Source organism: Hemicordylus capensis, chromosome 6, assembly GCF_027244095.1.
Source record: "Hemicordylus capensis ecotype Gifberg chromosome 6, rHemCap1.1.pri, whole genome shotgun sequence".
NCBI lineage: Eukaryota > Metazoa > Chordata > Lepidosauria > Squamata > Cordylidae > Hemicordylus > Hemicordylus capensis.
This window is the reverse complement of record NC_069662.1, coordinates 35,069,963-35,171,589: the sequence shown is the minus strand read 5'-3', so window position 1 is coordinate 35,171,589 and position 101,627 is coordinate 35,069,963. Positions and strand designations below refer to the sequence as shown.

At 47.6% G+C, this 101,627-nt stretch overlaps 2 protein-coding genes and 1 long non-coding RNA gene across 10 annotated transcripts; 2 read left to right on the top strand and 1 right to left on the bottom strand.

Moving 5' to 3' along the window:
• The first annotated feature begins 8,291 nt into the window (after positions 1–8,291).
• Positions 8,292–36,754, top strand: CLEC11A (C-type lectin domain containing 11A). The gene is made up of 4 exons (XM_053262973.1): positions 8,292–8,585; positions 13,770–13,977; positions 28,207–28,398; positions 35,098–36,754. Exons 1-4 carry the CDS (start codon positions 8,472–8,474, stop codon positions 35,496–35,498), a joined length of 915 nt encoding a protein of 304 aa, XP_053118948.1. The 5' UTR covers positions 8,292–8,471; the 3' UTR covers positions 35,499–36,754.
• A 278-nt stretch (positions 36,755–37,032) lies between these two features.
• On the bottom strand, positions 37,033–60,396 carry LOC128330310 (E3 SUMO-protein ligase ZBED1-like). 7 transcript variants are annotated; one of them, XM_053262966.1, is made up of 6 exons: positions 60,289–60,382; positions 58,968–59,037; positions 53,669–53,931; positions 44,601–44,665; positions 43,442–43,599; positions 37,033–41,020 (listed from the first exon to the last, which is right to left on the bottom strand). In XM_053262966.1, the coding sequence occupies exons 2-6, from the start codon at positions 59,014–59,016 to the stop codon at positions 39,000–39,002; spliced, it is 2,556 nt and encodes an 851-aa protein (XP_053118941.1). In that variant the 5' UTR covers positions 59,017–59,037; positions 60,289–60,382; the 3' UTR covers positions 37,033–38,999. The 7 variants fall into 7 exon arrangements, with proteins under 7 accessions (XP_053118941.1, XP_053118943.1, XP_053118942.1 ...); XM_053262968.1 differs by having other exon boundaries at positions 37,034–41,020; positions 60,297–60,396; XM_053262967.1 differs by lacking the exon at positions 60,289–60,382 and adding an exon at positions 59,900–60,260 and having other exon boundaries at positions 37,034–41,020.
• A 762-nt stretch (positions 60,397–61,158) lies between these two features.
• LOC128330312 (uncharacterized) lies at positions 61,159–93,365 on the top strand. Of its 2 annotated transcripts, none has more exons than XR_008310045.1 (2): positions 61,159–61,627; positions 90,934–93,365. It is a non-coding gene; the product is annotated as an uncharacterized LOC128330312 (long non-coding RNA). The 2 variants fall into 2 exon arrangements; XR_008310044.1 differs by lacking the exon at positions 61,159–61,627 and adding an exon at positions 72,908–73,042.
• Positions 93,366–101,627: the final 8,262 nt, after the last annotated feature.

Below are 101,627 nucleotides of genomic sequence, written 5' to 3'. Positions count from 1 at the left end.
AGTATGCATGTGGGATCCATGGGATAATATTTGGCTATGCTATTCAAAGGGAGACACTCATATATGGGAATGGGATCTATTTTAAACATGCATGAGACACAAGACCATGTAAGACTATAGCTAAATCCTGGCATATATGGGACACTGAAGTATAACTAGTGATGGACATGGGTCACACACCCTGGCATATTTGGACAAGTTGTTCTAGTAAGAACTAATCAGCCTACTTTCCTTTAACTGTCTCTACATCTGGACTAAATCTGGTGCAAATCACAGTCCACAAATTAGATCTCTTGAGCCTCAAAGGTTTATGCTTCCGCCATCTTGAATCAGAGTGGATAAAATCATCACAAACAACTTCACTGAGGTGTCCCTTGTGTCACTCACTACAACTATATGTAATTTGCTTCAAATCAGTTAGACAATCCACGTTAGCCCACTTGTGCCTCAAATGTTCACATTTCCATCATCTTGAATTGGAGTGAATGACATCATCACACACCACACCATTAGGGCACCCCTATGTGTCCCTACAGCTGTAGCAAATTTGGTTCAAATCGGTTAAGTGGTTCACAAGTTAGCCCACTTGCGCCTCAAAAATTTATGTCCACCATCTTGAATCAGTGTGGATGACATCATCACAAACTATGCGATTGAGGTGTCCCTGTGTGTCACTCACTGCAGCTGTGCCCAATTTGGTTCAAATAGGTTAGGCAGTCCACAAATTAGCCCTCTTGCACTTCAGAAGTTCACACAGCCACCATCTTGCACTGGAGTGGATGACATCAACACACACCATGCCATTGGGGTATCCCTATGTGTTCCTACAGCTGTAGCAAATTTGGTTCAAATCAGTTAAGTGGTTCACAAGTTAGCCCACTTGCACCTCAAAAGTTTATGCATCTGCCTCCTTGGATGGGGGTCAATGACATCATCACAAACTATGCCGTTGAGCTGTACCTAATTTGGTTTAAATTGGTTAGACAGTCTACAAATCAGCCTGCTTGCGCCTCATGTATTCACATGGTGGCTATCTTGCATTGGAGTGGATGACATCATTACACACCACGCCATTTGGGTATGCCTATGTGTCCCTACAGCTGTAGCAGATTTGGTTCAAATCGGCTAGGCGGTTCATAATTTAGCCCACTTGCATCTCAAATGTTTATGCGTCCACCATCTTGGATCGGGGTGGAAGACATAATCACAAACTACGCCACTGAGGTGTCTCTATGTGTCCCTGCAACTGTACCTGATTTGGTTCATATTGGTCCAGGCATTGTGAAATTGATAGGACGGGGGCACACAGATGGACACACGGACACACACAAAGCATGCTGGGCGATCTCATAAGCCTACTGGAAAGTAGGCTAAAAAAGTGCACGCTGACACAATATATGTTGGGAATGATCCAATAAACAGTGCCATGTTTATTATGGTGTTTTTTTTCCATGCATGGGACATTCAGGCACATGTTGAAGCTCTGTGTCTGAGGTGCCTGGGACAGGGAAACATATATATAGCACTAGGGCATATAATTTGGAACATGAGTGACATGCAGATACAGATATATCTGCTGGGACTGCAATTTGCTGCGAATGTAACATGTACACACACACCCTTGCTAGCTGGGCAGAGGCACTTTTGAAAGTGCCTATACTCTCCTATACTGTGTTTCGCCAGAGGATAGAAATTGTCCATTGTCATCTCAGCATAGTGTCTCTCTTGATGCTTGTTTGCTGGTGTCTCCCTTGAGTTTCTTTTTTGATTGTGTGAGCCCATTTGGGACAGAGAACCACATTATCTTCTCTTTTGCTATATAAACCATTTTTAAAATAGAAAAACTGTATGTGTATGTATATATGTGTGTGTATATATATATATACAAACACATATATAGCAACAACAATAGTGGTAATGGGACATACCTTTTGACATGAGAGGAGAGCTGGCCTTGTGGTAGCAAGCATGTCTTGTCCCCTTAGCTAAGCAGGGTCTGGTTGCATATGGATGGGAGACGAGAAGTGTGAGCACTGTAAGATATTCCCCTCAGGGGATGGAGCCGCTATGGGAAGAGCAGAAGGTTCCAATCCAAGTTCCCTCCCTGATGGCATCTCCAAGATAGAACAACTCTCTCTCTCTCTCTCTCTCTCTCTCTCTCTCTCTCTCTCTCTCTCTCTATATATATATATATATATATATTTAGGACAACAAACATTTTTATTGAACCAACAAACTACCAAAGCATATAGTATGTTACCAAAGCACAATTATATACAAAGTGGTTGTTTGTACATCATATATTCAAAGATTTACACACAAGGTTTTGGTAACCAACAGGGTTATAAAGTATATGCAGGCAGTATTGTAACTCAGGCGGTGGGGGGATTTCAAGGCACATCAGGTAATCAGGGGGTGGGGGGTTACGTCCAACGTCCATTTCCACAATTTGTCCCATTGCTGTTTAGAAGAGATACATTTGTCTTTCTGCTCATAACCATACAGACTTTTCCAGAAAAAATTTACTGTCTTATCCATGTGAACTTCTTGGTCACGTCTTCCTTCCCTGTTCCTATCCAGGAGCATTGCATAAATGACATACAGGTTTACTAACCTGATTACAAGAAGGGGAACGTTCCAATTCCCTAGTATGAGGGCACCCCTTTCATCTCATTTCCTTGAGGGTTTCTTTCTGGGACCCCGAAAAGAGGTTCTATTGCCCAAACCCGGTCAGTTCTTCCCAAGTCTGTTTTTCCAAATCAGGCCACTCTAACAGCTTGCTTAGTCCCTGCCACACTCTTTTAGCTACCACACACTCTTTTAAGAAATGTGGGTGGGTTTCCCTGAATGTCGTGCCTAGCTCACTAGCTTTCTGTTGGCAGGTGATTTTGGGACACTCTTGCTGGTCCTCTGGGAGCCATGGCTTAGCCCCGTTAAGCGGCATTACTTGGTGGTATAAATGCCACCTCGTTTCCCATAAATGAAAAAGGACCTTTTTCTCCTTAAAGAGAGCGATATGGTGATCAGGTTGCAACAAGTACTGTGAAGTGCGGTGTTTGTAGAGTTTATGTTCTAAATCGGGTCTAAAAAAGGCCACTTCTAGAATCTCTCCATAAATTGTTTTCCTTAGCTGCTTAACCAAGGAGGATCCTTTAAATAGATCTGGTTCAACCTTCCATTTTTTTTAGTGTGAATAACAATCTCTCAAGTAGTCCGGGTGGTCCTTTTTCAACACTTGTGTAATATTACCATTGAAAGAACCTTTCTCCCACCATGCTATGCTCCATGTTGACTTTTGCCAACATAGAGCGAAAAGCTAAATCCAGTTTTTTTGCACGAGGTTGGACATGTTATGGACATTCACAAAAATCCAGTTTCCAAAACTGTAGGACATGAATTCAGTCACAAAATAGGGTTGCAGGGCTGGTAGAGCTAGGCCTCCCCACTCAACCTCCTTAAATGCTACCGCACGGGCCAAAGGGAAGGACGCTGTGTGCCATACTAGACGGAAGACCTGGCTTTCAACTCTCTGAAGGAGATCGAGTGGAGGAGGGTAGACTACCGCCAGGTTATGCACTGGGGGTATCAGGTAAATCCGGATGTAAACCGCTTTCTGGTACATGGCAAGGCTCCATTTTTTCCACATGGAGATTTTAAGCATGACCTTTTCTTCCCAATCTGTCAAATTCTCCCCCCCCTCAGATTTTTTCTTTAATCCCATATTCGATCCTCAAAATCTTTACTGTATCTACCCACTTCAGTTTGGACTCTGGGGCCCCTTTGGTTTTACATTCAGAGATGGGTAGGCATGAGAGTTGCTGGCGTTGGGGGTCCATTTTAACAAATACACTTTTGTCAGCATTTAATTCTGAGGCCAAGATCTTGCCATATTCCCAGAAGAGGTCCAGTATAACAGAGATTTCATATTCATCTGATAACAGATAGGGCTAAGAGAGATTCCTGCCTGCAACCTTGGAGAAACCACTGTTAAGTCTGTCAAGACAATACTGAGCTAGATAGACCAATGGTTTGACTCAGTATATGGCAGTTTCCTATGTTCCTGTGTTCAGGACATTTGAACACTCAGATAAGCATGGGGCATATAACTAGATATGCATGAGACATGCAAACACAGATATACCCATAGGACTTGCAATTACCCCTGCTAACTTGGCAAAGAGGCACCTTTTAAGTTGGTGATTCTCTTTATTTAGCAGTGGGGGAGTAACTGGCCCTATCCACCCCCAGCACAGTACCTCCAGTGACTGTTGCTGGTGTCTATCTTGTGTTTCTTTTTAGATTGTGAGCCCTTTGGGGACAGGGATCCATCTTATTTATTTATTATTGCTCTGTGTAAACTGTCCTGAGCCATTTTTGGAAGGGCAGTATAGAAATAAAACAGATAGATAGATAGATAGATAGATAGATAGATAGATAGATAGATTTCATTTGTACTGAATTATGGAAGTGTGTGTAGGCATGCATGCTGAAATTTACATCAATGTATTTGATTTGACCATTTTAAGTATACTTTAATAGGTTAACTGATCAGAGTGCTTGAGATTAACAATGCAATCCTAATGTTTACCTGGAAACCCCACTGTGTTCAATGGGGCTTACTCCCAAGTAAGTGTGCATAGGATGGCAACCTTGAGGAGGTTAAAAAAAGCAAGCTCACCATATGTAACTTGATATGGATAGAATATGCAAATGTACATAATGATAGACAAGGGTGCTATTTCAGGTTTTAGTGAGGGGGGTAAATGAGACTCAGCATGGTCAAAAACGCCCATTATTGCAAATGATCAAGGTTAACGATCAAGTTTAAATGGCAAAGAAACTTCATACAAACACATAAAACACAAACAAAAATTCTAAGCACACATATACTAAAGAGTAAGTCCCATTGAACTCAATAGCATATATTTCTGAATAAGCATGCTTAGGATTGCAATGCCAATGCATTTTAATATTAACTGTGATTGTTATCTGCTGTAGTGTAGCTTAGCACCCCGGGTGCTTTCCAGACTACACACTGAGCAGCAGTAAAATGCTTCGGTTTGGCAAGATCATTTTGAAAATGTAAATAGCTTGCACAATGCTCCTACAATGGGAAAATACAGCGATTTTTCTGCTACACACATGCAACGTTGTAGGACTAAAATGTAAGGATAACATCTGAAAGAAGGCATCGGAAATGTAAATGACACCTTGTTGACAGTGCCGGGACTGTGATGGCAAAACACAGGCAGTATGGAAGCACACTTAATGGACAGCAGTGACACTGTTGTAGTGTGTGATCTAGAAAGCGCCCAGGAGAGTCTGAGGGGGTTAGCAAACCTACAGGGGAGGCCAGTGTTGGGGCAGGCGATCCATCAAGGTATCTGGGTCCTAAACCATTCAGAGCATTAAAAGTAAGTACCAATCCTTTGATTTGCACTTGGAAATGTACCAGCACACAGAGAAGCTGTTCTAACACTGCCAAGATGTGATCCCGATACCAGGCCCCAGTTAGTAGCCTAGTGGCTATATTCTGAACCAACTGCAGTTTCAGAATAGTCTTCAAAGGCAGCTCCACATACAATGCACCACACAGTAGTCAAGAGCTGGGTTTGTGCCTTTGGCATGTACACCGTACCTAAGTCCATTAAACTGTATATAATAATAGCCATTCGGGAGAGAGCCAGAGAGGTGTGCTGGTTAGAGTGTTGGACAAGGAGCAGGGAGACCCAAGTCCAAATCCTCATTCAGCCATGGAACTCTCACGGCATTTATTTGTTTGTTTGCTTGTTTGTTTTTATACTTACATCCTGCTCTTCCTCCGAGGAGGTAAGAGCGGTGCACCTAGTTATTTTTATCCTCACGACAAACCTGTGAGGTACGTTAGGCTGAGAGATACATGACTGGCCCAGAGTCACCTAGTGAATTTCGTGGTTGACTGGGGATTTGAACTCGGGTCTTCCCGGTCCTAGTCCAATACTCTAACCACTATGCTATGCTATGACTCTGGGCCAACCACTGAGCCCTTACGATTGGAGAACGGGCTCAGAAGGGGAGAAGGGAGGAAGCTGCGAAAAGCTTACCTCCCCCGCAGATGATCCCATTCATGTTGCTGGGCGACCAGATCAGCCGCCCAGACGATTGCCGGCTTCTGCACAAAGCCGCGTGGCACCAATACATGAGCATTTAGCCTAGCTTTTGGGTGCCCTCGCACCCCAAACCTGAGCTAAGCGGTGGGCTCCCTAAGCTGGCTTGCTGCCGCGCGGCCCCCAGCAGTACACACACACTCCAGAAACCATGCTGGGCTACCTTAGCCCGGTTTTCCGTGCACATGTGAATAGTTTCACTATCTCTCAGCCTAAACTACTTCACAAGGTTATTGTGAGGAGAAACATAACCATGTACAGCACTCTGGACTCCTTGAAGGAAGAGTGGGATATACATTTGAAAATAAATACGTAATGTCTAGAACCAGTGAGCTGGCCAGAGGTTTAGGTGCTCCTGGGAAATCATTATGTGTGTTAGGAACATAGGAAACTGCCATATACTGAGTCAGACCATTGGTCTATCTAGCTCAGTATTGTCTTCACAGACTGGCAGCGGCTTCTCCAAGGTTGCAGGCAGCAGGAATCTCTCTCAGCCCTATCTTGGAGAAGCCAGGGAGGGAACTTGGAACCTAGATGCTCTTCCCAGAGTGGCTCCATCCCCTGAAGGGAATATCTTACAGTGCTCACATGTGGTCTCCCATTCAAATGCAACCAGGGCAGACCCTGCTTAGCTATGGGGACAAGTCATGCTTGCTACCACAAGACCAGCTCTCCTCTCCTTGTTCTCAAACCTGGGCTGACTGCCTCCCCAGCTCACCTGAAACCGCATGCCCTAGCAATGGGAATATAATTTGACATGTAGGAGACACACAAAAGCCCTGTTCAGACCTGATGTTGTGGCTGCATTCAGACATTTGCACACACGTACATGTTTTTGTGTGAATGACTGTACCTGCATTCATTTTAAAAGCGGAGGTGCATGAGTACAGGCCCCCGAAATGCAGGATACAGGTAGGAAGTGCTGTATCATGTGTAATAACTGCCTGCATACAGATTTCTACCTATATACCGTGTGCTCTTCACTCTCAGGCCTGGGGGAAAGCACAGTGAGAAATGGCTTTCACATTGAGAGTTTTCGGCCAAAGTGTCCCCTGCCTGAAAAATAGTGACGATCACTGCTGTGCACAGATTTCAATGAGCGTTGGGCATAATGTGAATAGGGCTAAAGTCTCTCCAGTATAGAGCACACCCTGAAAATATGTGACTGCAGAGAATGGACTGGTTCCAGTAAGGGCTCACAAATTAACACACGGATGTGGCATGCGCACCTACTGTATTTTGGACAGCACATGCATTATGTGTGTATGTTGCTTTCCAGCCAAAAGGCTGTTGGGGGAGGGGTCCTCATCTGGGTCTGGGTCTGGATCCAGGCATGAGGAAGGGGTGTCTAGCTGCTTCTCCCTCTCCCTCTGATGGTCTCAGCAAGGGTTCTCAGCTGGAGCATAATCCAGGCATGATGGAGGTCAATTGTTAATTGCAGTTAACAATGGACGGCAGCAACGCCAAGGTGCAAACTCTATGTGATGTATCTATAACAAAAGGAACATGAGAAAAGCTTTACTGGATCAGACACAGGTCCAATTTCCTTTTCCAATGCCAGCCATGCAGATAAAGCTTATCATGCTCCGTGTGTGCAAAAAACATGCACAAAATCAATGTGTTCTGAGACAAACACACAGGCTAATCTGCTACAAGGCAGAGCAAGCGTGCACATTGTTTTACAAGAAAGGCGTGCACAATCTCAGCATTGTACTCTGTGGCTGGCAGGAAGGCACACCCCCACGCATTTTGGATTGATGGCAAGAATGGGTCTTCCTCCACCCCACCCCACCCCGCTGCACATACACAGAGTCAATTTACTATTTTTCTTGGGGGGTGTAGCCAGAGGGACAGACTGTAGCTTCTTCCTATTGACAGCCAGTAATCCACAGCAAGGTCAGCACACTTAAAAGCCTCAGTACTGTAGAGTCTAGATTTTAAAAAGCAAAATAAAAGTTAAATTTTAAAAGAAATCAAGGACTACCTCCCCCCCCCCCGCCCCAAGGAGTTAGTCTGGATGAAAACTGGCCAGGTGACAAGCCACACAGAGTTCTCCGTCACAATCCAGCCTGGGTGAGGCTTTGGCCTCTTCCACATCTGGATCCGATTAGACATTCCGGCTTCTGGCTGGCTAGAGCTCTGTTCCTCCCCCCACTTCTGCCCCAACATCGCCTGAGTGGGCAGACAGCAGTGAATTCCAAGAAAGAGAGGCAGGCAGTGTCATTCGTGAGTGGATTTGGGCAGATTGAGGGGAACGGATTCCCTCCCCTCCCTCCCCATTCCATTTGGACGCCATTGCCAAGGCCCAGAGGAAAGGGGAACGCCATGGAGTTTGGGGTCATGATGCAGCTGCTGCTCGTGGGGGCGCTACTGAGGACAACTCAGGGACAGAGAGAGGAGTTAACTTCCGAGGAGGAAAGAAAAGCTCTGATGCTCAAGGTGAGAATCTCCTTTTCCCTGGCACCCCCACCCCATCACTTAGAGGCAGGGGCAGCAGCTGAAATGCATAGGAGGTATAGGCAGCTGTTTGGGGGCACACAATTCAGAAGGTGCCTGGCACACTAGAAGCAGCGTGTGAGTCTAAGATTTTCTATTGCTTCCGGAATGGCCAGCCATCCTGTCCTCACATAATATGCAAGTGTGACCCAGAATCCCCTGGAATATCCCAGGGGGTGCCGGGCTGCCCATGCCCTATACCCACTGGGCCTTTACTGGTGGTAAAACCACCACCACCTTGGTTGGCTCCAGCTTACTGGAAACCCTTGTCCTTGCTTGGCAATGTCTGGGAACTGCATGTGGTCCCTTTATGTAACAAATCATCCCAAGTGACCGGTGGTTATTCACCACGAAGTCTGGCAAAAATCCCAGGAGTTCTGGCTCCCAGTCTCTCTGGCTAGAGCTACTTACATTCTCTGCCCTGCCAGGAGAACCTAGGAATTACTATTCCTTAGCTTCAGCTCCCTAGATTCTGCTCTGGTATTTTACCTGGAGAACCAGAGTTTTAGCTTTCAGATGTAACTCCTCAAGCCGCTCCGTTTCCCTAGAGAACTTGACTGATCACTCCCAGCTCTCCCTGTTCCGACCCATTAGACCTTCTATCTGCTCATTCACCATTTAAGAGAACCCAGGAGTTCCGGCTCTCACTTCTCCATGCTCTATCTTATTTATTATTAAACAGAATTCAGGCGTCCTAGCTTTTTGCCTGACTCCAGTCACTGGGCTTCACTTTCCACCCGCATAATGTGGCAGTCCCAGTTCACAACTTCCCCAAACTCCATTCTTCAGCAAGGAAAACTCAGTTGTCCTGTGGCTCCTAGCCCTATTCATGATCCACCAGATCTTAGAGCTAGAGAAGGGAGTGCTACAGAGACTGGGGAAGATGCATTTTTACGTGCATCCATGGAACCAGGAGTCTGATAAAGTAGAGTTTTCTCTCTACCTGCTCAGTTCCAAGGGTGAGTGGGTTAACCTACAAGGCAGACATTCTGTGAACGTGTGATGTGTATGAAAATCGTGCCTGTTCTCCTTGCTCCTGAGTTCCATGTGTTCGGCCAAAGGTCTGAACAGAGCTTACATGTGAACAAATTGTATGTGTAGTGCATTTTAAATAGATAGTGGGGCTCTGCTTGTGCAACTGAGGAGGTCCCAATCACATGGAAAGAGCCTACCCTCATATAATGTGTTCACATTTAGGCTCTACTGAGAGATGGAAGTTGGGAGCAGACAGTAGCAAGCACAATTGATTCTGACCCCTCCAGCATACACATTCGGAGAACATCTGGACAGAACTCGAGAATAAATCAATACTGCGTATTTGCTACCACCAATTCACTTCCTTTTAAATTTTAAAGCCACAACAAACAAAACTGAAAGAGTTACAGCGGGGTAATTATGCTGGTTACAAAAGTCTGTGTCTCCTTTGTTCCTGCTATCCAACCAGGAGTGGCCCAAGTCACTGGGGTGCCTGAAGTGAGGAGCAACATGCTGCCTGTCCCATGCCCCTGAGGAGCCAGCCCCCCCCGTTCAAATCCAACTCTTGCAACCTTTGAAAGTGCTTGAGGGACAGGGAGGAGGAAAGGTTGCCAGCAGCCCCCCTCTCCTCTCCTCGTGCCTCTTGCAAGCTTTGCAAGGAGTGTGAGGACAGGTGCTCCCTGCAAGTTTACAAAGGTCAGAGCAGGCCCAATGAGCCACTCTGGTGGGAGGAGGGCAATATTTTGCCGCAAGAAAATAGCTATAATTGAATGTGGGGGAACACAAATGTTCATGGGCGGAGGTGCACCTAGGTAATTTGGGAGCCTGGACCTAAAGGCCTTTGGAGCGCCCCCACCCCACCCCACCCCACTGCAAGTCAAGCATCATCCCCCTATGCACACACAAATCGTGACACACACAGTAAACACATGGCTTCTTCAGGGCAATTAAACTCCAAAGAACGTAAGAATACAAAACAGGTATATTTATGCAAATATACATTAGCAGAAACATTTCAACACACAACTTAACATATTCCCACCCCACATATTTCTTTCCCCACTCCCCCCTCTGTCTCTAAAGCACCCGGCGCAGGTCACAATCACACTTGGCTGCCCAGTGAAGCGTGGGCCAGTAGCACAGAAGGGCTACCACACCACCCAGGACAGACTAAAGAGGATTTGGGGGCCCCCGGGGGTATGGAGGACCTGGACTTGGCTCCCAAGTCCAGGGGTAGGAGCACCTCTGTTTGTGGGCCTCTGAAGGAGGCAGGTCCTCCACCTGGGTGACAGCTTGCTCTTTACTCTCCCACTCTCACTTCTCCAAAGAAGAAGTGGGGGCAGGGGATCCATCTTAACGTTTTGTCTCAGGGCCCTCTCCAAGCTTGCTACACTCCTCCTTGCCGCCCTGCTAGCACCCCAATAGTCTGCCACCTGAGGTGATTGCCTCACCTTGCTTCATGAAAGGGCCGCTCCTTTTCTCAGAGCACTCCTGCTATATGGCCACTGAGCAGTGCAGGCCTGCATAACTGGTGAGCTCCCAAACTGAATACAATCCATGGGCCACGTACTGTATTGTGTTCCATCAGGCACTTGATAATCCCCTGTTTTTGCAGCCCCAGGCATGCTGCAAAACAGAAGATTTATTGCGTTCCTGGCAGCCACTAGACATGTCTAGTGGGCTGCATTCAGCGTGGCACACGACACATTCTGCAAACATGTAGTAGTGCAAAAACTAGAGGCCTTCCAGGGCACAGAGGGGATATAGGGCAGAACCTCAGAAGCCACCCAGACAAAATGCCAGTACTTAAAGAAACATATTTATATTTGTCAAGAATAACAGGCTTAGAGGAAGGCTTAGGAAACCAAAGGCAGGCTTGATAAACACTAAGCACTGACTTGGCCATCAATAGAAAGTGCAAAGCCAAGTCACAAAACTTGGTTACTGTTCTAAAAGGTTTGCATGTTTTATAATCAAACAGGATTTAGAAATCCAAGCTGTGCTCCAGACCTCACTTGCAAGAACACAGCATCGATGGCATCTGGTCAGCTGGCAATCAAACAAAAGACAAAGATTTGTTCAAATCAAAACATCCTTAAAGAACGCAAACACCATGTGTTTTTGACATAATAGCCCAGACAGTTGTAGACAATCCTTCTCATTCTCCCCTGGATTTCCCAGGCATGTGAACGTCAGATGCATAAAACACGTCAAAATTCCTTTGCAAAAGCAGAGAGAATCCGCATGGTGGGAGTGGACAGAGTGCAATTGCTAGAGCAGGGGTTTTCAAACTTGGGTTCCCAGATGGTTGGGTTTTTCAGCCATTGTGGCTAGGGTTGATGGGAATTGTAGTCCAACAACATCTGGGAGCCCAAGCCTGAGACGCTCTGCACTATAGGATTGGGGACAACTGGGTCCAAGTCCCTGTACAGTTTATTTAACAGCTTTGTGTAAGTCATTAATTTTCTGCCTGAGTTACAGGGGTTTTGTAAAGATAAAATTAGGATAACCTCATGTATGCCCATAGACTCTTTAGAAGAAAGGTGTGATCTACGTGTGATAAATGAGTGGACTTCAGAGATTTGCAGATTGGCTGTTGGACAAAAAGCACATTGGCTGTAAATATCTGGGCAGGTTTCTGACTTCTATGGGTCTTTCATTAGGCAGGCAGGCAGGCAATTCATTTAGCTAGGAAAGAACCTTTTAGCTTTTGGCAAACGCAGGGATTAAAAGGGAGGGACTCTTTCAGAGGAGGAGATATCTTCAGAGACCTTACCAAAGAATGGCAATTGAATTTGAATTCACATACTTAGGCTGAAGCCAGCTTGCTTTTGGTTGTCCCCTTTTAAACTGAACATTGAAGGGATACAAGAAAGCAACACATAGACAGGCAATGGTTGCAGCTGTGCTCACGGACTACAGCACAAACGACATTTTTGTTCCCGATACAGGTGAATATAAAGGTTCACACTCCAGGAGTATGTGGTCAAGGAGAGAGGCCATAACTCAGGGGTAGAGCACAAGCTTTGTTTGCATGAGGTCTCAAGCAGGGGCGTAGCTATAACTGAGCAAAAGGATTCAAAGAACACGGGCCCCCAGCTCCTGAGGGCCCTCCAGCTCCCTCCCTCCCTATTTTCTTCATTGTTTCCCTCACTCTGGGGGGGCTGCCAGAGAGGCAGGCCCCCTCTCCCCTAGCTACGCCCCTGGTCTCAGGCTTAAGCCATTTCCTCGTATCGCCTGTAAAAAATATAACTTGGCCAAGGAAATCGCTATCACTCTGCTTGATCTCAGAGAGCAACTGCTAGACAGAGTGGATGATACTGGACAGGGGCATAGGTATTAGGGAGGAGAGCTGGTCTTGTGACTTAGTATATGGCAGCTTCCTATGTTCCTATGACTTGTCCCTTTTGCTAAGCTGGGTCCACCCTGGTTGCATATAAATGGGAAACTACATGCATGAGCATTGTTAGATATCCCCCTTAGCGGATGGAGCCGCTCTGGGAAGAGCATCTGAGGTTCCACAAATTCCCTCCCTGGCAGCATCTCCAAGATAGGTCTGAGAGAGATTCCTGCCTGCAACCTTGGAGAAGCCGCTGCCAATTTGTGTAGACAATACTGAAGGGTAGACCAATGGTCTAGATGGACCAACGGTCTGACTCGGTATATGGCAGCTTCCTATATTTCTAGGGAGGTTGGGACAGGCCGCCACCTGCCTTCATGGCAGATCCATCACTACACACTGGCCTTGCGCCATCATCAGAAGCCCACCAACGCAGGGAGTGTGGCCGACAGCAGGGCGTGGACAGGTGGCTCCTTGCCCGATCCCAGCTAGCCAGCACTTGCTTTGCCGGCTGGGTGCTTCTTTCTTCTCCCTCACTTGGAGCAAAGGGGAGAAAGGAAGCACCCAGCTGGCAACTAAGTCATGCAAGGGACTCACACCTATCTTTCCTAGCTGGCAAGTGCTTTGTTCGCTGGCTGGGTGCAGGGGTGGACGAGGGGACCCTGGGCACTATGTGGCTCAGAGGCATTTTCCCTGCCCTTGTTCAGTGGTGGTTATGCCACTGATACTGGGCTAGGTGGGCCAATGGTCTGATTTGCTATAAGGCTGGTACGAATGCTCCTGTGTCTAAACATTCTCTCTGAAAATCCCAGCATCTGCAGGAGGTCCTGGAGCTGTCAGAAGTGACTGAGGAGGAGGCTGCCCAGGAGGTCATCTTGACGGAGATAGGGGGCTCAGATGGCAAGGAGGTCCTGGCAGAAGAGGTGGAAGAAGAAGTCTCTCCCCATCCCACCCCGTTGACCCTGACGACAGCATCCCCAGCTCAAGGGGAAGAGGAGGAGGATGGCTTCACCTACGTGTGTGAGTAATGCAGAATTGATGGGTTGACCTTCTTTGGAAAAGCACCCTTTATTTCAAAAGGTCATCTTTTGCTTTGTTTTGAACAGACAGCTCTTTCCACTTAGATGGCTTTAAAAGGGGATTAAACAAATTCATGGAGGACCAGTTTATTAATGGCAACTAGCCATGATTGCTTCTCCATGTTCAGAAGCAGTATGTCACTGAATACCAAGGGCCACTGTGAAGGAGACCTATTGCCTTCATGTTCTGCTCATGGGAGGAGAGCTGGTCTTGTGGGAGCAAGCATGACTTGTCACCTTTGCTAAGCAGGGTCCACCCTGGTTTTCATTTGAATGGGAGACTACTTGTGTGAGCAATGTACGATATCCCCCTCAGGGGATGGGACCACACTGGGAAGAGCATCTGCAGTTCCAAGTTCCCTTCCTGGCATCTCTAGATAGGGCTGAGAGTGATTCCTGCCTGTAACCTTGGAGAAGCCGCTGCCAGTCTGTGTAGACACTAGACAGTACTGAGCTAGATGAACCAATGGTCTGAGTTGGTAGAAGGCAGCTTCCTATTTCTTCCTGGAGGCATCTGGTTGGCCACTGCAGAGAGAAGAATGCTGGACCGAATGGGCATCTGGTCGGATCCAGCTGGGCTCGTCAAGAGCAGGGGTTCTCAACCTTGGGTCCCCAGACGTTGTTGGACTGCCACTTCCATCGTCTCCAGCTACAACAGCTGAAGTTTGACATCTGGGGACCCAACTTCGAGAACCCCTGCTCTGCGATTGCGGCTGGGGATGATGGGCGTTGTAGTCCAACAGCATCTGGGGATACAACAATGAGAACCCCTGCCTTGGAGCTCGGCAACCTCACTGAAATTCAAAAACAAGATTCCCTGTTTTAAAAATTGTGTTTGTCTGGTAACTCTGCAGGCTCATGGGGTTTATTCCAGAGAGAACTGAGTCTGAATCCCAGCTCAGTTGTGAACTGATTTGAAAAGTGCTACTGTGTCCTCCCTTAGCCCTCATTCTGAGCAGCTGGACATATCCAGTTTCTTGAGGCTTCCTTTACATATTGTCCCATGCTCCCCAATGATAAATCTTTTGCTTTGCTCTGAATCCACCACTTTCTGCTTCCTCCCTTGTCCTCAGGCACAGAAGCCAAATTACATCTAACACAGATCAATTCCAGCATAAATCCTGATTTCTTTGGCCCTGGCTGGAAGTAGCAGTCACCCACCCATTGGTGATTTCAGCTTTATAAAAACCTCATCTTTTGGGCTGCAATCACATTTTATTGCAATGCCAAAAATGCCCCAACCTCGCTAGCATTCCCATTTCTACTGTGGTCATCAAAGGTTTGGGTACTACTTTGAGCAAGCTGTGGTTTCAAGCCTCATAGGGGAAGCAGAGTTTTAAAAGAACATACAAATTGTTTTACTGGATTAGGCCAAAGATTCATCTAGTCCGGCATTCTGTGTCCAACAGCAGCCAGCCAGAGGCCTCTGGAAGAGGACATGGCGGTGGGTGGGGAGGACATGAAAGAGTGAGGAGGATATGAAAGAGTTCATTTTCCCCTCTGTTTCATCCCCAGCACCTGACAATCAGATACACTGCCTTGGTACAGGGAGGTTCCATGTAGCTATCATAACTTAGGGGTGGCCCAGGGTATTGTGGCACCTGAGGCAAAGCACCAAATGCCACTTTGCCTTATGAACCTGACAGGGCCAACCCTCTTTCAAACCCAACCCTTGCAAGCTTTGAAAATGGCATGGGGAACGGGGAGGAGGGAAGGTTGCCAGCAACCCCCACTTATCACCTTGTGCTTCTTCCAAGCTCTGCAAGGACCGTGAGGAGAGGCACTCTTTGCAAAGCTTGCAAGGGCCAGATTGACCCTGAAGAGCTGCTCCACTGGCGGCACGGCGGGGGGGGGGGCACCTTGCCGTCCTGCCAGTGCCCAATAATCTACCGCCTGAGCCAACCGCCTCCCTTTGCCTCACGAATGGGCTTCCCCCTATCCTGACTAATTGCCGCCTGCAGATCTATCCATTGGCCTTTAACAGGGGTCGGCAACCTGGGCTCTCTAGCTGTTGGTGAACTGCAACTCCCATCACCCCCAGCCACAAGTTATAGTGGGTGGGGATGATGGAAGCTATAGTTCAACAACATCTGGAAAGCCACGGTTGCCTACCTCGGGTCTTTAAGGGCAGTGAGGCTGCAAGAAGTCCCCAAATAGGGGCATCCCATCTTACTGGATGTAAGCAGACCCATATTCCTTATTTGGGGGCGGGGGCAGAGCTAAACTGATACCATGCATGCCCAGGGGCTATAAGCTGTAAAATAGACTCCGGAGGAAGCCAGCTTCAAAATCACCAGGGAGATCCAATACATATGATGTCATGGACAAAAGGCAGTAGCACGACCAGAAGGGAGCGATGGCATTAGGCAGGATCGCTCTCTTTGTGAAGTATCAAAATAACCTCATGATGACCCCATGACATGGTGAGTAGAGGCTGCCCTCCAAGCCAGCCGATCCTCTGCCTTGTGGATTAATCTTTTGGAGAGATAAAGGCTAAGGGTGTTCACTCAAACAAAAAGCTAGAATACAGCCCCATCAGCTGGTAGGTGAACAGCCCCCACAGTGGCATAGCAACAATGAAGGCAGCCCTGGGATGAGATTTGGAGTGGCCCGCCACTGTCCTGCCACCAGTTGCCGCTCACCCACTGCTCACATGCTACCTGGCCAACCACCCTGCTTCCCTTTGGTGAGGGCTGGGGAGCCTCCAGCAGCTCCCAGAAGTCCCACGGGCATCAGCGGCCCCGGGACATGTGCTTCTCCCCACCCTGCCGTTCCATTATATCTGTGCACTTGCCCACACACCTCCCAGCAGCCCCCTAAACCAAGCGGAATCCAGAAGTATTGGCTGTTGCCCTATCTCTAAATCCAGCCTGTAAGGTTAAGAGGAGGATTCGGATGTGGAGCAAGTCTGAGTCTCCCTATCACTGCTCAGGCTTTTGTCTCAGAGCGCGGAGCAGACATTTCTTGTCTTTGCTTTCACCCAGTGGAACACTGCAAACCTGTTATCTCCGGAAGACAGACAGTCACCCGCAGAGCCCGACCATTTCCAAAGGACATAACGGATGCCACTTCTTTTAGACGCCATAGCTTGAGAGTGCCTACAACCTTGGCTCTGGACAGTTCCGAAGGCAGAGCTGTTCACACAAAGGCGTGTAAACAAAACACTGATAAGAACATAAGAACAGGCCTGCTGGATCAGGCCCAAGGCCCATCCAACCCGACATCCTATTTCACACAGTGGCCCACCAGATGCCTCTGAGAAGCCCACAGGCAAGAGGTGAGGGGAGGCATGCCCTCGCTGTTGCTTCCCTGCCACTAGGATTTGGAGGCATCTGGTCTCTGAGGCTGGAGGTGGCCTATAGCCACCAGCCTTTCTAGGGCAGAGCTGCTTCTAGGGCTGGAGTAGGGAAAGAGTGGGGAGAGGAAGGGCTTAACCCTTTCCCCATCCACTGCTTCCCCGCTGTAACTCCGCCCCAAACCACTTCCCCCGCACTTCCCAAATCCTCACACAAACACATACTGTATGTGGAACCTGGTGGGAGTGGGTGAAAGTAGCTGGGAAGAGTTTCAGTGGGGGAAGTAGTGGGTAGGGGAAAGGGTTAAGTGTCTCACCACTTCTCCACTCCCGGTTGGCTGCTGAGGTTTTGTTACACATGTTTACATGTAATATATTGCTCTGCTCTAAGATTCGGAGTGTCTTCTCTTCTAGTGAAATCGTTGGTTAGAGCAGTGTCCTATTAAAACAGAGAATCTTTCATACTCAAGTACCTATGATGCACAGTCAGCTATGTCTAACTTTGCCACAATATTTTCTGTTTTAAATGAAAAGCAACCATGAGAAGATGTGTCCTGAGCAGAATACTTGTGGGGCAGGGGTAGACAAGACTGCTTATCTCCCCTTTCCCTCCAGGCTATTTTTCTCCTCAAATTTGCCCCCATACCTAAGTTTCCCCCTATCAGGTAAACATACAGGTGGGGTGGGGGGAGGAGCTGCAGTGGTCATTTTGAAAGCAAAAAATGCTCAAGGGGAAAGGGTGAAGCATCACTTCCATATGGAAGAGCCAGCGTGATGTAGTGGTTAGAGTGCTGGACTAGGACCAGGGAGACTCAAGTTCAAATCCCCATTCAGCCATGAGACTTGCTGGGTGACTCTGGGCCAGTCACTTCTCTCTCAGCCTAACCTACTTCACAGGGTTGTTGTGAGGATAAACTTAAGTATGTAGTACACTGCTCTGGGCTCCTGGGGGGAAGAGTGCGATATAAATGTAAAAATAATAAAATAAATAATAAATAATATGCACTGCTGCTCTTTGGCTCAAGACTTCAGCTTTCCCCCCCATTTTAAAATGAAATGGGACAAAATTAAGTGAAACTGAATGTCATGTTTAGTTTGGTCTTCATTCGTGAAATGGATTATGGGACAACCCAGTGCTGGAAGAAATCCAGCTAGTTAGTCCTGAAGTACTTAGAAATTTGATGCAGGCTCCAAGGAATTTCCCATCCTGGGAATTGCTACATTTCCCCCCTCAGCATGAGGGGAGAAACCAGGAAAAAAGTTGCGTCCTTACACTGCTGGTGAATTTTGCCTGTGAGTGCTGCACAGATTTCATTGCGAAAGTTCTATCACGCAAGCAGAATGAGCATAAACAGAATATTGTGAAACGTCTTCTCCTCACACGTCAGGCTTGTTCTTAGTTGTTGCCTTTTTATGCGACTGAAAATTTGAAAAGTGTTTCTTAATTTTTGTTTGCACATGAAGTGTGATGAAGCAAAGTTAATGTGTATTAAGCAGTTTTGTGAAATTGTCAGTTCATGTAGGTTAAAAATGAAACAAAAGCAGAGGTAGTTAAACATGAATAAGGCATTTACAGAGCACTTGAACATTCAAAAGGTTTCACAGACATGATATCAGTAATCCTTCTAAGAATCCTGCAAAGTAAGCTAATGTTATTCTTTCTCATATTGCAGCTGGGAGACTGAGAGGTTGCTTAAGGCCTCCTAGTGGGTCTATTTATTACATGTTTACTCCATCCTTTCTCAAAAAGCTCAGTCACATACACCAGGAGTTGTCAAACTTGGGTCCCCAGATATTGGACCACAACTCCCAGAATCCCCAGGCACAGTGGCCAAAGGCTGAGGACAGTGTTCCCTCTGAGAGGTTGTTTCCCAGGTGTTGTTGACTACAACTCCCAGAATCCCCAGCTGCAATGGCTTTTGCTTGGGGATTCTGGGAGTTGTAGTCAACATCTGGGAATCCCTCTTAGAGGGGACACTGGCTGGGGATGATAGGAGTTGTAATCCAACATCTAGGGACCCAAGTTTGACAGCCCTTGGTGCACAGTTCTCCCTCCACAGATTTTATATTCACAGGTACGGTTGAAAGAAAGTTTGTGACCCATGGTCATTCAATGGCTTTGTGGGCAAGTGAGGATTTGAACTCACAGGACTCCCTGTTCCTAGTCTAATGCACTACCTATTATGTCACATTGGCTTTCAGTCCTAACAAGTATAGACCCACAACAAAATGTTGCAGTATATCCCTTGTGTGGGGGAAAAGGTTAATGTTGTGAGTTTATTGTGTGACTGTGTGCGCGCATGCCCACATATAATGATCAGTAGGGATGTGCACGGAACCGGTTCGAAGAACCAGCGGTTCTGCCGGTTCGAAGGAAGTGGGGGTCTCCCGTTAAGAGCAGGGGAAGGTGCCCTTAATTGCCCCCCCGCCCGCTGCTTTCCCCCTGCCGGCGTCCGTGTTTCTCAATGCCCATCAGGGCGGAAGCGTACCTCCCTGCCACCCCGTTTCCCTCATCTTCTGGATATGACCGGAAGTCGTCTGTGCACTTGTGTGTGCCGGCATGTCGGCAACTTCCGGTCATATCCAGAAGACGAGGGCAACAGGGTGGCAGGGAGGTATGCTGTTGCCCCGATGGGCACTGAGAAACACGGACACCGGCGGCGGGGGGGGGGGGAACAGCAGGAGGGGTAAGTGCACCCTCCCTCGCTCTTAAAGGGAGACCCTGCCGCGGTTCCGTGCACTTCCCTAATGATCAGCAGATGAACAGATCCATCCCCCTGTTCCTCAGGAGAGTTCACACACATGCAGTTATTTTTATGTTTTATGTGGGGGCTAATCCCCCAAGGCAAGAGCTTAAATGTGTCAAACCCCTCCCCGCCCCAGAAACGCAAAGCTGTGAAGTGACTGGTTTAAAAAAAAGGGGGGGGGTTCAGATGGGAACACTTTCCCCCACAGAAGCAGAAGGGGTTGTGACTGTCCTGAGCAGTGTCCCCTCTAATCTTTTTCATCTGTCTGCAGAATGAGTTTTGTTCTGGGCGGACGTATCAAGGCAGTGTGTGCCCAACGTTCATTCAGCCTTCTGGATTCAACTTGAGCGGGAACTAAAATGAACTGAGTGGACATCAAAAAACTTGTGTGTGCGCGTCTGTGCAAACACTTTAGAGGGAACACTGGTCTTGAGGTAGTATTGTTCAAGTTGAGAAATCTCCGCTCCTTACCGCTGAGTTCCATTAGCTCCGCCGACCTGGTTGTCTGTTAACTGTATGAACATTCCGTACCATCGACTTACATAGGGATTTACATGGGGAGAATTCTAGGGGCCCTTGGAGTCCATTAACATCCTCTCAGCTGAGTTACACTGGGGTGGTTTTGGGGTTGGGTTTTCTTTTTGCCCTGAGTCTGCTGGTACCTCCCTCTCTCCTGCAGGTGCTCTGGTTATGCATCCAGAAGGATAATAACAATTCCAGCTCTTTTGGAAATAGAAGATGCAACTTCTTACAGTTTTAACTAGCAGCTTTCAGGTTCACAGCTCAGTCTCTTAGCCATGATACTACACCAGCAGCTCTCAAGATCAAACAGCACTCGTGTGGAGGAGGAGTCTTGGGTATACATGTAGGTTCACTTGGGAGAGAGAGTTTCAGCTAGAGTGTCTCATCTGTCTAGCTAGCTCACTCCCTCAGTGGTATTATGCCTCTTGGCTTTTCAGGGTTAGAGGCGACAAGAGAGTGAATTGAGAGATATTAAGATGGATATTGATATGGGAGGAAAGGAAGTGCGGCTCTAAACAGGAGCAATAAAGCAAGAGGAACAATCTGTGGATGCTATTATTCTGCCTGAATTAATCTCAGTGCAGAAAGCGTGTAAGAACAAACCTTGTGTTACTCCTAACAAAAGTCTGGATCATCCACATAGCCCAGGTGCTTAGAGAGTAGTGATAGAAGGGATTTCTCTCTTATTTCTTACTGTGGCCCCCTTTTCAAGCACAGAAGCCACATTAACATATAAAGAGGCTTCATACTGAGTTAGACGATTGGTCCATTTAGCCCGGCATTGGATTCTTTGACTGGCAGCAGCATTCCAAGAGGTCCGTTCCAGCCCTAGGAGCTAGAGATGTTAGGGACTGAGCCTGAGACCTTTTGTATGGAAGCTTTATGACTGAGCCAAGATCCTTCCTTTCCCCAAGGTGTAATGTTTCACTGCTGGGAAACACAGCTTTACACCCTTCCTTCTGACAGTAGCCCTATTTAGACTATTGTGTTGTATGTGGGTACAGATATGTTTATACATGCGTTTGTTTTTATGGGAATGACTGTACATATTCACTTTAAAAGTGAACCTGGGTACAGGCCCTCTCAAATGCAGGATAGGAAGTATACTACTGTATATGCATTGAATAGAATATGTGAATAACTGTACGTGTGTACAGATCTGAATGTGTGGAGCATAATAGGGCTGGTGGTATGTCGGTCAGGTGGGAAAGACCTGTATGATTGGCCTGCCAAGCAGTTACTTATTTCACCATCCATAGTGGTATATGGGCCCACACAGCACTTTCATGAGCTGCTCTCACACTGTTGTGGGCACGTGTTAAGAGGGCCTGTACAAGAAACAAATCATGGTGTGGCATTTACTTCAGATTATAATTATAATCTGATAATTATAATATAATTATAATTATATTATATTATTCAACTTATATACTGCCTGATTCCAAAGGATCTAGGCAATTCACAATGAGGAATACAATAAAAACAAATTGTTTTAGTAAGAACTAATCAGCCTACTTTCCTTTCACTGTCTCTACAACTGGACTAAATTTGGCTCTACGAGGTCCACAAGTTAGACTTCTTGTACCTCAAATGTTCATGCATCCACCATCTTGGATTGGGGTGGATGACATCATTACAAATGGCATCACTGAGGTGTCCCTGTGTGTCACTCACTACAACAGTACCTAATTTGGTTCAAATCACTTAGACAATCCTCAAGTTAGTCCACTTGTGCCTCAAAAGTTCACACATCCACCATTTTGGATTGGGGTGGATGACATCATCACAAACTACGCCATTGAGGTGTCCCTATGTGTCCCTACAGCTGCAGCAAATTTGATTCAAATTGGTTAGACTGTCCACAAATTAGCCCGTTTGCACCTCAGATGTTCACACAGCTGCCATCTTGAATTGGAGTGGATGACATCATCACACACCACACCATTTGGGCATCCCTATGTGTCCATACAGCTGTAGCAAATTTGGTTCAAATTGGTAAGACTGCCCACAAGTTAGTGCACTTGCACCTCAAGGTTTATGTGTCTGCCATCTTGAATTGGGGTGGATGATATCATAATCTTCACCACTGAGGTGTCCCTATGTGTCCCTACAGCTGTAGCAAATTTGATTCAAATCAGTTAAGTGGTTCACAAGTTAGCTCACTTGCTCCTCAAAGGTTTATGGTTCCACCATCTTAAATCAGGGTGGATGACATCATCACAAACTACACAACTGAAGTGTTCCTGTGTGTCCTCACTAAAACTGTAACTAATTTGGTTTAAATCAGTTAGTCCACAAGTTAGCTTATTTGCACCTCAAACATTAATGCATCCATCATCTTGGATTGGGGTAGATGACATCATCACAAACAAGGCCACTGAGGTGTCCCTATGTGTCCCTACAGCTGCAGCAAATTTGGTTCAAATCGGTTAAGCACTTCACAAGTTAACTGACTTGCGCTTCACAGGTTTATGCATCCGTCATCTTCAATTGGTGTGGATGACATCATCACAAACGATGCCATTGAGGTGTCCCTGTGTGTCACTCACTGCAAGTGTACCCAATTTGTTCAAATGGACAGTCCACAAATTAGCTGGGTTGCACCTCAGACATTCATGCGGCCACCATCTTAGACTGGGGTGGATGACATCATTACAAACTCCGTTAATGTCTCCCTATGTGTCCCTACAGCTGTACCAAATTCGGTTCAAATTGGTTTAGCGGTTTTCAAATTAGGCCACTTGTGCCTCAAAAGGTTATGTGTCCGCCATCTTGAATTGGGGTGGATGACATCATCACAAACTACACCATTGAGGTGTTCCTATAGCTGCAGCAATTTTGGTTCAAATTGGTTAAGCGGTTCACAAGTTAGCTCACTTGCGTCTCAAAAGTTTATGAATCTGCCATCTTGAATTGGTGTGGACGACATCAACACAGACTATGCTGTTGAGTTGTCCCTATGTCACTCACTACAACTGTACCTAATTTGGTTTAAATTGGTTAGGCAGACCACATATTAGCCTGCCTATGCCTCAGATGTTCATGCAGCCACCATTTTCAATTGGAGTGGATGACATCATCATACACCACACCATTAGAGCATTTCTATGTGTCGCTACAGCTGCAGCAAATTTGGTTCAAATCGGTTAGGTGGTTCACAAGTTAGCCCACTTGCGCCTCAAATGTTTACGCGTCCACCATCTTGAATCGTTGTGGAATACATCATCACAGACTATGCCACTGAGGTGTCGTGTCCCTGTGTGTCACTCACCGCAACTGTACCTAATTTGGTTTAAATTGGTTAGGCAGTCCACAAATTAGCCCGCTTATGCCTCAGATGTTCACACGGCTGCCATCTTGAATTGAAGTGGATGACATCATCACACCCCATGCCATTTGGGCATCCCTATGTGTCTCTACAGCTGTAGCAAATTTGGTTCAAATTGTTAGGAGTTACACAAGTTAGCCCACCTGTGCTTCAAAAGATTACGTGTCTGCCATCTTGGATCGGGATGGATGACATCATCACAGACTACGCCATTGAGGTGTCCCTATGTGTTCTTACAACTGTTCCTGATTTGGTTCAAATTGGTCCAGGCGTTGTGAAGTTGACACACGGACACACACACAGATTGCCGAGTGATCTCATAAGCCTACTGGAAAGAAGGCTAACAAAATAAAACAAACGGTTAAAGCAACAATTTGAAACAATTTGAAACATTCAGTGATTACTAAAAGCCATGTTTAAAAAATGTGTCTTAAGGACTTTTAAAAAGCCATGAGTGTCTATAGGGAGCACATTCCACAGCCCAGGAGCAACTACAAAGAAGGCCCACCCCCGAATCTCTGCCAGACAAGCTGGCAGCATCCGGAGACGGACCTCTCTCTATGACCTTAATGTGTGGTGGGGATCATGCAGAAGAAGGCACTCTCCCAGGTAACCGGGTCCTAAGCCATTTAAGGGTTTAAAGGTCATAACCAGCAGCATTTTGTATTTTGCCTGGAAACCTATTGGCAAGCAATGCAGTTGTTTTAAAACAGGCATAATATGGTATCTCCAAGAAACCCCAGAAACCAATCCAGCTGCTGCATTTTGGACCAATTGAAGTTTCCAAACTACATACAAAGGCAGCCCCATGTAGAGTGGATTGCAGTAGTCAAGCCTAGAGGTTACCAGAGAGTGCACCACAGTTCTGAGAATATTATCTTCGAGGGACAGACACAGCTGTTATGAATACGTTATTAGCATGTATTTAAAAACGTATAGCCACAACATGGACTCTCAAGACAGCCGAACTTAAACTTAAATAACATTGTGTGAGCTTGTGAATGTGACTTGTTCCATTTTGGCTTTGCATGTGTGGTGAGGGAGGAACTGCTTGCTTTGGGCAAAGATCTGGAGCTCATGTTGAAGCTCTCCCCACTTTGAAGTCTCACACACAAACACCGCTTTCCTGCCAGTGTCCTGGCTGTTGATTGCCTCTTTCATTTGATAGGACACAGTGCCCATTCTAGGCCAGGCCCCTGTAGACAACCACAGCCACCTGGATCTCACCACCAGCCCTGGATTAAAGGATGCTGGTGTCTTATGCTGAACCATACCCCTCTATCACCCACAGCCCACCCTCTCATCCTACGCTTGCACAGAGAGGCCTGTATGGAAACACACACACTGAAAGAGGCAGGCCTGTTTCCGATGTCCTGACTAAGCCAGGCCTTGAAATATGTCATTCTCAGACGGCTCATTCTGTTCCTCACCCAAGCCAGGCTACTGGTATTTATAATTTGACCACAGCTAGAAAGATGGCCCTGTAATGTGAGAATTCCCTGTTTATATAAAGAACAGACACTGTGTTCTTAGCAGCAGATATTTCTCTTTTTCTTTTAAAGGAGCTCAACACCAGCAGTAAGAGGCTGAGTTTCACTAGGAAGGTGCTCTCAGATAATGTATATAACAGCAGACTCTGTTTAGGTTTGTTCCTCAATAGATGGCCTGCGGAGACTCTTCAGCCAGTTCTCCCCAGCTCCTCATCCTTTTCCTGTCATTTCCCCTCAGTTTACTTTGCTGCCCGTAGTGGCGCCTCCAAGTACCCTCCACCAAGTTTCCATGTTTCCGTATGAGGGGGTGTCTTTGCTTTGCTTTGAAAGTGGCCCTTGAGGCACCAGTATGGTTGGTCATTTCTAGGGGTCAGCAATGGACAATAACAGGCAATTTGGTGCCTTACCTGTGCAAGAATGGGAAAGTGACAGTTTTGGATTTTAGGAACATAGGAAGCTGCCATATACTGAGTCAGACCATTGGTCCATCTAGCTCAGTATTGTCTTCACAGACTGGCAGCGGCTTCTCCAAGGTTGCAGGCAGGAGTCTCTCTCAGCCCTATCTTGGAGAAGCCAGGAAGGGAACTTGGAACCTCGATGCTCTTCCCAGAGCGGCTCCATCCCCTGAGGGGAATATCTTACAGTGCTCACACATGTAGTCTCCCATTCAAATGCAACCAGGGCAGACCCTGCTTAGCTAAGGGGACAAGTCATGCTTGCTACCACAAGAGCAGCTCTCCTCCCTTCACTTCCTCCTCCCTTTCTTCACTTGGCTGAGTCCATTTCGATCTTAGGCAACTGGACCAGTGTTGCTGTGAAAGTGGTTTCTTTAGTACACTATGTGCACCCCCAAGTTTGCTATTCATTTCCCCCCTTGTTTGTGGGGAAAATTACCAAGCACCATTACAAATTTGTAACATGGGAGTCCTTCCCCTGAAAAAGCTTGAGGCTATTCTCACGATTGTCCTGGGTGGGCAGGGTGGGTGCGGGTGGGGGGCTGCTTCCCACTGACCTCCCCCCCGCCCAGATGACTAAGGAGGCCGGCTTTGGCACACCTCCCGCGCACCCACCTGGGACAGCCTTGCTCTGTGCAGCTCCATGAAACACAGAGCAGGGTGGAGGGATCTGGGGCTGGAACTTCTTGTTCTGACCTCCAGGCATCCCTCAATGCAATTCGCAGCACACACATTGGACTGGGGATTTCCCCCCTCCGACATGTGCTCCATGCGCCCATCTCTATGATATGAATCACACGATTCCCGGTAGCTGGGTTAAGGGTGGGCTAAAAGTTGGGTTTTTTAAAGGTGGTTAGGTGGGGGGAGCAGAGGGATCTGCGAGGATCCCGCCGCTTCTCATGAGCGGCCTAACGGCAGGGTTAGGCTGCTCGTGAGAAAAGCCTCCTTGTCTGTTCTTTTCCAGTTTAAGGATTGTTAGCTGTTCTTTAAATTCTGTAGGGTCTCATTATATTTTCAGTTGCCTGATTGGTATTTATAGCCAGATATGGTAGCACGCCATGCATAGGTTAATTATACACAAGTTAAAAATATTCAGATTCCACTTCCTGTTGTCCCTGGGATCAAGTGTGACTTGACTAAGCCTTCTGAAGGCCAGAGGCCTAATCCAGTCACTCGCCTAAATTCTGGGGCCTGAACATCCTCTCAGCAGCACTGCCTCTCATTGTTCCAGGAAGCATTCCAGTATCATGGTGCTTATCTCTCCTTCCTGCTGCCCGTGGGGTGCTGCTCCCTGTTCAGGCCTGCCTGTGCATAGAAAATACTAGTAGGAACTCAGGAACTCTGGGACTTGTAGTTCTTGAGAGACAGAACACCCCATACAGAGGCACATCTCTCTCTAGCTCTCAATGCAAGTTCTCTCTCTCTCTTTCTCTCTCTCTCTCAGCTCAGACCTGTCCTTCCCACGCCCAGACCTCTGGGCCCTGATCATGTGCCCCTGACCCTCCTTATGCCTGGGCCCTGTTTGTGACTCAGGGAGCCCCTTCTCGCGATTACAGAGAAAGGCTAGAGGGTGGCCTGCGGGAAGGTGGGTGAAACATACCTTCCCAGCAGCCAATCAAGCTGGCATTGCTGGGCATGCTCCCCGTGTGCCCAGACAATTCCCCATGTGCCGAGGCAGCGGAGAGGGTTGGAGGCTGGGATGTGTTGTCCCGGCCCCTGGAAATACAATAATGCACTCGGCAAGTGTGGGGCACATCATGGGGTTACGCCCTGCCCAGGCTCCCTGCAGTGTGGTAGCCGCGGCCAGCGTGGTGTAGTGGTTAGAGTGCTGGACTAGGACTGGGAAGACCCGAGTTCAAATCCTCATTCAGCCATGATACTTGCTGGGTGACTCTGGGCCAGTCATGTCTCTCTCAGCCTAACCTACTTCACAGGGTTATTATGAGGAGAAACTTATGTATGTAGTACATCGCTCTGGGCTCCTTGGAGGAAGAGCAGGATATAAAATGTAGATAACAACAACAACAACAAATGATCAAGAAAACAGGTTAAAGGGAGCGTTCACTCACTTTACCTCGTTTCCTAGAGTGACTACATAGGCGGGTGTGCTGCTGTGTTTGGGCCTGATCCTGGCGGTTCACACATGCGTGCAAACCTGGGCTGGGCTCCCTCAGCCCGGTTTTGCACATGTGTGTTAATAGCCTCAGTAAATACCTCTATTTGGGGCTTTTTGCTAACGGCGAAAGCAATAATCTCATCTCTTCCTCTGTCCCCAGAGCCCAGACGCTCAAGAACGTTTATTGTTTCTAATTTTCTTCCTGGCATACATGTAGTCTCACGGCTGAACAGCTTGGATGCGGCCGTGCACCGCCTCAACGTGCAGTTCTACCACATGGACGTGAGGGTGGCTCAGTTCTCCCAGGGCCTAGCTGAACTGAAAGGGGGCCTAAATGAAGTTCGTGAGACTCTTACCAGCCTGAACGAAGTTGCAACCCACAACCAGAAAGAACTTGGACGAATTGATGGTGAGAATGTGGAACGAGCATGGATTTGGCCTAGTTTTCCTGAGGCACAATGCATGTTTGCGACGACGACGACGATGATGATGATGATGGTCAGAGCATAAAAGTAATGCTGCTTTTCCCTCTCAGCTTCAGCAGTGCCTGAGGGGCTAGTATTCAAGAGGGAAGAATCCAATTCTCATTTATGCTTGCAAAAACAGATTTGCTTAGTCATCTGTGGCGAGTAGAAATAGCTTCCTGGAGACCACACAAGGAAACTTTATTAAACTGGAAGATAATTTAATCTTTTTCTTTCAGTTTTTCCACGACCTACAAGCCATTAAGTGCATGGGCTGGCAGGCTGCTAAAAAAAATCATATTGGCTCATAATTTTTGTGGATTTGCTAGGCTGATATATATGTATGGACTAGTTTTAAATTGCCCATTACCTAGTATTTAGTCTACATAAGAGGAAATGACCAAACATGCTTCTGAAAGTCTTATCTGAATTTATCTCCAGCTTTTGGAGACTTACTTGGTCTTGTTTCTGAAGTGGAACGACTGCTTTAGCATTTCTCCCTTCCCTCCCAGCCCTTAATTTCCTGATTTTGTCAAGAGTGCTGTGCATGTACAGTTTGCTATAGCTTTTGATTCCTTCTGTTCATTTGTGTCTTTTGCATTACTTGTACTCTGTTTCACTGACATGGATCTTTGCACATTGCAAAAAGCACTGCAAAAAAGGCAGCCTTAGTGCTTACATAAATTGTTACATGTTCCCCATTTCCTCAAGCAGTTAGGAATTCCAGAGTAGTGTTTAACCGTGTGTGTGTGTGTGTGTGTGTGTGAAGAGAGCATAGGAGACTTAAGGCATTTTTGTAATATTCACTTTATTTACAAATAAAGGGTGTAACATCAGTGGTGGCAAACAGCATGCATGCTCCTAGCAAGGAAGAGACCCACTACTCTACATCAGATTTCCAGAGAGATCCCCTTGCATCCAAAGAAGTCTTCAGCATTCAGCTCTCTGCTCTGTATCTGTACCAAATCTGTCCAAATGTCATGCATCTGCCCCTTCCTTTTTACTAAAGGAGGTTGGCTCCCCTGTACTTACCATTTCAGAGATCTCTGTATCAAGAAATCATCTTCTAATAATTTGCTCTCGGAAGAGACATTTAAGAGGAAAATTAACAATTAAGGAAAATCAAAATTATTTTGTCAAATCCACGGTTTCAATCAGGCCTTGCTTTCAAGCAAAATCTTAAGTGATAGGCCTATTCAAAATAATTAGATGGCATGCCTAAAACAGTGTTATTGCATCAAAATGCTTTTTGTGCAGTTTTACCAATATGCGTATGCACTTGTGTGCATTCACACCACCAAAAAAAAGTCTTTTTTAGATTATGAGCCCTTTGTGGTCAGGGAGCCATTTTATTTTTCTATTTATATCTATGTAAACCATTTTGGGGACTTTTGTTGAATAGCGGTATATAAATTTTTGCCGTATTTGTCGTATCAGTGGGGAAGAAAGATACAAATTATGAAGAAACTGGAAACTGCAAATGCGCCGAATCCAGAATTAATGTTAGAAATTAATTCTCTTTGTTTAATTAAATGTCAGGAAGGGATGACTGAACTAGAAGAATAAAATAAAGGATGGAACAATTATAATTCTTCAGCTCTAGGATGATCAGGTGCAGTGCAAGAGGCTGCAAATGGAAAGCTGATTTGAATGCTGCTTTCTCCCTTTTCCTTCTATGGGTGTAACCAGTGAGCCTGGAATTAAGGGATTTCAGCTCCAGCAATGGCTGTGAATGCAGAAGTGTTAAAGTGTGGCAGAAGTTGCTACAGCTGAAATTTGGTTGTTCATACATTACATTGCTCACATGAGAGAACCTAAGGTGAAGTGATCGCAGGAAGTGGAGATCCAAAGGTCAAAGGTTGATCGCTTCATTCTTCCAGGATTAGTAGTTGGAAACCGAAGTAGACTAGATGAGAGGTGAATTCTCTCTGCCTTGATAACCCAAGGCCTAAACAGGGAAGCCAAGAGAAGAAAGATGACTATGGAGAGCCATTTGGGTTCAGTTCAAGAGTTGGTGTTGCATAGCAGTTAAGAGATTGACTGTGCAAAGAACTGGATACTCCCTGGTTCAAATCTTCCCTCTGCCTTGAAATTACCTGTGGCCAGAGGTAAGCCAATTCCTTCTCACCCTCACTTGCAATATGGGGGTAATAATGCTTACCTTATAGGACCGTTGTAAAGATTATAACAAGATAATACATATGTAGTGCTTTGCACACTTTAAAGCACTCTACAGATGCTAAGTATTATTACTCAAAGATGATTTCAGATAGACTGGTTTACAGATGGCAATAAAGTGTGGGATCAGCAGAGCTTTTGCACAAGTTCAAAGCATGATCTTATTCATCATACGCCTTGCAGGCTTCCACGCTCCTTCCTAGTGCAATTTTACCCTCTGTACACATGCTGAGCAAGGACCTCGTGTAACTTTCATAGTGCCACCTGCTAACCAGCTTTTGCATTCTGAGAAGAACCTGTCCTTTTCCCCTGTTGCCACAAAAGTAGTGATGAAAGGGGTTGGGTTCTTCTTGGTGTTAGGGGTGTGCACAAAACCGGTTGGCCGGGTTTGAGTCCCAACCAGATTGGGCCAGTTTGGTTTAGCACCCACTCAAAAACTCCCCCACCCCGGTTTGGTTCAGTTCGGCAGTGGGGGGGGGGCGGATTCAACCCAAACAGGTTGGGGTTTTTTGACTCAATGCAGTGGGTGGGGGCGGTGGGTTGGCTTGACACTGAGCCGTCGAACTGAACTGGTTTGATGTTGAACCAGTCTGGTTCTGAACTGGTTTGCACATCCCTTTTTGGAGTGCAAGAGCTGGCCAGCAGATGGAACTGCAAAAATCAAGTGAGGTGCCTGCTTGGCTTGTGCACAGAGAGGAAGATTGTGCTAGGAAGGAGTGTAGAAGCCTGCTCTAGTGTCTGTGTGGTGTTTTAAATTGTGCTTGTAGTACATGAACCAACTGGGGTGGGCAGTACCATCTGGAGCAGGGGTGCACAACCCAAATGCCCCAGTGGGCCAGTACCAACCATGACTTGGTGTGCGGGGGGAGGGGGGAGATCAATTTTCAGCACATTCATCATTACATTAAAATCAATTATTAGGAATATTAATGAAAGCAGTTCTTAGTTACTTGTCGATCGTCCCCCCAGCCTGTGGGTCAAGAGACTCATCAGTGTACCAGTGTGGTGTAGTGGTTAGTGTGCTGGACTAGGACCGGGGAGACCCGAGTTCAAATCCCCATTCAGCCATGAAACTAGCTGGGTGACTCTGGGCCAGTCACTTCTCTCTCAGCCTAACCTACTTCACAGGGTTGTTGTGAAAGAGAAACTTAAGTATGTAGTACACCGCTCTGGGCTCCTTGGAGGAAGAGCAGGATATAAATGTAATAATAATAATAATAATAAAATAATAATACCTTTTACTTTCAGTGAGGTCATTCATTCACGGAATTAAAAAAACTGTGTTCTATTGGGTTTGGGAGCTGTGTGTGCTCCCAATTTTTGGTTGTGTGGAAGCAAGGTCTAGAGGAAAATCTGGGTAGAAGTGATTGTGTGGAAGTAAGATAGGAGGAAAACCTGGGTAGCTTTTCCTCCTCCCTTGCTTCCACAGAATCGCTTCTATCCAGGTTTTTCTTCTACTTTGCTTCCATACAACCGAAAATTGGGAGCACACACAGCTCCCGAACTCGGGTAGAACAAAGTTTTTGATTGTCTGAATGACCTCAGTATATTATCATACTTGTATTGTCCTGACCTTTGGGCCTGCAGCAGCCAAATTTGTAATGCTGTTTATATGCTTTTAAAAGTTTTTAAAACACAGGAACTACTATATCATATTATTGAGGTTGTCAGAGGAATAGAAATTAAAATGGGCAGGAATGTCCTCCAAAGATTACTCCATGGAGATAATACAATTTGTTCATTGTAACCCTGACCCTTTCCTTTGTGGAAAAATGACTGCAATATCACCTTGTTTGGGGGTAGGGATAAAGAAGGGGTTATAACACAAGAGAAAGCTGTAAGCACAACAGTGCTAATTTCCAATGTTCCATCTCTAGATGGGTAGACATTACCAAACCCACTATGAGCATTCATCCCCTGCGATGGTACTGATGATCAACATTTGTGGGCCTGGCTCATGGGCCAACTTAGGCAAGAGCGTTGCAAATCCCGTACTTTATTGCTATCTGAAAACCCTCAGAGAGGAGGCTGACTGGAATTGTTACAGGAGGTTGGGTTAAGTTAGCGAGGGAAGCTGTTTAACATGATCCTCAGAGTCCAAACTTTAAAATGAGGACCAGAAGACTGCAAAATGAAGGCACCGTCTATAAACATTTTGGAAGGAGGCATTGATCTCTGGTCAACACTAACCATTTTTTTTTAAAACCAGTGCCATGTTTTAAACTGAGCAAAGGTTGAAGGCTCAGCCAGATTGGCTCAGTTCATTGACTTGCTCCTGTACAGACAAAGGCGAAGGACTGTGTAGCCCTGCCCATCCTTGCAGAGGTTCTGGCAGAGTTTTTGCTGCGGTGTTCCTCTGCTTAATCTGACATGAGATTCCGTTGCTGGTCATGAGGGGCAAGAGTTTAAAGATCCTGGCTGTGTAGAGTGGCAGAGGTGCATCATGGGAGAGCTTGGCAAAAGCATCTGTTGCTGTGCATGCTGGGAAGGATAGGGGCAAAGAGACTTATTTGTCCCAGCTCAGGTCCAAAGCAGATGTCATGTGGGAGATTTTTTCAATGAGATTTTTTCAATTTTTTTGATCTCCGGGGGGGTGGGGGGAGTGTTTTTAATGTTAATGCAGCTGAAGTTGGTGGTGGTCCAGTTTGGACTGAGGCAGTACTGGTCGCTTTCCAGCTTAGCCGCTCAACAGAAGCAAAATGCTTCCGTTCAGGCAAATCGCATTCAAAATGTAAATAGCAAAGCACCCAGCAGGGGGAGCAGTCTCACGAAAGCTAACAACCCCCAAACCCAGCTTTTTTATGCCGTATATACGACATCACAGCACTATATCACAGCAATTAAATTCAAAACAAGGCATTTGAAATATGAACGGCACCCTGCTGTTAGCGTAGGGACTGCGGTGTCACAACACAGGAAGTGTGGAAGCACACTTCAGAGATTCGTCGTGACCCTATTGCAGGGTGTAATCTGTAAAGCACCCTGTTGGGGGCAGAGTTGCATAATCCAGGGGTTCTCAAACTTGGGTCCCCGGATTTTGATGGAATACAACTTTGGCCACTGTGGCTGGGAATGATGGGAGCCGCAGTCCAACATCTGAGTAAAAACCAAATTTGACAACTTCTGGCTTAACCATTTTCATCGACCTAAACTGCCCCCCTGTACCTGGAAGCTGCCGTTACACCAGGAGACTTTACAGACAGGGCTTCTACCCCGAATCTCCTTCAGAAGAGAGTGTGTGCGTTCACACACCAGCCAAACATACCCCGAAGTCCATTTGAGATCCTTAGAAGAACTCCACACACAAATCGTGCTTTGTCTTGCAAATTCTAGCTTATCTCAAGGTATTTCCGGGTTTTTAAAATGCTGGTTTTAAGCGACTTTTTCTGAAAAAGAGCAGGAGCAAATAGGGAGAGGCACTGACATAGAATCATTAGCATGATAAGAGGAATGCTCTCTTTAGAAATGCAGATGTAGCTCTTTAGTAATCTCTCTCCCCCCCCACACAACTGGCTAGAAGGAAAACACGGAACATGCCATGTGAACTTGTTTCAAAACAAAATCCGAGCAGAGGGGAGGGGCTGCTTCCCTCAATGCCACAAGTGTGATTCGACGTGGCTTCACTCAACATTTACCCCGCAGCATGAAGCCATGTGCGAATAACTCCCAGCAGAGGATGTGGGAAGACAGGCATGATACAGGCATCTGTCTTCTCCCCCCAGCCCCCCCGAAGGATAACTAGCGGCTTCAGGGAGAAGGACAGCTATTATAATAAGGATAACAGCAGATGGGGAGAAGGGTAAATACCCCCCCCCACCACCTCTGATCAAAATTGGAGCTCCCAGCAGCTGCACTATAGCACAATCCTATGTACATGTACTTGAGTCCAAAAGGGCTTACTCCCAAGTAAGTATGCATTGGAGGGCAGCCTGAAGGTAAAAAACGAACAAAAAGGAAGGAGAGCCTCAGCTTGCAAGGGAAGGAGTGGCCCAAGGACTTCATACAAAGGTGCCTTGGAAACGGGGGTGTGGGAGCTGTGCTGAGGGCTGGATCCAGCACTTCAGGTCTCTAGTTGCATTTCGTCCCCCCCGCCCCCCCGCCTTTAGGAACTTGCTGATTCTTTGTGCAAGGTAGGAATCATCATGAAAGAGTGAGGATTTCATATGCTGCTCAGGACTAAAGGAACAAAAAGATCAAAGGAGAGGCTATTCAGGATGAAGAAGGATTGATCGAAGGCAGCGCATGAGCTTGGGTTGGGATTAGAGAAGAATGAAAGATAAAGAGTCGAATTTAAAGGTCATTCTCCCTTTGTTGTGTCCCCTGCATCAAATGTTAGATTGTGAGCTCTTTGGGGCAGGGGTTGTTTTGGGGGCCGGGTTTGTTTTTGTTCGGGGCCTCTATAAATAAACTCCCTGCACCCTGGTGGCATAATTATAATAACCATAACTCTCTCTGTACCATCCCAGGTTGCTTGCGCGGCCGGCGCACCCAGACCAAATGTTTCCTGATCTTCAAGCACTTTGAAGTCTACGACGGTGCACAAAAGCTTTGTGCGGCCCGGGGAGGAAACCTGGCCATGCCAGCCGATGCCACGGAGCTGGCCGTTTTGCGCCGCTACCTCCACGATGCTTTCCAGCCCTACAACTGGCCAGCCTGGGTGGGCATCCATGACCGGCGTTCAGAAGGGCTGTGGCTCTTTGAGAGCGGGCAGCGCGTCTCCATCTTCGATTGGTACCGCGACCACTTAGTGACTCAACCGAACGGAAACACTCGTGAGAACTGCGTCTCCCTCAGTTCCGACGATGGGAAATGGTGGGACAATGACTGTGAGCGGCGCATGTACTACATCTGCGAGTATCGCCTCTAGGGGGCGCCCCTTCCCAAGCTCAGCCCCTTCCCTTATGTGCATGATTGTGTTGGCATCCTTCCACTTACAGTGCCACTATATATGCAGCTCGTATACAGTTTGCTGGAAGGGGCTACAGCCTCTGGGAGGCAATGCTCCTCCCCTTCCTTTGCGCACGTGCATTTCTACTCTCCCCCCAACACGACTGCTGGTGGCCCCTTGTAGTATTTTCTTAGCCAAAGCATTACACTTATTTAGAAGCCCCTCCCCACCCTTAAAGAACGAATTATATCTGGCTCTTCTCAAACAGGAGGCAATGTCTATGGCCTGGTAACAAATAGCAGGTCAGTTCTGCAAAAGGCCAATAGCAAGTCAGTTCTGTAAAAGACTTGCCTTTCCTATTCCATGGTGATCTTTGCAGCTGTTCAGCTGAATCTCTTTGGAGCTGCATTGTCCGAAGGGGTCCGGTGTGCAATAGACTCCAAAGCCTCAAAAGCTGTCCTTGCGTGGAAAGTGTAGTGATCGGATCCATCCCATACTGATCACCAGGTTCCATCTTCAGACCACCCGGTTCCACATAGAGAGGGGCTACTGTGTTAGGACAATACACACCAATTATCTGACTCCTCCCAGGGTATTGACAGAAACAGACATTATGAGGGAGATCCTTGATCAGACCTCCTACTGTTTCTTTTTTTAACTTCAAAGCAGCTGTAGGGGCCTCCGATTTGATCAGAAGAACAGTACTGGGGAGTCGTGCCTAACACCGCCCCCCCCCCGCCATTTTTTTCTGATTGAAATTTCATCTCCAGAGCTGAAGGAAAATGCAGGCACAAAGTGATTGCTTTGAAGAAAATCTAAATAAATAAAAAAGAACAGAGATCCAATAATGGATCTCCCATGTCACATGCTTCAGCCTTAAGATTATGGAAAGTCTGGAATTTAAATACAGCCCTTTTCAATTTAGAGTCCCCTTTCAAATTCTGCCCAGTTGGAAAAGAATGCTGGACATCTTTCTTCTAAAAATAAAATGGCTTTAAAAAAAATAGTTCTAAGGACAGCATGTTCAATGTCCCCTTTAGGGAAACAAACCATGTGCCTTCCACTATGCCCCCCCCCCACATGTGCTTTCTAATTCTCTTTCTCAGCTGACCATGCTTCCCCCCCGCCCCACACCCTTGAGACAAAGTTCATCCTATTATGCCTTGAGTTGCTGGCCAATATGGATCAGTTTGATTTATCTTCTCACACAGCTAAATAAAGTTTACTCCTACTTATTATTATCGACTAGATTTATCGTATTTATAGTTCCTTCACTTGGGTCTAAAATCACTGCAAGATGCCACTTGGAATCAAAGGAAAACCCATTAAAATATGCAGGCTATGAGATCATAAAAAGATATGAGCACATTAAAGGACATTCAGCAGCACCCCAGAATGCTTATCTTCTGGGCCCCACCCAGTTCTACTGCACTCTCCCCTTCCAAGGGCATTCACTTTCTATTACCTTGTAGTAAATCCCTCCAGCTCGACCCCCCCCTCATCATTCACCCCACTTAGTAAAATCAGAACTTGTTTCAAAATAAAGCACCTTTTATTTTTCTCATTGAAGCATTCATTTTGAATTTTTTTTAAAAACTTGTTCCCAGGTTGCAGGGGAGGGGGATATGGCTTCTAACTTGCCCCCACAGCCCCCTCCCCTCTGAAAGATGTGATGGAATGATCATCATAGAAACCTGTGTATTCACATTTTCATTTTTTTCATTACAAGTTTGGACATTTCAATGACATGCAAACGTGGGGGTGGAAGGAGAAGAGGTGTGTATATGAAGGAACAGGGGGCTCTGGGGAAAGAATAGTGAAGGGGCGGGGGAGAATGGATAATACGTTCTTTGGCTTTTTTTTCTTTTTGGTGTGTGCGCATGTGTGACAATTTACTGCCCCAGCAGAAAGACAGGCAGTGGATATCAGAGATTCCAAAGAGGACAGGTGTTTTGTTTTTTTTAAAACAATGTTTCCTAATATTTTCTTTTTGAGAACGAAGAGAGGTTTGTTTGGTTTTTTTTTTTGTTTAGGCAGGGGAGGGAAAGAAAAGAAGGCAGATACTGTCACAGAACTCATAGTACATGGGATTGATATCAGGGGAGTAGGTTTCTCAAGCAGTATGTTCTCTAATATGCCCTTCCCTGCAGGAAAAAGAAATGAAAGGTATGATCTGTGTGTCCATGGTCTTAGGGTTGCCAACTGTCCCTCATGACGCAGGATGTCCCTCATTTCAGGGATGAAGTGTTGGTCCCTATAGGGACAGCATTTCACCCTCATTTATTCAATAGCATATAACTCACTTACATATATGTCAGTGATACTCAGGCTCTTGATTACCACTGCATACACCTCCCATCCCACCCAGCCCCCACAAACTTGTGTCCTGGTAATGAAATGTTGGCAACCCTACATGGTCTGCATATCAACTGCTTAAACCTCTGCCTAAATGTTCCTTAAAATGCTAAACCACTAACACTCCCATCCACAGAAAACATTTGCCCCTGAAGTTTAATTTTCCAGGATGGTGGGAGACCAGAACACTTAACTTTGAAGAATATGCATCACCCTCCAAACCCTCCCAAGCCTCCACTTTCATACACCCCACCCAATATACTGGGTAATTGCAATCCAAATCATTTGGAATATTCTACGTCATGGTCTCCTTTTTCTCTTGTACACGAGCTACTCCTGTCTTGAAGTGGCTTCCCACCTTTTGATTCTAGTTGTCTCCATCCTACCACCCACAAGCCCTGGTTTTCCTCCCTGGATTCTTCTGTAGTTAGAGCTCCACATGTTCTCTGCACACATGGAATATTCCAGCTCCACCTCTGCTGTGTTCTTCCCTGCTTTACAATGGGCCATTCCTGTCCTCAAATGCTCCCTCCATCCCTCCTTCCCTGTAATGGGCCATTCCTATCCTGTGCCGTGTGTCTCTAATCTGAACCAAATAATAAGAAAAGGACTGCAATATACCTTGGGCACCAAAAAGTGACATACATCATTTTATATTAATACTTCCTCATATCTGCTCCCCCCCCCCAACTTGCACACTTGGAATATTCCTGTACTTTAGCCCTCCCTCCTCTTTCATGTGTTCCTCATGAGCTATTTCTGTCCTCAGAATTCCCCCCCTCCACAAAATGGACTATTCCTATTCTCCCAATATGACTACTATAGCGGTATCTTTTACTCCTGATTATTTTCCTCTCATGAACAGTTGCACACCCCCATACACACAGAATGGTTTGTCCTGCTTCTTTCTTCCCACTCCTCTCTCCTATACACACAGCACAGACCATGCCTCTCCCTCAGGGAGGGTCAGTGTGATTTGCGCCTCTGGCAAAAGGGAGGTCGGGAGAGGAGATTTGGAAGCACTTTCCCCACCTTTTTCAAACCCTTGTTTGGGAAGGGACCTCAGATTCTGCTGAAGGAAGGAAGCGAAGGCCTTGCTGACCTCCCCTCTCTCCCCTCTGGGTCCTAATAGAGCATGGCTCGGTTGCCATGGAGGAACACCAACATGTCGACATGCTCGGGGGTCAGGGCTTGGCGCTTAGTCTGGATGGCGTCGCCAGCACTGCTGAAGAGCCAGCCAGCAGGCACCGAGGTGGCGGGCACACCAAGCAGCTTGCGGGCAGCCCGAGCCAGCAGCGGGTACTGGGTGTGGTGGGTCTTCCACCACTGCAGAGGCTCCTGGCCAAGGGCAGACGCCTTGCTGGTCTGGAAGCTGGCGGTCTCCTGCTCGGCCTGCTGATGCGCGGAGCTGATGCCGGAGGCGCTGCGCATGCTGCACAGGTCTCCCAGCAGGAACTCAATGCCCGCGTCCTGCTTCGGCAGCTTGGCGGGCGGCGGCGGTGAGGCCACGTCAGGCAGGCTGGAGGTCAACACGGCGGGCATTTCGGCGAGGCGCGACGCTTCCGTCTTGAGCAAGTGGAGGGTCTCCACCCGGTCGGAGTGGCTCAGGAAGTCGAGGCCGCGGAAGCGGGGGTCCAGGGCGCAGGCCAGGTTGAGGGCCTGGTTGACGTCCGGGTTGGAAAAGTGCTGGCTCAGCTCCTTCTGGGCGGCTGCTTTGGCATCGAGGGCGAGGGCCGAGTCCCACTCGCTAGCCACCAAGTGCTTGTACAAGAGGCTGGTCAGCACAGGCTTGACGAGGGACAGGCTGGAAAAGGGATCTTTGGTAAACGTTGAGGTAGCAATCGCCATGGGCTTGAGGACTTTGACGGTATCCTGCAGGGCGGCCCAGTCCTGAGGGCGCAGGGTGACCTCCCCGTCTGGGCCGAGGCCTGCCAGAGGCTCACTGTGCTCCAGCAGGCCCTGCAGGACCACGTAGATGCTGTGCCACTTCCCCCCATCTCTCAGGAAGCGGCTGAGGTGTGCTTGCAGGAGGGGCTCCTGAGTCCATAGTTTCTCGTGGCGGCCGGCCCCAGCCAAGGCCCAGGAGGCCAAGCGCCGGAGCCGCTCCAATGCACTCTGGGCGGCCGACTGGCTCAGCACAGCCTCCATGGCTGCTCTCAAGGCCTGCCCTATGCAAGGCAGGGCCGTCCAGCCGAGCGCGGCAGCTGCCTGCTGGGTGGCAGGGTGGAGGCCTCCGACGGTGTACGAGGTGCTCTCGCGCACCCCCCACTCCTTGACCGCTTCAGCAAGAGCCTCCACCAGGCTCTCGGCACTCGGCTCCTCGGGGACCGGGCGGCTGGAGAGGACCCGGGCCCGGGCTTCGAAGCAGTCGTCTACATAATGCACGGTGAGCGTGAGGTAGGTGAGCGTGTTGCTGTGGCGCCACACGTCCAAGCTGAGGGAGCACTGGGCCAAGACCCGCACCAGCTCCCAGATTTTCCCCCTGACCTGGCCGTACATGTCCTTGAGCACGGTGTGCGCCAGGGAGGTGGCATCTGGGGGCTTGTAGTTGGGGTCCAGGACCCCCAGCATCTGCCCAAACCCTTCCCCTTCCACCACCTCCACGGGCATCAAGTCCAGCACAATGAAATCGGCCACTGCCCGCGTGGTTCTGCCAGGGGCAGGAGGCCGGGGGTTTCCAAACTCTCCTGCCCCTGCGACCCCTTTGTCGAGGGCGGTGGTCTGTGTCCCGACCAGCTGGTTGTACTCGCAACGGTGCTTGTAGATGAGGTGTTGCCGCAAGTTGGTGGTGTTGCCGCTGTAGCTCAGCCGGACCCCGCACAGCTTGCAGATGATCTTGCTCTTGTCCAGAATGCGGCCGTAGGCATCCCCCTGGAACCCAAAGAAAGTCCAGTAGCGGCTTTGAGCCCTTCCCAACCCGACCAGGTTCTGTGTCCCTTCCAGAAGAGGGAAGGCGTTTCCTCCCGGCGGGAGGCCTGGCTTGTGAAGAGGGAGCAGGGAAGAGGCAGTGGCATCTCCGCACAGATACTGGGTTCGCGAGGAAGGGGCGTGGGGAGCTGGAGGCGACGATGGGGTCTTGAGGTGCAGCTCTTGGAAGAGTTTCATCAGCAGCTCCTTCTCGCCAAATTCATACTTAAAGTGCTCACCTAGGGGAGAGGAGAAAGAGGGCAACAAGGAATGAATGCCCCTCCCCACGCCTTTCGGGGTGCAAGGGACCAGCCATGATGCCCAGGGCCTCCCTTTCTTCTCCCTCCATCCTTGAGGAGAAGAACCAGTTGTGGCAAGGGCGCCTTTCCTGCCCCACTCTCAGATGTAGTGGTCTTTCAGACTCAAAATAACTGTAAAAATAAATAAACTTTATTAGCTGCCCCATAACAAATTGTTCTCTGGGGGGCTTATAACACGAGATAAAAACATACAACACATTAAATCATAACAGAACCAAAAAGGGGGGGGGGAGGGGAGAAAATACAAAATAAAATACAAAACAATTTAAAAGACTTAAAAAAAAAAGCCAGTTAAAATCAGATCAAAATTTAAAAGTGAACAAAAAGGTCATTACACTGGCGTCTAAAAGAACAAAGTGATGAAGCCAGGTGAACCTCACTGGGGAGGCTATTCCATAAATGGGGGGCAACCACAAACGCTGGTTGCAGCCATCAGCCAGAACATATGGCTGCCATAACCGTCCCCTTCCTCAACTATGGAGGAAGGGTGGGGCCTTTCTTCTGCTTCCTTCAAAGCCCACCTGGCTTGCAGGGGTGGCCCAAGGCAGAGGTTTCTTAACCTTGGGCCCCCAGATGTTGTTGGACTACAACTCCCATCATCCTCAGCCACAAAGGCCATGTCTGGAGATGATGGGAGTTGTAGTCCAACAACATCTGGTGGGGGGCAAGGTTAAGAAACCCTGGCCCAAGGCATTGTGCTGCCTGAGGCTGACACATACACCCTGCCACCTGCGAGTGGGTGCTCAGCATTCTCAGGCCATGCTGCCGAGGCACTGGCAGCTTGCAAACGCTCTGACGATGCCACCAAGCGAGGCAGTGGGGGCAGAGGCCTTGCTGGTGTGCCCCAGCAGGATGGGGAGGGGGAAATGAACAGCATGCCCCACTGGGCTGAGGAAGGGTGGCAGCAAGGAGGCCAATGGGTGTGTGTGTGTGTGGTGGAGGAAGCCCAGCACTTGCTGCCCCCTCCTTGCGCCTGCACCTGAGGCGGCTGCCTCACCCTGCCTCATGGAAGGGCCAATCCTGCGTGCTCGTCCTCCTCCTAAGCCTGGGAGAAAGGGAGTCCTCAGTGAGGTCCTGTCTTACAGCTGCTGTCAGCTCTGAGGAGAGACAAAGGTGCTATGAAGGAAGTAGGGATGTGCACAAACTGGTTCAGAGGCCCTTTTCCGGACCTCCGGAACGGTTTGGCAGGGGGGAGTTTACCTTTAAACAGGAGGAAGAGCGCTCCCCCTCCCGCTGGTGCTGTGCCGAAAATTGCTGGCGTGGGGTGGCAGCATACCCTCTTGCCGCCCCAGTCAGCATCAGACCGGAAGTGGCCGGTGCACTGGCCACTTCTGGTCTGACATTGACTGGGGCGGCAAGAGAGTACGCTACCACCACGTGCCAGTGATTTTCAGCACAGTGCCAGTGGGGGAAACGTGGTGTGTGTGTGTGTGTGTGTGTGTGTGTGTGTAAGACCACCCTCCCTCCTGCTTAAAGGTAACCGTCCCCCTGCTGCCGAACCGCCCATCTGCCGATTCGCACACATCCCTAGAAGAAAGTTGGCAGAGGCACACCCTCACCCCCAACTGAAGGGTCAGGGGCAGTAGCGGCCGGTGCAGCTGCCACTGGGGTGTGTTTGAGGCACCTTCAATAAATGCTTACCTCTGCTACCACTGCACCTGAAAGCTGCTTGGAGCAGAGGTGTGGCGCCCAGTACCTCCTGCAGCAGGGGACTGGCTCTACCACTCAGCTGGAAGAGGCTATTTGCATAGCCAGAAAATGGCCACCACTTATGTGCGGAGGCTAGGTGAGTGTTGGAGCCGATCCCCCACTGCAGGAGGTGCTGGGCACCAAGCCACTGCTCCGAGCCACTTTCAGGTGCAGAGGTAGCGGAGGTAAGGTAAAGGGTAAAGCATGCCGTCATGTCGATTTCGACTCCTGGTGCCCACAGAGCCCTGTGGTTTTCTTGGTAGAATACAGGAGGGGTTGACCATTGTCTCCTCCCACGCAGTATGAGATGATGCCTTTCAGCAGCTTCCCATATTTCTGTTGCCCGATACAGTACCAGCCTGGGGATTTGAACCAGCAACCTTCTGCTTGTTAGTCAAGCATTTCCCTGCTGCGCCACTTAAGGTACCTCTTGCTGCCACACCAGTTGAGCCTGCACTGGCCGCTATTGGTCAGGGGGTATATTATCTAACAAGATAATTGCCTCAATCATGTAGCCACTGGACATCCCCTGTCCCTGGGCATGCTAGGAAAGAAGTCTGAAGGATTTCTGGGAGATGGAAAGATGACAAGAAGAAAAAGAGAGCTTGCTGGGATGTAGGAAAAATGCTCCCTTCCTGCTTGTTTGCCTACCCAAGCGCAACCCCAAGGTGCGGGCATATTCTTCTCCAATCCACACTAGCAGCTCAGTATCGGCAGGTATGTTTTGGCAGACCCGGTAATAGATGTACCCCCGGTATTGGAAAACCGTCAGGTTCTGCTCTTCTTCAGTGGAGGCGCATGCCACATATCTGCACGGAGAAAGGGGGATGAGTCACTCTCTGTGGCTTTGGGCATGCGTCATGTTTTACTCTTTGGTTGATGTACCGAGGAGTACCCACTACATATACCTCAAAGGGACTGCAAACAGGCCTGAAACACTCCCCTATGACAAAACAAGAATCTACCCAGGGGTTGCTCCAGCATACTGGGAGAACTTAAAAGTCTGACTCTCACTTATAGCTGGGAAATGATCTAAACGTAAAGTGCTAATACTATATTATAATACCTTATACAAATCTATGGTGCGGCCACATTTGCAGTACTTCGTACAGTTCTGGTCACCGTACCTTAAGAAAGACATTGTAGAACTGGAAAAGGTGCAGAAGAGGGCAACCAAGATGTTCAGGGGCCTGGAGCACCTTCCTTATGAGGCAAGGCTACAGCATCTGGGGCTTTTTAGTTTGGAAAAGAGGCAATCATGGGGAGACATGATAGAGGTATACAAAAATATGCATGGAGTAGAGAGAGCGGACAGAGAGAAATTTTTCTACCTCTCACAACACTAGAACCAGGGTCATCCCATTAAATTAAAGGCCAGGAAATTTAGGACCAACAAAATGAAGTACTTTTTCACACAGCATGTAATTAATCTATGGAGTTCTCTGCCACGGGATCTGGTGATGGCCACTAACTTGGATGGCTTTAAAAGCGGCTTAGACAAATTCACAGAGGACAGCTCTATCAATGGGTACTAGTCTGATAGATATAGGCCACCTCCAGCCTCGGAGGCAAGATGCCTCTAAATACCAGTTGCAGGGGAGCAACAGCAGGAGAGAGGGCATGCCCTCAACTCCTGCCTGTGGGTTTCTCAGAGGCATCTGGTGGGCCACTGTGTGAAACAGGACGCTGGACTAGATAGGCCTTGGGCCTGATCCAGCAGGTCCTTAAAGGCTGCAAGAGCATACTAAGCAGAGATTTGCATACATTCCCTTCCCTCCTTCTCTTGGCCCTCTCCCTAAAAGACGCTCACCTCATCCAGTTGGATTTGGAATCATCAGATGCATCGACAAAGAAATAGGAGCCATTGTCCCGCACCTGGGTTGGAGAAGGAAGAATTAGGGAGGGAATCTGAAGGCTGCATCCTCACATTACAGCATTCCTATTGGACGGGATCAGGCTGGTAGTGCTTTCACGTGTTCCTGAAATATGAACATTTATATAATAAAACTGCCTTCTGCTGGGTCAGACCATTGGCCAGCTAGCGCAGAACTGTCTATACCAACTATGAGGAGCTCTAAAGGGTTTCAGACCAGGGTATTTCCCAGCCCTACCTGGGGATGCGAAGGACTGAATCTGGGATGGTCTACATTTAAAGCAAGGATTCTACCACTGAGCTATGGCCCCTCCCCTTAGGCTATACCACAACCAGGGTCCAGGAAGAGGGTGCATCTCTATGGCATTCCCCTAGTCCAATAACTTCCTTTCTGTACCCTAAGGTGGAATTCAAGAGGGCAGAGGCTTGGCAGAGAACATGGCTCAACTGAGAAAGGAGCGCCACCTACAGTAGTTTGGAAAAACTTCAAATACCTGAAAGCAGAGGCCTGCTGTCTTCAGCCTTGGAGTGATTTGCTTATTTGTTTACTGGAAACCCTGTGGTCTATTGATATCTTTTAAATTTGCAAAGCAAGGGGGCAGACTCAGGATCTCTTCCCACTTACGGAATAACTAGTGTGTGCTAAGCAGTGTTCCCTCTAACAGGGATTCCCAGATGTTGATGACTAAAACTCCCAGAATCCCCAGCTGTAATGGTTTTTGCTTGAGGATTCTGGGAGTTGTAGTCAACATCTGGGAATTCCTGTTAGATGGAACTACTGGTGCTAAGTAGTCATGAGCAAGCACTTGCTTAAGATCAGAAATACCTCCCAGTTGTGTAGAAGGGCAGACCAAAGCCCACCCAGTACAGCATTCTGTGTAATTATTCCAGCAACCAGCAGGTGCTAGAAGACCTACCAGAAACTGACCCAAGTTGCACTGGTGGAACACACAGGACTCTTAGCCTATCCGACTTTAAAAGGTCTTGCATACAACCGAACAAGCAAAAAAGGCACCCTGGATTGCCACTGTTGCTCACCAAAAGCTGCCATTTTGTAAACCTTTTGCTCAGATGCATTTTCATGCCATCTGCTTTTCAAAGCATTCTTTGGAGCTGGTCTGCTCTATTTCTCCTCTTCAGGCTAATTTGCTACAGAGTCAGCATGGTGTAGTGGTTAGACTCTCAGGTAGGTTTGTGGTGGTGGTGGGACCCGAGGTTAAATCCCCATTCCGCCACAAAGCTTACTGAGGGAGTGAACTTGGACCAGTCACTATTTCTCAGCCTAATCTACCTACTAGGGGTGTTGTGTGGATAGAGGGACCACATACGCACTGTCCTGAGCTCCTTGGAAGAAGGGTGGGATAAAAATAAAATGCATTTATTTAAAACAGAAATAAAAAGTGCAGACAGCAGCATAGCTGTCCTTCCCATCCAGTCTGTTTGGATAGAATAGGCAGTGTTGTGAGTGAAGAGGAACTCAGGAAAATGCTGAAATTCACTTGAAACATGGTTTGGAGGACCAGCTAACTGGTGTGGAAAGATCTTCAGCTCACCACTGTGCATGGAAGAGTGGGGTGTATTATTTCTTGTCACCAAACCAGCTCCATGTTGGGTCACTTCTGTAGTAACATAATGAGGTCATTCACACAGTCATAGAGGCGAGTCTCGCGATCAGTGAGACTCGCTCGCCTGACTGGGGTTTGCGGGGAGAGCGGGCTTAGCCCACTCTCCCAGCAGACGACCATTCCCGCAGCCCTGGGTGGCTGGATCAGCCGCCCACACCACTGCCAGCTCTGTCACAGCACCAGCGGGGACTGTGGGAATCAGGGGCCGTGCGGCCCCTAGAAGTCCCAGGCCACCCCGCACAAGCACACAGGGCATCCTGGAGAGACCCCCAGGGCCAGGAGGCTTGTTTCAGCCTCCCGGCAGGGTGTGTGTGTCTCCTCGTGTGTTGCTGCACTCTGCTAACTTCGTCTAAGGGGAGGGGGAATTAGGAGGGTTTGCTGCTGGCAGCCACACGGGTCCTATTTATTTATTTTATTTTTTACATTTATATCCCACTCTTCCTCCAAGGAGCCCAGAGTGGTGTACTACATACTTGAGTTTCTCTTTCACAACAACCCTGTGAAGTAGGTTGGGCTGAGAGGGAAGTGACTGGCCCAGAGTCACCCAGCTAGCATTATGGCTGAATGGGGATTTGAACTCGGGTCCCCCCGGTCCTAGTCCGGCTCCTGTGGCAGCACACGATCTTCCAAAAGCAGGCTAGGCTCCCTTAGCCCGCTTTTGGTGGATCGTGAGAATCTCCTCAGAAACTGTGTCCTACCCAGGTATGGGAGCTGAGTGCGCTCCCAGTTTTCGGTGGTGTGGAAGCAAGGTAGGAAGAAAATCAGGGTAGAAATGACTGTGTGGAAGCAAGGCAGGAGGAAAACCTGGGTAGCTTTTCCTCCTCCCTTGCTTCCACAGAATCACTTCTATCCAGGTTTTCCTCTTAGCTCACTTCCACACATCCGAAAATTGGGAGCACACACAGTTCCCAAACCCAGGTAGAACACAGTTTTTGATTGTGTGAATGACCTCGATATGTGAATATATGAAGCTGCCATAGACGGAATCAGATCGTTGGTCTATCTAGCTCAGTACTGCCTGCTCTAACTGGCAGCAGCTTCTCCAAGGTTTCAGGCAGGTCCCCAGCCCTACCTGGAGATGCCAAGGATTGAACCCTGTGGCCTTCTGCATGGAAAGGAGATGCTCCAACCTGAGCAATAACCATTCTCCAAACCATCATGGCTAATGCTTCTCTATGAAGCTGCCTTACATCGAATCCGTTCATCCAGCTCAGTACTACCTAGCAAGAGTAGGCAACCTTTGGCACTCCAGCTGCTGTTGAACTACAACTCCCATCATCCTCAGTCACAATGGATTGTGGCTGGGGATGATGGGACCTGTAGTTCAAAAGCAGCTGGAGTGCCAAAGGTTGCCTTTCCAATACTATGACACATAAGAAGCTGCCCAATACGGAGTCAGACCATTGGTCCATCTAGCTCAGTATTGTCTACACTAGGCCTGCTCAACTTTGTCGCCACCCCCCTCCCAGCTATTTTTGGATTACAACACCCATAATTCCTAGCCACAGTGGCCCAGAGCCAGGGATTATGGGAGTTGTAGGCCAACATCTGCAGGAGGGCCAAAGTTGAGCAGGCCTGGTCTACACTGACCAGCAGCAGCTCTCCAGGGTTTCAAACTGGAGTCTTTCCCAGCCCCACCTGGAGATGCCAAGGACTGAACCTGGAACCTTCTTCACGCAAAGCAAGTGCTCTGCCACTGAGCACTGCCCTAACTAGGGTGACCAGAGGCAAAGGAGGGCAAGGGTTCAAATATATCTTTAATAATGATGTAATGATGTGAGAATTTCAGTATGTGCCGCTTTCATGGTCATCCCATGAAACTGAAGGTCAGGAAATTTAGGACCGACAAAAAGGAAGTACTTGTTCACACAGCGCAGAATTAACTTGTGGAATTCTCTGCCACAGGATGTGGTGATTGCCACTAGCCTGGATGGCTTTTATGTCATGGAGTCCAAAGCTTGAACGAAAGGCTAGAGAAGGTTGACATGTCACCCTCACCAGAGGCCAATGTCTCACTTGGGATGACAACTGGGACTGTGGGCCACTGGCCACAGTGCGTCACGTGAGGTCGAGAAAGGCAGCACCTTAAGAGAAGGCTGCTCTTTACATCTTATAGAACCATCCTGTGCAGAGTTAGGTGTGCCTAAGCCCATTGATTCTAAGGGGTTAAGCTATGCCAAACTCTGCAAAGGATCAGGCCATTAGTGTGGAAGAGAACTTTGTGAGAACAAGCTATTGGCCCAAAATGGCTAGTCAGTGCACTGATCAAATAATCACTTCTGCCTCTGCAGGACGATATGACGCTTAAAACAAACAAGTCTAATAAAACAAGGACCTTCTCCATTTCATAATATTTCAACAGGCCACAGTACATGACCACTGCTTGAAGTCAAGAAGAAACTTATTCGAGATTTGTAGTGGATAACGAACTGGAGCTTAATTAAAAAGTAGCCAGTAATATAGCCAAACGGAGGGTCATGTTACAGTGAATGCTTCTAAGAATCTTTACTTGTAAGCAAGATGCTCGTTGTCATGATTGTGAGAAATAGTTTAATAGTCTGGAAGGCATAACAAATGTGTGCTTAGGAAGAAGAGAGAGAGAGAGAGTGTGTGTTTTTAAGGGTCGAATTCCAGCTTCATAGTCTCTGCATGCCCTCCTGGTTCCCATTCCCTCCCTGACTTTCACAAAAAATTCCAGTATGGGCACAAACCCAAGCCTTGTGATTAGAACAAAGAGACGCGGAGTAAACAAACAGATGTGAGTGTCTTATCTGGCATCTTTTATTCTGCTCTTATGTAATGAATATTTTACACTCCATTTGCTCGGGGAGAGAAGCCAGTGAACACTTGCCATACAATGCTGAGGCTGGAATGGTTTAATTGTTCTTTCTCAGAGTTCCCGCCAAATTGTGACAAAGCAGGGTCCTCTTTGCACGTTACCTTTTTCAAGAGTACAAAATGGTGTACACACTAAAACGGCAACACGTATGGACATGTGCCGGGAGTCCGGCAATGCATGTTTTCATGTTCTAATGTGCACTTGATTCCGATAATGTGCAAACTGGGCCTTGGACCCAATGGGATTTTAATGACATAACCCCACTACAATTTACAGCTTTCTTTCTGGTTTCCAGGTCTCCTTCCAGGTACAACCTAGCACACACCGAGGTCATTCACACAATCATAGAAGCTGTTCGCACGCATGTGCCAAACCGGGCTAAGGAAGCACAGCCTGGTTTTTCAAGTGCATGTGTACTGCGAGATCGGGCCTGATCCCAGCGACAGCTTGGTGGCAAACCCACCTCCGCAGCCACCCTGTAAAACGAGGCTAGGAGAGTAAGTGCTCTCCTAACCCCGTTTCACTGTCTGCCAACCATGGCTGCTTTTCAGCCTCCTGGTCGGGGTGTGTATATCTCCTCGTGAGTTGCTGCAGCATGGAGCTGCACCGCAGCAACTCACGATCTATTAACTCCAGTTAGCGGAGCTCTCGCTTTGCTAACCTGGGCTAAGGGGCGGGCTACTCAAGAGGGCTAGCCGCTTGTAAGCCACTGGGCTCACCTGCGAGCCTGGTGGTTTACACGAGCAGCAAAAATCGGGCTAGGCTCTCCTAGCCCGATTTTTGCTGCTCATGGGAATAGCTTCATTGTATGCAAGCAAGGTAGGAGGATAAGCTACCCAAGTTTTCCTCCTACCTTCCACACAACCGAAAACTGGGAGCACACACAGCTCCCAAACCCGGGTAGAACACAATTTTTGATTGTGTGAATAACCTAAGTATTAACTCTTCGTGTGGTTATTATTAAACAGTAAAAAAAATAGCTAATCACATTGACCACTGGCCTGGTTCAGGTGTTAACAATGAAAGATGGTTCAGCACTGCAAGAACAGACTAGGCAAACTGGGAGACTTTGCGCGCACGTGCACATACTCCCTCCCTCCATCTCTCTCTCTCTCTCTCTCTCTCTCTCTCTCTCTCTCTCTCTCTCTCTCTCTCTCACACACACACACACACACACACACACACACACACAAACACAGTTTTTAAAATGTCTACTTTTTTTTTGAAAGAACAAACCAGTTCCCTAATATGTTCAAACTCAAGAAACCGAGGTTTATTCTGACTATGCTTGGTTAAAACAAGCCAGGATCAAACCAAGATCTGATACCCTAGTTTGTTCTAACTGAAGGCAGCCATCAAAAGTCCATTTCCTGGGGAGTGCACGCTCCTGGAAGGCATGTCATCTGAACTTGCCGCCCTCCAGTTCCTGAGCCTTCCACTTGACATTTGCCTGACATTCTCCACCCATTTGTAACCTACATTTGAAGTTGGGCAAAGAGTGGCCTGGTTCACATAACTCTTTGACCAACCTCAATTCAGACAAATGTTGGGCAGAAAGCTTGGGAACCAGAGGTTGGCGGGTTCAGACAACATGTCCATTGGGAGTGCGCACTCCCTGGGAACTTGACTTTTGGTGGGTTGTCTGAATCCAGTGAGTATAATTATAACAAACCAGAGTTTACCAAGTTTGTTTGTACCAGGAAACTGCAGTTTGGTCAAAAGTGAAAGCTTTAAATCACCTTCTCTTGTGCAAAAGAGAGAAATAGGTAGAGGGGGAGGGCACGAGCCCATAGTTCACTGAGTCTTGCTCTCATAGCACTAAACCATGGTTTAGTGGTGCAAATATCTGAACTGGCATTGTGCTTGCAAGTTGATTTGTGTTACCTCAAGGGATAGAAACTTGTTATTAAAAGTTAGAAAAGCTGGCAGTATTTGATGACCGCATGGACCACAGTACACCTTTTACTTAGCAGGTATTAGACATAAGGCTGGTTCACACAATCAAAAGTTGGGTAGGACAAACATCCAACCCAGTTTCGGGAGCTGTGCACACTCCCAGTTTTCAGTTGTGTTTACATAGGAGGAGGAAGAATTACATAGGAGGGAGAAGTGACTGTCTGCAAGGCTCTCGCTGGGAAAGAGGGCTCCATCCTACCCAGCAGCTATACCCAAACGTTTAATGAGGCAGGAAGAAAAGCCTTCCTACCCAGCACAAACCTTGCAGATAATCACCACCTTCATCTATTTTTTTTAAACTGACACACAATCACAAAACAGGAGTACACACAGCTTTGAACCTGTACATGTGTCTTTTCTGATTGTGTGAACTAGTCTATACTCTATTGGGGGGGGGGGGTACAATGTATATCATGTCTTGATCACCCAGTCTGCATTTCACCCTGTGGTCCATCTCCGTCAGTGCTCCACTTCCCTCTTTTCCAGAATAAACCTTGCACAAACATTCCAAGATTTGCAAGAAGCTCTAACATTGCCAACCAAGCTAACTGCGCAAGTGATGCCGGTTTGCATGACTGCACATGGCATTTGCTTAAAGCAAGCCAAGGATGCATTCATTTATTTGCTGTACAATTTGGAGAGAGTCTTGGGCATGGAGATTTCCCTGCTACTCAGAAGTAACAAGCAAACCTCTCCTGCTGCTCCTTATAGTTGACAAATAATATCCCTAGGGCATGATCTGAAAGCAAATGATGCAGTAAGCTTGCAGAAGGTAAGCAGGTCTGGATCATGTCAGGACCTAGATGAGAGGCCATTGGGGAACCATAGCTTTGCAGCATTATGCATCACAGGGGAAAAATTGCATCGCAGTCTTAATGTGCAAAAAGCTTTTCTATTTCCTTATGGTGTTTATCCTTGAAATCAACCTCTACAGCTAGATTATGACGATTCCTCTTGAGGAACTGACGACATGGCAACAAACTTCAGCCAAGACCCAAGCAGTGAATCCTGAGCCAAGGACATATTTGAAATATGGTCTATTCTTGGCCCAGTTCAAACCGGTTTGTAGGACTATAAATGCTAAATTGGCAAAGAGAAACCTTTTAATGTGGGGATTCTCTTTATTTAGCAGGGGGAGAGTAACTGGCCCTATCCACCCCCAGCACAGTACTTCCAGTGACTGTTGCTGGTGTCTACCTTATGTTTCTTTTTAAATTGTGAGCCCTTTGGGGACAGAGTTCCATCTTATTTATTTATTATTTCTCTGTGTAAACTGCCCTGAGCCATTTTTGGAAGGGCGGTATAGGAATCGAGCACATAATAAATAAATAATAAATGAACCATGTACATGTGGGCTCCCTGCTCCTCCGCCTCTCAAGCACTGGAATTAATCCAAAGCTTCCTGGTCTGTTAAAATGAGTTTCCGGCAACATCCAAACTGGAAACTGGTTCAAGAGATCCCCAAAAGTTACAAACCATGTTTTGATTGCAACTCTGATGTGTAGGGATCAGGATCCCCCAGTTTCTCAATTCAGATGTCACAGGAAACTGTGGTTTAATAAACAAGAAAGCTTTGAATTGAGCCAGGTGCACGAGGGAAGGAGGAAAGGGGAGAGAGCCACTGAGCAAACATACAGCTTACTTGTAGTTCATCCAACTATGGGCTGGATTCACACAACTGGCATGAAGTCTGGTTTCTAGAGAGTGCGCGCTCCTGATGGAAACCTGCCAGTTCCCGAGCTTTCTGCCTGACATTCACCTGACATCTGAAGCAGGGTGCCGAACGTTGGGTGAGAGGTTTGGGAACCAGAATTTGGCAGGTTCACACAAAATGCCCACCAGGAGCACAAACACTCCCTGGGAAGCAGACTTGGTGCCAATTGTGTGAACCCACTCCAGTAGCAGCCGGTGAGGGCGCTGGTGGGGCGAGAGCAGAGCAAAGCACTAATTCTTTTACTCTTAAAGTTGCCTCTCGCGACCCCTCCACCAGCCACTACTGACCCACCCTATGGTTTGTTGGATTGCCTAAACCAGGCCTTTGTGTCTGGAGAGCTTTGGGAGGAGAGCTGGTCTTGTGGTAGCAAGCATGACTTGTCCCCTTTGCTAAGTAGGATCACCCTGGTTCCATATGAATAGGAGAGTCCATGGGTGAACACTGTAAGATATTCTCCTTAGGGGATGGGGCCACTTTGGGAAGAGCACCTGCTTGCAGAAGGTTCCAAGTTCCCTCTCTGACATCTCCAAGATAGGGCTGAGAGAGACTCCTGCCTTCAACCTTGAAGAAGCTGCTGCCACTCTGGGTAGACCAGGCCTGCTCAACTTAGGCCCTCCCCAGCTGTTTTTGAACTACAACTCCCATAATCCCCAGCCACCGTGGCCAATAGCCAGGGATTATGGGAATTGTAGGCCAACATCTGCAGGAGGGCTGAAGTTGAGCAGCCCTGGCGTAGACAATACTGAGCTAGATGGACCCATGGTCTGACTTGGTATATGGCAGCTTCTTATGTCTCTATCTCCCCTGGATCATGCTGGAGTAATATGTGGAAAGTCTGGGGGTCTGACTGGCGGGGTTGAATGTGTCTTACCGCCCAGGAATAAAGGGTGCAGTTGCCATGCTCCCGGACCACTTCCCCCTCGAAGGGCCCAAAGATGCAGCCACGAGGCAGGGCTGGAAGGGCACTCCAGACCCCAAAGCCTCCTTGGGGGCGCTCCTTGACCACAAGTCCCTCAGGCAGGGATATCAGTGCCCGGGATGGAGCCCTTTCTGGAACTGGCGAGTCCGCCACGAAGGTGGGGGGTCCGTGCTGTGGGCAGGAATCCCGGAAATAAAGGCGGCAGTCTTCACAGACTGTGGAGAGAGAGAGAGAGAGAGAGAGAGAGAGAGAGAGAGAGAGAGAGAGAGAGAGAATTACAAAATGGCCCCTTGTGGGTGGACAATGAGACACCTCATGCACCCTTCCTTTCAACCCATCTTCCCAAGAAACAGTTTCAAGTTCCATGTAATGTTCAAAAGGGTAAGATAAAGGTGATGACGTTTTCTTTCCTTCTCCTTGCTGCCTCACGGTGATCTGTGTGTTCTGATTAGAGTGGGAGACAGAATGGAGTAACTGGCTTCCCCCCCCTGCAGTTCCAAAACACAGGGGACCAATCATTATTCTTTCTCCCAGAAGCCCCTGGTGCACCCTGCCTCGCACCTAGTGAGGCTAATTGAATTAAGTCTGCATAATTCCTCCTGAACTGCATCAGAAGACTGTTACAAACCGCAGGCTCTGAGGCGACGGCACCTTACCAGGCTTCGTCTCCCTCCTCCCTTTTGCTTTCCTTGGCTTAGCATTTAGCGTTCTGGGGAACTCATAAGCTTGCTCTCTATGTAATGATATTTTGATTTAGTCCTAAGACAAGCATGACCCTAAGGCTCTTGGATTCTCCCCACCTCCACCCCAAACCAAGGACTAACGTATTAACCTAGGATTTTTGTGTATTCAAGAAGCAGCAGCAGCTGCAACCAAACAAATAAAAAAGGCTGAGGAACGATAAATGTGGGGGTGATTTGGTGGGGGATAATGGTCACCTTAAGTGGCGCAGCGGGAAAATGCTAGACTAACAAGCAGAAGGTTGCTGGTTCGAATCCCCACTGGTATGTTTCCCAGATTATGGGAAACGCCTATATTGGGCAGCAGCAATATAGGAAGATGCTGAAAGGCATCGTCTCATACCGTGCGGGAGGAGGCAATGGTAAACCCCTCCTGTATTCTACCAAAAGAAAACCACAGGGCTCTGTGGGTGCCAGGAGTTGAAATTGACTTGACGGCACACTTTACCTTCTACCTTTACTGGAAAGACAACAAAGGACAGAGTGGCTGTGATAGCATATTTCACTAACGAAATGTTTTAACTTTTCTGTTTTTGTTGTAAACCGCCCAGAGATGTAAGTTTTGGGCGGTATAAAAATATGTTAAATAAAATAATAATATAAATATGTTAAATAAAATAATAACAAATCCAAGATGGAGACAGTGCCACAAAAATGCGCATTACCAGGCAACTACAAATTGATGGAACCACACAGATCTCTTCATCAGAGGTCTCATTTCCACTGCCATTTACGAGAAGGTAAGAATCAGCAGGAATCCTTTCTGAGCAGGAGAGGGCTCCCACTGTTTCTTACCACCTCCCTCTCCTAATACAAATGACCAAACACTTGCGTCTCTCTTAAGACCTCTGTCTGTGTTAGGGACGGGCACAAATTGTGGTTTTTAGCACTTTTGGGGCAGGGGGACCGGGAACTTTAAGAAAAAGGAAGGCAGGTCCTTAACTGTTTTCTGCCACCCTGCTGAGGTGGTGCCCATCCCTAGAAGCCCTGTGCAGCGTCAGCATGCACATGGCATCCATGCATGCGCGGGCACCATTTGCGCAGTCAGAAATACCATGCTGACACTGTTCCCTCTAAAGTTCGCATGTACACACCTTTCCCCAGGCTCCTGCGCAGCAGTTTCGCTGTCGCCCAACCCCTCTCCCCAGCTGGGAAGCACTGCCCCATTTCCCCCTCTCTCCGGCTGGGTCACCGCCACACACCGCCTCCTCCCTCCCCGGCCAGGCCTTCTCTTTTTCCAGCTGGCGGGTGGGGAGAGAGAGGCCAGAGGACAACGGGAGGCAGCGGCAGGAGGGGGATGGAGGGAGTAGGACAGGAGGCAGCGATGGCAGGAAGAGTTGCCTCCATAGCAAAGAGATAGCCTCTTGGGGAATACAATCGGGCATCACAGCAATTTTCTGTGTGTGTTTTCTTTTCTCCCCCACCACCGCCCCCCAACAAGCCCTTGTCCTGGTACTGACATCATGGCATCCACATTGCTTCAACTCTCCACATATCCATCTCTGCTTTCCAAGCAAATTATTGACTGCATTTTGTCCCTATGCTTCCATTGGGGGGATGCTTCAGTGAAATCTTGCTCCTGTCAGTAGCTGGCATGGGCATTCTTCAGGATACAGCTTCCTCCCTGGAACCTCTAAATGTTAAAGCACCGAGTAAGGAAAGACAGCATCTTCTTTTTAGATTGTGAGCCCTTTGGGGACAGGGATCCATCTTTATTTCTCTGTGTAAACCGCCCTGAGCCATTTTTGGAAGGGTGGTATAGAAATCGAATAAATAAATAAATAAATAATAATCTTGGGCATCTTCAGGCTGCAATAAATTGCACGAGCTTACTCCCAGGATTGATGGGAGACCCAACAATACAACTGAGCTACAACTTAAAAAGAGGGGGAGGGACATGGAAGTGAGAGTTACTGCATTATAGAACAATCAGAAGGTATACATCTGTATTTGAATGAAATAGCAGAGGGGTAGAAGGACAGCAGGCTGTAGTGGCTCCCACCACCCCCGGCACAGAATGTTGGGGGCCCCCCCCCCGCAAATTTTGTGTGTGCGGTGACTATGCGCAGCGCATTCTTTCAGTGTATGCATCTCTGTGTATTAGTGTGATGTGTGCACACTGACTTGATACTGCCACCCACAACAGAACTCTGTCCACTCACTGATAGTAGAAATTAGTGGGAACACTGTGTGCTGACCATGCAAATGGTGCCTGTGCATGAGTGGACACCATGTGCGTGCTGACGCTTGCAAGCGGCTTCTAGGAATGTGCTCTGCCCCAGCAGGAAGCTGCATGAGGCGGCAGAGACCAGGGAAGGAGCTGCTCTCCTTTTTCTTCAACCTCCCAGTCCCCCTGCCCCAGAAGTGCTCGAACCATGGTTCGTGCACATCCCTAGTCTGTTTGCCAGAAAAGGATCTGAGGATAGACTGGTGCTACCACAGATTTTATTTATTTATCATATTTCTGTACCACCTGATATGTACATCTCTAGGTGGTGATAATGGTTGACTACTCAGTTAAGGCTACATTTGTGGATCCTTGATCACTGCAGCCTATATATAGTGCAGCGTCTCCCCGCTCCACCACCCACAAACTTTGGGACACTTTTCCCTTTGAACTACTCAGCTAAGTAGGCAACAGTACAGTCCCAGAGAGAAAAGAGGGGAGAGCAAGTGGCCTTCTCCACCCCCAGCACAGCATCCCTCCAGTGGCTGTTGTTGGTATCTGCCTTATGTTTCTTTTTTAGATTGTGAGTCCATTGGGGACAGGGAGCCATCTGATTTTTTGTTTCTCTGTGCAAACCACCCTGAGCCATTTTTGGAAGGGCGGTATAGAAATCAAATAAATAAATAAAATAAATAAAAAGCACGGAGCTAGGCCCAAGTCAAGGGGTAGGTCCACAAACATGCTCATTCAGTGCGACCTCAGGGGAAAAGAAGGTGACCTTTTAAATCTCATGCTGACTTCAGAAAGGCTTTAAAAACAACCTTCCGAGCTATTCCAATGTCAGCTCAAGATCTAGGAGATCCCCAGGAGCTTTCTCAGAAAGCAGGATTTCCCACAGGTTTCCTGTGAGGCTTTATTGTGAGAGTTTGAAGTTGCCTCCAAAAAACCGACACAAAAAGTGGACGTTTTTAACCAGGATATAAATCAGGCTACACTCTTAACTTGCAATGAAAAACCCAAAATGTGTGTGAAGTGCTCCCCGATAGTTCGCAGAGACTTGGGGGTTAATTTGGCCAATATGTGAGCTCACTCCCTCCATCCCGGAGGAGATGCGAACAAAAAGCCAGGTGTGAAAAACTGCATGGGTTTCTAAGGCTCAGGAGAAAGGTGGGGGATCTCCCTGAGCTATCATTTAGATGATGTATTGATGTCTTTTGCTGTGTAAACCACTCTGAGAACTTTTTTGTGGTTGAAAAGTAGCATACCAGTGTTCTGAATGAATGAATGAATGGTCAAACTTTGAAAAGCAGAAGTGAGATGTCTGACTGCTTTCTGAGCCTCAGCACAATGAGCCCATACCTGTCCCATGAAGCGCAGAGCTGGGGAGGAGGGTGGAGGCTAGCCCTCAGAGATGTGCTGGGCGCAGAGGTGTTGGGAGGATCTCCAAAACTCAGCATGACTTCACATTCAAGACCCTTCTTCTCCTGCTCCGGGAAAGGCAGGCTTGGCAGCAGTGTTCCCTCTAACAGGGATTCCCAGATGTTGTTGACTACAACTTCCATAATCCCCAGCCCAAGGCCACAGCAGCTGGGGATGCTGGGAGTTGTAATCAACAACATCTGGGAATGGTGGCTGACAGTGGCTGACAGTGACCACAAACTCGGGCTGGCTACCAAGGCCGGCCCACGCAATGCCTGACTTCAGGAGGGGCTCTAGTTCAGTGGTAGAGCACAGGCAGGCAATACAAGCTGAAGGTCCCAGTTTCAATCTCTGGCATCTCCAAATAGGGCTGGGGAAACTCCCCGCCTAAAACTCTGGAAAGCTGCAGCCAGTCAGCACAGACAGTTGTGAGCGAGATGGACCAGTAGTTTGATCCAGTATAAGGCAGCATCACCGGTTCATCTATCCCTTTGCCACAATCAGGCACACAGGCCTTTCTGGCCTTCTCAAGGAGTGCCACAAATTCCCTTTCCCTGTGTCACTTAGGGTCATAATGGTTACTTCTTCTGTAGTGTAGCTGTCTGCAAATGTTGTGTCCTTGAGTACTTGGCTTACATATTTCTTCCATATAAGATTGGAGATGGTGCAAAAGCAGGCTAGGAAACAGCTACTCACCTTGTCACCTGTGGCAAGTTCAACTCACCTCCAGGCAACCAACCAGGGCAGCTTTACAAAACTTAGGGTTTCTTCTTCTTCTTCGATTTAAGCCACAAAATGATCAATATGGGCATTTGTAGGCTTAGTAACTTTGCTGGAGCAGCAAACTACCCCTTCCCCCACCATTATAACAATAGGATCACAGTAATCTGGCATGAGGTAGAAATCAAGTTTTACTTTTACTCACAGAGCAACTCATCCTCCAGATGTGTGCAGGCATCCTCGGCTACTTGCATGGTGTGGTGGGATTGTGGAGCCTGCAAAGCAAGGGGGAAGAATTGAGCCTCCGTCATTACCAGAGCGGATAACAGGCCCTACGTGTCCCTCGTCATAAAATGGACCTCAGTATGCACTTCTCTAGACAAGACTGATGTTCCATCTCCCCTGTAATGCTAAGCGCCAAGTCTGACAATTTAGAGGGGGCTGCTTGTCCCATCCCCCCAGCAAGGAGACCCTCCTCACAACAAAAGAACTTTACACTCTGCCCCCAGAATTTATCAAGGAGGGGTGCAAACAATTCCAGCCTCTTCCCAAACTGATGCTGACCTTTCATCTCTTTCTCCAAATTAGATCTTTCAACAATCCATCTTTAAGGAGGATTTCTTTCATCCCATCCCATCCACACAGACAACCCCAAGGCCAGCCCCTCCTTCTAATCGCATGGCAACAGTGATATTGATTAGCTGAAAATTGACTAATGGTGACTCGATATCAAACTGATCGTGGATGAGGATCATTGCCATCCTCAAACAGCGTCTATTCCCCCCCCCCACTATTTATGAATGGACTCCTACCTCCCCCATTGCTCCTTTCAACCCCACATCGACTCCTTCAACAGAACAGTCCCTCCCTGTTATCTGACAGGAACACCCCAGAAAAAGCTGCTACCGCACTCTCCCCCCCACTCCAATCCAGGCCAATTCTTCTGCCAGCAACGCCCCCCCCCCGCGCCCCAACTACAGCTAGGAATCTCCCTGGATCCCATCTCCTCTCCCCCTCCCCACAAGCCAGTCCTGGGTTCCCAGCACCAGCCCCTCCCACCGATCTGACCCCGATGTCGCCCTCCCTCCCTCTGCTCCCTCTTTCCCTTTCTCCCCTGCAAGCCGGAGAGACAGCCACCTGCAGCACCAGCGTCTCTCCCCCCAATCAAGGATGATCCCCCGCTCCACACGAGCCACCACAGCAGCGGATTTCGCCCCAAATAGAGGCCACCTTCTTCACCCCCCAGCCCGATTCCCCCCTCCCCCTCAGCCGATAGGAAGGAACCCTGATCAATCGCGACGTGTCGCCCCGCCCCCTGCCCTGCCCGGGCGGAGCCGGATCGATGCCGCTGCGGCAGCTTCTCTCCAGGCGGGCGTCCTCGTGGGAGGGATCGCGATGGGCAGGCACCGCGGGAGGGAAGAGAGGCACGCGCTCTCCAAGGGGGAGGCAACTCGCGAGCCACGCTTCACCCACCCACATTCCCTTCAGTCTGGGCATTCTAGACCCCCCCCCCCCCCCAATCGAACCTTCGCACCTGCTCGCCTCTCCACCGGTCTCAGCCGCGTTGACGGTCCATATCGGTGAGCGAGCTTGAGACCACCCTTCCTGTGACATCTCGTCTTCGCCAATCGTTGCTCACCTCGAGGCCGACCGGGCCAACGAGAGTATGGCCGAAGTTGGAGCGTAAGCCAATAGAATGTCCCATCGATGCAAAGAAGGCGGGTTTTAAAAGTGGTGGCCAATGGACTCACTAGGGCGGGCGGGAATTGAAGGGAGTTCAATAAAAAGGGGGCTTCGAGCTTTTCGATGGATGGAATGAGAAACGTTGTCTTTCTCCGGAGGCGGGCACAGAAAGAAGCTGAGGCCAATGGGAGAGAACGGGGCAAGTGGATGAAAGTTCGGTTATTAAAGGGGAGCGAGGGAAATATGAGTTATGATGAAAAGGAGATGGATGGATGTAGAATGCGTGTAGCCAGTAAGATTGGCCGTAGCGAACACCTTTGTCCAATGGGAATGCTTAAGGTGAAGGTCGATTGCGGGACAGTTTATTTCATTTCAGATGTCCGGTGCTTAGGTTTCTTAGGTCGGGAGCAAAGTTTGGGACTATTGCAATTGGTAGGAGCTGCCTCCGGATGTCCGTTCGTATTCATGTTAATCATTGTTGGTCTGAGTTTTCTATACCTACGCCTGGAATTATGGTTGCATCTATCTATCTATCTATCTATCTATCTATCTATCTATCTATCTATCTATCTATCTATCTATCTATCTTATTAATTCTCCAAGAAGGGCCATGTGTGGGGACGTGGCATAAAGGAGGTGATTGGCTGACAGGTAGGGGGGAAGAAAAGGAGGCAATTGGCTGACAGAGTGGGGGGAGGCGATTGGCTGACAGCACAGGATTTGGAAAGTGAGAAGGCAGCAGCTGGAGAGGAGTGTCAGTTTTCTGGCTGGGGTCATGAAGCAGGGAGTTTGGGTGCTGGGGACAGTTTGTGGAGGACTGCAATATGAAGCGCCAGGGAATTTGGCAGAAGGGGGCGGGTTACTGCTAACCACCTCAAAACGCACCAAGGAGTTTGAGGCCTGAACGAGGGCGCTGAGGAAAGTGGTTGGGTGGCAGGGAGGCCGTTGTTAGTGCCTGCCTGCCGCACCTGCCATTGGGAGGAAGTTTTCCTGCTGGGGTTGGCTGTTGGTTGGAGGAAGGGAGTTTCTGTTGGGCCACATCAGCAAGTGCCAGTGAGTTCAGCAGAAGGGGGTGGGTGGCGGTTGGCTGCCTCAGAACATGTTGCTGTTGCCTGTCTGCACCTGCCGGTGGAGAAATGGAGACTGAAGAACAGTTGGACAATGACAGGTCAACTCAGGCAGGTGAGCGAGTGAGAGAGCTGGGGGGAGGGGGAGGGAGGGGGCGAGAGAGCTGGGGGGAGGGGGAGGGAGGGGGCGAGAGAGCTGGGGGGAGGGGGAGGGAGGGGGCGAGAGAGCTGGGGGGAGGGGGAGGGAGGGGGTGAGAGAGCTGGGGGAGGGGGCGAGAGAGCTGGGTGAGGGGTGAGAGAGCTGGGGGGAGGGGGAGGAAAGGAGGGAGGGGGCGAGAGAGCTGGGGGGAGGGAGCCAGCGAGGGCGCTGCGGGGGGGAGGGCGCTGCTTGGGGAGAGCGAGCGAGGGCGCTGCTTGGGGAGAGCGAGCGAGGGCGCTGCTTGGGGAGAGCGAGCGAGGGCACTGCTTGGGGAGAGCGAGCGAGGGCGCTGCTTGGGGAGAGCGGGAGTGTTGTGTGGCAGGGGGATGCCACAGGCTCAGTACACAACTGCACAGATGCTCTGTGCGGGGTCTGCTAGTAAAATAGTAATACAGTAATACAGGGAGGGAGCTGCGGGGGGGAGAGGGAGGGAGTGAGCTGCGGGGGGAGGGAGAGAGGGAGGGAGCTGTGGGTGGGGGAGGGAGCGAGCTATGGGGTGGAGCGAGCGAGCTGCGGGGGGGAGTGAGCGAGCTGCGGGGGGGAGAGTGGGAGTGTAGTGTGGCAGGGGGATGCCACAGGCTCAGGGCACAACTGCACAGATGCTCTGTGCGGGGTCAGCTATTAAAATAGTAATACTGTGTTGCAATTATTTTATTGATTTATTAATGCTATTTGATGATAGGCGTAGATCTTTGAATATAAAGAAAAATTATTTACACAAATGAGAATTCTGAGATTATGCAAAATTGGGATTTTAAGCATTATATTACTGAACATTTTATTCATCCTCAAATTGGTCCTCTCCATAGGCAATTTGGCATGGGCAGTCTAAACCAAGAGAGGTATAACTTGACCAAATTTCAGAACATCTATTACATTATTAGAACATCTGCGCCCCTGGTGGTGCAGTGGTAAAACTGCCGCCCTGTAACCAGAAGGTTGCAAGTTCAATCCTGACGAAGGGGCTCAAGGTTGACTCAGCCTTCCATCCTTCCGAGGTCGGTAAAATGAGTACCCAGAATGTTGGGGGCAATATGCTAAATCATTGTAAACCGCTTAGAGAGCTCCGGCTATAGAGCGGTATATAAATGTAAGTGCTATTGCTATATTAATTCTCCTGGGTGTGCCTTGGAATGTGCGTCCCGGCGCCCAGTTGATTGGATGAGGCGCACCCAGGAGAATTGGCCTGGCGGTTGCGGAGGCGAGGCGGTGGCGGGCCTGGCCGCGGTGGTGGTTGTGGCGGGTCAGACTGCAGAGGCGAGGCGTGGTGGTGGCGGGCCGCGGATGCGAGGTGGCAGAGGTGATGCGGTGGCGGCAGGCCTGGCCGCGGATGCGAGGCGGCGGTGGGCCCAGCTGCGGTGGCAGCACTGCGGCGGCGGCACCTCGGCCCGGCAGCCTGGGCCTGGTACTCGCAGGTGGCAGCGGGGGGGGGGAGGTAGCCAGCCCCAAAGAGCGCGCAGATGTTCTGTGTGGGGGTCGGCTAGTTCTGTTGAAAAACACCAGAGTTTTAAAAGTTTACTTTGTACCAAATATTTTCATGTTGTCTACAACAATCCCCCCCCTCCGAAAAATCTATTTTAAATCTATCCTTTTGGTAGTTTAGATTATGTGAAAACTTCAGAGATATTGCAAGGGTGTGTTTAGCTTGTTTGGTGAAAATTTGCTGGGAATTTCTGGAGTTATGAGACTTTAAAGATCCCATTTTAAACCACTCATTTAACTAAGGGCAGAACCTTCAGCTTGGATTGAAGCTTAGTGGCCCAAGTGGAATCTGCTTCCCAAGACAAAAATGGCTGTTGGGTGGAGTGAGCAAGCTGCAGCAATCTATGTTTGCAACTGGGGTGGGAGAGAAGTTGCAATTCTGTGTCTTTGTGTGTGAGAGAGATGTGCTCCTGCCCATGCTTGCATGAGGTGTGTTGCTCCATGTTTGTGTATGATGGGTTGCTTTGTGTGGTTGTGCAACATATAATATAATGGGAGTGTGTTGCTTGTGTGTGACGTTACGTGTGTGTGACATGTTGCAGCAGAGAATAATTAAAGTGCTAGAGTGCTCCTAGACTTATCAAGCAGCTGAGTTCAGTACCCGGAAGTCACTTGCCAAGGTTTACCCATCCCAACTCTGGCTTCGGAACCCTCAGTGGGCAAAATCAACCATAAGTACCTTGAGCTGATGATACCCTGTTCCTATGGAGACTTCAGAGGCTAACAGCTCAGGAAATAATGGATCTCCCCCCGCCCCAGCAAAATAACACAGAATAACTTCAGCATATACTGGAATAAACAAAAACATTTAAAGTGACATTTTAAAAAACTATAAGATATGTTTTCTGATGGCCTTGCGATCAGAAGAACAGGCCTTGCTGAAGGCTAATGTACTGTAACACCGATTTTCAAAAAGGGAGGCAGAGGGGATCTGGGAAATGACAGGCTGGTTAGCTTAGCATCTGTTCCAGGCAAATTGATGGAAAATATTCTCAAGGATAAAACTGTAAAGCACATAGAAGAACAGGCCCTGCTGGGGGAGAACTAGCATGGCTTCTGCAAAGGCAAATCTTGCTTCATTAACCTTATGGAATTGTTTGGGAGTGTCAATGGATATGTGGATAAAGGTTATCTGGTTGACACAGTATACTTGGACTTCTAAAAAGCTTTTGACAAAGTTTCCCACCAAACATTCTTGAGTAAACGTAGCAGTCAGTCATGGGATAAGGAGACAGATTCAGTTGTGGATTGGTAACTGGTTGAAGGTCAGGAAACAGAGAGTAGGTATAAATGGACAGTTCTCACAATGCAAGTAAGTAAGAAGTGCCCACCCCCCCAGGGATCTGTACTTGGACCAGTGCTCTTTACCTTGTTCATAAATGAACTAGAAGTTAGGGTAAGTAGTGAAGTGACCAAATCTGCTGATGACACTCAACTATTTAAGGTAGTGAAATCCAAAACAGATTGTGAGGAGTTCCAAAGGAATCTCCTCTAACGGTGAGTGGGTGACAAAATGGCAAATCCCATTCAATGTGAGCAAGTGTAAATTGATGCATATTGGGGCAAACCCCCCCCCCCCCAACTTCACATATACACTGATGGGGTCTGAGCTTTCAGTGACTGACCAGGAGAGAGATCTTGGGGTCCTGGTGGACGGCTCATTGAAAGTGTTGACTCAGTGTGTGGCAGCTGTGAAAAAGGCTAATTCCATACTAGGGATCATTAGGAAGGGGACTGAAAATAAAAATGTTAATATTATAACACCCTTATCTAAATCTATGGTGTGGCCACATTTGGAGTACTGTGTACAATTCTGGTCACCATATCTTAAGGAGGATATTGTAGAACCGGAAAAGGTTCAGAAGAGTTCAACCAAGATGATCAGCAGCCTGGAGCACCTTCCTTATGAGGCAAGGCTACAGCATCTGGGGCTTTTTTGTTTGGAAAAGAGGTGACTATGGGGAGACATGATAGAAGTGTATAGAACTATGCATAGATTAAGAGAGAGTGGACAGATAAATTTTTCTGCCTCTCTCACAAACTAGAACCAGGTATCATCCCATGAAGCTGAAGGTTGGGGAATTTATGGCCAACAAAATTAAGTACTTTTTCACACAATTAATCTATGGAATTCTCTGCCATGGTATGTGGTGATGGCCACTAGCTTGGATGGCTTTAAAAAGGCTTAGACAAATTTATGGAGGACAAGTCTATCAATGACTACTAGTCTGATGGCTGTAGACCACCTCCATCCGCAGAGGAAAGATGCCTCTGAATACCAGTTGCCGGGGAGCAACAGCAAGAGAGAGGGCATGCCCTCATCTCTTGCCTGTGGGCTTCTCAGAGGCATTTGGTGGCCCACTGTGTGAAATAGGATACTGGACTAGATAGGTCTTGGGCCTGATCCAGCAGGGCTGTTCTTATGTTCACTAAGCTAGTAACTAAGTAAGCTAGAAACTGATTTAAAAAACCTGATCTTGTACGTAAAAATCCACTGCGTTGTTATCCAGATGTGTACAAACTGACTGCCTTACAATTTGTCCTCTCTGTAGTCACTAAGATAGTTAACACATGTAAATTAAAAATTGTACTGTTGATTGGAAAGATGTCATAGCCCTTCCCTGTCCTTTTTTGTCTATGCTCATCACAGCTCATTCATGAACTAGCAGTGAGCAGGAGTCTTTCCCTGCATCTGTGTCACTTTTCTTCCTCGTCACATCTTAATGGGAAACTATGTGCTGTGATCTGAGATAAATCATTTGGAAGAAGTACTTGTTCACACCCTCGGTGTATTTGGGGTGTTTATTGCAGTGGAAAATGTCTTGTCAGCCTTTCTCACACCTGGCTGTCTGCGCCATAGCTTCATATCTGTATATTTCCTACGGCACTGTGTGTGTGTGTGTGTGTGCGCGCGCGCTTTTATTTCATGGAATAAAGATGATCAGTGATGTATGCTGCGTAATCTAGTTGCACAGATTACAGTTTTTAAATAGGGCTGATCCTTTTATTACATTGATTTACAGTGAAGAAAGTGATCTGTTATTACATTGATTACATTGTTATTACATTGATTATGGTGGCTATGTTGAAGAACTGCTTATGGACAGCAGGGAAGAGGGGTTTGTTCTATGTGTACCCCTCCCCTCTATAATAAATGTAATTGTTTCTTTTTATTTTACCACAATATTTATAATGAATGGTCACTCATTTTCTTGAATGGCCTCTCTCCCAGCCCCCACTTTCTGTAATTACATTGCTTAATCATACATTAAACAAATTATAGTACAAATGTGTTGAGGAATGCTCAGTGACTGGAAGGGTGGGGGGAGAAAGAGGGGATAACCATTTATTATGCTGATCACAGGAGAAAGGGCATAACCATTCATTTACATTTATTACAGCAAAAAAGGGTGTGAATATTTTATTACCAGGCTGACTAGAATGCACAGCTGCGGGACGTGATCATTCCTCAGCATATCAGCCTCCAGGCATCATGCTTATTGATTTTTTTAATTTTTTTTTAAGGAAAAGGGGAAAACAGCTTAGCAATACTTAAAAGAAGTATAGCTGGTGAAGCTAGAAGGTGCCTAGGTGAGACCCTTCATGGTCTGCAGTGGTGACAGGGGAGGATGAACTTTAGTATATCACTTGCCTTTATGTGCTAATACCAAACTAGCCTTTACTGTTCCTCTTCTTCTTAAATATTCAGCAGAACTTCGCATTCTGCAGCTAAAATAATTTAGTAGATAATTTGGATAAGTTAAGAAGAAGAAGAAAAACCCTAGATCTAGAGTATGTGGATAAAATAAATGATTCATTCTGATGGGAGAATTCCAACTTTCTGGTTGAAAACTTTGTGTGTGTGCATGCACGTGTGTGTGCGCATGTGCAAATATACTATTGCTGCTACTACTATGACGGCGACAACGAATATTTACATACAAATATCAAAATACCTGCTTATTTTCCATACTGTTATGCACACTTACCTGGGAGTAAGCCTAGTCAAACAGGGAGCCCTTTCTCACGAGCCGTGAGAAAAGGCTACCTGGTTTGCGGGGAGGAAGCCCTAACCTCCCTGCAGATGATCAAGCTGAAGTCCGTGGGTGGGTGACCCCCCTGCCCACATGAGCACTGGCTGCTGTTGGTAGCTCCAAGAGTCAGAGTGCCGGGACGCGTCACCGCGCGGCGCCCCATCCCCCGGAGCTCCAATCATGCACTGTGTGAGTGTGTGGTGCATTATGGGGATCCCCCCTCCCCACCCTGAATCTGCCAGTCAAGGCTGCTTGCAGCCGTGGCTGACACATGATACAAAAACCCGGGTTTGCTGCTGTGGTCCCAATCCTGGCAGTTCACACACACACATACAAAACCGGGCTTGGCTCTCTTAGCCCAGTTTTGCACATGTGTGTGAATAATAGCCTCACAGTGAAACTTACTTCGGAGTCAACATGCATTGCACTGCGTTGTAGGAGAAGTTTGGCGCATAGGAGACCCTATAGGAGAGGTGCACCTAGGTAATTTTGAAGCCTGGACCTAAAGGCCTTTAGAGCCCAGCCCCCCTCCGCCCCCACTGCAAGTTAAGCATCATCCTGCACACAATGTGACACATGCAGTATTTTTAACCTGTGGGTTCTTGAGGGCACAGACAGCAACTGCACTCACAAGAATGTAAGAATATAAAACCCGTATATTTATGCAAATATGCATTAGCAGAAATCGCTCAACGCACAACTTAACATATTCCCATCCCACATATTTCTTTTCCCACTCTCCCCTCCGTCTCTAAAGCAGAGGTCATGCCCAGTGCAGGTCACAGACATGCTTGGCTGCCTGCACACTACCCCGGATAGACGGAAGAGGATTGGGGGCTGTTAGAAGAGAGATTTACTCCCTGTATCGCTGGTCTCTTGGTTAGGTATTTTCACGGGACACCAGTATCAAAGTTTCAAACAAAGCTTGATTTCATTGCTAGCAAAAGCTTTTAGGTGCGGCCGCCTGCCCAGTCTGTCAGGCCATCCATCTTTTTATGCTCTGGAGTCAACAACTTTCACACCTGCGCATCGTATACAAGCCAAAGTATTACTTTAACCCCAAAGGTTCCGATTTGCTTCCAAGTGCTATATTTCCCACTTACACTTCTCAGGACATCTGGCTTGTGGCCTTGGCTTGGTTTCCCCTCCCCGTTGAGACATACTTTTAAGCAGTGTCATAAAATATCCTCAAGGCATGGGGGGACCTACCAACAACTGCAAGAGCCATTGATAGGGTGTGTATCATAGTTAACTAAGTGCTGTTCAAACCAATTGTAGGGGTGTGCATGGTCTGGAGTCCCCCCCGGTCCGGCACGGGGGGGACTGTAACTTTAAGCGGGGGGATGGTTGTACTTACCCCCCCCCCCACCGCTTTTCCCCCTCTGGCGCTGGTCCGTTGAAAAATCTTCTTGGGGCGGCAGAGTTCCTCCCTGCCGCCCCTGCCCCCGTCTGAAAGGTGCAAAAGACTTTTGAAAAGAGACGAGCGCTAGCGGCGCGCATGCTCGTCTCTGATGCTGCCGCCCGCGCCCCCGCCCCCCCCCGCTTAAAGCTACAGTCCCCCGCCCATTTGAACCTCCAGACTTCCGGACCGGTCCGGAGGTCATTCCAATGTTGCCGAACCAAAACCATGCACACTACTAACCAATTGTGCTTTTTGGCTGCTCAAGCAAATTGCAAATAATATCCCAACAGGGCCCACTAGGCTGAGGGGCTGTGGAGGCCCTGGACATTCACCTGGAAGTCCAGGGGTAAAAGTGCCTCTGCACTATGGTCAAGTGTATCTAGATTTCCACTCAGATGACTTCCAGTTCCCCAGGCCTCTGTTGATTTCCTTTTCCCTCGCCTGAGACTCCTGCCTGAAGCCTTGGAAAGCCACTGCCAGTCAATGTGGACAATACTGAGCTAGATGGACCAATGGTCTGACTCGGTATATGGCAGCTTCCAATATTCCTTAAGTCTCATTGAGTTCAATAGTGCTTAGTCAGAATTTATTTTCTTTGGCTATGATGAGCCTTTTGGGGCTGAAGTTAGGCATGAATCCCTTGTCTCATTCATTTTAATGGTGCTTAGTCATGACTAACTTCCTTTTGGATACAACCCAAAGAGTCCTGTGACACTTTAACACATCTGTTGTAACGTAAGCTTTTCCCACTTCATCCAATTTTAATGAAGTGTTATCCTCAGGTTGTTATGACCCAACTCTTTACATTTTTAGCCTAGCTCCAAAAGGGAAGAAGACTTATGAGCTCATCATGCCTCTGTGTGTGTCCATGTATGTGGGTAACTCTTGCATTTACAGATACAAATTCACAACACATGGGAGGGGATCATAGGGGACCCGAATGGGGAGATTTCTTTTGCCAGTCTTGTTTCAAGAGGACAGCCAAACAAAACTGAGTGTACATGGGAGAGAGAACCTCTAAGAAAGAGTCACCATGAAAAGAAGTATTCTCCTTAGAACTAGTTGTCTACATTTTTCTTTGTACCGTGATCTCTCTCTCTTTCTCTCTCTCTGACACATGCGCACGCATGCTAACCTAGAATAACAATTCATACATCTGATGAAGTAGACTCTAGTCTACAAAAATGTATGCCAAAATATTTTTTTAGGCTGATATACTGTGCAGTGTTCCAAGTGTGTGTTAATACACACACTGTTGCACAAATGCTGTGCAAGAGTGCTGTTGCACAAACACCGGGAATTGCATAAATGCAGTTGCACCATGGTAGACCATTGGAAATAATGGCCTAATATCACACAACTGTGTTCATGCAATGCCTGACATTTGCGCAACAGTGCTCTTGTGCAGCTACATGCACACAGCGTTCAAACGCACATGGAACGCTGCACGGTATGTCAGCCATTAGTCTTTAAGGTGGTACAGTATAAGACTCTTTGGTTTCTCTGCAATGTACTCACACAGCTGCCCTTTAGAAATTGTTGCATCAGGAATAAGTGATTGGCTGTTGAATTGCAAAGAGATTCCTAAGCAAGTGATTGGGTAATTATGCAAATATGCACCTATTATGTGACTCACAGATTGATTATCTATGTAAAATATGCATGCCTTTTTAAAAAAAGTGTTAATGGGTATCGGATGCTGACTTCGAAGCAATTTCTGTCAAATTTCCCCTTGTGGAAGGAAGATTAATACACAGTGGCCAAACTGGAACTATACTTTGCTTGCTATCTGGTATGATGCACAGTGTCCAAGCATGTTTACTCAGAAGAAAGTATCTCTGTTTAGTGGAACATTCTTTTAATTGATAAACTTATAGCTTGCTTTTCAACAGTTGTTCTCTCTAGTAAGTGATGTTTAACATCACAGCCTTTGTCTGGATCCATAAATGCAGAAAAATAAGGTAGTAGGTGGTAGAACGGACTATGCCATTTCAGCCATTGTCTAGATCTATGCATGCAGCAAAATAAGGTGACAGAATGCTGGGGTGGTAGAATGGACTATACCAATTCAGACAGCAGGTGGAGGATGCTATTTTTGAATCTCCCTGCTACAGTCTGGAATGTGACATCTGTACCTGAGATCTGAAGTGGGGGACAGATGCTGGGTTCTGGACCCTAAGTAGGGTTGAAAATGCTGACACTGGTGGTTTGGGACAACATGCCCAAAGTTGGCATATCCTTCCCAACACCAGAAATAGGGCACATGTACATTTCCAGGGTTCTGGTGGTGCCACTGAACTTCAGGTTTGGTAGTGCATGCAAAGCTGCCCTCATTGAAGCAGAGATTGGAAACCATGATGAGGGACATCTGTGGGTGTCTTCTAAATGAAGAAGGCCCACCTCTGATCATTGGAATTGATTGCCCAGATTCTTCTTCATAATTTCTTTTAATCATTAGGCTAAAACTCAACTTTATTTTATTTTAAAAAGGCTTTTTTCTTCAACCACATGCTTAAAAAGATCAGGTCCTTAAAATTATTTGGGTTTCCATTAGACAAATTCTGCCAACAGCAGCTCAGTCACAGCCATGGAGACTTCTAGACTCGACGCTACGCCAGAACAGACCTAGAATTTTCTGTTTCACAATTTGGATTGTTTCCTTTTCAGGGGACAGGACTCTCCTCTGACCTTTTTTTCTGAGACTGTTTGTCTATACATTTGCGAACTGAGGAGGTGTGAGTAAGAAGGCAGAAAATGCAGGTTAAATGCAAACAATTAATGCAATCCTTGCTGTCAACATTAAAGCTGCACTGATGGGACAACTCTGACATCTAGTGGACAATAGGATGAGTTCTGTGCCAAACTATTTAGAGATGAGGAGTGATGGTCATGTGTATGGATGGAAATGGATCTGGTCTGGTCCACTAGACTAGTAGTCCAACCTGAGAGGGACCTGCAACATGGGACCCAGTCCTAAAGTTTTCCTATATTCATTTCCTTCTGCATATGCAGCTTCTTTGCATGGAAAGGCAAACACTTTTGGGGCTTTTTTGTTTAGGAACAAGATGACTTCTACTACTCCTAGTATTACTACTATGAAAATTTATATACCGCTCTTCAACCAAAGTTCTCAAAGCGGTTTACATAGAAAAATAAATAATGTGTAAATAAGATGGTCCATTGTCCCCAAAGGGTTTACAATCTAAAAAGAAACATAAGGCAGATACCAGCAACAGCCACTGGACGGATGCTGTGCTGGGGCTGGATAGGGACAATTGCTCTCCCCCTGCTGCATATAAGAGAATCACCACTTTAAAAGGTGCCTCTTTGCTCAGTTAGCAGGGGTAACTTAGGAGGAGACATGACAGAGATTTATAGAATTATGCATGATGTGGAGAAAGTGGAAAGAGAACTTGCCCCCTATTATAACCTCCTCTCCCATTGTAACAGAGCTGGGGATTGCCCAATGAAATGGGAGGATCGAGGATAAGAAGGATAGAGGAAAGAACTTCTTCACCCAATGCATAACTGATAGAATTCACAGCCACAAGAAATGGGATGGCTGCTGGCTTAGACAAATTCTTGGAGGAGTGGCCTATCATTGGCTATTAGTCATGATGACTAGGTGGAACTTCCATTTTCAGAGGCAGTATAGCAAGGTTGGGTGGACTCGATTACGACAGCAATGAATGCACCACTAAGAGACCTTAAAGGCCAAACTGGACAGATCATCCTGGAGAGAATCTATCTGTGTGGTTGCTAAGAGATGACACCGATTTGAGGATACCCAATCAATCAATCAATCAATCAATCAGTCAGTCAATCAATAGCTCTGAATACCAGTTGCTAGGAAATCAACAGCGGGAAAGGGCTATTGCCTTCATTTCCTGCTTGTGGGCTTCCCAGCGGAATCTGGCCGGCTATTATGGAAGCAGAATGCTGGACTAGATGGACCTTTGTACTGATCCAGCAAGGGAAGGGTCTGTAGCTCAGTAGTACACACATCTTTTGCATGCTGAAAATCCATGGTTTAGTCGCTGGCATGTCCAGCTGAAAGGATGAGGTGATGGGAAAACTCCTGCATGAAGTCCTGGAAGGCTGCTGCCCATTAGAATAGACAAAACTGGGCTTGGTGGACCAGTGGCCTGCTCTCGCATGAGACAGATTTTTATGTTCTTAAACACTGAGAACATTTCCTTGCCTTGGAGATATGTTCGCTTAATGTTTTCTATTCGGTAGAGTCCAAAGGAAAGAGCTGTGGTATGCAAGGACAAGGCAGTGGAGTGGAATCAGGAATATCAAGAGTTTAATAAGATAGACATCTGTACAGAGAGGCAAATGCAGACTGCCTTCAGTGCTCTTGCTGCTGGCTGTTTTTGTTAGCCCTGCCTCAACTCCAGGACTGGAATACAAGTAAGTAAAGCCCCATTCAAAAGCTGGAATGGATTAACCAAAAGCACCATAAACACAACACTTTTCTGGATTGTTCTGATGACAGAGCTGGGACGGGGTGGCATTTTGAGTGGGTGGGGAGACTCTCTCCTGTCACCAATGTCTCAGATTGCATATGTATGAAGCTGCCTCTGTGTTAGGGTCTTCAGATGAGTCATTGTCAGAAGTGAGATAGGTGCCTACTACTCCCAGGGCTTCTTCTACAGTGGACCCCAAACAATAGAGGTATTTGCACCAGGTGCCTATACAGATGTCTATTAGATGCTAATTAAACTTAAAAAAAAAATATTGGCAGCTTCCAGTCTATAATGGTGTTGATCCATATTGGCTGCTGTTTCTGTTTTCTTGTCATTTTTAACTATCCATGGAAGCCCCTCAGGGGGTGGCCAATACTGATGGTAAGGCAGGATATAAATATTTTAAATAATGTGATCATTGCTCATGAATGACCGCCTGAATTATTGGGGGCTTAATTTTGTGCTGCTATTTTTAATCCCTAATGTGCAGCTGCCTTACACCAAATCAGACTCTTTGCCCATCAGTGTCATGACCTCCCACTAGGGTTGCCACATCCCCAGGACTGGCCTGGACACACAGTCCAGGAATCGGATGTCCTGTCCAGGATGTAGGAAAAGTGTCCTGGATATGAAATGTCCTGGGTTTTGAGTAGGAAGATTTCTTTAACTAATTTAACCTATTTTCCTGGACTTCCCTCCAGGCATTGGCTGACATGATGAGGAAAATAACTCAAAGTAGTCCCACTGAAATTAAAAAGGACAAGTTAGGTAATTTTCCTCATCATGTCAGTCGTTGTAGCTACATGGTGACAATGTTTAAAAGCAGGGGGGTCGCTATAATTGAGCAGATGGGTTCAAAGAACCCAGGCACCCTAGCTCCCGAGGGCCCCCCAGCTCCACCCCTCCCTATTTTCTTCATTACCTCTCTCACTCCGGGTCGGCTGCTGGGGAGAGGGGTGAACATAGGCCCCCTCTCCCCTAGCTATGCCTCTGTTTAAAACAACCTTTTATTCTCTGGCATCAGTGCTGACCAGCTGGCTAGGTTGGCTCTCTCTCTCTCCCTCTCTGGCTCTTCCTCTCTCTATGAGCTCCTTCCCCTCCTTTCTGTCTTATCTCTAAAATTAGTAATGCTGGTAGTGGGCTTCTGGGTTTAGCTGTGAAGTCTCTGTGATATAGATAGATAGATAGATAGATAGATATAGATACACACACACTGTGTGTGTGTGTGTGTGTGTGAGAGAGAGAGAGAGAGAGAGAGAGTGCGCGCCCCCTTTTCTCTAGTCCAACCATATTTAAAAATGGCCATTTTATAAATTGTTATTAATCAAAGGAAATGCTTCATGCCAGTTTCTCTCATTTCTCACCTGCATTTATGTTACTGTCATGTTTATCTTGCATATTTGATTGTGTTTATCGAGGTGATAAACACCTCACCCTCTCCTGTGCAAAGGATGTGCTAGAGGGGGAAATAAGTGAAACTGCTGCCAAGCTCCACTGTCGAGCACTCTTTCCAATCCTGTTTGTTTGTTTGTTAAAAGCAGGGTCTTAAAATGTGTCCCCCCCCCTCCGGCAATGGTTGTGTCCAGGAATTCTCTCCAACAAATTGTTGCAGCCCTACACCCCACTCTGAGCAGTACCATGGAGCCTTACCCTGAGGAGTGGGGAGCAATTTAGCTGCAGGAATACGAATATGACGGATATTTAGATACCGCTTTTCAACAAAAGTTCCCAAAGCGGTTTGCATAGATATAAATAAATTAAATAAACAAATAGAAATTAAATAAATGGCTCTCCTTCCCCAAAGGGCTCACAATCTTAAAAAAAAAAGAAACATAAGATAGACAAGGGGTGTAGCTATAATTGAGTGGGTGGGTTCAAAGAACCCGGGGCCCCCAGCCCCTGATGGCCCTTCAGTCCCCCCCCCCTATTTTCTTCATTATTTCTCTTACTCCAAGGAGCTGCCAGGGAGAGGGGCAAACACATGGGCCCCCTCTCCCCTAGCTACGCCCCTGAATAGACACCAGCAACAGCCACTGGAGGAATACAGGTGAAACTCGGAAAATTAGAATATCGTGCAAAAGTCCATTAATTTCACTAATGCAAATTAAAAGGTGAAACTGATATATGAGATAGACGCATTACATGCAAAGCGAGATAAGTCAAGCCTTAATTTGTTATAATTGTGATGATCATGGCGTACAGCTCATGAGAACCCCAAATCCACAATCCCAGAAAACTAGAATATTACATGAAACCATTAAAACAAGGATTGTAAATAGAACAATATCGGACCTCTGAAAAGTATAAGCATGCATATGCATTCAGTACTTGGTTTGGGCCCCTTTTTGCAGCAATTACTGCCTCAATGCGGCGTGGCATGGATGCTATCAGCCTGTGGCACTGCTGAGGTGTTATGGAAGACCAGGATGCTTCAATAGCGGCCTTCAGCTCTTCTGCATTGTTTGGTCTCATGTCTCTCATCCTTCTCTTGGCAATGCCCCATAGATTCTCTATGGGGTTCAGGTCAGGCGAGTTTGCTGGCCAATCAAGCACAGTAATCCCATGGTCACTGAACCAGGTTTTGGTACTTTTGGCAGTGTGGGCAGGTGCCAAGTCCTGCTGGAAAATGAAGTCAGCATCCCCATACAGCTCGTCTGCGGAAGGAAGCATGAAATGCTCCAAAATTTCCTGATAGACAGCTGTGTTGACCCTGGACTTAATGAAACACAGTGGACCAACTCCAGCAGATGACATGGCTCCCCAAATCAACACAGACTGTGGAAACTTCACAATGGACTTCAAGCATCTTGCATTGTGTGCCTCTCCATTCTTCCTCCAGACTCTGGGTCCTTGGTTTCCAAATGAGATGCAAAAGTTGCTCTCATCAGAAAAGAGGACTTTGGACCACTGAGCTACAGACCAGTTCTTTTTTTCTTGAGCCCAGGTAAGATGCTTCTGACGTTGTTTGTTGTTCAGGAGCGGCTTGACAAGAGGAATACAACATTTGAAGCCCATGTCCAGGATCCATCTGTGTGTGGTGGCTCTTGATGCACTAACTCCAGCCTCAGTCCACTCCTTGTGAAAGTCCCCAACACTTTTGAATGGCCTTTTCCTGACAATCCTCTCCAGGCTGCGGTCATCCCTGCTGCTTGTGCACCTTTTTCTTCCACACTTTTCCCTTCCACATAACTTTCTATTCATGTGCTTTGATACAGCACTTTGGGAACATCCAACTTCTTTTGCAATTACCTTTTGAGGCTTTCCCTCCTTATGGAGGGTGTCAATGATGGTTTTCTGCACAACTGTCAAGTCAGCAGTCTTTCCCATGATTGTGATTCCTAATGAACCAGACTGAGAGACCATTTAAAGGCTCAGGAACCCTTTGCAGGTGTTATGGATTGATTAGCTGATTGGAGTGGGACACCTGGAGCCTAGACTGTTGAACCTTTTCACAATATTCTAATTTTCTGGGATTGTGGATTTGGGGTTCTCATGAGCTGTACGCCATGATCATCACAATTATAACAAATTAAGGCTTGACTTATCTCGCTTTGCATGTAATGCGTCTATCTCATATATCAGTTTCACCTTTTAATTTGCATTACTGAAATTAATGAACTTTTGCACGATATTCTAATTTTTCGAGTTTCACCTGTACTGTGCTGGGGATAGATAAGGCCAGTTGCTCTCCCCCTGCTCAATAAAGAGAATCACTGCTTTTAAAAGGTGCTTCTTTTGTTCAGTTAGCAGTGGGAACCTGCCTAAGGCTTAGTCCCAGCCCCAAGCCATGACTGGATCCTACTGGCTGGGACACCCTGGAAGCAAAGACCTTGGAGCAGAGTCTGAGCCCATGTCCCATCTCCAATGAGCAAGCCTCTTTCACAGCATGTACCCCCTCCCACTATCCTGAGCCTGCAAACCAGGACCAGGACTGAGCTTGCAATGGACTAGGGGGCCTTGATGGAGAAAAGGAGAAGTGCTAGAGGAGTCCAGGCCAGAGGCCTAAAGGTTCACTGGGGAAGAGCACCCAACTTGCATCCAGGGGTTTGAACTGGTCAAAAGCAACATTAATTGATCTTCCTCAGCCATTAAGTGTGGGGTGGGCAGTCTTCAGGCTTGTGGGATCTACTTTGTATTTTACTTGCACTTCAAAGTCCACCAGCTGGAGTCAGTTTATTTATTTTATTTAAAATATTTATACCCCGCCCCTCCAGTGCACTACTGTTTGGGGTGGCTCACAACAATAAGATAGACACAAGATACAATAAAATTAATAAAATTATCTAAATTAAACAAAAACAAGCACAAAAAAGTTGTCTGATTAAAAACCACAATCATTATTAGGTTCAAATTAAAACTGATAATCATAAAAAGCTAAAGAACCTACCAGAGAGATATATATATAAAGCCTCCTTTAAAAGGTGCGTTTTAAGATGTTTTTTAAAAACACTGAGGAGGGAGCATGGCGAAACTCTTCAGTTCCAAAGCTGAGGGGCCACAACCCAAAGGCTCTGTCTCTAGTCCCTGCCAACCATATCTCTGTTAGTGGCAGGGTCATGAGGACCAGGCCCTGAGATGATGAGCGGAGGGCTCTGGCAGATTCATATGGGGCGGTCTGACAGGTACCCGGGCCCCAAGCCATGTAGGGCTTTAAAGGTCAATACCAGCACTTTGAAGCTAGCCCAGAAGCGGACCAGTAGTCAATGAAGCTGACGCAGGATGGGTGTAATATTTGTGAAGTGACTTGCACCCATGAGCATCCTTGTGGCAGCATTCTGAACCAGCTGAAGCTTCCAAACAGTCCCCTGGTGGCACAGTGGTAAAACTGCCGCCCTTGTAACCAGAAGGTTACAAGTTCGATCCTGACCAGGGGCTCAAGGTTGACTCAGCCTTCCATCCTTCCGAGGTCGGTAAAATGAGTACCCAGAATGTTGGGGGGCAATATGCTAAATCATTGTAAACCGCTTAGAGAGCTCCGGCTATAGAGCGGTATATAAATGTAAGTGCTATTGCTATTCTGCAGCCCCACGTAGAGCGCATTGCAGCAGTCCAATCTGGATGTTACCAACACACGAGTGACTGAGGTCAGGTCTGACTTCTTCAAGTAGAGTTGTAGCTGGTGTATCAGCCATAACTGGAAAAAGGTGCTTCTGCACACCGCCACCACCTGTGCCTCCAAGGAGAGGATTGGGTCCAGAAGCACCCCCAAGCTGCAGACTTTGTCTTTCAGAGGGAGCGTGACCCCTTCCAAGACCAGATTTACCTCATTACTCAGATGATCAGTTCTACCAACCCAGAGCACTTCCATCTTATCTGGATTGAGTTTCAGCTTGTTTGCCCCCATCCAGTCCAGAACAGTCTCCAAGCCCTGGTTCAGAGCATCTGCTGCCTTCCTGGTGTCTGCTGACTTAAAAGATAGGTAGAGCTGGGTGTCATTAGCATATTGATGGCACTGCAGCCTACACCTACGGATGACCTCTCCCAGGGGCTTCATGTAAATGTTGAACAGCATAGGGGACAGAGTAGATCCTTGTGGCACCCCATAAGTCAAAGGCCAAGGGGTGGAACAGGCATCCCCCAGCACCACCTTCTGAATACGATCCCCTAGGTAGGAACGTAGCCCCATGTACTTGGTGCTTCCAAGTACCAACCCAGAGAGATGTTTCAGAAGGATACCATGGTCGATGGTATCGAAAGCAGCTGAGAGGTCCAGGAGGATCAACAGAGTCACACTCCCTCTGTCTGTCTCCCGGTGTAGGTCATCCACCAGGGCGACCGACCAAGGCAGTGGCAATTGAAAAAGAATGGCTTGGAGCGGGCAGTGAGACGCTTAGATTTCAAGAGAAGGGTGCCTCTGAGCATGTGTTTACCCCAGGAATTTGTATTCAGTACCTGAACAGTCCTTTCACACACAAATCCGTGCCAGGATTTCCCCCAAACTTTCTTCCTTTCAGAAGTCTAATTTAGAGGGAGGAAAAAACATGACTGGTGAGTTTCACACTCCCAGTTTTGTGCCCCATCCCCAAAACTACAGAAATGCCCCCGCTTTTCACCACTCAAAAAAAGAGGGGTGGCATTTTAGCTCAGCCCTGGCCATAAGCCTCTTCCTGTCACTCTTATATGGGGCCTGTGGCAAGTCCCGGGGAAATAGGAAGTGTGCTGCCAAGCAGTGCTAAATATAATTGTACTCAGATGAAACCAGGCATGTAACCAGAAATCTTGTGGTCTAAGGGTTCACTGGGGAGGGGCATTATCAAGTCAACTGGAAACAGCAAACACCTAAATACAGTCTAATGTGTTGCAATTTCAGTTAATTTTATTCCAGTGATTGAATGAATAAAATATACTTTAACAACATCAACAAATGGTTGCCAAATGCTTGTCACTCATCCCTGTGCTTTGGCATTGGCCATAGTACTGGCAGCTGGTCACAGGCTTACTTTGTGAAGTGAGAAGAATACTGTTAAGTTCCATAGACCTTGAGCTGGGAGCTCTGTGGATCAAGTCCTTCACCAGGGCCATTCCCAGATGGCAAATGTACTTGACTTCACCATGGGAATGGTGGGTGTGCGTTCACACATCAGGGGGATTTACCTCGAAGTCCCTGCAGGAAATCGAGGTGCACTCCATACACGATTCGGGTTTCCCCTTGCATATTGGAACTTAGTCCAAATTATGCCCATGCTAAAAAGTTCCACTTTTTAAGGTTGCTTTTTAAGATACTTTAAAGTACCCCAACATTTCTTCTGAGATGTATGGAGAGGCCATAGTGATAGAACACTTTTTCTTAAAGCCTTACTTTTTTTTTTTTAAACACATTTGCTTGGTGATCTTGCGGAACACCAGTTTATGCACCCACACGGTGTATTTTGTTTTCTTCTTTTAATAAAATTTATCTCTTCCTGCCCATTTTGAAAAGCCTCCTGACTCTGACTTCCAGTGGTGCTTCATAGTGAACATAAGAACATAAGCAGACTTTTCTTAAAGCCTCATTTTTTGCTTTTAAAAAAAAATTGCTTGGTGATCTTGCAGAACTCTGTATGCAGCCACACCCGCATGGGGCTGATACATACAATGTTCTGCAAGATCACCGTCAAATGTTAAAAATAAATGAATAGCAAATCGCAAGGTTTTATGAAAAGCCTACTTATGTTCACCATAAAGTACCACTGGGCAGAGGTGCTCCTAGGTAATTTTGGAGCCTGGACCTAAAGGCGTTTGGAGACACCCCTCCCCACCGCTGCAAGTTAAGCATCATTTTTTTAACATGTATGTTCTTGAAGGCACAAACCACACCACCAGGACAGACTATTGGGGCCCCCCTGGGGGTGTGGAAGCCTGGGACTTTGGCCCCAAAATCCAGGGGTAAGAGCGCCTCTGCCACCGGGACTGGTACACCCTACACGGACTTGAACGGTGTGCATGGAAATTTTTTTGGAAGGAACCGACAGGAACCCTATCGAAGGGGTTCCCCATTCCTTGAAGAGAATGACCTCAAAACAGTGGTGCACCAGCCGGTAACCTCCAGGCTTGACTATTGCAATGCGCTTTACGTGGGGCTGCCATTGTACGTAGTTCAGAAACTTCAGTTAGTTCAAAATGTGGCAGCCAGACTGGTCTCTGGGGCAACCCGGAGAGACCACATTATGCCTGTTTTGAAACAGCTGCACTGGCTGCTGATATGTTTCTGGGCAAAATACAAAATGGTTGTTATTACTTTTAAAGCCCTGAATGGCTTAGGTCCAGGTTATCTTAGAGAGCGCCTTCTTCGACATGAGCTTCACTGCGCGTTAAGGTCATCTGAGGAGGTTCATCTCCAGTTACCACTGGTGCGTCTGGTGGAAACTCAGAGGGGGCCTTCTCTGTAGCTGCTCCTGGGCTGTGGAATGCACTCCCTGCAGAAATCCATAATCTGAATTCTTTGTTGGCCTTCAGGAGAGCCTTCAAAACCTATCTGTTTGGCCTGGCCTTCCAGGGTTTTTGGTTTTAAAGTTGTAACCTGGTTTTTCAGGGTTTTTAAATTGTTCTGAATGTTCTAATTGTTGTTTTATGGTATTTTATAATATCTGTTTTTAACTGTTAATCTATATTATTAATTCTCCAAGACGGGCCATGCCTGGGGACGTGGTAGAAAGGAGGCAATTGGCTGACAGAGTTTGCAAGCAGAAGCACCTGATTGGGCAGTGGGGATTCCATATGCAGATAGGGAGAAGGAGCCTGTGAGAGCAGAAGCACCATGGTGATTGGGCAGTGGGGATTTCATATGCAGATAAGGAGGAGGAGCCTGTGATGGTTAAGGTCAGTTGGAATGCAACTGTTACTGGTCGGAAGATGTTCTTGATTGTAGAGGAGAGGAATCTATCTACAGTATATAAAAGGATAGCAGGCAGGGGTCTGGAAAAAGACAGGTCGTGAGGGAGGAAAGTGCCCCTTCAGGAGAAAGAGGACACCGTTGTGTGAATTAAATGAGGAAACAAGATGAACAAAATCTGTTAACTCAGGGAGGGAGGGAAGGAGGGAGAGAGAAAGAGAAAAAGAAGGGAGGGGGAAGAGAGACAGAAGGAAGGGTAAGGGACGGGCCCAAGTCTGTCAGCTGCCTGAGGGGAATGAGCAGCCATGGCAGCACTAGCAGCAAGGAAGGGCCCAGTCAACCACTGCTGCTGTTTGGGGCTACTAAGGCCATTGTCAGAGGCAGGCAGGCAGGCAGGCAGGCAAGGTGTTGGAAGTGAAGGACTTTGCGCTGTCTCTTGTCTCAAAGACGGTGGAGGACAGACTAGTAAGTCAGAGGGCTAGAGGGTCAAGACATTGGTCATCTCTTCTCTAATGCTCTAATACTATCCCTTTGGAATGTAGATTGCTACTCTTAGGGACTAACTTCCTTCCCTCCTGCTTTGCACTTCCTTTCTCCCTTCTCTTCCTGTGCCTTCTACCTTGCAACATGCAAGCTCCTCTCCCCTGCACCATGTGTGCAGAGATGCAGAATCCATCTTCATCCAGCTACCTAGCTAGATTAGAGATCCTAACCTCACTTTCCTATCTAGAATGGAGTTCTCTAATAAATGCCATATATATTGATTTGAAACTATAAACTGGCTCCAAGTTACTTTACTCTCAGCATACACACATGCCTAACTAAATTCCGCTGTGTTGTGCCTCTGTGCACTCTGCTATAATGAATAAGGGTTTCTCTTACCAGAGAGAATTCCCAACACAAGGGATAGGCCCAAGCCTGTCAGGGGCCTGAGTGGAATGAGCGGCCAAGGTGGTGGCAGCAGCGAGGAACGGCCCGGTCAACCACTGCTGCTGCTCCTGGAAGGAGGAGCAGAAGCGGGGTTCAGGTGAGGGTGGGGAGGTCTCTGGGGATAGGGGGCTGCAGCTTGGCCAATAGGTAGCAGCAATGCTGCAGCCACAACCAACAAGGGTGAGGGGGATGGAAGCAACGGGATGGAGGAGGAGCAGGAGTGCAGCTCAGGTGAGGGTGGGAAGATCTCTGAGGTGACGGGAGCAATCAAGTACTAACGTGCAGATGCTCTAGAGCGTGCAAGAGTTCAGCATTGAAGCGGGGAGAAATAATGGCGGCGGTCAGGATGCAGAGGTGGAGGGCCAGCAGGCGAAGTCCCACCGGCCAGAAGAGGTGGGTGGACGGCGGGCGAAACCTGCCAGCCAGGAAGAGGAGGTGGTGGCGGGGAGAAATAATGGCGGCGGTGAGGAGGTGGGCAGACGGCGGGCAAAGCCCTACCAGCTGGGAGGAGGAGGTGGGAGGCAGTGGCAGGATGGCTTGGTCCTGGCCCGCCCAATGGGCAGAGCTGCGGAGGAAGAGAGAATGAGCGAGCGCGCGGGGGGGGGGGGGGAGGCAGAGGGAGCGAGCGCACGGCGGGGGGGATACCACAGGCTCAGTGCACAACTGCACAGATGCTCTGTGCGGGGTCAGCTAGTTTGATTTTAATTGTCTTGTTTTAATGTAAACCGCCCTGAACCATTTTGGAAGGGCGGTATAGAAATTTAAATAAATAAAGCAGCCCTATGTGAACGGCCCCCTGGTTTCTTTGAATTACCTTTATTGCACGTATAATGCAGCTAATAGATTACCTCATAACTTGCTCTAGTTTACTCCACTTAATTCCACGGTTAAGCCCACCATCTGGGAAAGGGCTGCTGGTGAGGGGACAGCAAGCCTTCTAGATCAGGGGCAGGCAACCTTTGGTACGCTAGCTGTTGTTGACCTACAACTCCCAGCTTCCCCAGGAACAATAAATCACAAGGTCATGACATGGGAAGTCTGGTAATGCTGACAACCCAATTGGGTATTACTGAGGGTTATATAAGCAAGGAGCTTTGCTGACTTCTCTCACTCTGATCAATGTGTTGCTGAGAGAGGCTGCTTTGTTCTCTCTCTCTGTGGTGCCAGACTCTTCCAGCTAGCCTGTCTTCAGCTTGCTTGCTGCCTGCCCACCTGTCTTCAAACTACTTCCATCTTGTCTCTAGTTTGTTCATGCCTAGCCATCCCTGGGCGATCAGCCTGTAGCCCTACTACTACCACCACTACTACGGATATTTATATACTGCCTTTGAACGAATTTTGCTGAAGTGGTTTATATAGAAAAATAAATGTCTAAAATAAAACTAGCCATGGCCACTCGTTCCCCTCAGGCTGCTGACAGGCCTGGGCCCTTTCTTCTTTCTCTCTTCTTCCCCTCCCTTCTTTCTCTCTCTCCTCCACTCGCTCTTCCCCCTGTCTTTCTTCCCCACCCTTCTTCTTTTCTTTTTCTCTCTCTTTCTCTCCCTCCCTTCCTGAGTTAATAGATCTTGTTCATTTTGTTTCCTCATCTAATTCACACAACACCAGCCTCCTTCTCCTGAAGGGGCTCTTTCCTCCCTCACGACCCCTCTCTTTGCAGACCCCTGCCCACTATGCTTTTATAGATTCCTCTCCTCTACAATCGAGAACATCTTCCGACCAGTAACAGTTGCATACCAACTGACCTTAACCATCACAGGCTCCTCCCCAGTATCTGCATATGGAATCCTCACTGCCCAATCACCACAGTGCTTTTGCTCTCACAGGTTCCTCCCTCATATCTGCATATGGAATCCCCACTGCCCAGTCACCATGGTGCTTCTGCAGTGTTACCTCTGATTGGTAAAGTACTGTGTGGGCGGGACTTGCCACGTAGGTCCTTAGCCATAGATAGATAGATAGATAGATAAGGTGGACACCCGCAACAGCCACTGAAGAGATGCTGTGCTGAGGTTGGATAGGGTCAGTTGCCCCCCCCCACTAAATATAAAAGAATCATCACTTTGAAAGGTGCCCCATTGCTCAAGCAGCAGGGGGCATCTTCCACTGGCTAGAAGTGCCTGCCACTCACATTCTGAATGGATAACTGCTATATACTGAGTCAGGCCACTGGTCCCTCTAGTGACTGACCCAGAGTTACACAGTGAGGCTATTCTCACGATGGAGGAAAACCCAGTTTTTCCCCATCGTGAGAACCAGTGGGCTTGTGGGCTCGCCTGGTGGTTCTCTGGTGGCTAGCCCGCCAAAGTAGCCTTCCCCTTAGCCCAGGTTAGCAGTGCGAGTGTTCCGCTAACCCAGGTTTTCGGATTGTGTGCCGCCACGGCACAGCTTTGCGCCATGGCGACGCATGAGGAGACCCCCACCGGGTTGCTGCAAGCAGCCTCCCAGGTTTGGAGGTCTCCCCAGGCTGCCCTGCACGCTCACGCGGGGCATCCTGGAACTTCCGGGGGACGTGCAGCCCCCTATCCTCGTCGCCTCTGTCAGCTCCGTGATGGAGCCGGCAGTCGTGTGGGCGGCCAATCCGGCTGCCCAGAGCGGCTGCTTGTCTGCAGAGAGGGCAGGCTAAGCCCGCTCTCCCCACATAACCCCCTCAGGCGCTTCACACTGATCATGTGAGGCGTCTCAATGAGTTTCCTGACTGAATGGGGATTTGAACTTGGGTCTCCCTGGTTCTAGTCCAACACTATAACTACTGTACCACATGGTCCCACTGTTGTGGGATGTCCTCCCCAAGGAAGCCCCTATCACTGAAAGGCTGGTTAAGGTGTGCCTTTTCTGGAAGGCCTTCAGGGATGTGGTGAGAGTAGACTGGAAACATGTTGATTCCAATGAATATTGTGCAGTGAGAGATTTCTAACTTTCTAACTAACTTTCTTAGCTGTTCCAGCCTGCAAACCCTATGCACCAAGGCAAAGATTCCCAACCTGTGGTCCCCCAGATGTCGCTGAACTACAGCTCCCATCACCCCAGCCACCATTTATTGTGGCTGAGGATTATGGAGTAGTAGTTCAGCAACATTTGGAGGACCACAGGTTGGAAACCCCTGTATCAGGGGTAAGTAGCCTTGGCTCTCCAGCTGTTGTTGAACTACAACTCCCATCATCCCCAAGCCATAATACATTGTTGCTGGGGATAATGATAGTTGTAGTTCAGCAGCAGCTGGAGAGGCAAGGTTGCCTATCCCTGCTATACACACTTGGGAATAAGTCCCATTGAGCACAGTGTCAACTCGCTTGTGTAAATTTGCACTTTACATTTTTGTTGCTATTTAGCAGCTTTGGATTCCTTGCAGAAGAAAGGTAAAGGTAAAGTGTGTCGTCAAGTCAGTTTCGACTCCTGGTGCCCACCGAGCCCTGTGGTTGTCTTTGGTAGAATACAGGAGGGGTTTACCATTGCCTCCTCCCGCGCAGTGTGAGATGATGCCATTCACCATCTTCTTATATCACTGCTGCCTGATATAGTACCAGCGGGGATTTGAACTGGCAACCTTCTGCTTGTTAGTCAAGCATTTCCCCACTGTGACACTTAAGGTGGCTTGCAGAAGAAAACCTGTGTCTATATATGTGTTTGTGTGTGTGTACACGTGCGTGCGCACATTTGCGCGCGCACACACACACACACAGGCGCTCTTATATACCTGGACTTCGGAGCCGAAGTCCAGGGTCTCCACAGCCCCTGGGGGGAGCCCCCCAAATCCTCTTTAGTCTGTCCAAGGTGGTGTGGTTGCCCTGCTGAGCATGATGATGCCAGGGTGAAACTTAAGAAGGGAGACTGGAATATTACTCTGAGTGGGGAGCTCCCCTCCTCATTGCAGCCCTAAAATAAATTAAACTAGATTGCTGCTTTTTGTTTCTGTCTAATTGCAGAGTAATTTTCCCTGCAGAAGGGATGTTGATTTTAAAAACATGCTGGGATTTAGCTGGGTTCAAGCCAATTGTAATATAACTCTTTAACACCTGTTTGGTTTTGTCTCTTAGTTCTTTACTGGCAAAAATCCTCAACCCTGAAATATTTTCTTTAACTCCATTATTTCATTGTATTTTAAACACGAAAAGAAAGAAGCGATGAAAGATGGGAGAAATTGAGTGTTGCTTGACATAATGATGTAATAACCTAGAATGATACAATTACAAAGATGGATGATGAACAGTTCTTATGGTTTCAGTATTTTCAAATCAAATACTACTTGAGCAGAGCTTTAAGAACTAGTATTGCCTCGCTGAGATCTCCGATGGCATTTGAATCATTAGTCGTGAGGCTAAAAGCAAGGAAGAACTGTGTGTGCAAGTCATATATATTCCTCAGGTACAGGATGAAGATACAAGAAATTATTCTATTGATAAATGAGGCAGAGGTATAGGATAGCCTATTCAGAGTCACTGCTGGAAATAGGTTTGGAATTTTTTCCAAATCCATAATCAACTGGATTTACTGGATTTAAAAGATCAGTATATGCAGTCACCTAATGGCGCAGCAGGAAATGACTTGCCTAGCAAGCATGAGGCTGCCGGTTCGAATCCCCGCTGGTATGTTACCCAGACTATGAGAAACACCTATATCGGGCAGCAGCAATATAGGAAGATGCTGAAAGACATCATCTCATACTGCAATAAGATGCAATGGTAAACCTCTCCTGTATTCTACCAAAGAAAACCACAGGGCTCTGTGGGCGCCAGGAGTCGACAACGACTCGACGGCACACTTTACCTTTACTAATGGTACAGGATACCTAAGGATCAAGACAGAGGTAGCATGATTAGGAACATAGGAAACTGCCATATACTGGGCCAGACCATTGGTCTATCTAGCTCAGTATTGTCTTCACAGACTGGCAGCGGCTTCTCCAAGGTTGCAGGCAGGAATCTCTCTCAGCCCTATCTTGGTAGTTTGTTGGTTCAATAAAAAAATCTTGTCCTATAAAAATCTTGTCCTATCTTGGAGAAGCCCGGGAGGGAACTTGAAACCTTCTGCTCTTCCAAGAGCGGCTTCATCCCCTGAGGGGAATATCTTGCAGTGCTCACACATCAAGTCTCCCATTCATATGCAACCAGGGCAGACACTGCTTAGCTATGGGGACAAGTCATGCTTGCTACCACAAGACCAGCTCTCTTCTCCTTGATTGTACTGCCTTGTACCATCTCTGCCCTCAAAATACATGTAGATTCCCCCCCGCCCCCATCCTGGAGTAATGTTTGAATACGAACGAATGAACAGTCCTGCTGCTTTTTGGATTGGTTCAAGTTGAATCAAATAAAAATCTGGCTGTGGTAGGTGCCTATTGGCTATTATCTGTTGCATCACCAACACTTCCGTCCTTCATTGAGCCCCATAGCAGTATTGAAACTATTTTAAAATGTATTGGATTTTTTTTTGTAAGAGTGCAAGATGTACTTATATAATTGTGCATATGCTTTAAAAAAGGTTGGACAGATTGCCTGATGCACAAGGGGAGGGATGAAGTGGACAGTCTCTATGGAGAGAGACAATGATGCCAATGCTGAAAATATTGAGGCCATTCACACAAATGAAAACTATGTTCAACATAGGTTTGGGAGCTTTGTGTGCTCCCATTTTCGGTTGTGTGGGTGCAAACAACTAGTTAGGAGGAGAAGCAAGGTAGGAGGAAAAACTATCCAGGTTTTCCTCTTACCTTGATCCCACACAATCCCTCCTCCCTCCTCCTAGCTAGTTGTTTCACACACACAACTGAAAATTGGGAGTACACACAGCTCCTAAACCTGGGCAGAACACAGTTTTTGCTTGTGCAAATGACCTCATTTGTCTCAGTTGGCCTGAGAGCCAAACTACACATTACATTAAATGTGTTTGGCCCTAGCATGCTTAGTTTTTATTTGTAAATAACAGCTGGCAGTGGGGCTGATCTGGTTTGGGACTGTAAAATGGGAGGAGGGTTTTAACCCTTTGCCCCTGCTACAGTCCTCATCTGCATCCCCCATTATTTGCCCCAGGAGGGAAGCTCTCACTGGCACCAAAGAAAGCTTCTCTCCCAGGGCAAACAGCAGCTGGTTGAGGCCCAGTCCAGACTGGAACCCTGGGGCTGTCCCTAGGATAAATAGCATCCTGGGTGTCTGCTCTCCTCTCTATTAATGTTGCCAGTTTCTTTCTCCCTAGCTCACTGTAGACAGTGCACTCAACAAACAATAAGCCGCCTAGCTCAGCTTGGTGCCCCCTGCAAGTAGAGTGAAACATCTGGCTTGCCCATTCCTAAAGCTGGTCCTCTAGGAACCATGACAGGAGTAAAGGGCTAAAGACCCTTCCCCCCTGCGTTGGTACAGATCCCCTACCTGTATCCTGTGGCTTCTACTCTAAGTACTTCAGGGCCAGGTATGGGCTTAGGGTTACATGTAGTTTGGAGATACCTTGAATAATGTTGTCACCCCCATCCCCTCAACCCTTCCAGGCAGTTGCTGCTAGATTCATCTGGGTCTGAGGAGCTCTGAGGGAGTCTATTGGGGGTGAGGGAGTCAAGGGCTGCTCTTCCTCTTCCACATCTTCCTTAAATAGCAGCTATGGAAGGGGGAATCAGATTGGCACTATAGTACTAGGGGGAGGCAAAGATGCAGACCCCTCCCCGTAAGCATTTGAGCCCCCTGTCGCTTGACTGAACTCCCTCCACCAAACCTAATAATCCATATCTTCAACCTGCAAAACTGATTTTCCTCCCCCTGCATCAAACAAACAAACAAACAAACAAACAAAATAAGTGAAGGATTGCTCCTCAACCTTTCCCTCTGTCTAGACCCCTGGGGGAAGGAGTTCTTAACCCGTGTCCATTATCCCAATTAAATTGCACCCCTGCTTCTATTTATCCAGTGTGGGGGGGACATACTGGTATATACATCCATACTGGCAAGTTTTCCCCATGAAACAAACCTAGCTTTTGGGGAAGGGTATGTTAATCAGGATAATGGTGTGGAAGAAAAGGTTAACCTGTCCCCCAGTGGCTTCTATCTATCTATCTATCTATCTATCTATCTATCTATCTATCTATCTATCTAATATTTCTATACTGCCTGATATAGACATCTCTAGGCATCATCTCATACTGCACAGGAGGTGGCAATGGTAAACCCCTCCTTTATTCTACCAAAGAAAACCACAGGGCTCTGTGGACACCAGGAGTCAAAATCGACTCAATGGCACACTTTACCTTTAGGTGGTGTACAAAGTTAAAACATAACAAATGTAAAAACAATATAGAACAGTCAAAATTCATATAGCAGATAAAACAATCTCAGTGAATGAAAACATTAAAAAACATTAAAATTTAAATTTCAGTTAGAAGCCTGGGAAAGCAGGTACGTCTTGAGGGTCTTCCTAAAAGCAAGCAGAGAAGAAGATGCTCTTATTCCAACAGGGAGTGTGAGTCCAGAGCCCCGGAGCAGCCACAGAGAAGGCCTGGCCCAGAGTTGCCACCAAACGAGCCGGCGGAAACCGTAACTGGACCTTTCCTGATGATCTTAATAGGCGACAGGGTTCACGACAGAGGAGGCACTCTCTTAAGTACCCTGGAACCAAGCCAGATCTAATCTAATGGACCCTAATTCTATCTATCTATCTATCTATCTATCTATCTATCTATCTATCTATCTATCTATCTATCTATCGCTCGCCTCATACCAATGTCTCATGGTGGTTAGTTTTTAAGCTACATTCTGAAGGAAGGAAGGCTTATGGGATCACTGTGTCTGTCTATTAACTTTTGTGTCATTAATAACCTTTGTGTCTATATTACAGGCTGATACAAACCAAATCCTCAGCATATGAGAGCCAGCGTGATGTAGTGGTTAGAGTGCTGGACTAGGACCAGGGAGACCTGAGTTCAAATCCCCATTCAGCCATGAGACTAGCTGGGTGACTCTGGGCCAGTCACTTCTCTCTGAGCCTAACCTACTTCACAGGGTTGTTGTGAGGAGAAACCTAAGTATGTAGTACACCGCTCTGGGCTCCTTGGAGGAAGAATGGGATATAAATGTAAAATAATAATAATAAAATAATATGGGATGGGGCCCAGACTAGGTTTTTTTTTTTTTTTTTTTTGCTTGTTTGTTTCCAGAGGGCGGCCACTCAGAGTATAGGCAACACTCCCATTGTAACCCATGTGCTGACAGTCAGATACAAACCAAATTCACAGCACATGGGATGGAAGGGGGCCTTGGGAAGAGTCACCATGTCAAAAGGAGTGGGAAGTAGGCTCCATTAGTTCCGCTTAGAACTACTTGTCTTTAAAATGCAGCAAGGCCTACTTTATAGGGACAGAAGTAGCAAAAGGAAGGCAATGGCCGGTAGAAATGGCTTCCTTCCTTCCAGGCCCGATCTTAGACACTACTGGTTGCTGGGTGCTCAGGTTATTGCACCCCAAACTAAAATATTGGTGAGCTTTCTCTATGTATTATTCGAATACCACATTTAGAGATGATGATGCATTGTGTTAACTTATAAACTTTTAAATAATTACACTGAAAAAGAATATTGGGTTGCCTTATGAGTGTGTCATTTGCTGTTTTTTCCACCAGGTGGCAAAGCTGTTCCATTTCTACCTCCTCCTCTTGTGAGAGGTGACCCAGGCTCTCCATCACCTCTGAAACGGTGGCTGGCTGCAGAGGACAAATAAAAACACACAGATGAAAAGCACATTGTTTCCGGATCCTGGATCAATCTACTTCAGCATATTCAGATTGAAAGCTGTTTTTTCGAAATGTGGAATCGAAGACCAAGAAGCGCACTCCATCCTCTGCAGCTCTGCAAAGGACCCCTGGAGTCCACGCTTTAGATCATGTGATGCTTCAGTTCCATGCCTTCCCCGCAAAAAAATTACACCCCCACCCCCGCCAAGGCTGCTTTTATTGTTGGGCCAGCCCGGAGAGATCATGTACACACAACCTCCGACTGACTGAAAATGAACGGGTTCAAGGGTTCCCAGCACTGAGTCCCTTTGGCCATCGTGGCTGGGAATGATGGGAGTTGTAGTCCAGTCTGGGAACCCATGGTTGGGAATCCCAGAAGTAGAACATGCATTAGCCTGCAGCAGTTTACCACTTACTTAAAAAGAAATGCAAGCGTGTTCAAGTTGTACAATAGGTGAGTCTTCAAAAGGGATCAACAGGTGGCAGAACCAGGGTCCAATCCACTGTTCCTATGGAGTAACATCTGACTACTCCCATTACTGACCTGAAAGCATGGCTGTGTTGTGCGTGTGCGTGTGTGTGTGTGTGAGTGTGAGAGAGAGAGAGAGAGGAGTGGGGGAGGTAATTCACACAACCGAATGGGTAGAAGTGTCTTACCCAGGTTTGGGAGCTGGGTGTGCTCTCAATTTTCGGTTGTGTGGGTGCAAACAACTAGAGCCAGCATGGTGTAGTGGTTAGAGTGCTGGACTAGGACCGGGGAGACCTGAGTTCAAATCACCATTCAGCCATGAGACTGGCTGGGTGACTCTGGGCCAGTCACTTCTCTCTCAGCCTAACCTACTTCACAGGGTTGTTGTGAGGAGAAACCTAAGTATGTAGTACACCGCTCTGGGCTCCTTGGAGGAAGAGTGTAAAATAAAATGTAAAATAATAAATAATAATAATAGGTAGGAGGAGGAAGAAGTGATTATGTGGGGTAGGACCAAGACCTGTGTAGCTTTTCCTCCTACCTTGCTTCCACACAATCACTTCTCTCTCTTCTTCCTCCCTACAGCCAAAAATTGGGAGCACACCCAGCTCCCAAACCTGGGTAGGACACTTGTCCTACCCAGTTTCCAGTTGCGTGAATGATCTCAATGTATAGATAAAAATAGTGTTGCCCTGTTGGTCCCAGGGGCAGGAGGAATCCCAGAGTCAAAGCAGGGCAACACCTTTATGAGGGTCAGTTAAAAATGTAACAAAGTAGTCAGTAAACTTTAGAGTGCTTTTGAGTTCTTCAGAATTCATCTTTAGGTTGGACACATGGGCGGAACTACCATAAGGCAAGGGGAGACAGTTGTCTTGGGGCCCCACTGCCTTGGGGGCCCTCCAGAGCCACCTCACATGACTCCCCATTGCCCCCTGCCCAGCCCCAAGTCCCCTCAGCCACTTGCCCTGTTAGGCCCTCTCTCCTGCTTGTCCTCCTGGCCAGCAATCTAAGGTGCACTGCTGCAGGCAAGCTGCAAAGAGCTCCTTTTCTCCCCGCCGATCAGCTGGTGGGGCTTCCAGAGAGGCCTCTGTGTAGGCCTCAGTGAAGCCTGAACTGGAGTAGGCTTGCAGGGAGGCCCCAAGCAAGCAAGCAAGGAAGGAAGCAGGCAGGCAGGCAGGGCAGGCAGGCAGAGTGGCCCCCACAGCTCTCTGCAGCAGACCCTCTGCCCAGCCCAGCATTTGCCAAGTAGAATGTGAACTCCTTTTTGTGGTGTGTGCCCCCCCCCCGGTATATAGGGATCTGCTTGCCATAGGGCTTTGATATGGGGGGGGGACTGAGAAGTCTCTGAATATTTAATTTAAAACAGCTTGGAAAATTTGCTGGCTTAAAAAACAATCTAAAAAATCCTAAAAGTGGCTTGTTTCATGGCAGAAAATTATAAAAACTTCTGGAACAAACAATATTATATTTATTTTTTCATTCATTCACTTATAAATGCACTTATGTTCAAGTTGTTTTGCAACCCAGAAGGTCTGAGTGAGAACCGTGAAGCATGTGTTGTGCTTTTATTTTATTTTTCTTATATGTGAACTGCTCCCCAATAACTCTCAGGGACTTCAGGGTAAATCTGGCCAACACGTGAATGCAGCACCTCCATTCCAGAGGAATGCCCTGTGTGAAAACCTCCTGCAATCAAACTTTACTGAATTTGTTCAGAATTCTGAGAAAACCTACATAGGCTCACACTGCATGGTTGAAAGTCTCCTTTGCTAATCTGCAGCGAGGGGGGCCATTTTAATAATTAGTGTTTCTAGTGTGTTCTAGGCATTAAAAGTAGCACAAATATATAGTACTCAATGTATATCACTAATATATTCTGAAGTGTGTGTGTGTGTATTCAGTGAAATTTATTTCCAGGCAGCATACTTATTTTGAAATATCAGACTTAAATCCTTAGGGGCCTGGGGTGTGTGGAGGCCCTGGACTTTGAAGGGGGGGGGCATTTTAAAATCTCGTCTCTGGGCCCACTCCAACCTTGCTACGCCCCTGGTTGGACAGTAAGCAAACAACAAGTGTGTGTGTGTTTTGTGGGGACAGAGAGACAAAGCTCGACATGATGGAAAAGCCCCAAGGTGGGCTGCAGTTGTAAGAGGGTTGATAGAGAATGCAGGAGGTTTTATACAGACTAGATTGATCTCAGCAAGCTGACATGAGGCTCCTTTGAAAGTGGTGGCTCTCTTCGTACAGGGAAAGAGCAACTGTCCCTGTTCATCCCAACATAGTGTCTTTCTAGTGGCTATGGCTGGTGTCCAGTTTCATGGCTGTCTCCTATGCATCCCTTCCTGAGAGCAAGTCCCCTTGAACATAGTGGGACTTGCTTTCGGAGCAAACAAGTATAGGATCTCTCTACATCAAATTTCATTGTTTAGATTGTGAGCCTTTTTTTTTTTTTGCTGCGCAAACGGCTTTGAGAACTTGCTTTTTTGCCCAAGTGGTGAACCAGCACATTAGGCCAAAAAACTTCTGCTGAACCTTTTGTCAGCTGTGTTGATTTTCTCTTTGCAGCACTCTTTTAATGGAGGGTAGCATTCAAAAATCTGATTCTCTACCTGCAGTCCAAAAGAGTGCAATCCATTCTAGCATCTCAACTAGATGCTGTGCTGCGGATGGAAAGGGCCAGTTGCTCTCCCCCGCTAAATAAAGAGAGCCACCACTTTAAAAAGTGCCCCTCTGCTCAGTCAGCAGGGGATTTCTTAACTATAAGAGCTGTTTGACAGTGGAACAGTCTGCCTCATGCAGCAGAGGGCTCTTTTTTGCTGGCGGTTTTCACAGAGAGATTGGATGGGCCTTCTGTCAGGGATGTTGTAGCAGTTCCTTGCACTGATCAGGGGGTTGGACTAGACACTAGAGGACCTCTAAGGTACCTTCCCCCTCTGGCATTCTGTGATTTAGTGTGGCTGTGCACACAACCAAAATAGTAGCAGGGAGGGTGGGCGGGAGGGGAGGGAAGGCAAGGATGAACCTACCTTCCCTCCCAGATGATCTTTGAGCTGCTCAGAGCAGTGCGGATTGAGTGCCCACACGATCCATACTGCTCTGAGCAGTGTGGATTGCTGGAGGTCAGGAAGACAAGTCCCAGCCTCCAGGTATCCCCCAAGAAGATAATAAGAACAACCCTGATGGATCAGGCCTAAGGCCCATCTCGTCCAGCATCCTGTTTCACACAGTGGCCCACCAGATGCCTCTGGGAAGCCTACAGGAAAGAGCGGAGGGCATGCCCTCTCTCCTGCAGCACGCATGGTGCATTGGGAGAATCCCTCATACACACACGACCCCGGTGCTGGAGTTAAGGGCATGCTCGCACCCTTAACTCTGGGTAAAGGCTGGGTTACAAAGTCTGGCTAGGTGGGGCGGCCTAACATAGGAGCAGCCTAGAATGTAAGAACAGCCCTGCTGGATCAGGCCCAAGTCCTATCTAGTCCAGCATCCTGTTTCACACAGTGGCCCACCAGATGCCGCTGGAAGCCACAGGCAGGAGTTGAGGGCATGCCCTCTCTCCTGCTGTTACTTCCCTGCATCCTGCCTTTGAGGCTGGAGGTGGCCTATAGCCCTCCAACTAGTAGCCATTGATAGACCTCTCCTCCATGAAGTTAGGTAACCCCCCCAATAAATTATGACTGGGGATAATGGGAGTTGTAGTTCATCAATAGCTGCAGAGCCAAGGTTGCCTACCCCTGGTTTGGAGCTCTTCAGACAGGGGTTATATATACTGGATCCCTTGTTCAATTTACCAAATGGGGCCATGATGGTTTTGCCATCTATTATGGGGAGGTCCTGTAGCTCAATGGCAGAGCACCTGTTTTCCATGCAGAAAATCTGAGGTTTAATCCCCAGCATCTCCAGGCAGGTCTTAGAAAAACCTTTCCCTGCCTGAAGCCATGGAGAGCTGCTGCCAATCAGAGTAGACAATACTGAACTGGGCACACCAGTGGTCTGATTCAGTAGGCGGCAGCATCCTGTGTCACATGGAATTATCTCAAAACGAACAAAGTAACCTCCATTCTGGTGCACAAACACCGCACTTATCCATCAGTCTAACTACAGATTGCCTTGAAGAAACTGCAACCCACAGTCAGGATTTGCAATAGGCTGGGAGAAATATTCAACTAAATCAACCAGCCGTTTGAGACTCATTTTGCTTTTTCCTGGAATTTCCTTCTTTCGGTTGGCTTGCTTGCCGCTTTTGAGGATGTGAATGGAGAGGGGAGGGTGAGGAGCGAAAGCAGGCATGATGATGTAAGGCTGGCCCGAGGCAAATGGTGTTTTGAATGAAGAAGACGGTGCATTCGTGATCAGCCACAAATGTTCACATTCTTTCCCTCCTTGGAGTCAAAGTCTAAGGGCTGGTCTGTACTTCACATTCAGTGTGGGGGAAATGCAGCTATGTGATGGCCCCTGGACCACTGTTGCCATTGCGGGTAGCACAGGGAGTTTCATCTCCTATTTCTTCATCACGGTCTGCAAAGAGGACCTGTTTATTAATGGAAGAAGCCGCTGCCGTGCCGGGGTTAATGTGTTAGACTAGGGTTGTGTTCACGCAGTCACAACAATTCTGGTTAAAAGGTTAATCAGGATTAGTAAGCCCAGCAGAGATGATTGTGTGAATGCAGAATTTCAGGGCAATCCTGGTCAAGCTGCTCCAGGTAAACAGCATGTAACTAGGATATAGAGCCAGGATCCTTTGCCTTGAAAGTCTGCTTTTGCCCAATCAGCTCTGCTGGGCTCACTAATCCTGATTAACTATTTAACTAGGCTCCTTGTGATTGTGTGAATACAGCCTAAGACTGGCAAGGCCTGTATTCGAATCCCCCCTCAACCATGAAGCTCATGGGATGACCTTGGACTAATCACTGTCTCAGATGAATCTACCTCACAGGGTTGATGTGAGGATGAAATGGAATTGGAGGAGCCTTGAGCTCCTTGGAGGAAGGGTAGGGTAAAGCTGTAATGTCCTGTGTCTTCATCACCCTGTTTGTGCGCTTCATTCCTCGTTAGCATACAAGAGCTCTGCTGGTTCAGACCAGCACTCAGGGGTCTCAAATGGCAGCCCTCCCGCAGACGTTGGCCTACAACTCCCATCATTCCTGTCTACTGGCCAGTGTGACTGGGATGATGAGAACTGTAGTTCAACAATAGCCAGAGAGCTGCAGTTGGAGACCCCTGATCCTAGTCCTACTTCTTATGATGTCTAGCCAGCAATGTGCCTCTGGAAACCTTTCCAAGAAGGGCATGAATAGTCCTCCTGCCTGTGTCCTGAGAACTGGTATCCACTGGTATACTGCTTCTGAACCTGGAGGTTTCATAAAACTCTATCCTCATGTGGTGTCTAGGGCTTACTTGATCTTATGCGATATGAAGTGAATGGGCTGATGCATCTGGAGAGGTGTGTGTAGTGCAAGCTAGTCTGATCTCTCACTTTAGCCAGGAACCAACTCAGTGGCTTTAGGCAACTATTATCTTAGTCCCAGCTGCCCTTTCCTGTAATAAGTGGTCTACCTTACAAGGGCACTGTAAGGATCTATATGATCATGTATGTGTCATGTTGTTATTATAGAGGAGTCTAGGTTTTGACAAAGTGAGCGATAAATTCAACAAAATACCACCATGATAGCTGGAGTACCACATATATCCCAAATACAACCACCCAGCCAAATTTGGCATTTGAAGTTCCTTTTTGTAAAGAGAGGAACTGCCCCTAATCCTGAGAAACTCACGAGGACTTGCTAATGAATTCCAGCTCTGATATTTATGCCAAAGGCAACATTGTGAAATATCCTGCAGAATTTAAAAAAATCCAGAATAAATGGCAGTCCTTGCAGAATTACACTGCAGAATAACTAGTTAAAAAATGTTGAATGAATGAATGAAGAGGAATAACACCCATTGGCTTCATTGACATGATTTATAAAAGCTGTGGAATCAAGCTTTCCTTGGCATGGGCTCAGAGTTACCTTGATGCAGAATTTTTCTATATTTAGTACAGCACGCACACATGGCACTGTCTGTAGCCTGATACAAGCCAGTGATTACCTGAATGTACTCCCTGCGATGGAGAGAGAGAGGGAGAGAGAGAGAGAGAGACCCACCATTCATGGCTTATCACAGATCTCTCCTAACAGAAGGCTTAAAGCAAGGTGGGGCTGAAAGATGAGGGATTCTCATGTCCCCTTTTGTGGCAGTGGTGAGATATCTGCGGGCACAGCTGACCCACAGCCAGACTTGTCTGGTTTGTGCCTGTTTTTGATTTCTCTCAGTCTTCCTGCAACATTTGCTTTACAGCCAGAGTCTCCTGCTCGGAATAAATGTGCCTTTCCCCATACACAGGGAGCTGCATTCTACTGAGTCAGGCCACTGGTCCACCTAGCTCAGTATTGTCTACACAGACTGGCAGCGGCTTCTCCAAGGTTGCAGGCAGGAGTCTCTCTCAGCCCTATCTTGGAGATACTGCCAGAGAGGGAACTTGGAACCTTCTGCAGGGAAGTATGCAGGTGCTCTTCCCAGAGTGGCTCCATCCCCTAAGGTGAATATCTTACAGTGCTCACACATGTATTCTCCCATTCAAATGCAAACCAGGGTGGACCCTGCTTAGCAAAGGGGACAAGTCATGCTTGCTACCGCAAGACCAGCTCTCCTTTACATCTCCTTGCATAGCTGACTAAGTGACCATTTTATTTTTGCTACAGTCTTTCTTGGCAGTTAGAACATAGGAACAGAGGAAGCTGCCATATACCGAGTCAGACCATTGGTCTATCTAGCTCAGATTGACTACACAGATGGCAGCGGCTTCTCTAAGGTTGCAGGCAGGAGTCTCTCTCAGCCCTATCTTGGAGATGCTGCCAGGGAGGGAACTTGGAGCCTAGATGCTCTTAGAAACCTTCTGCTCTTCCCAGAGCAGCTCCATCCCCTGAGGGGAATATCTTACAGTGCTCACACTTCTAGTCTCCCATTCATATGCAACCAGGGCAGACCCTGCTTAGCTTAGGGGACAAGTCATGCTTGCTACCACAAGACCAGCTCTCCTGTCCTAAAAGTTGTGTGGCTATGAAGGTTGGGAACATAGGAAGCTGCTTTACATGGAGTCAGATCATTGGTCCATCCAGCTCAGTACTGTCGACACTGGAAGCAACTCTCTAAGGTTTCAAGCAGGAGATTTCCCCAGTCCTACCTAGAGATGCCAGGGGGTGAACCTGGGACCTTCTGCATGCTGCATATGCTCTTCCACTGAACCATGGCCCCATCCTTTAAGGCAAATACCCTAAAGTGCTCACATGTAGTCTCCCATTCAAATGTAAACCAAGGTGGAGCCTGCTTAAGCAAAGGGGATAAACCCAAATTAAATACTTCATGTGAAAATACATGTACTTTAGGTGTCATCTAATAAACATTAGACAAACATAAATTACATGTATTCAACTTTTACATGATGTAAACTTTACTTTTTACTTTACAGGAAGACCTAGAAGGGTAAGAGTAATTGGGTATAACCTAGAGACATCCTCCCACCCACCCTCAGTCTTGGGACAAGGTCGGATGATAGACAGGGAGTCTATGGTTATAAGGGGTGCGTGACATACATGTTCACAGGTTTGCCATTAAAACTTTGTGTCCTATTTAATGTAGGGAGGAAAGAAAAAGAAAAAAGCTGAGATTCTCACATCCCCCCTACAGTAGAGAGGAGATGCTTTATTTGAATGGCAAGCTTGTGAATGTGCATGTTATAAATAGTCCAGATAAAAGTAGCCCCCTGACTATCTATGATCCTTACTTGTTCCCAGGAGTCTCTCTCTCTCTCTCGCACGCGCACACACACACACACGTTTATAGTCCCTTTGTTGGAAGATTGAGGTTTTGGGAACCTCTCTTTCACCTCACTCTATTCTTCGCATTCAGGCTTCTTTGAAAAAAAATCTAAACAATTTGTAACCCTGATTCATGAACACAGAATGAATTATGCAAAACTAGGCAAATGCATAAAAATATACTTGATGTGCATTATGCTGTATGTTCTGACTGCCTTCTATTCAGAGGCAGGTCATCATCAATGAATACACCAAGTTCATATCTCTTCTAGGCTTGAACAAAACCGCTGTGCTTTGGATAAAAGTCACTATGTGTTTGTGTGTGTTGTGTGTGTGTGTGTGTGATTTGACACTGTGCTGTGTTGCAACAAATGCTTTTACACTACATTGTATCCCTCCCCCGTACACCAATTTAGCCTTGAGTGTATCCGAGAGTGGGCCTTTGGACTTTCTTGAATCTTGCCAGCCACATTCGACTCTGCTCTTCTGCTGAAGTTTGAATTGATGCTCCACGGAAGCACATGCTGTAAATCTCTCCCATTCAGATGAATGGGACTTGGTTGTTTAACCATGGCTAGATTGGTCCAATCCATACATGTAGCAGCATAAGGTAGGCAAAAGCTGGCAAAATTCTGAGGTGGAAGAATGGAACGTACCATTTTACAGCACACCCCCAATCTAGTGCACTGTCCCACTTATACTTAACAACATGTGGGGTTTCCTTGTCAATATGCAGGTTAAAGTAAGGGGTGGTTTGGGCACATAACTAGGTGATGGTGGAGCAGATTGGGTGGGGTGGGGGCGGTTGTGTACATCTGGGCTCCTTCCCCTCTGTTTCGGATGGACCAGTCCAAATCACCCTGATGTGCTAGATTTTTATATGCAGGGATATAAAACATTGTAGGAGAACATCATTGTTGTTGTTGTTGTATTTCAATTCTTTCCTTCAAAACTGCCTTGAATGTTTGTTAGAAAGGTGGTGCATCCATGTCAAAAAATACCTTGGAAACTGGCACTCTCCACCCACAGTCCGAAGTGGGATCGATCTCTCTGCCACTTCCTTCTGCTGCATGTAGTAGACCAGGACCCTTGTGAATCTGCGTTGAACTCATTGTTTACAGCAGAGTTTGGGGACTGAGACAGAATGGGAGTGAGCCCCAGATTCTCATTACACACTTCCGTTGTGCTCTTCCGACTCAACTCGCACCTGGGCTGCCCAAGATACTGTTGCTCTTGAGGCCGGACGGCTTTCCTTGGGGTCCATATGGGCAGGGCTGGTCCAAGATGTGAGCACTCTCAGACTATGCCACCAAGGCAGGCTCTGGCGGCAGGGACCAGGCTCTGGGGTCATTGCCAGGTACTTAAAAAAGGTAGGGGGCTCAGGCCCATAGCCCCCCTTTTATCATTAAATTCAATCATACCCCACTCAAGAATAATTATGTATGTAATTGGTGCCGCGGGGAAATGACTTGATTAGCAAGCCAGAGGTTGCCGATTCAAATCCCCACTGGTGTGTTTCCTAGACTATGGGAAACACCTATATCAGGCAGCAGCGATATAGGAAGGAAGATGCTGAAAGGCATCATCTCATACTGCGCAGGAGGAGGCAGTATACAGCAGGAGGAGGCAGTCTCCTGTATTCTACCAAAGACAACCACAGGGCTCTGTGGTCGCCAGGAGTCGGCATCGACTCAACGGCACACTTTACCTTTAAAGGTTCTAATAATATAATACAGCACCCGTTTTATAAAAGCAGCAGAAAGCTAGGTGAAGCGAGGAGCTCTCTCCCATGCACTGTGCAGGTGTCTCCACCAGTGCTCCCAGCAACAGGGATTCCGAGATGTTGTCGACTGCAACTCCCAGCATCCCCAGCTGCAGTGGCCTTTGTCTGGGCATTGTGGGAGTTGCAGTCCACAACATCTGGGAATCGTTGTTAGAGGGAACACTGTCCTCCACTGCTGCACTCCTCTCTGGAAGAGGTCGTGGAGGAAGAAGGTGGCTGATGAGATTCGTGGCTCTGAGCAAGTCACTCCAACCACCCACTAAGGCAAGAGCATCCCTAGTTCCAGGTGACAGGGGAGAAGAAGATGGGGGCCCCGGTGGAGCAAGGAGGGAAAATCAGCAGTGTGCCCCACGTGGGGCGAGGAAGGACAGTAGCAGTGGACAGCATGGTGGTAGGTGCAGAGTGCTTGCTGCTCTTGGGCCTCTCCCAGGACCAGTGCCTGAAACATCGGAAGCTGCCTGATACGAACTCA

Coding starts and splice junctions, on each gene's coding strand:
- CLEC11A (XM_053262973.1), top strand. CDS start 8,472: ATGGAGTTTGGGGTCATGATGCAGCTGCTGCTCGTGGGGGCGCTACTG. Junction 8,586..13,769: donor GAAAAGCTCTGATGCTCAAG/GTGAGAATCTCC, acceptor TGAAAATCCCAG/CATCTGCAGGAGGTCCTGGA. Junction 13,978..28,206: donor GGATGGCTTCACCTACGTGT/GTGAGTAATGCA, acceptor GCATACATGTAG/TCTCACGGCTGAACAGCTTG.
- LOC128330310 (XM_053262965.1), bottom strand. CDS start 59,073: ATGACGGAGGCTCAATTCTTCCCCCTTGCTTTGCAGGCTCCACAATCC. Junction 44,666..53,668: donor GCACCCTTTATTCCTGGGCG/GTAAGACACATT, acceptor TCTCCAACCCAG/GTGCGGGACAATGGCTCCTA. Junction 41,021..43,441: donor CACCTTGGGGTTGCGCTTGG/GTAGGCAAACAA, acceptor CCTCTCCCCTAG/GTGAGCACTTTAAGTATGAA.